The following is a 144,179-nucleotide window of genomic DNA, read 5'->3' as shown; positions in this document are numbered from 1 at the left end:
ACAAGCTTACAGAGCAGGATATTTCGGTTTCCACTTCAGGACAGAGATGTTGTAAGACACATCCTGGGAGTCGATAAGTAACAAACCTGTTTCAGTTGAAGTCATAAGTGGAATCACTTGGAAGGTCAACTGAGCTAGTAATTTATGTTGCCACCCCAGGACAGATAGAAGCTTCAAATATAATGAAACAAAAACTCAAAGACTATGAACTGATCTAGTCATACGTGGTTTCCACCCCAGGACAGATGAAAGTGTAAAACAAGAAACCCAAGAGTATTAAACAGTTTAAACTGATCTAGCAAGTAGAGGAGAGCAAGTAGTGTAAAACAAAACAAACCCAAGAACCCCATAGAATCTGAAACTATCTAGTCATTTCTGTTTCCACCCCAGGACCGACAGTAGCTTAAAAATAAAGAATCCCAAAGACTCCAAACTTAGCTAGTCATAGCAGTTTCCACCCCGGGGACAGAGATGGTTAGGGACACATACTTGGACTCGATAGTTAACCAGTCAGTTTCAGCTGACATCATGAATGGAATCCCGATAGTCTGATAGCGTCAGACATAAAGACAAAGATTCTCAAAGTGTCGGAACAGATCTAATAATAATGATAGTGTAAGAACCATGTTTGGACTGAATAGGTAACAAGTCAGTGTCAAAAATATAGTCACTTAAAGGTCAACCGGTCTAGTCATACCCGGTTCCACCGCAAAACAGATGATAGTGTAAAACAAAGAACCCAAGACTCCCAAAGACTCTGAACTGATCGTTTGGTAATTTCTGTTTCGATCCCAGTGAAGGCTGATACCATGAATGGAATTACTGATCTACTCATTCCCATTTCCACCCCGGGACAGATCTTGCCGTAAAACATCAAGATAAGACGCCCAAAGAACCAAATAAGTCATTGACTTATGTGTTGCAGAAGACAATCACACTTTGAAGAACGTTGAGATGTAGCCAGTAGACCCAGATGACTCTTCCATTAAAAGAACATCACAGCTGTTCAGAACGCTCAAGAAGGTTCAAATAGTTCCTGTTGAGTCTTAAACGTCAGCAGGTGATGAGTTACATCCTGCTTCCAAGTACTAGTCGGTCACCAGGTCAGCCTTTTTTTTCCCCCCCCGACCGTAAACCAGGTAAATTACTTGCCCAGTTTACAGAATAATCTATAGCTGTAAACACCAGGACCTGACGATCAGAGATCCGTCCGTTCAGCACCTTCGCTGATGAATAAACGGAGATCAAATCAGTCGCTGAAGAAGTGAAGCTGATTCTTCTTCAGCGTCTGAGAAGATGAAGACTGACAGACCTGATCTTCAGCTCCCCGAGAGGCTTGGGCTCCGGAGCCAGAAGCACAATCTCGCCCCGGTCCCGCCGCTAATGAAGCTAGCTGCAATCACGGCGGCGCAGGACGCTCGGCTCTCATTAGCTGCCGGTCGGAGGAGCGTTTGATGTCGTCGCAGATTCTCGGCAGAACGTTCGGAACAAAGAGCGGAGATGAGAGAAGGAGGCGGTGGCTGCTGTCGGAGCGTCAGGAGCGCTAGTAGCTAAGGCTTTGTTTTTGCTTTGAAAACAAATCATACAAAAGGAGTTTTGATTTTTTTTTTCCAAGGAGAACAAATCACGGGGCTGACAGAGACGTGAATCGAGCAACAGGCAATTATAATATTCCGTCTTTGATCGACAAGTGAGGAGTTCAGGGAAGTCAGCTCAGCGCGGAGACAGTTTTGTCTTATGCTTGGTTTTTTTAAATAGCAGTGTATGTGCTTTAGACGGGCCGGAGAATGTTAGGTTTTTCAGTTCAATTTATGAATTTTATTCTGGTTTTCCAAGGTCTCTTACGGACTTGTTGAATGTCTCAAGTCTCCTAAAAACTGGTTTTATCATATTTTTTCCAGACTTACAAGCGGGTTTTTCTTCCTAGAATTATTGAGTAGTAGAGTATTTACTTCATAAGACATCCTATTTTACCTTAATTGATTATCTGATTTCTTACTAGTATTTTATTAAGTCGGTTTTGGATTATTTTATGAAGCAAAAGTCTAAATAGTATATAGAATATGACGTCTTTTATTGACCCCTTTAGATAACAAAAACTTCCATGTTTTCCCAAATACTTCTCTTAGACAAGTTAAAAACTATATTGTATAAATTGTAAATTGATTTGTTTTCTGGATCTATTTGAGCCAACATAAAATAGTAACGTGTGACTATTACGGTATGTAGTTAAGTAAGTAAGTATATATTTTATACAGCGCTTTTGTAGACCAGGGTCAAAGCGCTTAAATAATCCAAATAAATACTATTATATATAATATATACCAAAAAGATCAAGATAACACCGAGAAAAACACAGGTGTCCAAGAAAATCAGGGAAAAGGCTGCTAAGTAGTATATATGTAGTATATGTAAAGTATGGAAGTGTTTTTCCAAACTATTAAACTAGTATTGAGTCAATTCATTACTTCCAAGTACTCCAACATCTATTTTTGTCCCCCTTTTTTGACATTCATAAACTTTAATTCCCAAACTTAAATGTACTGTTTAACACTTCTCTCAAAGTTTGATAGTTTTTTTTAAGTAGTAAGAGCATGAGATTCAATAGACTTTACTGCGATGGATAAACTGAACGTAGATTCATTGACAGTCTGAACACATCGCCTGGATTGTCGGTTTGTTATTATCCGAGGCGACGATTGAAGTTACGACAGCTCAGAAAGGTGCAAAAAACAATTCAAAAGAACCATTTGGATTCATATCAGATGCTCAGGCGCGATAAGCAAGTTCACATAAAATCTAGATCTGAGAGTCGTCTTGTTGATCGTTGTTACAGATTCGCCCGTTAGCGCCGTCGCTCAGACAGTTACGGCTCCAGGCTGTTGAAAACTCATTAAAGGGGTTTTTTGCTTTCCTCTGCAGAGCGCCGTGTTTACAATGATGCATAAATTATTGATCCAATTACCAAGCTGGAAATATATTTTTAATGAGTCTCTTAAAGGGACCGACGTGAGGTTTTGTCGTTTTGTAGCAGCTAATTAGCGACAGATAAATCATCTACAAATTATTTAGTCGGGGATTCGTTTTGAGAAACCAGTTGCTGGAATTGAGTCGTGAGTCACAGAGCTGCGATGAGTAAAAAAAAAAACTACAAATTCCATTAAAAATACATTTCACAGTAACACTAAATCAGCTAGAGCTCTGGACTGCAACCATGTATATTTCATTGTATGCAGACGATGGTGTTCTATATGTGTGCGTCTCCTAGCTCTTAGTTTGTTTTAGCATTATTTATATGGAATGATGACTCTGAAACAGAAGTTGTGTTTCTAAATATTTTGTGATTTACAAATGAACACTATTTAAGAGTCACATGCAAATGTAATTTAAGAAGTTTTAATGATATATATTTTTTAAATAAAACACCTTCCAAAAACTCAAATAAAACAGATTATTTATTGTTTTCTCTTTCTTTTTTTGTGGTCCAGTAACGAACGTCTCATGGACCAGGATTCGGGGACCACTGCACTAGAGGAACTAATTCACAATGGCCACCATATTCCGAATCTGATAGTCCAAGCTCTTTACTCATGTTGTATTTGACATTTTCGGCTTCATTGTGTTGGCATTTGAAGAATTGTTCCCGTATTCAAGTTGTTGTTTTGGTCATGAATACAAGGAATACTTAAGCGATGTGGAGTCATCCAACTCATCCCTCTTTTTTAAATTTAAAACAATATTTAACCACCTCAGTTCAAAGGTGCGGTGAAAGCTAATGACAATTTCCATTCATGAAGGCTAGTTAGCGTCACCTTCGACCACCTCGTGAAAAAAAGTCTATTTGCCTGGATTACAGGAGAAAGTGAGTCATAGAGATCACGCAATTCAAACATCCTTAACATGATTTATATCATCAATAATGTTTGAGTAACGACAGCACTGCCCCCCCATTATAAGAGAGGTTCAAGGTCCCCCCTGTTAAAAGCAGCAATATTTTATGCTAATACCGACGATGGCGCTGATGCTGAGGGAGATAATTATCTGGAATATTCCGGATCTGCTTCCCGGGATTTTGACGAAAACACGCGGCGAGCTGGCGGCTGTTCTCTCGCCACAAGAGGAAATAATTGAAATGTGGCAGCTGTTTAATTACACACTTTTAAAAGGCAGCGGATCGTGATGAAGAGGTTCGGTTGAACAGAACCGATCGCAACATTCAGATGCGTTTTTATCTTTGTTTTTCTTTCTGTGACGGGATGAAAGGTTGGAGGACGGATGAGTTCAGACCTTAATCTTATTCTGCTTCTTGTATGTTTTCACAATGAAGACTGCTTTGATAAAAAAGAATATTTTGGTCAAAGGCCAGAAAAGAGCATTTTCCGAACATAAAACTGGTAATATTTATATATAAGGTTAGGTTTTTTTATTTTAATTTTATATATATTTAAAGTCCAACTATTTACGTTGAAATATTAATTTCCTTTAGGTGTCACTTATTTCTGTTTTTAATTTTAACTTTTTTTTTTTTTTTTTAATACAACTTCTGTATTAGTTTATAATAAATAAATAGTATGAACATATATTATGAATAAAAAATATTATTAACTTTTTTTAAATTTTATACATGCATCTTATTCTTTCTCCAATTATATTTTTAAAATTTAATAAATGCGATGTTTTGTTAAGGCAAGTTTTTTTTCAAGTTTTTGTTCACTGTAACAAAACGCCTTCCCTTACTAAGGTAAGGTAAGGTAAAACTTTATTGATCCCTCAGAAGGTCTCCTTTGGGAAATTGTTTTTTTCCAATAGCCACAGAAAATACAGCAATTTTTCATAAAATATAAATCAAAATAAAATAAAAACAACTACAACTAGCACTGGAGTTCAATCTCGGTTCATGTACTCATGAAGATTCCAGTGGTCGCAGGTGGAGCTCATGTTTAAGATCCTTTGTCAGAAATAAATCCAGCATCTCTGGTTTCAAATGTTAGCATCACTCACATCTATAGTTCATCGATTTTATACCTACAATAAAAAAATCTTCTCTCGAATCAAATATTCATTTTTACTCCGAGCCGTGAAACAATGTTAGCGATAGTCGTGTGCTTCCTGATGTCAAACACACATGTGAGATTATCTGATGGTTAATGCATGAGTTTTCCTCAGATGAATTATTGATGACGTCCTCGGAGACGCTTGTTATTCAGAGAATTCCAGATCACATCTCTGCCTCCGGAAGGTCTTCCTCTGGACCCTGATCCGTCGAGGCGTTCGATGCTTATGGTCTTTGCTGAAGTAAACTAATGATTTAACGTGTAATTGAAGAACTGAAGCTTCTATTGACTTCATTCTCACTGGAAGACTCCACCTACGTGACCATCTGTGCCGGGGGTCAGCGGGAGCAGCAGTCCTGGACCTGGTCCACCTCTCCCCGGACTTTCCTCTCCTCCCGTCTGATCTTTTAATTAAAACTGGTCGACCCGGGGCGAGGACCCACCGAGACGTGAGGACCAACAGGAAGTGAGGTTGAATCTCAGGAACATGGTTCATAACCGGGGTCACAGGCCACTGAGTCGTTTTTTTTTGTTGTTTTTTTCCCCCCCAAGAGTTGAATCTTCCTGTGACTGGCTGTCACTCAAAATGAGCCGTCAGTCGCAGTCAAACTTCAGGTTGTGCGTGAAAGTGACTGCGGTGACGCGTCAGATGTCGACGCGTCAGATGTCGTCTGCCCTGCGGCGTCGCTCCGCCGGTGTGAAGATTCAAAGGAGGAGCACGGATGTGAGCGCAGATCAAACCAGGCAGACGTTTGTGCGTTTAAATGTGAAGTCATCGCTTTTTACCGCTTCACTGACTGAACCTCAATCTGCATGAACACATCTAAATTAAACATTAAATATGTCAAGAAATAAACTCTTGTTTGTGCTTCTTCTCATATAAAAATAAACTGCATTATATGAAATTACATATAAGCTTAAATGTTATTTTTTTTGTAAATAAAATTAAAAAAGAATATAGAAATAAAAAAAAGTTATGGAAGGAGTAAAATAGCATTCAATATTAAACTGATTACATACATGATAAAAAGAAAAATAGGGTTATAGTTCCAAGATAATAAAATATAATAATAAAAAAGATTAAAAGCAAATAATTTAGGGAAAGAATGAGAAAATTCACAGTGTGTTTGTAAAAAGTAGAAACTAATAAACAAAATAACACAAATGACAGAATGAAGAAAAAAAAAAGTAAAAAATTGTTGAATATCAAAGTTATTAAATAGATTTTAAGTTAAAGTTGATTTCAAAAAATGATTCATTTAGTTGCTCTCACTCGTTTATTCTTCTAAATGTCGTCAGTGAACATCTTTGAAAGACTGAAAGTAAATGATCTTGAACCTCTCAACCCTCACAGCGACTCTTGTAGGATTCTATCCCAGTCGTGTTCCCGCTGCTGGTTCACATGATCCTTCTTTCCCCAAAATGTCCCCGAAAGTCTAACATAGTTGAACAATACTTGATGAATATTCAGCGTTCTCTTTTCCCCCCGTTAGGTATTTTAACAAAGTATGGCTCTTCATTATTATAGAGAGAGATCTAACACGACTGCTGCCCCGAGCTTTTCATTAACCAAATTACTGCAAACTTCTCCCCCATTGATCACCGCTGAGGGGATTGATTATGTCCACACGAGCTCGCTGCTGCTGGGAAGACTTCCAATGAGCGCTCACTTGTAGGGAGCCGTCAAACTTTTAGCCAAACTGAATTCATTACGGATAATACGAGGTTTAATGTCGGGGCGAAGCCTCCGACTCCACGCGGATGATTCATGTCGGTGTGTTCCTGAGGGCGACGGCGTGTCCTTTCCACAGATAGAGGACGTCGGGCGACGTGTTCGGCTCGGTTGGGGACGGCGAAGGGTTTGTCCGACCGAAAATCGCTCCGGTGAGTGAAAATTGGCTCATTAAAAAAAAAAAAAAAGTGGATTAGTCTCAGCTACGAGCAGAAAGATTAACGTGTGACAAGTCGACTATCTCTGTGTAAGCACTGAAGTTGAGAATAAAAGTTAGTCAATCAAAGAAATTCTGAATTACCAATCAATTAAATAGAAATAAGAAAAAAATAACATACAAACATTACAGATATACAAAAAAAAAAGTATAAGTATGCATGTTTAAGCTGTGTGTTATCTCTGGGTCAAGGTGACCCAGAGGCCCGAAAACAAATGTGTTTGTGGTAGGCAGGTAGGTCGTTCACCTTTACCCTTTACACATTTGTTTTTCGCGGGCTTCTCGGTCACCTTGACCCTGAGCTAACACAAGTGATACCTCCAACACATTTGTTTTCAGGCCTCTGGGTCACCTTGACCCTGAGATAACACAAGGGATACCTCCAACACATTTGTTTTCAGGCCTCTTTGTCACCTTGACCCTGAGATAACACAAGGGATACCTCCAACACATTTGTTTTCAGGCCTCTGGGTCACCTTGACCCTGAGATAACACAAGGGTTAAGAGGTTTAAAAGAAAACACGAAAAAGGTAAAAAATAATTGAAATGTTAATCAAATCTGCATAGGAAAAACAGCCCTCACTGACGCCCTCTGCTGGACACCAACATCATGGCACATCTAAAACTTCATGACATCTCCTGCAGCTGTCGTAACTCATGAGTTAATAAACCGACCTGAGCTCCACGATTCATCGCCGTGTTGAATCTCATTTCCGTTGCACCTTGAGCACCACAGTCTCGTCCTCCTCCATCACTCACTCACTCGCGCTCGTATTTCTGCGACGCTGATTTAAGGACTCGCAGGATTTCGGGGCGGCCGGTCGCTCATGTGTTGATATCTCAACTCCTCGCCGTCCGGCGTCTGCGTTATCTACTTACGGCGCGACACGCCTCAAACAGCCGTTCATCTCTCGCCTAAATAAAAGAGCAAGGTGAGCGGCGACCTGTCGGGGTTAAGTTACGGCCTCGCGGCTCTCAAGTCGCGCCTCTGACGGGTTATAAAAAGCAAATTTACACGAGCGGAGCCGTTACTGAGGTTAGATTAGTGCAGCTTAATCCTCTGCGCGCAGATTTATGTGTTTTCATACCACAGCGCGACAAATATTAACATCTTGTAAATGAGAAAGTGATGCAAACCCACGCCGGGAAGAATTAGCATTTCAGCCCCGACTACCTTCTTTGTTTCTGCAGTCACGCCGGGGCCTCGTTTCAAAGGATCGCTGCATAAAAACCACAATCGTCGAGGGAGCGAAGATCAATATTTGAGGAGTCGGTGCATTTTAAGAAGGAACATTTATATTCCAGCGTCTGAATTATTAACCTCCACACAGAGTTATTTTGCGAGTCTAGAGAAGTTCACTACTTCGGTTTGAACGTCACAACACATACACTTTATCAATATTTTCTCATTGAAAACATATTAAAAATGTTTTAAATGAATAAAAGTATGGCTGAAGATTTCGGGCAGAAGTGAAACGTCAATATTGGCCATGATATCTTCTTAAAGGGATGATAAATTAATCATCATCGTGCAAATGGCTACGTCTAATGAGCCTATTCATCTGGTTAAACTGATCCAACAAACAAACAACGTTGTCGGAGTGATGACGACAAATGTAATTCCAGAATCACATTCTTAGTCATGTCCAAAGGGCTGCACAACTAATGAAAATAAACTTATAATAGATAATTTTCATTCTCAAACTTTTTCGCATGCATATGTTAGAAAAATCACAACATCAAACAAGACTATCTGAAAAAATATATATATAAAGAAAATGACTAACATCTGCTGGTGATTAATTCTTACAAGCTGTGTTTAGTGTTACAAGAGTTATCAGAAAACAACAAAAACAAAAATATTGTGTATTTTTCACAGCACACCAAATTATTTCTCCTGGCACACTTGTTTCCTGCTGTTAATATCTGACCCGGGGGTCAAATGTAGCCGCTAAGCAATTTATGTGGCCCACAGATTCATTAAATGTGTTTATCAAAAATGATGGAGATTATAAAAGTAAACCATGTGGAATTTGTCAACAAAAGTCAATATGCTTCAAAGAGACTAATAAAGTGCGTCTTATGGTGAAAAGCATAAAATTGTGTTATTTGTTTTCAGATTTTTTTTTATCCTTGGAGAACTCAGTTTAATATTTTTTGGCAGATAAGTTTGTTTTTTATGATCCCACATTTGTCGTCTTCTCATTAAAAAGTTTATTTTCTCGTCTAAACAAGAAGGATCTGTCTCGCCTGCAGTTAATACAAAACTGAATTCTTAGCCGCTCTAGTAGAAGAACTCACATTTCCTCAATCCTTAAAACTCTTCACTGGCTTCCATTTTTTGTGGCTGGATCAATTTTAAAATTCTTGTTCTTACTTTCAGAACTATTCATGGTCAGACTCCTCCTCACAGGAGTGATCTGATCAAGCCTTACACCCCAGCTCGGGCTCTGAGGTCTGTGGACCAGAATCTGCAGATGGTTCCTGAACACGCTTCAGGACCAGAGGAGAGAAATCTTTCCAGGCTGTTGCTCCTAAGCTTTTGAACGATCTTCCTCTCTCTCTCTGTGTTTGATGATCTACTGACTCCTTCAAGAAACATCTTAGGACCTTATTTGTTTAGGCTTTTCCTTGATTTTCTGGGACTCCTGTGTTTGTCTTGTTGTTAAAGCCCTTTGTGACCCTGGTCTAGAAAGACACTTAATAAATAACCTTTACTTACTTAGATTATTTAGGAATACCTTCAAAGTCAAACCTGGTGAATTTCGTGAGCAACTGAAGTCAGAACTGCAGGGGTGGTTCTGTCTGAGGTCGAGGTAACAGGAGGACGTCCCTGACTGTTGCCTCACCATCCTGCAATGTTCTGATTAAAGTGTGGAAACATCTGTGAAGGTAGGTCTCCAGCTGAGGGCCCAGCTGGTACGCTGGCACCGGCTGCTCAGCCACGACGACAAGTGCTCGACAGGAATCACCCGTCTAGACGACCCCGTAAAAAACATATTTGTGACTCAATAACTTGTGCTAAACATATAAATGATAACAAAAAAGCTACTTTAGCATCCTAGCTAACCACGGTTAGCTTAACACTGCTGCGGCTACATTGAGCGATTTGATGTTTTCACGAGAAAATAAACGTTGGAACAGCTTGAGATCACAGCAGCAGCGCTAACATAAGCGTTGATGGAAATGTTCGCCGGCCTGCGATGATGAAACGCGTCTTGTGAAAAGGAGTCTGGGAGGCAGAGGGAAAGCTGTAAAATTGCTTCTCCGCCGAGATCCGAATCACGTCTGAGCGATGATTCTGTGCTGGAGTGCGAATTAAATTCTGCAGACCGAAGATGAAAAGATGACAGACTTTCAGTTCCTGAATTAAAGTTGGGAACACAGCGCAACGCTACAACTGTGATGGCGTTGAAGAGGACATTCTGCTTCTGTCGAGGATCGACTCCGCGATGACAGGCGACCGTCAAATGGTCGGTGATTCGATCACACAACGCGTCAAGTTTATGGACTCTGACAGCAGGGCCTGAGGTCCCGCAGACTCGTATTGACCCGCGACACCACGACTGCTGATGCATCATTGTGCAGAGAGAGGGGTGTCCGGACCTTTGACCCCCTGACAGAGGTCGTAGGTTCTAATCTTCCTCGGACTGTTTTTCAATTTGAACACATTAAAGTATTATAGTAAGTATTATACTATTTAAAGGCAACTTAAAATATATATTTATATACTTTTATTTTCCTATTAACTTTTGTTCCATATTTCTTTTTAAGAATATTTTATTTTTCCGTTTTTAGTAACCTTTTAATTTCTTAATTATAATTATTTATATTTTTTACTGTGAATGTAATGTGACCGTTTTTCACCCTTTTTTGTATTATTATTATACATTGTCATTAATTTCAATGTATTCTTTTCTTCTATAGCAATTTTTTTTGATGGAATAACACTTTATATACATTTTAAATTCACAATCAAGTTTAATTCTTACAATAAACTTTTTCACTCGCCTTCTTGATGTCAAAAGATTTTCTCGTTTATTCTAATAATTTATGTTTCCCATTTCAATTTGTTAAACATGTTTTTTCCCCATTAATCGTTCTGCATATTCCCGTTATTTTCTCGTTTCTTTCCTATAGACAAAGTCGTTTTTCAAAATAGTTTCTCTCCACATCCTCACTACATCACAGATGTTCGTGAGCGGCACGTCCAAATGAGACAAACGATGACTGAATTGATCCGGTTCGGTCTGGCGGAGAGGAATTGATGTGCGACCGTGTTCGGATCCCAGCAGGAAGAGCGCCGGTGTGTCCGGAGGATTTATTGAACACATTACAGCCGGGAAGCAGCAGCGAGCGCCACCACCGCCGTGACTAATGCCGTTAGCCGACAAAAAACCATAGTTTGTGTTCAGGCAATTACCACCCGGACACGGTGATGAATAGACCCAAACACTGGTGATAAACTCAAATCATTCACCGCGGCAGAAATGCAGGGAAACGATCGCGGATATTTATTTCCAATGCCGTGTCTGTAAGTGAGGTGATAAAGAGGCCGGGAGGGCGGAGCTCCGTCATAATCTGTCAAGTCTCAATTGAATGTTTTGTGTTGTGCGTCTGTCATGGTGAAGAAAGAGCTGAGCTAGAAGACATAGCTTTTCATTTGTGGTGGATTTCTACTCTCTGTTGCCTGAGGAGAGAAGAAGGTAAATGATACAAGAGCTTCCGCGACAGGTGTCTGGAATGTAATTTAGCGACACATGTTGCGTGACCAGCATCAGAGTGGTTGTTGGTGACAAAACTTCCTATCCTTGCTCAAGTCACATCTGAAAGTAAGGGCAATCTTTGGACGGGGTTAAAGATAGCAGAGAGTCAAAATGGCTAAAATGATGAGTGGCCAAATTTACCTAATGTTACGTCAAAAAAAATGGGCTCTGGGATGGATAACATGCTGTGACTTATTACCGGATGTTTAAATAAACGATGCTAGAAACACTTTAATGCGTCACATCCACCACCTTCGTACTATTGCAAACACTGACATTTAAGAGAGAAACTGTGATCCTGGAGAGAGTAGAACCACTACTTCGCGAAAAGAGGAGACTGTGGTGGCTCAGGCTTCTCAGGACATATTCTGGACTACTAAGGTGTTTCAACTGACGAAGGTTTCTGGATACACGGGCAGGAAACGGAAACAAGACCGTCGGTACTTCAGAGAAGATCTGAAAAACAGCTTGAACCCAAATTCTTAACAAGTCATCCAAATAAAGTTGTTTTTTTTATTGGCGAATAAAGGGTTTGCTAGCGGCTAATGTCGACTCGGGTTGTGAAAAGTAGACGAAGAGATGATACTCCAGCTGCTTCGGCAGCCTGGGGGAGTCGAACCGTCCTCCACCTCGCTGACAAACAAGAGTCACACACACAAAAGAACAGAGGTGTGGGGGGGTTAAAATAAAAAACCTGCTGCCGGTGTAAATTGGCGGATGCTGCCTCCTCTGCCAGATTAGCTCCACAGGGCAGGGAAGAGGCAGGAGGGTGGGGGCTGCGTTCAGTCATCAAAGGGTCTTTCTTCCTCCCCTTCCATTGGCCTTCCACGTGAGGGGAGTGCCAGCGCCAGAGCGGGCAATCGATTCAGTGATTGCATGTCAGGGAGTCAAAGCGACGGGCGACTCCTACCCGACAGAGATGACACACTCCTTGACACTCCAAAAAAACATCTTCGAGGGGGGAAATTGGTTTTGGGAGTCGACCCACGTGAGGCTCGGCGGAGTCAGACTGGAATAACAATGACTCGCACGCACCTTCCTCTGTGCTATTATTCTAATGTGCGCCGGTGTGCCGCGTTCAGGCGTCACGGCCAGGATGTTTTAATCTGCCGCTCCTGGCCCGAGGCCACGAGGCCGAGCCGCCGCCCGGTGAGACGGATCTGTTGACAGTCTCTGCATGGTGAGCCTGTCACAGCCTCCCCTCAAACCCTCCCTCGCTCTCTCCCCCGAGTGGCTGTAATTACATTAAGGAGTCAATCCCACTTTCCTGCACCGGATCTTCACCCCGTTTCTTTTTGTTTGCCTTTCCAAAAGATCCAGACCTCGGGGCGATAATAATGACCTCTGTTCTCGCGCTGAACCCGCCCGGCTTCAGAATATGACTTACAGGAATTACTGGAGGAATATCCTGGGTTGTTAGCGTCGGTTTAATTCCACCTTTGCTCAGATGTAATTGGGTTTTTAGGGAGGCGAGATGATTCTGATTAGAATGTCATACAATATTGATCGTGTTATTGTTTCTGGCTTCAGGTCTCTATTATTTACAGAAAATAACCAACAAATGCACTCATTCCTCACGCAGTGAGAAACATCCTACAATGCGATGACATCACAGGCAGGGTCATACGAGTGCATCTGACAGTTACATACACTTTTCTACCCTCTTTTTGTAGCACATGAACAGAAGAAAGAACTAGTGCAAAGAAAGGAAAAGATTATCGCCTGTACAAACATTATTGCACCCTTCTTAAAAATATTTTTTCTTGTCGTGGACTTTTGCATTTTATTCGAATTCATGTGTATTTGTAACACTATTGACACTACATGGTTTCGAAAGTGATGGAGGTCCAGCTGGTTGGATAAGCCACACAACAGGTTAGAAAAATATCTATTATAAAGACAAACAAAATGTTGTGAAGAAGTGAGACCTTTCATGAAGGGATGTGTTGTTGCATCCAAGCTTGAATGAGAAGGACCTGAGTTCTTCTCATTCAAGCTTGGATGCAACAAGTAATGGAAAGCAGGCTGAGTGTACGCCGTCCAGAAAAACGATTGATGCTTATAAATTACACTAAACTAAAAAAAACTGAAAGGAGAAACGTGAAGCAAAGTCACATCAGAAAAACAAGTCGCTACACCAAATGGTTCAGACGATAAGTCAAACCTGTGACTCCAAAAGACAAATATGGTGACTCATTAAATAAGTCGGTGAAATCCTTTGACATCATTAACCACTGATTCAAAGTGAGATGTAATGGACGCCTTTTTAAGACCCCGCACATCAAATCACACCGTCGGGAAAATACCCATAACGGCTGAAAGTTTAATAAAGTAGCTCAGTTTCTGGTGGCACTGTTATACGATTACGATTAGATATTTGTTTTGAATTTGAAAGGCCTCCGATTTGTTTAAACATTGAATTAAAAAAAGCTACAAATTAAAAAAATATATTTTATATATTTCTATATTTAATCTAGAAAAGGTTTTTTTTTAAATTATTGGAATCAGAATATCAAACTATGTGTAAAACTAATGTCATTCATTTAAAAAAATATTAATATTATTAAATGAAAACAGACTCAACCTTTCAATATTCCATTTATTGAATTGAATAATTCAAAGAAATAATTCAATGGTTAGTGTGGGTAATGTCTTGTTATTTTAATCGTGACACTTCCCGTTTTTGCTCACTACTTGTTTGAGTTTGTTTAGATCATACGCGCCTGTTGCTGCAACAGCTGCAGCTCTTAAACAACTACCTCATCACCTGAGGGAATAAAGCCACGCCTTTCCCAGCAGCAGGCGCCAGATTATAATCTACAATACATGCAATGTCACGATTGTATTCTCCTCTTGTTCGACTTTCTGGATCCCCCCCTTTTTGTTGTTCTTAGTTCACTTAGTACCAATTTATTAGTGTGTTTTTCCCTGACGCCCTTTGTTTTTCAATCTTCTCTAGTTTGTTCCCCACCTGTTTTTTTGGTGTGCTTTAAATTAACTCGGACTGTGATAAAGAACAGGATTCTAGACAATTGTTTGTTTTGTAATAGTGGTTATCCTATTAAACACGTGTGTAATGGCAGTGATCTACTTCCATAGTTTTTCAATTTGAAAGGATTTTTTATATAAATCAATGTTAATTTTTGTTTTTAACTTTAATCGCTGGCAATGGATGAAAAAAAAAAATCACACAAAAAAATTCAAAGTTACTGTGTCTATACCTTAGAAATATTAACAAGGTGCTTCCATTTTTTTAAATCCATTTTTTTGAACGACTCCACTACCTAAAATTAAAGTGACAAGGTCATGAAGTCAAGAAGCTCAACTAGATATGCATCCATGTATAAGCAGCACAAACCTTTTGAAATACATTTGTGTTTATACGCTCTAGCTTTGATGTTAAAATGATTGAACAGCGGAGACTGACAGACGCACAAAACATCAGCATCAAGACAAACGAAGCCTCTCGAGAGTACGAAGAGAAAGGAGAAGAAAGGAAGAAGAGTCCGACAGAACAGTTAATTGCAAACGTTTCTCTTAATCGATGAGGAACGTCTCATTGAACGCGGGCGAGGTTGAAGTTCATCCGTCTGATCCAATTTGGGAATATTCTCTCGGCTTCATAATTGCTTTAGCACCAAACCTGTAGTTGTAATTACATCACTCGGTTAATATCAGCATTTCGGCGACTGTTAATCTAATCGTCCGTGAAGTGAGCGAGCATCCCTCCATGTCGTCTTAATTGAGTTTCTGGATATCGTTTTCAGCAAATTCGCTCGGATTTCCGCCACTTTAATCGCGCGACACGTTTCGGCCGCGGCGTCCCGGAGGAAATTAGGAGCTGAAAGCACCTGAAAACTGATGCGACGCAATAACATCTTTCTTAAAAGAAAATATTTGTAAATGTGGACGACATGGATCGGGTTGTGAAGGAGTCAGCGTGAAGTACAATTCTTTCATTAACCCTTGAGTCAGGACTCACTAAATCAGCACATCTGAGTCTTACAAAGCATGGACGACTCAATCATTGCGTTTTTAATAAATCTATATAAAACAAAAAACACTTCCTTTTATAAATCAACAGGAAGAGAGTTTGTATGATTTTAATGCAAAACATTAAGCCAAGATGATAACAGGAAATTGATCAGGTGTAACTTTACATCAAGTTACACAAGATTACATCGTAAAAGACGAAATTATTCAAAACGATGAAGCCCTATAACAACTCCCAGTTACTTCCTGTAGAGTCCTAGTGAATCAATGAACAGTCAAGGAAGGTTTGTGCTCTACTAGACAGGAAGTGAGTCACACTCAAATGACTCTAAGCAAGTCAATCTAACTTCAGTTCAGAGCTTATTGTTTTATTGCAGATAAAATCGCTCATAACGATGACCAGGTTTAACTTCATGAGTTGGTATGAACTATATAAACAGGTGATACAATTTTCTTATGATTAAACAATACACAATAACAGAGAAATTAACTAACAATTAACTCAGGTCTAAGATTTACTATGAATGACTAAAATCTGTGAAACCAGCTCATAACAAGTCGAAGTGACTTCCTGTAGACAACTAGTCATGTAGTGCATCATTAGAAATGATTGTATTATCAAAAACCATTTGGAAACAAAAACATATGCAACGTGCATATTTAAATACATGTATAGTTTCATTATTCTTATTGTACATCTTTACTTCAGGGATTGTGTTTTATTCGTGTAATTTTCTTTTTGTCATTGAATGTTATGATTTATCACCATCATTGTCATTTTATCTAATACTTTTTAGAAGCTTTTTCTGTATTAAATGCAAGTAGTAGCAAAACGGAGAAGAGTCACTCGGAATGTTGACCAGGTTTAACTTGAATTATTTCCGATCGAGGTTGATAAAAGATTTTCTGATTATCAAAAAAGACAAAATTAAGATTCAAAACTACTCAAATCTGTAAAAAGATTGTCACAGGTTCTTCCGATTCCTGAGTAGAAGCAAACAAGTTGAGAAGACGCATTGACCTTCTGAACAATTACGACCCCTGACACCGTAGAAATGAAACAAGAGAAGCTGTTTTTTTTGGGGGTTTTTTTTAGGAGTCATTAACTACTATCCGCGGCTTCACAACAACTCGTGTCATCAAGGACTTCACTCCATTTATGAGCTTAACCGTGTAGAACCTTTTCTATTACGCCGCGTCATGAATATTCATCAGACATTAACGCATCAGGATTCCCGTCTCATCTTAAACACGTTACGCCTTTATGTAAATGGCCGCTATCGTCAATCTGGAGCAACGGAAACATGACCGCAGAGAGGAGAAGGTCAGAGGAGCGAGCGAGGCGGTGGCGGCTGGCGACAGTTCGGCGTTTTGACAACCGCTTTACATAAACACTTTATCTTTTGTTCACCGTTATAAAGTGTACGAGCGGACGAGGAAGAGGTCAGGCTGCTCGACAGACTCATCCCTGCAGAGTCATCCTTCCTGGCTAGCTTTAGAACTATAGATTCAGATGGTAAAATAACCCATGAGTCACACTTTATCTCAATCTCTTAACGGCTCTGTGTAGTGCGATAGATAATGTTCTCAGTCGAATCTTGACGACAGCGGGAGTAGCTCGTGAAGACAGATCATCACGTGACCGGAGGAACAGGTGGAAGGAAGCCTGCGGGCTTGTGGACCGAAGGACTCGGCAGCTCAAGAGGATTCTGGCGGCCAGTCAGACCCCCCCCCCCTCAACACACACACACGTATACAAACTACCAGGGCTCAGAGCGCAGTTGTTCATGAATATGGAGACCTCAAAAATGACTCACTAGCATAGTCCACGTGCCACAGGCTGACACAAGTCACATGACCATGAAACGCATTCTAATTTTTCGATTTTTCGTGCATTTTCCTCATCTTTCTGACTATAAGATGCATTTAAAATCCTTTTTTTTTTTTTAAACGATTTTGCATCTTATAATCCGGTGCACCTTAGCTACTGCTCGTTTCTCCGTAGTATTACTACTACGCAAGGCTCAGTAACCGTTTACCATGTCGTCAAACTTATGAAAGAGATTTCAACTTCCTTTTGCACAAAACATAAGGTACTAGGAAGAGAAGAATGCCTTTCTAAGCTAGTATTGATTTAATAGTTCGATGCTCAGTACCATCACTGCGCGACGCTCTGTACCATCGCTCCAAGATGCTCGGTACCATTACTGCACAATGCTCGGTACTATAACTCCATGATTCCTGGTACTATTGGCTCGGTATTTCACTGCAAAGCTCCACAGAAGGCTTTGTTGTACCCCTCAGGGCTGAGTAGTCAGGATCCCCCCAGAGAAGTCGCTCCATAATATTGACCGATCACAGAGCCTGGCGAAGTAGTAGTGAGTAAAAAGGTATTGTATACAACACAATATTATTGTGTGTGTGTGTGTCTAAGAACACCGACATGGCACCCGTTAAGAGACATGCTTAGGAAACAGATTCCATCTGCCTTAATATCCGTAGCATACGATAATATGACATCAGCGGCTTTTACGCTAGTATTGATTGAAGTTTGGTGTGTTTCATTCTGACCTCTCTACCAAATCTGGGCTCGTCTGATGAAACTGAACAAACCCGGCAGAACTCTTGTCGTGGCCCGAAGCTAAAGTTTCAGTTATTACTTTTAAATGTCAGTGTCAGCAGCTGGACAGCACCGAGGGCAGTCGGGCATCTGTTGCCGCGGCTCAACGCAAACATAAATGTTGACGAGTTAAAGACCTCCAACCATCTGCGGCTCCCTCTTGGACACTCGTGTGTTTCCTGAAGCCACTTTTAATGGCGCCGCGCCGCAGCAGGGACGTAAAGATGCCACGTTTGTGTTTGTGTGTGTTTGTGTGCATCAAACATGTCGACAGCACGACTGGGACCATGTTTGATGGAGTCCACATCAAGTGTTCTGGCTTCTGACGAGTCGACTCAACGCACACCAGTGGATTTTGATTCATCTCAACAAGCTGTCAGGAGAACAAACACGGACGTCGTCGTCGTGTTGCATTTCTAAACAGTCTCTGTGGTGTTCAAACTCAAACAATGTCGGCGTGACACAGTTGCAGAGTAGAAAGACACGTGTGGAGTGGAAAACTAGTTCATCTTCTCCCCGCCGAGGACAGTCCTGATCCGTTTACTTGGGAAGTAGGAAAGCTTCATCTTCCATCTTAGACAGGTCGAGGAGGCAGCAGCTAAATTAAAGAGGCCCAGTCTTCCCTTTCCCATGATCTTCCCATGATTTTTGCTCATTAGAAGAAGGCTATGAAGAGGGAACAGCGCCCCCTCCCTCATTAACAGCAACAAGGAATTTGTTAGATTCTTCATGACTTCGCAGTCGTCAGGGTTTGATGTCCGCAAACGAACACGTTATTTTGGAAGTGGAGGAGGCAGCGTGGGAGGGAGCTTCTTCTTGCTCTTCAGAACCACTTCAGACACTCCAGCATGGGGGGGGGTTCTAAGGAGGGATCGGGGGGCAGAGACGCCTCCTCACAAGTATCAGCCACTTTGATGAGCGGCGATGCAACATTCATAGATCGCGACACGACAGAGGAACACTTCACACGTCTCACATGATACCAGCAAACGGCTTCTCGTTTCGGTTGAAAGATAAAACGCTTTGTCCGTCATGTGTTCAAGGGCTTGGAGAAGGTTTCGGCCCGACGATGCTCTGAATCGGGCAAATTCCAGAATTTATCTACAGATAAAATTAAGACCAGAAACGGTTTTAATTTCAATCGTATAAATAAGAGATAAGACTAAGAAAAGTACAATAAAATATTTAAAAACTACGTTTCGGCCTAAAATAAAATATAAATGTTTTTCCCACACTTATATTGACCCATTTAATACTTAATATTTGTCTTTTCACCATAATAAACATTGTTCCGGTTTGCATAAATCTAGCCAATCACGGAAGGTCTGACGCAATATTAACCAATCAAAAGCACCATTTGTCTAACGCCGTCGCTCAGGAATTTTCACTCTTGAGTCAAACTTAAATCTGGAGAGTTCTCGCTTAACTTCACGGTAAATCCCCCAAACGTCATTTAATAGTAGGAAGTAAACGCAAATTAAAAACATTGGAGCATGGAAGTTGCGTCTTCCTTGTAATCCTTTACTATCGCGGTCATACTCTATACTGTTTAAATCCAAGTTTGCTTATCCTTTTTAAAGTATTAGATCATTCATCTTTTTCTACATCCATCGATTGTTTAAAACGAATCAATGGCAGGTTAAAGATTTTGAATACATAACTTTAAATAAATTGATAATTAAAAGATAATAGTTCAGCATTGACTCTTATTTCAATGTCAAAGATCACATTCATGGTTAATGAAGCTATAAATCAATATTCATCCACAATCGATGACTACAATAGATCTAGAGGACGTAGACTAATACCCCACAAAATATTACAGCAATTCAATATAGATTTGTTTATTATTAATAAAATCATATATTTTTTAAACTTCATATGCGTGTGAAGAATGCTGATGAGATGTGAATTAACCAGTAGCCAATTGAATGAGTTTCCCTTTTGTGTTTATATGCTTGTAAATCTGACACTAAAGGAGTCAGAGCCACTAATGACATCTGACTAACACAATAAACACCTGAACAATGGATCCTTTTAAATACATTTTGACACATTTCGAGCCAGTACTTCTTTTGTGGTCCACCAGCACAGTTCTGCAGACCAAAGCGTCAAAGAACCACAAACACTTCCACGTTTACCTTTTGCAACAACAGACCGCCCGCTGAGAAGTTAATGGACGTTTGGCGTGAAAAGCAAGAAAGTAAATTACTCTGCACCACAGGGAACAATGTCGAGGACGAAAAAAATAAACATGAAACCAGAGAACAATCTCAGGGAAACAAAATATGAATCAGATGCAAATTGTTTTTGTGAATAATTGAAAACTAATAAACAGGTTTTATGCATAGTTGATGTAAATAATAAACCTTCAACCAATGAAAATGTTTCATCCTACCTTTAATATTGTGAAGTTGATCCGTGGTTTCTGGTTTGTCCAGAAATCTGCAACAAAACAAGTGGTTTTTGCTGATATTTAACTTTATACAAGTTTATTTGTTAATGCTAATGTTAGCATTCATGCATCGTCAATAAAAAAAACAACAACTTATAAATGTATCTTTTCTCAAAGAAACACTTTATTCCACAAATGTACTTTTGCAGCTTTTATTTATCAATAATGGTCGTTTAAATGTACTTAACTCGCAATGAAGTTAAAAACTACAAACAATCAAACTTGTTCTTGTAGAATATCTACAATTCAAACCCACACAGCATGAAATAAAAAAAAAAGGAAATTGTTTTTATTTTCACCTATAAAAACAAAATGAAGGTTGCTAAAGATGCTAGCAGGAAACAGGAACTCGGGGCAGAGAAAGGCAGAAACAGAATTAACGAGTGATTTATTTAGCAATGAAAAACGGAAAGATCAAAAGGTACTGATATAAAACATTACTACTTTAATACTACAATAGATTAATAGACGTACCAGAAGTGATACTTGCAAAATACAGGAAGTGACCTCTCACGCCTGGATTACCTAGAAAGCTAACATTTTCTTTACCCAAAAAAAAACTTAAATATTTTATTTTTATATTTTAAATCAATGTAATAAGTCACTTTTTGTCTGAGTTTAAAAATAAAATACATATTAATCAAGAGGAAAAAAATATTTTTAAATGAGTATTATTTAAAAAAGAAAAGAAAAATAAGAGTTAAAAAAACAAAACAAGGGTCAGTTAGTATCAAATACTTTGTGTTTAATGTATTGAGAGATACTTGAAATGTAGTGATGGTCAGTGTGTTTTGTTTTTATGTGCATGTTGTATATTTTCCAGAATCAGAATCAGGAAACTTTTGTAATTCATTGTAGTGGCTTTACAGAATATAAACAATAAATAATACAAATAAAAATAAAAGAAGGTTGATAAAATAAATTAAAATAAAACAAGAGGCAAATATGAACCTGAAAATACACCTTTAATTATTAAAAATTAATTAAAGAAAAAAAGTATTATTATATATACTCCTTTTTTTTTATTAGAGGTTATGTATCAAGATTATGAATCTAAAATAACAAATAACTATAAATGTTTTAGTCTCAGTGTCACACAAGGTATTGTCTATCACACCCAGATATATCATTATTGTTGGATTGATTCATCGATTAGTGTCAAAAGAAAATAGCCAAACATTTTTTGGAATTCTTTTGTCAAGAACAAAAACAATAATTGGAAAAAAATCTATAAAAAGAAAAATATATATATTCATGCCTACCCGCCGGCACAGCACACTTCCTCGACTCGGCTGGCAGAAAAGTTGCGAGTGCAAGAAGGGGCCCCATCAGGGATCATTAAAAATCTCATCTCATCATCTCTCGCTTGGCTTGTCACCCTTAAAGAACTCAGGTCATGTGATGAGCCTTCATTCTAACCGTTTCCTTAAGTGGCCTGGCTTCACTTCACCGTGTCAGCAAACATGAGCGGGACCTCCATGATGAATTCATAATCAGAGCGAGTTAATCCGCCCCCGTCCTTCACTCACGGTCCCGTCAGCTTCCCATTTACACGTGTAGATGATGATGAATATGTTTCACGACGTCGCCTTCGGAGGCTGATCTGCCGACAGGAAGCTGTCAGCCAGTGGTGACGTCTGGTGAAGAGGTTAATTACACAACATTAGGACCTTCCCTGCCTCACTAATGAAAGAAAAAGAAGTCGAGAAAACTGGGCCTGGCAGCTCGTGACGTGGCAACAGTTACCGCGGCGGCGTCTCGTCTGGCAGCCGAAGCCTCGCATCCCGCTGTTTGCTGTTCCAGGATGTTGGCAGGCGGGCGCTTCTCTCTGAAAACAAGGCGGAAAATGGATTTGTGTTTGGACGGGATTGTTAGCTCGGCTTGTGTCGCATTAACTGTGACAAGCTCGTCAAAAACGCAACCGTTCCGAGCGACGAAAAATCTTTTTTAAAACAGAGTCGGCGCAGGTAGTGACTTCCTTAAAGACTTTCTACTTGTCATTCTTTTTGTCTTTCGAACATTTTTACAAACGAGGACCACTTTTGTTTTGTTTGGTTGCGCTGCTAGTGATGCTAACTAGCAACTAACCTCGCAAGCATTTCGTTGTCAAGCAGAAAAAAAAGTTGAATTCCGAGCGTGAATCATCGTCACGGCAACTCGGGTCGAAAACTTCCGTCCGCCCCACTCGCCCGCCTCACTCCCTCGGCTTTCATCTCACTCAAACCTGCAGCTGTCAGGCCTCTCGCCGCCGCTGTAATGAGCGCCGTCGCTGGAGAACACCTCGGGTTTCCAGATGAGTCTGACAGACATAATGAGGGACCCCGGAGAAAACTCCGGTTCCAGGACACGTTCCGTCCTCCAGCTCCCATCAGGACGTATTTGACGCCCAACCAGAGGTCGTAAGAAGGTGATTTGACATTTACGAAGAATAATGTTGACCACTAGCCACGTGGAAAAGAGAAAAGTGTAAAAAAAAAAGGAAAGTATTTGCAGTAAAATATAAACAGTTACAAAAATGACGATTAAGAAGATGTAGAGACAGATTTAACCAATAAAAGCCAATGAGTACAAAAAATATAAAAATCCAAAATAAAGTATTAAAACAGTAAATAATATCTATTTATAAGCCAGATGTTAAAAACTATCACAAAAAACTAGTATAAGAATTCGATGTTAAAGACTAAATAGAAAAACAACATTGAAATCTGAAATTTAAAACTTAATCTGTCATCGACTATTTCCTGAAGAAGTGGACAGAAGGAAATACATTGAAGTAAAATCAAACTGAATTTTGTTTTTCTGTTCACAAAAAAAACAATAAAACATTGTTAGTTTTACATTAGATTAATGGTAAAGAAAAGGCAGTTTAAGTAAAATAATAATAATAATAAAGTTACCATAAAGAAATAAAGCAAAACTTGTATTTTTTTCCGACTTTCATAAAATGTTTTTAACAAATTCAATTTGATAAGATATATAAATAAGATAAATGTTAGAAACAATAAAAAAGCTATGACAAAAATAACTCAAAAGTCGAGTGAAGTAACTACACAATAGACATTCATTTTGAAAAAAAAGGAGAAAAAACAATAAGAAAAAGGCCTAAAAAGGGAAGAAAAAAGTCAGGTATGTCCCTGAAGGTTCTTATCAGGTCATGGTTATCCAAGTTGAGAGCGAGTCAACTGAGTGTGTAGAGTTCTAAGAAGACGTTGACAGGGATGAGACGTCCTCCTAGAACTCTACACACTTAGATGACTTTCTTAAGAACCACTTGGATAAAAAGTCAGATACAAGACGAGATGTTGTTTGGAAACTAACCCTTAAATAGTTTAACTAAAAACATTTATGCAAAAAAAATGTCAAAAATGTCACTTTCACTTGCTTAGATTTACGATGTCGTGCGTCATGTTGGTATGTCGTTGAACTGGTGTCACCACCCACGCAGACCGGCTCCGTCTCGACCCGGTCCCAGCGACGGAGACGTCAATATTTACGCGGCATCCGAACGCTCGCTCAGCGACTCAGGGCCTTGCGATGATTCCGGGGGCTTTTCCTCTTCACCGGCTTGTTTTAATTACAGCGAGTAAGTGGCAGCATTTGGTCGGCTTTATGGCTCGTCTTCAAAGGCCACGCTCGGTTTAGTCGGCCCAATCTGTGTGATCGCGGAGTCGTAAATCCAGAACGGGGCATTAGAGCCGGCAAACCGCCGGGAGGATGACGAGGTTCATGGAGCGAGGTTTGCTTTGAATGGAACCTTCGACCACGTCAGGGATGACCCTGAGAGGGGTTTTTTTTTCTGTGGTGGAGACGAAGGTTGAAGGTTCAAACAGTCTGACAAGCTTCAGCAAACATGAAGGGAGGCACGAGTTATTCTGATGATTAATCACTTCTAAAACTTGCTTTTAACATTTTAAAAATGACTCATGCTTGTTTAACATTAGCTGATAGAAGTGATGCATTACATGAATGATTCAAACCCTGAGTCAATTGAGTTATTTAGATATGGTGATGCTACAATATTATTGATTTATTCATCCAAATATATTAAAGGATATTATTTATATATGTATGTGAATATATATATATTAACCAGTGAGTCATGGCCCACTGACTCACTGCTTCTGAGTCCTACAACAGCAAGAAGACTAAACCGAAATGAGGGATTTTGATTAACTGTAGGAAAGATTTGTCTTGATTCATACTTGTTAGTGACTCATTGGGAATTGACTCTCATTCTATTGAGTACACACCTGGGATGGAGCATCCTATCACTGATGGAGCTCCTCAATGCCCTCAGTGTGTGCTGGAGAGGGTGAGATAAGTTCTTCCTCATGGAGGCCAGCTTGCTCTGCATCCTCCTCCCAGACACTTCCTCCACAGGATCCAGGGGGCGCCCTAGGACGTAACCGGCCTTCTTAATAAGACTGTCCAGTTAAGCCCTATCCTTTGCTGATGCTCATGTTTCTTAAGCAGGTATTTTGAAATGTTTCAGATATTACTATGTAACTTGATGGTTAAACCTGGGCAACAGAGAGAGTGAGTCACGTCCAAGTGGCTTGATTTAAAAACATCGAGTAAAGATAACTCACTGTGGGATTCAACTGAGCGATTTGATGAGTCAGACTCACCTGGTGAGTCAGATTAACTTCCTTTGGATTCGTTTAGACTAGTGGTCTCAGAAACTCAAGGTCAACCCTTGTAGCCAAGTTTTTTTTTTTTTTTAAAAGGTAAAATAAGAACACAGTGAAGAATAAATATAAGCCAAAAGTAAAACAAAAACCATCACAAAAAATAAATAAAAGGAATGACGTTAAAGAACAAATTAAAAAACAACATTGAAAAATGTTATTTATACTTTGTTAAATAACGTTTATGGATGATCTTGTGCTTTTACTCTAATTTTAACAATGTTCTGTCTGATTTTAGGAAATATTTTCCATCTTAACTGTACAAAAACACTATATATTTGATGTGATGGTCGCCGATGGACAATGGAAGTAAGGGCCGGATAATATCATGTCACTGGCCCCGTCGATTTGAGACCTGGTCTACATTTTTCGGCCAAATAGGAGTGGACTCTGAAGTAGTTTGGAGTTGACTCGGCCATGAAACCATCTACTGAAGACCAAAACAGACAAGAAAGTTGTTGGTTTAACAATGTTTGTCCTCAATTTCTCAGTTTTTTCTGGTAGATTTAAAAGTGGTTTCATTGAAGCAACTCATGGGTTAATGGTGATTCGAATTGTGCAGAGATGTTGGCTGTGATCTGGAGAGAAACATCAAACTGGGCTAAAGTGAAGTGGACTGACAGGAGGTCAGCGCCGGGTGAACTCGTTGGAGTCGAGGTAGCTTGAACTCATTTCCAGCTGACACTGGACTCTCCGCTAATGACGGGCACCCCGCGGGCATAACACGTCCTCCACTTAGACCCACTTTTTTAATCCCAGCAGGCGTCCTGCAGCACCTCGAGATGACTGCTTCCACTCAGACGCCGACTTCCTGTCAGGGGGTTCAAGTCTGGTCCGAGTCATTAGTCGGAGGTGAGTCAGCCGAACCTCGGCCGAAAGACATTCGTAGCATCTCAAAAAAACACCTTGACCAGCTGGTCTTCGGATTAATCCCCTCGTAAAAATAGATTTAACCAAGATTCCGCTCAAGCTGAGCACCTACAGGTCCGACTCAACAGGGGGTCCAGATTCACGCGGAGTTGAAGGTCTGTGAGATCCTGGAGGTAATTAATCACTGCTCCACTCATTTCCTCTGATAAAAGCAGATTAAAGCTGATTTATTCAGGTTTATTTTGTGAACACTTTCCCGCGCTCTGATCTTCACGCTACACTGCAGACATTAACTTTCTGACAGATGAGAGAGGACGTGCTGCTGCACAAATAAGTGGGTTTTTTTCTATTTTTTTTGCCACGTTCAAGAACAAACTATGGAGAACAATCAGGTTGAAACATGAACTCAAACTGTCAGAGCAATCAGGGATGATGCGTTCAGGTGCTGTCAGAATTATACTCCAGTGTTAAATTGTTCTGTCAGCCAGATGTTGACAATTCTTCTTCCCTTTTCTCTTCCCACCTTCACACTTAGAGGAGGTGTATTTGTATTGCGAAAATTGGCTACAATAAGTGACACATTTGCGGCGACCGGGTCGCGTCTTGGACGGCAACGTTGGAACCAATCAGAATCCAGATGAAAAAGAGTGAAACTCAACGAGACGACAGGAAGTTATGGACGACAGGAAGGGATTTTATTTCGACGGTAACAAGCAACCATTCGTGTCCCAGTAGCGTGGACGGCGTCTTCAAAGTCGCATTAGGTGTGAACGCACCATTAGACAGGGTTCATATTTCAGAGTCAGATTAAAGAGTTAAGATCACAAAAACAAGAGCCTCCCAAAAGAGACCAAATTCAAACTAGTATTCAGTTTAAATTAGAGGTTTAACTACATGCCTTTAATGTTCTCGCAGGCTGTATACAATTAAGGATTTTTTGCCCCCCCAGGCCGCGAGTTTGAAACGACCCAGACCACATCTTAAGAACCACTCATCGAGGTCGTCATCATCAGTAAGAAGTAACATTTTTATTCACAGGAACTGTAAAACACAAGCTGCCATATTGTACATTTATACAGTTTGAAAACACCTATACAAAAAAGAAAAATCATTTAAAAAATATGATATGAAACATGAGCTCACGTTTCGGGGTGGGAGTGGGGGTGGGGGGTTGGTAATCGTGGTGTGAGCACTCGCCCTGCAGTCGTTTTAAAAAGAAAAAAGAGGTAAAACTCATCTTTAAAAATGACTTAAAAATCTCATGCAGCATCGTCAGAGAGAGCCTGAGAGTGTTTGTAAAGTAAAGGTTGACCTCGTGTCCTGGAGAGAACATTCTGGAGGGTGTGGCGGGTTTTTTGCTGACGTATAAACGGACCAGTTGCTGCCTCGATCTCAAAAGGGGTAAGGAGGGGGGGGGCCACAGTGTGTCGCCGTCGGTTTGAGGTTCTTGAAAGTTGTCGCTGTACGTTGTGGAATGCATAGAGTAGAGGCAACAGTAGAAGTGTGCGATTTTTGTGCCAACTTTGAGAACCTTCTAAGGACGCCCCGGCGTACCTCTGACTAACACATTTCCTTCGTTGAGCCGTTTTATTGTTCTCTAAAACCTTTATCAAGAACCCTTGCTAGACTTAACAGGTCCTACCAAAAAGGACCCACTCTACCACCAAGTCGCACATTGCCAAAGTAAACTTAAACCACCTACACAGGTTTGTGTATCTGCTCTTAGGGGGATCCGCAATTGAATTGGATCTTTGATGCTACCGAACAAAAGGACAGATAGTTTGTGAATCTTTAGTAAGATTTTCTAAGACCTTTAGAAGATCCATCTATTTTGTCAAAAAACAGTTAAAGATTTTCCACCAAGGAACATGTTCTTGGGGTTCTTATCTTAATTTCAGAACTGGTGCAACAAGACCAAACCGGAACAGCAAATCTGGAGTTACCGGATTAGCATGACTCTGGTAATACCAATGGCAGGGAGGGTGTATAAATGGCAATACCAATTGCATCACTGAAAACACATGATGTTGAAATCAAGTTTTTTGTTTCATCCCAGATCAGTGGTGCCAAACTACCAGTCTACAGCTCCATACAAGTCCGTAAGGCATTTGTTACGGGTCCACCCAGAAAGAAAAAAATATTATTATTATCTATATATTCTCTGTTGCAATTATTATTAGTGAAAATTTGTGTTTTACTTGAAACTTTAGCCCCTTGAAAAAGGAAGAATCTTGTGTCGGTCGGTCATTGTAAGAAAATAACCTTGCAAAAGTGAGTAAAACACAAACTATTTTTGGGATCAACTTGTTGCAGAGAAACCATTCCAAGGTTCCTGCCAATTCTGTGTTAGGGTAGGTGTTATTTTTCACACAGTTAATGCTCATACCATTTTATTTTTGCTATATTTAATTGCCGGACCTTGAAGACTGTGAACACTTGTGTCTGTGGTACAGAAAAAGGTCCGAGATAATTTTCTTTTTAAATGCGTGATTGAAATGGCACCGGTTTTGTGGGATGGCCTTTAAAGGATCACAGCTCTTGAAGGGTAACTAGCACTAGCTGAGTCGCATTTGTAAAAGCAAATGAAACCTCTACTCTGTCATCATAATTCTGTCTTCTTCCCTCTCTCTTTCGCCACAAATGTGGAGGCACCAAAGAAAAAGAAAAAGAAAAAGGTTTGCGTCCGGAACGACGTCCGTCACAGTGGCCCTCTGATATTTTTGGTGTAATCTCATGTCAGTATCAAAAAAGATTCAACACACAAATCATTGACAAACTCGTCGTCCTCACAGGCGTCCATAAAGGCAACTTGAGAAACGAAAAAAACATTCACAGAATCTCGACTCGCTCGTGTCATTTAGTCCTTGATGAGAAAACAGTCCGGTTTGAAGAGTTACAAAATAAGGCGCTGTAGGCTGAATGAGGGTGAACGCTGAGGTTTGAAACGAGAGAAAAGGCAAAATCTTGGAGGGCAATAACATTAGCTTATTGCTATTTTCTTTTCCTCTTTATTTTCCCTTAGAAGGACATTTGTACACACCACGTATAAATACACTTTACAAGGCAGTATAAAATATTTTTTTCTCAAAAGTTCGGGGTTCGACACCCGCACCATATGAAAATAATAAAATAATGAAAAAAAAGGCACTTTGGGGTTTATTCTTGAGTAAGTGACGGAGGCCGTTTGTGCTCACGAGTCGACCTCAAGCTCAGTGGAATCATCCATAGTCAACCAATCCAATCCTTCTGTCACTTTCTTCACTCTTGCTGTCCACGACTTTCTCTCGTCCTCACACTTCCACTTCTCGCGGGCCCAGCGTGCTGATGTCGAAGCAGGTCACCATCATGACCCGGGCCTTGCAGAGGTTGACGCAGAACTCCAGCTCGTCCGTGGCCTGCGCCAGGACCTCCAGGTACTCCGCCGACTCTTTGTCCAAGCTCTGGTCCACATCGACTGTGGATTAGAGACGGCGAGTGAGTGACGGTCGCGGGTGAGGTTTGAGTTTTAAGGAGCTTTTACTTACACTCTCCGAGCCACCTGCTGGGATCCATCATCAACCGGGCTTTGGTGTCCTCCAGCTCCTCCAACAACACCTCGTGCTTCGCTCTCAATTCCTTCACTTGCTGCTGCCGTCGCTCCAAGATCTTCAACTTACTATTGAAGTACATCAGACCCTGGAGACGAAATAAGAAGTCAGTCCTGAGGACACTAGTGACTGAAGTGCTTGGGGAACCATGGAGGGAGCAAATTAGAATCTCACCTTGTCAACATCCTGGAATGGTTGCTGTTGAAAGAAGACAAAAAATCAGTTTTTTACAACCTTTATTTAAACCTTCCGTTCAAATGAACAAACACTCAAACAGATTGGAACTTTAATTTGTCTTTGAAAAGAGGACAATATCACTCGTTTTAAACAATTGTAGATTAATTTTCATTTGATTTTCGTTCAGGGTCCTGGAGGCATCCTAATCAGAAGTAGATTATTATCATTTTTAATTCCTAAATTTTAAATCAAATCATGGTCATAAAAGGGTTTTCTCGTGTCAATCAACAAGGGAGGAAAATATAATTAGTTTTAGGTTTTTTTTCAGTATTTGCTATTGATGCTGAAGGTTTTCCATTAACAATTCCCCGTCTAGCGCCGTAGTTGTGAGGTCTCTTAATGACCCGCACTAGCGCAGCTATAAAAAGCCATCAGGCAGTGGGTGATGAGAAGTGCTGCTGAGCCGTTTTGGGAGGTGTCGGCATCCACGCATTCATCACACCTCCTCTTAATCCCCACAACTCCGTCTTCGTAGTCTAACCACTGCCCCGGCTTCTCCTTGACGGACCGCTGTCAAGTCATAGTCATGTCTGTGGCGATAAACCCCCGTCTGGGACAACATTCAATATCCAAAAAGGACGCCAAGCTCTGGGAATATGCCCGCAGATGTTCTGGATTTGAAAGAAGGTCAAACGTTCCAAGACATATGATTCTTGTCTCGGTCTTTAAAAAGAATCTCAAGTGCCGTTCCCACAATGTGTCGTGATGTAAAATATTGTCTGGGATTAACCGAGAGACCAGACGTGACAAGCTGCCGCTAACCTCTGCAATGTCTTCCTGGCGACGTCTCTGTAGCCGCTCCACGTCGTCGATCTCGTACACCTTGATCTCGAAAGGCTCCTTAAGAGGTCCAGACATGGGGGGCAGGTCCACCCACTGGCCTGTTGTGCTGCCCATGTTCTTACTCAGAGAGCTGGCGTCGGGCAGAGGTGCCGGGATAAGACGTCTTCTCTGGAAACCTGCAGAAAGTTAAACTGTTGATTAAAGCCTGTCTTACGTTTTCCAATGTCCTGTTGACTGCTGTTCAGTCTAGTTATTGACCCATTGGTACTCCAGGAGCTCCAAACCTCTGTATAGTGTCCTTTCTTACATGAATTCAACGGCTTTTCTTCTAGAAGAATCTTAATGGAATCTCCACTAATGGTCTATCCATCTTCTTTGATCACACTTTGGGCTTGTCAAGTTGGAGTCGTTCATTATCATTGTTCCACATGAATTATGCATGCGGTCGATTCGGAGGAGAGAAAATACGATGAAATAACAATTTGTAAATGTGATAAGAATGGATTCATAATGTTTGAAGCCCTGAACGCCTCATTTCCTCTCCGAGCCAATTCATTGTTGGACGAGGTTTTTTCGCTGCTCGACTGGTGCAGATGTTAATCTCCTCCTCAGAGACGACCGCGAGTTTAATACCAGCAGATTAAAAAAAAGCTTTTCCAGATAAAGAACTGAATCTGAGATAATCCCAGAATCATCATTGGATTCTGAAATAAGAAACAAAACAATCTGTAGGAATTTAGCGAGTGATCATACCTTGGTTAGCCCTTCAGTCCGAAAGTCAGAAACACACTATCTGATGTTTTATTTTTGTCCGTCTAGATTGTTGTTTATGATAAATAAAAAGCCTCTACCCATCATGGCCCAACATATCATTCGCCTTTTGTTGAAATGTATGGGATTGACAAGGGGACTATTTCTATTCCTATAACTTTCTGGGCATTCCCACAAAAGGTTACCAAAAACATGGTCCAAAATACATGTTGCTTTGCAAAAAATCCTCACGCTCACCATTTGTTCTCTTTTTGGGATTCTTGGCCGTCTTCGTTCTGCACAGCGATGACATGCCGCTCTCGCTCATCGAGTCGTGAGCAGACGAAGCGCTGCCCGTGGCTTCGCTGTCGCGAATCATGCTCTCGTACCCACTGCTTCCGCCGCTGTGGTAGAAAAGAGCAGTTCGGCCCATCGCGGGCGGCAGCTCCCCACTCAGCACACTGCTGTTATCACTGCCATGGCCACTGCTGTAACGCTGAGGTCGCCTTGGTGCCGTGATTTTGCTGTAGGGTGAAGGCAGCATGGCTATTGGGGATTTGTCTTCATTCACGTTCACCCCACTGTCATTTCCACTGTCAGAGTCTCCTGAGCCACGTTGTTGTTTGCCTGTTATGCTGCCTGTGGCCAGTTCACTCACGCGACTGTTGGCAGCTCTAATGGCCTGCTTTGTGCCCATGATTGTTCCTCTGCCTGGCTTGTTGCTAACTGAAGCAGTCGTCCTGGGAGTTGATGTCCTTCCTGACGGAGGAAGGTTGGCATTGGTATTCCTAGTTACGGTAGTAGCCAAAGATTTGGTGGACAAGCTCAGACCCTTAGAATTATTAGCCGATAGTGAACGTGCTTTGCTATTGTTGACGGTGCAAACTGATCTTGGATTAACCAAAACCTTAGCCTGTCCTGTTCTGTTAGCATTTGCTGAAGTTGGTGACGCTGGGCACGTTGCAATGGGAAGGCTGGATGAATTGGGGATTCCAAATCTGGGAATGGACTTATTTGATTTGCTACTACCCAGACTTGTGCCACTGTTTTCTCTACTAAGTGCAGCCCTTGAACCTGACAAGGACATGCTTTCACATCTCTCCAAGGACAAATGACTGCCATAATGCTGCCCAACGGCCCCTTTTGGTCCTCTGGCTTTCAGACTTGAGGTCAATTTGGCTGTGTTGTGGTCAGATTTGAGACTGGATGTTTTAAAGTCTACTCTGCGACACACCTCGAGCTCATCTTCTGATACAGCAGCTCTTGTTCCAGAGGTTCGAACTGCCTCAACATATGCTGACTTTAAGGCACTTTGGGGCAGCAGGGTCTTGGTCTTATGGTCAAGACTGGATTTCCTCACTGGTGGCGGTGGCGGAGGCGAGATGCAACCAGGTTTTGGAACATTGCTAGATTTCTGTGAGCTAGCCTTGTTGTTTTTCCCCAAAGAAGAAAATTTAAGGCTTGTGCTTGATGCTATGATATCCTGGCTACCCTTATGGTCTGTGGAGGAATGGATAACGGGCACAGTTCCCAGTGTGGTAGCCCCTCGTCTCAACTGAGGCATTCTGCTTGGGGTATCAGCTTTCTTGCTGGCCGGCTTTTCACAACCATCAACCACCCTCTGAGATGACGTAGACCCCTGCACCTTGGGTGGGCGAGGCACGCTGTTGCAGCTGTTCGACAATTTGCTTGAAGAGATGCCATTTGAGGGGTTTCTAATGAACCTTCCAGATACGGGAGATTCTGAGTTGTTGTCAATGCGTTGCCAAGGATCCTCTTGTTTGGTGTCCCTCCTCTGTGGTTCTTTAACACTACTGCTGCTGCTGTGAGCGATGGATGAGGTAGGCTTAATCTTCCTTGGAAGACTGGAGTGAACCATGGAGGGGCTCTGGGGCAATTGGGAGGAGCTGAGAGATTGACATTTTGTAATGCTAGATATAAATCGGGGGGAACTTTTGGTTGACTCTGGGGAAGGGGGATACTTTGTCAAGGACAGTTTACTTGAAGCGTTGCTATCGCTATCTTGTTCTGAAAAACTACACCCACTGTCATTTAAGGAGTTTTTAGCATCTCTTGAGAAAGGGACACAATGAAACATATCCATGGAGTCAAAGTAAAATCCGGTTTCAGCTCCAATCTGTTTCGCCTGCGGAAGAAAGACGTCTGAGGAATGAGCTCCCTCGCTCTCCAAAGTGCAAACACTAACTTCACTAAGCCAAGAGCTTATGGATGAACCCCTGCTTTCTGCTTCCTGAGGTGGTGTGCTCACCCCCGCCTCGGATCCAACTATGTTGGATGTGTACGCGTCAAATTCATCGTTGATGCTGCTGATGATGCTGACAGGTCGTGATCCAGAAGCAAGAGCTTGAAGCGAGCAGTCACTATTGAAACTTATAATGCTAGAGGGCCGGCCGTGGTCTCCAAGGCCACTTATTGACAGCTCCTCAACCACAGTGAACACCAGCTCGTCCTCTCCGTTCAACTCCACAGGCTGCTGCAGTGTGACTGTAGCTCTGAGAATGTCTCGATCGAGACATTGCTCCCTCAAAGTGGTGCGTATGTGGCACATATCCACTGGTGCCCTTAGCATGGTTGACATGTAAGGGTCTCTCTGTTTAACAGCTTGGTGGCTCATTCCTACAGGTGGCATTCGAGTGTTAGTTCGTTCTTCTGCGTTATTCGTTGTTGCTTTTTTATTAACAAACACCTTCTCCCGAACTACAGGTTCGGGAATTGGTGCCGTTTTATTTGTGCTCTCTAAGACCAACTCTTTCTCCCCATCCGCACTTGTTCGGCAAGAAGGAACACCTTCTGAAGGTTGCCTTACTGAATTTTCTGGCTTGTCTTTAGTACTGGCATTGCACACAATCTGTGTGGAGACAGCTTTGGGCGATGGTTTTGGTGAGAGTCTGTCAATGCTAGCTGAAGTCTTTGGTGAGACCGGACCTTGAATATCACTAGATTTGTCCGTTTTAGGGCTTGCCTGAATACGTTTGCCCTCCCCAACAAAAGCTGTTGGTTCCTCACTTCCATCAATGCATTCCAGTCTCTCCTGCAATTCAGCAAATGTGTTGCACTTAAAAAACTGGTCTTTGTCCATAGGGCCATCCTTTGTGGATCTCTTTCTGTTCAAAGATGGAATGATGGGGACGAAGGCAGGGGGGCCCTCATTGTCGCTGAGTTCTCTGTCAGAGATTGCAGCTCCGCCAGGTCCAACATAGATGACGGTGTCACAAGACTGTTCGCTGCTGGACAAGTAGTCTGGGTCATTTGGCATGGGGGGAAGGTCGGGGTCCAGCGCGACTGTCCGGGGGTGGAAGGGCCTTAGGTGAGGTGGCCGGCGTATCCTCCCCTCCTCACAGGAACTCTCCCCTCCAGACGAGCTTGATGCATACTGCAAAACAAGAAAGAGCCACATATGTCTTGGCCATTTCAATTGTATTTTGAAACCAGAAAGAAATGATAAAAGCACATTAAACAAATCCTAAACAGAAGAAAAACAGCGATTTAAACTAAACCTCAAATTTTCGATTACTAACAATAAGTCCAAAAAGAATCAGTTCAAAGTTCAAAATCTATTACAAGATCCATCCATATTACAACGCTGACTCCATTGTGTCTTGGGTTCGAACACCTCCAGAGAAAGTTAGTTGCCCACCCTAACTGGCTAATGTTGAGGCCTTCACTGTCACTCTCAAGCTATCTCACAAGCTTAAGAAGTCCAGTCGGGAAAACCTACAGAGAAAAGTTATTTAACCCTCTTGTAGCCACCATCTTGTTATTCAGGCCACGGAAGTGAGTGATTCATTTTGTCATTAAATGCAAAACATGGTTTAATACCCTTGAAAATAAAATTGTATTCTGTCGTGAAGGAGAACTGTAGAGAAAGATCTGTGTATGTCTGGAGCATTATTTTGAAACCAAGCACTGAGATGCTGTTAGTCGTTCAACTTTTGTAAAAGCAACTTTAATAAACATCATTCGCCCACTTCTTTCGCTCCAGAGTTTCACGCCGACGCCCACTTTTATTGAAACACCAGCTTGTACTTCCAGATGCTCGTTTCTCAAGCTGGTATGTTAATGAAGGACTCGTCAAAAACAGGTTGAGGCAACATCACATTGACATTTCCACCTTCCAACACTCTGTCAATCACTTCCTGAGCACCAATGAGACTCCTAATCTCATGTTTTACTGCCTTCCTTCTGCGGGGAAATCAATTCTTCCCTTAATTATTAATCCCGGAGATATTTCTGGTCAATAGCTGTCAAAGGTTAAAAGTGCACGCTGAGGAATGCACCGCATGACCAATAACTAGCACAACATGGACGTCGTCATAGGAGCCCAGACAAATACATGCTGTGGGTTCGATACCAGCTGCCATGTCTGGATAAGTAACTGCAGTGTTTTTTTGTCCATGATCCAAACATAAGCTTCTTACAATTCCTCAGGAGGATATTAACTAGATAATATTTCTAGATTCTCAGATGAATGTATAACTATAACATATAGCCATTATGTTCTTGTCATTATGGATTAAATTTGCAAATTCATAGTCATCTAGACGAGAGCAAGGGACCCAAGTTAGTGCACAGTAGGGCTGTAGAGAATATCTAATGTAAGTGTATGATTGGATTTATTCAGCTCATGATAAGATGCATTTCAATACACTTGATTCAATTTAATTTTGGTGCCATCTTGTGATTGTTTCACTCTCTTTTGGTTGAATTAATACAACTTAAAGTAGCTCCAGAGGATGTAATGTGTGTAAAATTATAATACGCTCTAAATATTTTCATGTTTATTGTAAATAAAAAAAGAATTATTTATTTTACACACATTTAAATTAAATTAAAATATAAACCATCGAATATGTCAAAAATAAAATATTTTTTGAAACAGCCCCCCCCCCAAAAAGAACATTTGTTAAAATTGTTATTATTTTTAAATAAAAAATGAAACAGTGGTGTTGAATATTGATACAGTAACATTAATATATATATATATATATATATATACTGTATATATATATATATATATATATATACATATATATACAGTATATATATATATATGTATATTTGTATGTCAATTATTTTCTCACACCCCTAATACACAGGAAGTACAGGTATATCACATTCAAAGTTCCCTTGACTCTAACTACTCTACAGAATGTGGTTCCAGCTCATAGAAATAATCAACTTTCAGCACCTGAATATGTCTCTGTGACTTTACTAAATATATAAGAAGTTAATCGGAGTCAAGAAACCATATCTTCCAACACACCTGCCTAATCTGTGTGACTCGAGTCGCAACACAAAAAGTCAATCCAACACATCCGATTATCTGTGTGGGTTTGTCATCACTGCACAACAATCAGAAGTAGCTTGCAACACAACACAAGATAAGATAGAAATAAGTCACTTGGATGATAACACAGGAAGTCTAGACGACTCACATTTAAGTCGATTCCCTGACCCTGTTTGTTATGCAGGAAGTGGGTCTGAATCAGGAAGATGCAGCTACATTTCTGGGACTCGGATTACTTCACAGGAAGTGTATCCCATCAACACATTCAAACAGATTGTTTATATTAACTAAAATTACTCTGAAGTGTTGATTCCAAGTTTAGTCACTGTAACCGAACGCGTAACCAGAGCTGATTCATTAAAGCCTCACGCATCGCCCTCACCTTGGATTTCTTCTTCCTCATGCGGTGGATTCGGGACGCCAGCTGGATGGTGTTGAGCGAGTCGGCGTAGTTGTTGGGCGACTCGGAGATGTGTGCGATCATGGTGGTCCTGCAGTTGATGTTGCCCAGTGACTCCCTCAGCAGCATCGTCAGTTTGCTGTCCCTGCAGACATGTGCAACCGGGAGACACTGTGACTCAACATGTTCGAAAAGGGTGGAGTTGATTCCAAGAGTCCTACAGATCTAAGTGAGTGCTATAGATTCTTAAAGGACTCGAGTCAATGGTGGGTATAGATCTCACACATTGTATAAGAAAGTACTAAAGATAAGTGACGAATGTTAAGGCTTGAGATAGCCAAGTCCCACAAATCTGTTTGAGTCCCAGCTGCCCTTTGAATTGTGAGTCACAGAAAGTGAAACTGATCGTTAAAATCGTTGATAACTGTGTAAGTCAAAAGAAAATGAATCAAAAATACATTGGAGTGCTGCCGACATCAGCTCATCCTAAAGTAATATCAAGAAGAAATAAAAACTGAGGCCTACAAGTGAGTCTTGTATTCTAGGGCGACTTCAGGACCCACAAGCACAGACTCGTCGGGGCTGAAAGCGAAAGTAAAGCTGGCGCTCACCTGTAGGGGACGTGTTTGGCTCCGTTGGCCAGCGCCATGATGACGTTTCCCAGCGCGTTGAGCGACAGACAGGCGCCGGTGCCGCCGTCCCGGGTCTTGCTCAGGACCTTCTCGCAGCTGCCCAGGTCGATGAGGTGCAGGCGACTGCGTCCACCTGACACTGGAGAGCAGGGAGAGACAGGTGAGCAGCAGGATCACCCTGTTTTACCTCCTGCTGGCGAGGGTGGAGCGCGATGGTGACAGATTTATATCTCTGCAGCGACGTCAGTAACAGTGAGTGTTGACGACTGAAAGTTTTTATAATAGCTTCCATTTCATAAATACATAAAATAAATGTCATACATTTTATTTCTACTTTGGGTTATTTAAAGTTATTTTTCCCAAAAAAATTCTGGAACTCATTTTATTTCCAAATTTGTTTCATTTTTACATACGTAGTCTTAATGTTTAGATTTCTAAAGTAGCATTATATTATTATTATGTTTTTTATACAGCATTTCACTTTTTGTATTAAATTATTGTGATCTTTAAAAAACAAATATGACAGAAGAAAAACAGATTTCCATGCTAGTTAGCATATCAACTCATCTTGGCATATCAACTCAAGTTAGCATATCAACTCAAGTTAGCATATCAACTCAAGTTAGCATATGAACTCATGTTAGCATATCAACTCAAGTTAGCATATCAACTCATGTTAGCATATTTTTCATTACGTCATTTTGTAATAAGAGTTATATTTAACATGTTCTTAGTTATATTTAAGGGTTTTTACAGTAATCATTTATTCTATTGCCTTTATTGTTAACGCATAAAAGGACAAACAAAAAAATATGTTTGCTTGAATTTATTAATAATTAATATTGTATTATAAGTGAATTGGATTGATTTTTTTTTGTATTTTATTTATTATCTTATTCACAATTAAAATGAAGAATCCTAGAATTCAAGTTAGTCTTTGTGTTTTAAATGTACTTAATTCAAAGTAACGAGTTAAACAAAAAAAAAAACGGATACAACAAACATGGATCGACTCACTTCCTCCTTTGCCACTCTTCTCCATGCGGTACTGGTAGATGTGCAGAGTGAACAGCATGTGCGAGTTCCTCCGGTCGTCCTCATCGGAGTCCGGCCGGCTGGTGCTGCGTGAAGCGATGGCAGCGTCCAGGTAGAAGGCGGCCTTCTCCGCGGTCGGTGCCCGGAGCTCGCTCTGGTTCTGAAGCTGCAAAGGTAAGGGGGGGTGCAGGGTTAGCCGGAGAGAGAGGAACTGGGGCTTGTTAATGCCACCCCGGCACACATTTCTTGCCCATTAGTTTGAGTCTCAGGGGCAATTAAACTTGCAGATATGCACAGAGAGGGCGGAGGACGGCAGCGGTCGCGCAGGAGGTATGAAATGATGATGATGCAACATGCAGAGCAGGAAGGAAGCGGATGATGATAACCAGGAGTGAAGTGTTTGATCTCCAGATCAACCACCGAAAGTTGTGGCTTCAAACTGACAATCGTATTCTCCGAGTATAGTCCTCGACTATTGGATCACTAGTTAGTTCAGAATCAGACTTAAAGATGGCATCTTACCTGAGTGCCACAGATGGGGTCCTCGCTCAGGTGAATGCCCGGCGACTGGCCCTCTTGTAGGCTGCCCGAAGACACCTCAGCCAGCAGGTCCTTCAGCTCCTCGTCCCTCCCGAAGATCTCCACCGCCGACACCCTGACGGAGAAGCGAGTGGCCGCCTTCTCCTTGCGCTCGTTGATGAGCTTGAACAGCCAGGAGATGGCGCAGGGCACGATGCCCAAGCTCTGCGTGGTGCCGTCTCTGCCGATCATGGTGTACGTCTTACCTGCAGGAGACAGGATGAGAGACACTTTAAAATGATGTCGACCCATCGTCCTTTAGATTGTAGAGATCTTAGATTAGCATCGCTAGCCTCCACCAACTTGATAAAAAAATGTACGCATATGTTTTATTGCTAGCATAGCAACTTATGTTAGCACATCAACCTATGTTAGCATAGCACATAATGTTGGCGTGGAGACTTTTGTTAACATAGCACTTAATGTTGGCATTGAAAGGTATGTTAGCATAGCAACTAATGTTAGCATAGAAATTCATGTTAGCACTGAAACTCAAACTGGCGTATCAACTCGTGTTAGGATAGCAATTTATTTGAGAATAGCACTAAATGTTGGCATAGAATTTCATGCTAGTAAAGCAACTTATGTTAGCATAACAACTTAGTATAAGAACTTGTCTTGCATAGGATTTAATGTTAGCATAGTAGTTTAGGTTACCAAACAACTTAATATAGGAACTTATATTTTCAATTTATGTTTGCATAGAATTTAATGTTAGCATATTAACTCTTAGCATAACAACTTAATAAATGATTTTAGCATAGCATCCTATGCTGGCATAGCAACTAATTTAGAATCCCTTATTTGTCCCGCGAGGGGAAATTCGGTAGTGCTTTTGACAGCCATTCACACATACTGATGGGAGTAGGCTGCACACCTGCGCCAAGTCTACCATCAGGAGCAATCAGGGTAAAGTGTCTTGCTCAGGGACACAACGACACAAGCTTGTCTGGAGCTGGGATTGAACCTGCAACCTTTTGGACTGCAGGTAACCACTCTACCATCTTTATGTCATAATAGCAACTAATGTTAGCATAGCAACTCAGGTTAGTATAACAACTTAGTATAAGAACTTATCCAAGCGTAGCAACCCATGATTGCATAGAATTTATGTTAGCATAGTAACTCCTGTCAGCATAACAAATTAGTATAAGAACTTATCTTAGAAAAGCTTATGCCATCATAGCAACCAATGTTAACATAGAAAATCAGGTTAGCATAACAACATATGCTCTTTTCAGAACAATATTCAAGCTGCTTGTGTTTGCTTGTGTTCAATGTTTCTATCTCCATCTTCTCAAACACGTCGAGCCCTGAGGCAGTTCTATTAAACAACTTTCTTGGCGCTCGGGAGCAGAAGCTGGCAGGGAAACAGTTACTGTATCTTTTCTTCAGGTTATTTGGTTCGACAGCAACTTCTGCGCCGACAGGAGAGATTTGGGAAACAGAGCCGAGCGAGGAGAGCCAATTACTGAGATTTTAATTTCAGCCCGAAGCCCGAATGAGGTTCGTGTGGCTCCTCGGGTCATTTCTCCTCGGACCGGCTCAACCAGCGCGCCAACATGGACGCCGTGGTCGCTCGCGGCGGCGGCGACAGACTCTCGACTGAAGTCAGTCCAGCCGAGGAACTCACCGAGCTTGACTTGTCCGAAGCTGAAGATGCAGCCGTCTGCTCCGTTCACCACCGACTGGATGATCTCGGCCACCGTCCCCGAGCAAACCTCCACCTGCAGGTCAGGTGAGATCACATGACACGTCAAGACCAGATACTAAAACTTCAATAGACGGATAAAAAAAATATTCTAATCCCGGTAAAATGTTTTTTCGGAAAAACAATACATGAGTTATTTAGGCAAAATAATCAAACAATTTGTAGCAGTTGTTATATAAAACATTTAAAAATGAACTTTACTTCACCTAAAATCTTCCAAAAACACATTTATTTAATCAGCACTCTATTTTAGTCCCAAATAAATATTTGTATTGCAAATATAACTAAATATTTCTTTAAAATAGAAAAGTTCTGCATTTAGTCAAGTCATCTACTTTTGTGGGAGGAGGCCCAGGGGCAGATCCAGGAGACCCCCTTCAGTGGATCTAAGAGCACCTCAGTAGTGAGTTCTGGTGCATTTTTCACCTCCAGGTGCTGCCCCCACGACCTCAGAAGTCGCCAAAAAAAAATCAGATTTCCATCTGAGCTCAGCGGCTCTTCCGGTACAGGGATTTACGTGGGTCTAAAAAATCTTCCTCCAGCAGATTCTTGCGCCGGTGTTTGCTCAACAAAATCATATTAATAGTTTCTGTTTTGGCGCGGCCCTGGAGGGCATTCGTGCGTTCTGCACGCAGCTCGTTTCAGTTTTCGGCGCCGGGTCCTCTGGGGCGCGTCTTTCCGCAGCGCCGGCAGTTTTCACATGCATCACACAAACAAGGTTTGCTAACAGGTTCCTGCATCATGTTTCTTCGTGAGATAAATTCTAACGTTCTTTTTTTCCTGATACACCAGAGAACGTCAACAAGCAACTTTGTAAATAAAGATAGTTGGACTCCAAAGATCCACTGTTATCGCTTTACTATTTCCTTTTCCCGCCATTTTACTGGTCATAAAGAAGCACAATAACACTTAATTTCACATAATTCTAATCGTTACAGTGATCCAAATTTCCAGATTACTTCTATTGCACTTTTATTTCAGTTTTTAATACGTTAGCATTTGCTCTAATAGTTTTAATCTTGAATTCATAGAAACTTTAAAGTACAATCTTAAGACGGGATGTGGGAAAAGTACTTTACACAACGTTAGCTTCAGAGCTAACAGGTTAGCATTTGTCGTCGATTCAAGACGCTAGCTTCGCCCCCGCGGCGCAAATGCCATCTCCGTGTCGATCTGTGCGTGTTTGTCGCTGGGATTGTCGTGTTTGTCGCCGGGATTAGATATCGCTGCCCCGTCTGAAGCGAGGTTGGATTTAAGAGGGGATTTCGAGTTATTCCCGCGGGAGCTTGAAAGACTCAGCTGTCGGGCCAGGCTGGTCAGAACCTCTGACCCAAAGACGGCATGTTTGCTCTCGGCCCCTCGGATACGCCCAGTCGACGACATTCTTAAATCTAAAATTAAAATAACTTAATAGTGTTATTTTAAACTTTTTTTTTTCATCTTGCTTTTTACTTACTTTACAATATATATATATATTTTTATTTTATTTTAAACAAGAACACCAGGCTTGAAGAACCAAAAACTAATAAAAATAGAAAAAAATGTGGGATTCAGGTGCAAGACGTACCTGTGAGGCGTCCGGAGTGAAGATGGCGTCGAAGGCGAAGATCTTGGGGACGGCGACGGTGGCGGACCGCCGGTGCCCGGAGCCGGAGTGGGGGCTCGACGCCGGGTCATAGAGGGTCAGCTGCTTCTTCCTGCTGTCCACCTTCAGGAAGGACTGGGACTCGGACGGGTCGGCGGCCTCCAGGGACGGACAGATCCGCATCATCACCTTCACCTGCGACGGGATCAGAGGAGTCGTCACGGCGAGCGTGTCCCGTGCATTCGAATCATGGGGAGTCGACGGGCGGCGAGCGTTGCCGTGGAAACAGGCGGGTCACGGTGGAGCCTGACGGAGTCGAAGCTGAAAATGCAGGTAATTGATGTGTGCGAGGCGTCACACTGCGGATTATCCTCACGCTGCTTGTTTTCTCAACCTGAAGCTCGTCAGCGAGCTGGCGCAGGAACATACCCCCCCATCCTCGCCCCGGCTTTGCTATTATCGCTCCTCTTCACTCGTCTGTGTCACTCGAAACCCTTCCTTGTTCTGACGAGTGACATTTACGAGTCTCTTATCACACACAGACACCTTCGACCTGTGAGTTAACCCATGAGTCAGACTGCTTCAGAAGCAGGATGATAGTTTCTTTAAAGTAAAGGTCCGCGCAAAGATGGACTTCTCCCATGTGGACTCGTTTTAATAAGAACAGGATTCAGGAGGAAGGAAGTGGAAAAGAATTATGATAATCTTCAAATCTTAACTCAAAACATAGACAGGAAATGGTTTTGACTCAATGAATTATTGATCGTCTTTAATTAACATCTCTGTGACTGCGGATTTAAATGAGTCTCTATGACTCGAATCATGAGAGAGACATTTAATTAATTGAATCACTGAATCCTTCAGATACAAGTCACTCACTTTGACACAAGATCAACTTGATCTTGAACCATAAGGTCAAGTTTCATGCTCCCCTCTGACTCAGCCATTGTGAATTATTTCAATGGATTGAGTCCCTCAGCACTCATGAATCATGGAGTTGCAGAATCCCACACAGCTAAATGAGTTTTCTAGCTGAGTTGTTGGTGGTTAAAACAGAAATTTGAATTCCTGTCCGACTCTCAAGGTAAATGTATCACAGGAAGTGAATCGGAATCATTGAAAAGTCTTTATGGATGTGAGACAAGCAGACAGGAAGTGAATAAAACTTGTGAAATTCAGGAGAACATCCTTGTGACTCTTTGACACTTGGAGTGAATGTTTAAATCATCTAGTTGGCAAAAACAATTGAATCCTTATGTTAAAGATGAAGATCAGCATAATTAGCTTCACTGACTCAAAGGCCACAAGACTCATTTACCTGAGACACTTGCACGGATGTGTAGGAAGTATCAAAAAAAAGAATGAACAAATGTTTTTACGGCTCATTTATCCAAATCGTTACGGTTCCGTAGGCGGCGCCCCCCCCCTGTGGTCTCAGGGGGCTGCTATGATGACTGACAAGTGCGTGTGTTGACTAAATTACATTTGCTGTGACATTTAAAGCGAGTCGCTCCGTGTTCCACCGCAGAGGTTTTCACCGAAAAGGAATCGCTCTCTTCACACCTCGCACTCGCCGCTAATGGCCTCCACGCCCGCCTCCTTTTGATCCCCGGCTATATCCATTAGCGCGACTTGGCGACGCTCCACCTTCGGCGGCCAGTGTGTTGGCGGGTCAGGAGTGACCCACTTGGAGGAGACGAGGTCGTGTGAAACAGATGCAGTCGTGAGCAGATCACCGAAAAATAAATGTTGCCGTAGCGAGCGCGTCGGCTTTATGGATGGACGGATGGATCTCAGAACAGTGACTCATGGATCTTATGAGTCAGAGTTGGACGTTTGGACTGACAAATTCAAAGTGCTAATGTAATTCTCTAAAATGCTAACTCACTTATGTGATATTTTCTCTATTTTAAATTTTTTCATATTTAAAGTTAAACCCGGCCAACTTTATGAGCGACTCTCTTTGCACTTAAATCAATGAGTCTACAATTTTCTTATGCAGTAAGTCTAGACTCATCAACAGTAGCCCTCTAGTGGTCACCACGTGCATTAAACTCAAAGCACAACGGCGCCCGTTATGAGTCCTTATCTTCGCTATCGCTAACGGCGAAACATGGTCTTCTTCCTGTAGGACGCTCTCAGAGGAAGAGCGTCTTGTTTACGCAGATTTGTTTAATGACCAACGAAGACAGGCTCTCACCGCTGCGGCAAACTCTGAATTATAGTTTTCACTTTGGTTTTCCCCGGGAGGAGGAATGTCGGGTCGGAATAATCAGGAGGGATTCGCGAGACTCCAGCGGGCTTATCTGCCGCATCTGCAGAGCAGCAGGAGCTCATCACGGCGGCGAGCTGAGGAGACGCTGAGATGCCGTTGAATATCAGAGGTGTCTGTGTCTTTGATGTGACTGCTTAGAATGTCTTATTCGTCCTTTATATTGGATTTTACTCTGGATAATTAGCTTTATTTGATTCCGATAATTACCATCTCTTACATTTTCTAGAACTGTTTTAAATTGTGTGCTACAGTTGTGGGTTTTTTTTTCCACATTTTTAGCCATTATTTCTTCCTATATTTAAAAGAGTTTAAAAGAAAATATTTTCTTTGTTTATTCTTTTGCTTCACTTTATTTCACCCTTTTTGTCTAACTATTTAGTATTTTTTTATTTAAATCTTCTTTTTTCTTCACAAATTTTATGATTTGGATTTTTTTCTTGTCCAAAATATTTTCATTTGATTTTTTTCATCCATCATCATTTTTAATTATAGTAGTTATTTTTTTTACCATTTTTAGCCACTGTTTCACTGTTGTTTTTCTATATTTAAAGTTTGTTTTAAAGATTTTTCTTTTGTTTAAGATTTATTTGCTACACTTTATTTTTTACCCTTTTTCATGTCTAATCGTTTTAGATTTTTGTTATTTAAAAAATATTTTCTTACAACTTTTATGCTTAACTTAACTAAGTGTCTAAATCTATATTTAAAGCAGTTTCAAGGTTGTTTTTTGCTAAACTTCACTTTATTCCCCACTTTTCATGACTATTTTTTGTATCATGTTATTTTAAAACATTTTTTTGAATACTTTAATGATAAATTTAGATTTTTTTTGTGAAATTTGCAACATCAGAATATTGTCATTTTATTGTTTTTTATCATCCATAGTATTTTGGCGCCACAGAATGGCTGCTTTTCTGTTTGGTTCTGTTTTTCAATTGCGTATTTTGTGTGTTATCTTATTTATTGTTTTATTCTGTACAAAACATAAAAATCCTACGTTGTGTTTACAACGACGACAATTAAAGTTTCTGATTCTGACTATGTTATAACTCTTCTATCAAGTTCTCACCTTTCCCATCCCGGGGTTCTCTTTGCCCTTGGACACCGCTCGCAGCAGGCATGGCGGCGCCGGCGGGGGCGAGGCCTGCAGGGCGCCGCTGAAGTTGGTGGAGTAGATGGACGGTTCCTGAGGGTGGAGCAGCGACGGCTGGTGCTTCTTCCGCTTCGAGGACAAGTTCAACTTCTGCGCTGCCCTGGAAAACACAACAGAGGCCGGGATCAGAACAGAGCATTTGAGAAGAGAAACCAGATCAGGGCTAAGTGGATAGAACCATTAAACTCAACACAGGGGGGCGCTATGTTTACCTTAAGAGTCCCAACAGTCAAAACTCACTGAAAGTAAATCATTTGTAGATGAAGCCGATAAGTAACTTTGCAATTTGACTGTTTCCTCTACAAATCTGCTTAGAGTTACAAAGTAAAACCCGGTCAAAATTTTGAGCGACACACACCTGGGAATATATCATGAGTGTGAGTCATTTCCTGTTGGGTTTGGTATGATTTTTGCTTGAAAAATAGAGTTAACATTTTTTCCCTTGCCATCATGAATACTTTAAATAAAAAATAAAAAGAAATCATTAAAAAAAATAAAGAAATCATAAATAGGATTTTTTTCAAAATATATATTGTTAAGCTGGGGAATCAATAAAATATATACATTTTTAATTAATGTATTAGTTAACAGTGTACCAAGAGGAAATGTGAAATATATATATATATATAAGAATAAAGATAAAAACGATTTATACACATATTATATTTAAATTATTTATTAAACTTATCAGTGAAATAATTAAAGTGTGGTAAAAAAAAAGAAGGTATAAATAAAAATATAAATACATGTGATGTATATATTTTTCATATTTAATCATTGTTTTGCTTATTTATTAGAAATAAAAAAGTAAAACAATAGAATCATTTCATCAAACGTTTCTGTTAAACCACACAAAAGATAAGCTTCACATCAGAGAAGGAAATAAATCCGTCCTTCATCTGACCACCTTCCCCTCCAGAGCACCTCTGTGTGCTCCACTTTCAGTGTGCAGCGGGGATGACCCCGGCCTACTGGGACAGTCCAGGTATCAGCTAATACGCCGACCTTGGCGGTGCTTTCAGGGTCGCGCGGAAAAGTAAAGAATCTCTCTGCGGTTTCATGGCTGGAGGACAAAGAGATGCTTGTCAGCAGAGCGGCATGAAAGAGCGGCGGCAGATAAAAGCAGCCGTGAGATGAAATAAGTGCGTTTGCTGTTCGACACGAGGCCTCGACGTCGCACACAAAGACTAATTCAAACGCCTGTTAGCATCTGGAATGTTTCATCGTCTGATGATGGAGCCGCTAACGAAGACTCGACTGGACACTCGAGCGACGTACACTCTTGACAACTCTCCAGAACGTCTTAGATGGAGCTTCCTGTCAAGCTAACGACTACTTCGCTTCTAAGGCAGTAACTAAAAACGCTATTTCAAGTCAGTACAACCGAAATCTGCGGAATTTCACTCCTCAATATGAATTCCGTTAGGTTTGTTGACTTTTATTTACTAACACAGACAGGTGTCACATCCTGCTTCATCAAACATCACTTCCTGTATTAGCATATGTCAGTAACGTTCTCTTAGTACAGACATCAGTACCTGTTTCTAAACTTTCTACACCTTCCTGTTCCGACATTCATTAATTCCACATTCTATAGACATCACTTCCTGCCCTTTCATTCATCACTTCCTGTTCCCCCATTACAAAACAATACTATTTAAGACTTTTATTGTGGAGAGTTTTTTGCTGCTGTGTATGTGGAGAAGGTTAAATCTGGTCAACCATTGAAGCGACTCCGCTGCTGTTACTTAACGATTATTTAACTCTTCTTCTGTAGTGGATCAGTGACTCTTAACTGCTTGATAAAAATAAAATTAGCTCAGCTGGTGGTCTCGCGGATCAATTGATTAACTAGGACTCACTCGGACGTGTTGGATTCAGCAAATAACTCCATTTGAATAGTTAAAAAGTTTACATTTCATGCACTGTTGATTCATGCACGTAACTCGAATCACCAGCTCTCGCTGAGAGGCAAATGAACTGAGCAAATACATTTTCAAATGTTTACTCTCTCGCAAAATGAGTAGCAGGGACTCACTCGGATGTGTGGGACCCAAAGAGCTCAACTTTCCTATGACTACCTGTCGGCAGTGACTCGTCTGCTTAACGAAAAACTTCAGATCACGTCATCGCTCACTTGCCATTTAACTCCGAGTCACTTGAGTCGGTTAAACATGTTTCGCAGCAATTCATTTTCATAAAGCAAAGTTCAACTGTCGATTCTGGAAGTTGAACCCCATCAATGAGGGACCTGAGCCGGCAGGACTACACCTTCATTGATAAAGTAGATTCATGCTGCCGTTGTAGGACTCGCAGGTACAGGATCATGGGTAATTACATCTCTGGCTCTACTTTGTGTCCTGCTCTGACGCGACAGCTTCTCAAATATTTCACCGTGAAACTGGTAACACACACACACACAAAAAAAAATCCTCCACTGATGAGTCGTTTTTTTTTTTTGGAGCGTAGAAGAGGAAGACAGGGGGCAGCAGCTTCCTGAGAGTCCGGCCAGCTCATTAGTCCTGGTCTGGGTGGGCTCCTGCTAAAAATACATCCCCCACTCCTTCTGTCCTCCCTGCGTCTCCCTCCTGGAGTGACAAGAAGCCCCCCCTCCCACCTCCCTTTACTGGCTACAACTCTCCCTGCACGCCCCCTGCAGCGATCGCCCAGAAGCGCACTGATGGAATAATTATTGCGACCACGGTGGCGACGGGAGAAGGACTCTCCCCGGGGAGCCGCCACTGCATGGCAGCTCTGGATATTGTGTGAGTGATGCAGAATGAGGCGTGAACCCAGGCAGCGCACACGTGGGCTCAGGCGAGATCGAGGGGGGGGGGGATGAAAAAAAAAGTCGACTACTTAAGAGGAGACAGAGAAAAAGCTCTGATTTCCTCCCACACAACAGCTCATCCACCTGTTCCATACTAATGAGCCGCACAACACACAACCGGCGCATGCAACAGTTCAATACTCACAGCTCCTTCCAATCCATCATCAGTCTGAGCTCATAGTCAAAAAACCGGAGAGAGTTCAACTTCCACGTCGGGGTTGTCCGGGCTCTCCATTGCTAAAGGTAGGGAGGTGAGGCGGGGAGGGGAGGGGGTACAAGTCAGGGCGCCAGGGTCCTCTTGATCGCAATCATGGAAGTTCCACTTGATTTCACAGAAGGTTTTTTTTTAAGACGCCGTAGGGGTGGAGGACAGAGGAAGGGGAGGGGGAGGTGTGGACGTCATTGCACCTAAACGTGGACTAGGGGTGGACCCTGCAGAGGCTGTGCAAGCATGCAGGTAGGTAGGTCTGGGGGAGCGCGTCCAGCCCTTCTTCGGGGTAGAAAAGTTCAGGTCACGAAAGGAAAGCGGTAGACCAGCATCAGAGTCCAGATAATCCAGCAGAAGCGTCTTGTGAGAGTCCGGCTCAGAATCCCCCTTTTCGGCGGCTCCAGAACGAGGAAGAAACTCCTGCTGCTGCTTCTCCTGCTGCCGGAGAAATGCTGGCAGTCCTCTCCCTCTCTCTCGCTCGCTTACACTCCCTCCCCCTTTTCTCTCCCTCCCTCCCTTCTCCTCACTCAGCCCAGCCCCCTTGCCTCGGATTGCCAGACGGAGTGTCAGTGCTCGATTGTTGGCTGCTCGCGGCGCGATACTCCCTTTTTTTTTTTTCTATCCACAGCCATGCGGTCTCTGCGAGCCCCACATCTGCACCCCGCTGCACGTCAGATGAATTCTTAATGCTCCTCTGTTTTAGGGTTCCATACTTCAAACAGATTTGGTGAGTGGGCCCCCCCAGTGCTCATAGGTGGCACGTGGGTATTGAAGGTAGTAGCCTTTGTGGCCGACAGAAAAAAGTGATAAGAAATGAAAGACAGATTGATGTGAGCGAGAGAAGTCAGTGGTCAAGGGTAAAAGAAAGGGTGGGTGAGAGTGCCCTGTATTCCCTCGGCTGCCAATTTACCAGTAAGCCCTCGCCTCTCTCCCCCACTCCCCCTTCGTCTAAACCCAGCCAGTGTTGCTCTGCTGCAGAGAGCCACTCCAACATATCGGCCGGCAAAGTGGGTGTGAGACTCGCCAGATGAAAGTACATTCAGCGCTCTCTCTCTCTCTTTCTCGCTCTCTCTGACTCGCTCAGGAGACGCTCCCCCTCTGACACACTGCCCCTCGTGTGAACTCCATTTTCAAGCGTAAAAGAGAAACCTGGCCGCCGCACACCTGCTCCGCCACTGTAATGAAGTGGGGTGATGTATCGCATAACCTTTACTTTCGCTGTTCTGCACGGCTTGTCTGCTGTTTGTGCCGATTAATTGGCCCCGGGGTCGGTTTTGTATTGGCCTTCCCAATAGTTTAGTCTTATAGAATATTACTTCGACAACATTTTAAAACCAAGAGTGCTGCTTCTTCCAGACCAGTGCAGTGCGACTACCAAGTCATTATGGGCTTGAAAAATGACGAGTGCCACTTCGAAAACCTTGCACCTTGTGTGGGCGATTTCATCGAGTGTATGTTTCTATGGGTTGCTGGTACCAGTACTTGGATTGGGACCAACTAATACATCACATCTAATACTATGTACAGGAGTTCTCGCCTGTCTCTGGGTCTAACAAAAGTTCAGTTTACACCTTACACAAGTTGACACCATGAACATCATCTTTGAGGACAGAGATATGTTTGAGGAGACACTGGGGCTCCTGGATCCCCGGGAGGGGGAACCTCTCACGGCAATAACTCCCCCCAAAAAAGAGAGGCAGACTTCCTGTCTGTTTTGATGGCAGTCACATTCAAGAGAACTCGTTTAGGGTCAACAACTGCCTGAGACAGCCGTCACATGACCGCCAGTGATTGTTATACAGTGTTGACAGGAAGTTCATTGTGTGCTTAACAGCCTGTTGTGGCTCCTACCCCCAACTCGACCACTCTGTAAACACAAAAGCTCTCATCCCTGACTGAGCTGCACCACCAGCAAGAGTCTGGCTGTAATCCACTCGCCAGTCTGGGTTTTGAGCCCAAGATTCAAAGGACTCAGCAGATTCTTTTGCGTGTTGTGTAGTAAACAGTTTCAAGAATGTGATTCGAACCGTCTTACCTTTTCCTCGACTCAACCACAGAGGCACACAATTCCCATGCCTGACACATGATATTCTCCCACATTCTTAGTGGAGTCACTGTGACAATGTTTAAGTTGTGACAGTCATGTGTTGAACTAAACTCTCTGAAGCAGACATTCAATGTTGCCCTGTAAATGACCATGACCAACAGATTTACCGCATCTTATGCCCGGAGAGATATAAGGTCAGAGGTCCAGGAGGTTCTCAGACTATAACCTTTTCCCCCTAGAGAGGCCACTTGAAGACCACACGAGGAAGAGACAGCATGACATCACGCCTAACCACCTGACGCCACAAATATCATAGCCTGAACATCGCCCTAACTAATGCAAGACCATAAAAGGTTGTTGTCCAGCTTCCTTTGAATATCTGCAGTGGTCAGGCTGAAGTAATAGCCTGGAATACTCGTAACGGCCGAGGAAGCCGTTGAACTCCATCACTGTCTCCTCCAGAAAGACCGCGGGGACAGATAATGATTCTAATATGTATAAATGAGGGCGCAGGAAGACGTACGCTAACAGCATCCATCTGAAAAAAAAGCTTTTGTCTGAGCAGGATCTGGATCCAGAGACGATAACGGCCGGTTCCTCCCGAGCATCATTAGTTTTCCTGTTCAGGTACAACCTTTATGCTGCTAATTACCACATCGGGCACATTCACCATCCTTGACATTTCCTTTTTTCCCAGATTCTCATTTTTATCCCGCTGCTGACAAGATAAGAGCACCCAGCCATTCACGCCCGGCGAAAATCCTGCAGCTTTATCTGACCGAGCAGCTCTTTGTGAAAGGATTGGTGGAAGTCTGTAGCCGAGCGTGGCGCCGTAATGACTGCGGCACGGTGAGTCAGATCGCAACCACGGTCAGGATTCTTACGAGATTCCAATGATGATTGATCCATGCAGAGGATTCCACCTGGTGAGGTGTTTTCAAGTCAAAAGGTGATCAATATCTCCCCATCCCCGCATCCCTCGAGCTACAATGTCTTATTGACTCGATCACACATCCCTTTCCCCCCCTGAAGCTTCTTGAAAACTCCATAAATCCAGCACCGGAGACAAAAAGCAAACCTCTGGATCTTTGATACAAGTCTGTGGTTTTTCACGATGATGTCACTGCGGCAGCAGACTCTTGATATCGCCCTAAAAATAGCCGATGCCGTCACATGTTGGTGGCAAAAGATCTATGGTCAGGAGCGGCCACGCCCGGAGGTCTCTTTGGATTCACTTTGGTAATTACGAGGTCCAGGCTGCCGCTGAACGAGCTTCTGGTTCCTCTTAAATGAGTATTTTTAGTGTCTTGAGGATGATGCTCACTAGTTTTGAGTCACAAAAGAGGCAGAACAAAGCACATGGTACCATGTCCCTCGGGTGGATTCCTTATTGACTGATTCGTTCGGCAAGTGTAACTCAATCGGAAAGCAGGTCAGACTAACATATGTGGCCGTACCTGTAATCTGGGTCTTAAAAACAAGTGAGTGGTTCACTTTACTTGCTCACTAGTTATGGCAAACAAAATAAACGTATGTTAAATCTGATTCACCCTTCTTCATATGACTAGTCTTTTAGTTATAAAGTCTTAGACATGCACAAGTTCACAGGATAACGCATAAATTTCATGACTCAGCGAACACAGGAAGTGGTTCGGCAATGATCCCGAGACGACTCCTTGCTAACATCAGCTTGCATCAGTCTAACACCACATTTTGAAAAGTTTGAGGATTCTCATTGTAGATTTGATAAACTTATTACCTACACACGTGCACAAGGCATGTGAACGAAGGGGCCCGGGTTGACTCAGGACAACAAGAAAGCGAGAACAACCAGGAGATGAAGAGCCTCCAGTGAGGCTCCGAGGCCTTCCTGATAATGAGTCTCCTCTCCGGGTCCCTGTGCCATCAAAGCGCCGCGGATATAAACAGCCATTTACTTTTGCTTACTTCCTCTTTCATTCCAAATCCCTCGCAACAATTAACGCTGAGCCCATGAGCGCGAGCACAGTCATTTACATTCAACTGTGGGGGGAGCCACATAATAGAGTCAATGTTTATTTGGGTCTCGTCACATGTGGGGCTTTGGAGATTAGGGACCTCATCACCAACTCAGGAAGACCCTGGCGAGCCGGGGCGCAATTAAAAACATTCAAGTCTGTGAGTCGCAAATCTGCTTTTCCACCGACTTAAGAGTCATTCCAGTGAAACTTTAAGAAGCGAGTCATTAACCTGTTGAGTCTCAGAGAGCTGGGCGAATCCTTTGTCTCGTTTTACTGCGGAATTAGACTAAAGACTCGATGATTCACAGATTCCTTTCTACTTAACTGACTCGGTTGGAAACAGTATTTAACTCACTTCAGGGAACCGATGGAATTTCATAGTCCTATTACCTGCGGCTGGTAGACAGGAAGTGGCCTACAAACCTACATGAGTCTCTCTTCTTCTACCACATTTCACCTCCACAACTTCTGGCATGTAGTTTAAGATTCGTGACTACAGAAAATGCCCTCTAGGTACATCAGTGACTCATTAAAGGGCACCTAAATTGTTCTAGGACCTCTATTATACTCATCAGTATGTTTCTTTTGGCACAAAACTTTCATTTAATAAAGATATTTACATTAGAGAATACGATTAAGCACCGCCCACTTAAAATGCGCCGTTTTGGCTGGAGAAGAAGTTTTGTCCAAGCAACCATGCCCACTCTGCTCTGATTGGTCACAAAACACTAGTTGCATTCAAGGACTCTCGTAAATTTCTCACCCCTAAAACTCCCGTTTTGTACATAAAAAACGAATGATAAAAATAAGGTTTGCTGCTTAATGTACACATTACAAAAACACCTAAGGACAGAAGTAACTCTCACCATGTTTACATAAATATTTATTTAGTTTCATGATTAACTTGTAGGTTCTTTACCGATTTAGGGCTTCTATTGAGGACATTTCACCAGAGTGATGTCAGAATGTTTAATTTAGACCGTAGTCTCGTTTGGTAAGATTTCAGACAGGAAAGAACTTTATTAAGAAATAACTTCAAAAAAGAGCAACGTCATGATTGATGATCTACTGAATTTTGAAGACTTCAACATTTGCAACATGTGAATAAGTCAGGAGAGTTGGGTTTTCACATTAGGTGCCCTTTAAAATGACTCAACAGGAAATGCTTTTGACTCGACAAAAGAATTAGCGAAATGCGAGTCTCTAAGTCTGTTGAGCAGGTTCTACTTCCTCCTCACAGATGATCATAATATAAAATGAAATGTTATTAAAACATAAAAACAGCTCTGAAATATGAAATCAGGAAGTGATGTCAGCTTTTTTTTGTAGCTTGATACCGAGAAAGGAAAGTAAAGCATTAATGAAACATTAAAATTTATAACGGGATTCTCTCCTTTTACTTGCGTGTGTCGGTTTTGAAAATCTAATTTCAGAACGCGAGGAAGGAAGCGAGGAATCCAGTGGAACGGATGAACTCTAATTGAGCGGCTCAGTTAGCCGAGCGCTCGACAAGGCGGGCGTGTTTTAGCGAATCTCTTTGTTCGCCGAGGTGTTCAAAACGTCTTTTGTTCCTAAACGGCGCCCGGCCTTGGAATACCAAATGGGTTTGTGTTCTGACTGCCGAGCGCTCAAGGCTGCGCTCACGATCCTCCGGACAATTAATGTGTTCAACGGCAGAGGCGGCGGCGAGATGCTAACGGAGTCAGACAGTTCAGAGCGGCAGCTGTTGAATCCTAATCAATGACGGAAGTGTGTTTGAACGTGTCACAGATGGATGATCCGAGGAGCGATTCATGGAGTAGGTGTGTTTAATTTGTGTTTTCAAGCCTCCAATCCGTTAATTTGAGCTTCTCACTTGGAACCTATTTATTTTGATTTAAGAAAATAAACGTAGCAGCTCCAAAACTAGCTTAAGTATCACACCACTCTTGTATTAGCTTCAACTGTCTAGATGTGTAGATTGGAAAATATTGTCCCACCGTATTATGGCAATTATTATTATGATTAATAACATCTTATCCTAAAACATTTATCTGAAGAAACTCTAGGTGTATTTCTTCTGCCTTGCAAAACTAGGAACTAAAATCGTACATAACGCAAATGATGTTCAATGAGCCCTTCCTCAGTCATTCTTATATTTCTTAGAATTGAATTACACACAAGGGCTTTTTACAGTGTTTTTTCTGGTAAATTACACACTCAATGTTTCGTACAATACAATTTAATTTTTGTAAACTAGCCATAGGATCCAGGAATGTCGCACCACCTACACAATGATGGGATTTTCAACTTTTAAGGAACATTAGCTACAAAATCAGGAACATTGTTTCTAGCCATCTTTGTTCAAGCAAATAACTATAAGAAAAGATCATGTTGAAATGTTTAACAACCATTTAACCATTATAATAATTCATTTCTTGTATTGTATATATAAAGCTGTATTTGTACCTTTTTTTTCTTACTCCTGTTTTGTAAGAATTAACTGAACATTCTTTTGTTAATTATACTTAACTAATACGTGATTAACATTTCAAAACTAATTGAAATTGGATACATTTTGTCCTCCATACTTCTGTATTGAGGCCATTTTCTTTATCCCTGCTTTCTTTTGGCTCCACCAGGCCAAGGTAGAGGTTCAAGGATCCAGAAGAAAGTTTCTGATTCATCTTGTTTTAAACATTTCAAGATGCAATAATTGTCATCAGACCTCGGACCCTCCCTCAGAATATAATACCGCTACAAACGAGTGGAAGCAGGTTTTTCAGGCCTCCGGGTCGATATCGGAGGATCTTTGACAACATCTGTGCCGGAAGTCGTGAAGCGGCGAGGATGAGTGAAACCCCGAGTTATGAATATCCTTCCAATTCAGACCGCAGGCGGAGAAAGCAACAGAAACTCAGACAGACACGACTCAGCCAAGTCCTCCATCAGCGAGTCTGGACCGCTGCCAGCGCGACTCGTCTGCGAGCTGCTAAATTATTTTCTGCCTGAAAAGAAAGAGAAGACGAAAAAAAACAAAAACACAGTTGGGACTGAGCCATGGCGGAGCACGGGATTCCCCAGTCGGTGGAAGAACAAATGCAACAGTTGGGGACGTGAAACAAGCTCATTATTATTCAACGAAATCTCATTCATGTTTGTTCGCCAGGCTGTCCACACCTACAAATCCAAGATATGTCGGAGTATCAGATGGAAACAAATGAAAATATACACATACAAATAAGAAATCTGTTCATTTAACAGTCTTGTCGCACAGAAATCATGACGTTTAACCCTTTCTTCATGTTCCTGGATTTCCTGATAATGACCATAACTCTTGAAGAATATAAGCTAGCTAGTAAACCCACTCTCCCGCTGAAATAATCTATGTTACTCGTAACAGAGGCATTCAACAAGTCTGCAGTAGGACCAACTAAACACAGACCAGATTCACCTGCACATGAGTCAAGAGCCACAGCAGCTTCTTAGAAAAATAACTCCCGATCGACATGTACAAGTTAAAACATCTTGAAAGGTTGCTGAAAATAAAAAGAAGTCAAACGATCCTGCATATGACATGAGCACACAGTGATGAGTTCACTGAGAGGTAGTGAGATGAAGTTTAAAGGGAGTGTGAAAATAATCAATTTGCTTTAGAAGACTAGTTTGTTCAGTGTAGTTTTAACATGTTTGTGTCAAAACCATCATAAATAAATCTTAGTTTCAGTTCAGTAATATTTCGAGTTCTACCACAGCAGCTAAAAACTCATGGACATTGATTCATCAAGTGGATAATAAAAGTCCACCACTGAAAAAGTGTGGCTTTAAATACATACAATAGTTTAAAATCATCATCTCAGATTAATTATTACAGTATTTTTTCATATTTCCTAATGTTATTTAGTATAATTTCTGACTTTATTCAATGTTATGTCTTGCATCCGAGTCAAAACATTGTAGTATTGTTGAATAATTGTAAATAAAAGTAAGTCTAACTTGAAAAAAGTGGCAAAACGAATCACACTAAACACTTTACAATTCCACAGTCATGATCCTATTAAACCCACTTGAATAGAATCACAGTAAAAGGGTTAAACTACCAACAACCCGTGGTGGTATCTGAACGTCGTAAAGTTGCAATGACGAACACTCTTTCCTGTCACACTAACTTTCCTGCGTCTATAAAGCGGTCGGCCTCAGGGAAGATAATCACCTCTCACACCCCCTCGAAAGCCACAAACCAAAAAGCTTAAAAAGGGCTTACGTGGAAAGAGAAAAGAGCGGCAGAAGTCGGCTGTAATTCCATTGGCAGTCGGGTTCATTGTTTGGCAACAAAGTCAGAATCAAATCCTGCTAATTCAGCGTTTGCTCCTCTGAACATTAGAGAGGTTAACAAAGCCCAGTTCTCTGAGCTTGTTGGCCACTAATTGATAGCGTTAGCTTAAGATTGAAACATGCTAACAGGGAAGGAAGGGTTTACGGTCGATGGGAAAATGAAGACGAGTTCTTACATCTCTCGCCGCCGCCGCCTTCCCCTGAAAACTCAGGTTGAACTCCTGTTAGCCCACTTTCCCTCCCACGTTCTTCTAGTCATATTTTCTTTATTGGCGTTTCCTGTCAGGGCGCATCACATCAAAGATGTTCGCCAGACAAACAAGGCGAGCGATTAACCGGAGAGGCCTCTGAGATGACGTCCCATTATCTGGCTGATGAGTGCGAGAGGAAGGAGACTCCTATTTCTGCTCCACTTCTCGGCCTCATTAATCATTGGCTGCCAGGTCGGGACACCTCGCCATTATTTATTTGCACTCCTGCTCATACAGGCTATCACAACAAACAGGCCCACAAGCTGCTCGGAACATTTGGGAGCGATTAATCAGTCAGAGCGCTGGGAAGACGGGGGGGAGGGACGGTACAACATGTGTTCCTTAATCTTTCATCCTCAGAAGACTTAATAGGCGATGAAACCAAAAGTTTTACAGGCACATGGAGTGAGCGCTCACACGAAGAGCGCCGGTTTTTATTTGGGATGTTCTGGCCCGGAGCGACAGACATGGGTTGTAAGTAAACTACACAGTCCTTTTTAAGCGATTTAGATTTAAGTTCTGAGTCAGCATTTGTGATGTTTGCAAATAGCTGCCAGCTTCTTTTTTTTATGGTTCTAAGAATGGGAAGGTTGAAGGGCAACGCTTTTACAACGGAGGAACAACAGGGATTAATTATGCTCTGATAAATGAGGCAACAAGTCGAGGGCACGTGTCGGTACTTGCAGGTCCCCCCTTCAAAAAGCATTCCTGCCACTTGATCACGGAGGGAACTACGTTTTACGAGAGCCAGAGACCGTCTAGGTTCTCCAACACTACCTTAAGTTAAACACAGAATCATGACCATATAGACTCTGGACCAGGACAATGGTCGACTTGATGATTGTTATAGGGGTTTCCTGTCGGGGCTTGTTGACCCTAAACGTTGGGTAGAAGTAGAAAGATGTAGTGTATGCCGTGGGTTTGTAAGTGAGTAAGTAATTTGTATTTATATAGCGCTTTTCTAGACCAGGGTCACAAAGCGCTTAAACAATCCTCTGGTCCTGAACCGTGTGCGAGGAACCATTAGTAGATTCTGATCCACAGACCTCAGAGCCCGAGCTGGGGTGTAAGGCTGGATCAGATCAGTGATGTAAGGAGGAGTCTGACCATGAATAGTTCTGAAAGTTAGAACCAGAATTTTAAAGTTGATCCTGAAATAAACTGGCAGCCAGTGAAGAGATTTAAGGATCGGAGGAATTTGAGTTCTTCTACTAGAGCGGGTCAGAATTCTCGCTGCAGATTTTTGTATTCACTGTGGGCAAGACAGCTCCTTCTTGTTTAGACATGAAAATAAACTGTTACAATAGTCCAGACGAGAAGACACAAACGCATGGATTATAATCTCCAGATCATGTTGTGACAACGTTTTACTAAATTTAGAGATTTTTCTCAGTTGAAGGAAACAATTTCTGGTCAGTTTTCTGCAGTGTTGCACTAGAGACATGTCTTTATCAAATACAACAACCAGGTTTCTCAGGCTCAGTTTGACAGACTGACCTAAGTCACCCAAGTACTGAATCAACCCTGGAACCTTATCACCAGGAGCAATAACTAGAGTAAAAGCACACAGGGAAACTGTGTGGGAAACGTCGCCCCAATTCTTTTAATTGAAATTTGTGTCCTTCTTTCTCTGAGAGTGGTTAGCTAGTCTATGCGACATGATTCCCTTGGTTACAAGAAGAAGGAAGAAGATCCAGAATAACTTAGAGCATATGACCCCTTTTCGAAAGTCCAGGGTCTGAGCCGAACAGGGACTGAGTGACAGATCTGGATGGCAGTGGTGATGATACAGTAGTATACCGAACTGGTAGGTCAGGGCTATTTGGTGGCAGCTTGAGAAGTGAGGTGTTCAAGGCATGTCCAACTCTGAGTATACGATGGGGCAGACCTTGGAACATTCTCCCAGAGCAGCTGGAAGAGGCTCCCACGGGTAAGAAAAGTCCGGGCCTCTCTGCTTCTGTTGTTTCCCCCACAACCTAACGTCTAAATGCCGTAGAAGATGGATACATAGATTGCATCAGCTCATGTGGAAAGTCGGTCAGAAGGTTTCCAACCAATTCCAGAAAGACCAATAAACACATTAAGGAATTATGGATTGAGAAAAAAAAAACCCGGCCACCCTTGGAACGAGGGTAGAAACGGCCTCTGAAAGCCGCCCGCTAAGACGTTAGTGACTACAACCACTTTATGGAAGTTAAGAGCTTGATCCCCGTATCACGCACTCATTAAGTCAACCGCAGAAAGACACGCAGCCGAACCCTGCAAGCCGCGTCCAGCGTACAGGGATAATGGGATTTTTAGCAGCCGGCTTTCACGTGCTGGGTCGTGAACCGATTACAGCCCATAATCCTCTCCGTTCAAGACAATTTGCATGTGCAGAGTGGTCGACCAAAACAAAACGGATATTAAAACTTTTTGATGTTTGTTAAGACTTGTTTTTCTCACGCATGAGTGGTCGATTTAAAGAATTGGGGCGACGTTGTCCCCACAATTATGTCAATGACTTAAACCACAGCACCTGTCCCGTATATGGCCCCAGTTATCTGTTCATGAATACCGGCCGAGAGAAACTCTGAAATTATGCAGCCATTACTAATTCATGGGGTGGACTTATTATTGTTGCCCCACGAAGCCAAATTGGAATCACCTTTTTTTCCCCCTCAAAGACGGGGTGCACACAGAGGATCAGGGGCCACAAGCATACGCACACAATGGGTCATAAAATTCCTCAACGCAGATCCCCTACCACCAGCTGGAGCAATTCACCCCAGTGAACTCCTCTGACAGCGGCGTAATGACGACGATAATAGACTCCATTTGCATGACACCTTTCAATGACGGACACTAAAGAGGCTCATATGGCATCCCGCCGCCTCCGCCGCCGCAGGCTTGATGCATAATAGCGGCTCAACAGGCTGTCGTGTTTCTGGATGCTTGGACTGATGGTCGCATGCTCCTGGTCTTTACCAAGTGGAAAAAAAACTCCACAAGCAAGCTGAGACCTCTGACTGAGACTTGGACTAGATCGGACGGGGTTTGTTGTTTAGGGGTCATTTAATGAAACCAGTGTTGTGTGTTGCCCATTTTATGAATCTTAGAACATTATACAAATGTAAAAATGCTCTTGTCTCTTTCTTTATCATATTAAATCATTGTCGATCCTTGGTTGTTTTTTTTTGCAAACCACCCTGTAACACACTTTTCTTGTACTGACTCTAGTCTATGTGACTGCAATAGTGACATCACTTAAACATTTGCAGGAGCCAAGGTCTCAAGCAGGCGTTATTATTGATTTTCTTTTTTTGGTAGTTCAGTATTTAAGTTAACATAGAAATTAGTTTTTTTTGCAATTGAATGCAAAGTGACAGACTGGTTAAAAGGTATGCTATACTAGCTAGCCTAACATCTGGCTAACAATTCTAGCTGCAGTGAGGTCAAATTTACCACCCTATGAATCTTTTATTGTAACAAAACAGAACCCAAGATTTGTGAGAAAAGCGAGGGACTGCGGGGAGTGTGTTTTTCCCTCTGTGGCATTTTAACATGCTTTTGTTCCGACTCTAAATTCCAGCGAAAATATCTGATTACCCGGCTGGAAGTGGAATGTCTGATGTGGGCAATAAGGGAAGTGATTTAACGCTGAGGTCAGTCTCTGGTGCCCACACTCCTCGGTCCACAGAACCGGGTCTGTTCCTCACCGACGCCGTCTGTGCTGGGAGGATGAAAGTCTGTGACCTCCTCGTGTGAATGTGGGGGTGAGAGGGGAGGTGGGTCCACCCCCTTTGTGCCCCCGTGGGGCGTTTAACACATGCACCAGGGTTTAACTTGAGTCAGCGTTTCACTTCTCTCATTGTCAGCTCCCCGCTGACACCCCCCTCTCAACCACTACACCACCACCACCACCACCTCACCCCCGCAGGCTCCGAGTGGCTCCTACTTACTCTCTATTTCACACTCGGTTCATCCATCGTGGTGACAGACACAAGTGAGCCTCTGCTGTCTGTCACAACCCTCACATCACTTGGACGCTGCCGCCGGGCGACACCGCCGACCCAGTCTCATCAGAAGAACCCTCGTGAATCCACCGTAGTCGGGTCTGTGAGCAGAAACCCTCAAAATCAGGGGTCAGAGGGTGATCATTTGTGGCATATGTGTCATAAATTCAGATTGAAATACATCTCAAAATCGTTTGGAACACCATGTATGACTCAAATTTAGACCAGTTTTGACAACCTGACAAGTTGAAAACAACTGGCAAAAGAAAAAACGTAGTTCCACTAACCAGAGTTACTATCCCCAAAATGTACCTCTGGTTTCGTTCTGGACTCTAAATAGACTCAACCTAAATAGTAGTCTTTCCCAGGAGCTCAGTCTTCCATTAGTCACTCCAACTAGATCCACAATCTCCAAGTAAAGTAAGTTAAGGTGGCTTCGGGGTCGAATCCTCGACAATGGTAAGGAGGAAGCCACGTGGGAGACCCTGGAGAAACGACTTGTCAGTGTTTCCACAAGGGTCTATTGAAGTAAGTTTCTGGTTCAAATCTAGTAATGGATGTTGTTCCAAGACATCTCGTCATTTAAGGAGTCGGAGAACAATGGTTGTTGCCACGGCTGCTGATGCATCGACCGCCTCCTCGAGGCGGCGGCGTCTCCATCAACACCTCTGCCTTGACGCCATCAACAACCTTGAATAGGAATCTCACCTTCTGCGCCTGCTGCCCGGCAACAGCCGACGCTCTCGGAGTCAGTTTGACAAGCTAATGCACAACGCGTCAGCTCTGATGACATAACGTGTTGCCATGCATTGGAGAATTGTATTTGTACGCGAGGTTCAGATACTCGACAGCAGACCTGCCCAAAGTTAATTTTGCCGGCGGTTTGCAGTAAACTGTTCAACCAAAGTATCTAAAAAACAATTGCTTTTATTTGTGAAATGGATTTTTTACGTCAAAGTACATTTTTATGTATATTTACATGTATTTTCAAATGACAAGATCACTAGTAGGGGTTTCTATCGGCAAGAATCTGGCGTTATACACCATGATACAGCAACAATACGATAATTTGCTGTAGGAACTAGGATATATTTGTGTACTGTATTTTCGAGTACTTGATCGACTCTGGGCAAAGTTGTAACTGCTTTCATTTGTTTTAAAATATGTCAGAGTTATCAACTTTAAAAGCAGCTGGAGTCAACCATATCCTCTCGTCCTCAGTCCCCGCTGGGATCTGGCAGGGTTTAATTTATTATTCAGCTTCAAAAATTAACAAACACTGTAAAATATTCATGTTAATTGTAAATAAAAATCTTCGACTTTATACAAATGTACACGAACCATAGAAAAGTTAAATATTTTATACGGTATTGTGGTGAAAAATGATTGTGATATAGATGTTTTATTACACCCCTAATCACAAAGTGAAGTGTTGATGCAAATTCTTTTTCCTGTGTGGAAAGTTTTAACTTTTGTGTGTTTAAAGGATCCTACTTGTAAATGGATTGTTACACATCATGACTCATTGCTGTCATCAATGGAATATTTCTTCTATCTCAAGACCAGACTGGTTAGAAAAAGAACATCATCTTTCAAAAAGCTGCTATTAATCCGGAGGAATCCTGTGACACCGGCCTCGGCCCGACGTCCTCTGTATTCCGCTCACACTCCCATTCTTCTGGAGGAATCCATCTCGCTATAGCTTGACAACAAAGCCATTACCCTCTCACCTCGCGGGTGCAGACAGTCCAACTCTGACTACATAAAACTGCACATAGCTGCACAGGAGGGAGACACACACAAACGGGGAGAAAGAGGGGGAGACTCGAGTAAGAGAGGGGGAGACCACGGCTCACTGAGCAGAATCTATAAACTCGTAAGAGGAGAATCACAAACACTCAACAGCTCACTTGACTTGCATGACAGCGGAAGAGGATCTTCTTCGTCCACTCGGGGTCCAGATCCCCGTTCCATGACGACAAATACAGTCGCTTACCACTTAGGCAGTGGCAGGATCTAAGCGGTCCAAACCTTCGGTCAACACCTTGGCCTCTACCCAATCCGGCATAGCTTTAGCATCAAGCTAATTTAGCTTCCCCATTCCCTCATCTCAGCCCAGACTCGTGTTCAGAAACTTTGTCAAAAAGATATTTTCTAACGAAAAATCAGCCACATGTGAGTCCGACATGCTGATAATGACCGGTTCCCATGGTGACTTGGCATTACCTGCAGGGCTGCGGGAGTGATGCGGACAAAAGCCGAGGCTGAACGCGGGTCCGTAGACTCCACCAATTACCAGGAGATTCCTAGAGCACGATCATAGTCATTACAGCGCGGCGCTCACCTGGGCAGCAGCTGCAGGGCGACCGTTAAAAACAAAAAACAAAAAACCTGCTTCCTCTGACTCTCCTCAAGGCGGCATTCCAGCAAACAGCTGTCAAACTCTCACATTTGAGAGTTTTAAGTTGCTAAAGGTGGCTCAAATTATGACGACGAGACGTACAAAGTGAACCCGTCGGCATGTTGGTGGCCTGGAAACATATGTCTGAATAATTCAAAACTATCTTCACTTCATTAGGGTGAAATTATGAAGACCACTTCGCCATAGATATCAAATATTTTCGAATAAAAGAGGTATCATTTTAGACATTTATTCAATCTCAAAATATGTCGTCCTGACTGAGATGGAATGGTTGACAACAAAACCTGTCCTTGACGTGTTCCGTGGTGGCCTGGAAACAGTTCGACCCAAGCAGCAACCTTCAATGGACACGTGAGTCGAGGTCGTGTAGGTTGGAATGTATCCGTCATGTTTGCTTTGCTCCCCGTTTTATTTCCTTAGTTGTCTTTCCGGTGTTTGTTGTGCCTTCTGTTGACAGACGTCGACAGGTACCCATGGTTGAGGATGATTGATTGGCAGGTTCTCCCTGTTGAAAAGGAGCATCTCTCCCCGGAAGAACTCGTCAGACTATTGCGTCTCCAAACCAGGTTTGTTGTTTCCCGTTACTCATTGGATCGTAGTGGACAGTTCCTGACATTGTCAGCACTTTCTTTACTCATGCGTGTCTTTTTGTTGTAGGTGCCGGTGAGATCCTGAATCCTCTGCCTTTTTCGTTTCGTTTTTTCCTATGTGGACATGTTTTGGATTTTTCTATTTTGCACTTTATATTAAAACTATTCTTTAACTTTCCTTTGTGGAATTACTCTGTGACTGTCCCACTACTGGGTCTTCTCCCCCGGGCCAGTAACCTCAAGAGGTCCAGCTGAGTCACACCGTGGGTCACTGTAAGAGCTTGTGTTCCAGATCTAGCTGAGTCATGTTTCATTTTCAAACCTTGTGGCTTCTTGCACTTATGGATAATGAGGGCGTGTATCGTCAAAAATCTGTCAACACAAAACGTATCAGCATACAGGGAAGCCGATTCGATATGTTGCAATATATTTTGATACCGTACGAACAAGAACAAATTAGTAGTTTTGCAGATTTTGCAGACCTCATGACTCTTGACAAAGTCTTAACTGCTTTTGTTTGACTGAAAACCAAAATATGTCCAAAATATCAGCTTTAAAATCTGCTGGAGTAGACTGTATCCTCTCGTCCTCAGTCGTCGCCGGGAACTCACAGGACTTCAGTGATGATTTTGATGCACAGAACCTGATGTCTGCTGCCATCTAGCAGCCAAAAGTTGAATGGCAACACAAAAATAAACAAACTGTTAATGTTTGCATGTTAAATGTAAAAAAAATAAAGAAAATTGTAATTTACCAACACTTTATCAAAATAAAGATCATAAAAGAATATGAAAATAATTAAATCTGATTCGAAAGCAAATTAAAATATAAATTGGAAAGTAAATGATTCAGTGTGTTAAATAAAAGTACAGTACTGTGAAAAAAGGTATCCCCAAATATTCATTCATTCATTCGTTTTTTGTGCCGCTTGTTCCCTTAAGGGGGTCGCAGGGGGGGCTGGAGCCCATCCCAGTTCCTTCGGGCGAGAGACACAACACACCCCTACTGTCCTGTCTTCTGGTGCAGACAACCGAGTGGATCAGCACGAGTTAGCGAGAACGAATGAACAGGAACAGCTGCAGTGTTAGCATAAAAAGGGACATCAACGTTCTGATGGGGTCCAGACGGGTGACCTCAGGGTTGATCACCAGTGTGTCACGACTGCTTAACACACTGATCAGATGCCGCGTCACGCGCACACACCAGTCGTCAGCTGGCTTTTAAACAGCCTAGCTAATGTGCACACCGGCCAGTCGCGCTGACCTCCGACCCCGCCTGTCTCGGCTACTGTATGGAGCGTCTAATTGGCAATCGGCCGTTATTGATCGAGGTCATGTTTGCTCCCGCCTGATGAACTGATCGCACCGCGTCTCAAACGGGCGTGAAGATGAAGAGCTGGTTTCCTCCGGCAGCAGCTGAACGTGGTTTAAACATCTCAGACGGAGCACGCTAATGTCTTTTTAACCACCCGAGCGCGCCACTTATTTTCCCCTTCGCTGAACATCCACTTTCTTTTTGTTCCTTTCCAGGGATTCCCGTCATTCAGCGGCTCCAGCTGCCGGACTCCAGCTAATTGCGATCTAATTAAAATTTCATCTCGGCTCGGAGCGTCAGTGTGAGGGTCCGCCGGGGTGGGCGCTCCTCTTTAGGTAGAGGAGCTCTCGGGGTCCGGTTCTTCTTTAGAGATTGAGTTCTGAACGGAAGGTTGGTGGAAAAACATGTCGATTATGGAGATTCGGTTTATAAAGAAGAAGCTGCTGCAGGAACATCTTTAACAAGCTTCTTCTTCTCAGTCATGCGGTGATGACCTCCAGAGACCAGACGACCTTCCCGTGCCGCCAAGCTTAGTGTGGGGCTCATCCAATCAGAGATGAGCTTCGTCTCTTGTTACAATAAACAAATTTAATTAGGATGTCAAGTCAGTTTTTGTTGTTAAATGGCAACTAATGTGTTGATTTAAGTGTGTCTTAAATAGATCTTGGACTCTTCTGTACTCGTCAGTATGTGTCTGGTTGTAAAAAACTCATCTTTTCATTTAAATATTTACATTAGAAAATGTCTTAAGCCCCACCCACTGAAGACACTTAATTAAATCTTGTTTACCATAACCACGCCCACTCTGCTGTGATTGGTCAATCATCGAGGGTTGTCACCACGTGTCATCAATCCATCACCAATCATTTGGCAGTATGAGTAATGGTTGGGATTATTTTTTTAAGCATCTGTTCCTTTTTTAAATTATAGACAATAATGTGTGTTTATTTTAATGTAGCGACTAGAGCTCAGTCGATTAGTATTCATCCATAAAGACACTTAAAAACATTCAAATACCTTCATACTGCTTGTCTGTATTTTGTATTTAAGCCTCGACTAGAGTAAAAAAAAGTAATAAGTCTATGTTTTAAACTTATTCTAAGTGTCTCCGCATTGAAAAACATTCCAAGTTTCAATGCGCAAATGTAAGATTTACGCTGATAGCCTGGGATCTACCGCAACAAACAAGCCTAAAATATAGACTTGTTTATTTTTTTCAGACAAATTTTTCATGTCGAGGCTTCAATACAAGATGGACGAGCAGTACGGGGGTATTTGGATGTTTTTAGGTGTCTTTTTGGCCGAAGATGAAGACGACAATAACTAGCATGCTAATGTTGCACTAGTCGCTACATTAGCATGGACTTACATTTTTGTCTATAACTATAAAAGAGCAGATTAATAATACCAACGCTTAGTCGACATGAGAGTGAGTAGAAAATGAGTTTGAATTTTAGGTGAACTTTAATTTTAAGATGAGATTGAGACATTGACATTTATTAGCGCACAACAGTAGCAACACAGTACAGAACACAGAGCTAAACACGCAATATTTCTCATTGAACTCCATGTAAAAGGTCTAAACATTATCACAAAAGGGGTTCGTGCGACGCTCCCTGATCTTACGTAAGGCGGCGGTTCATTCACGGGCAGCGGCGCCTGACGTCCACGGCTGCTTCACCTGCAGCGAGGTGCGGCGGCTTAGACGTAGCCGTCACTCAAAACCTCTCCCCGGATATCAAAACAAGCTGAGTAGAAATGAAAAGAGCGGCGCTCACCTGATGAGGAAGGACGCCGCCACGGAGGAGGGCGGTGGGGCGCCGGTGGGGGGAGGCGGTCCCGGTTGGATGGCGGTCACGGTGGCGATGGCGGCGTCTCTCTCGGCGTCCACCGTCTTCCCCGAGGCCTGCAGACACACGAGGAGATAAGAGCTACAGCTTCACAGGTTGATGCCCACCTTCCTAGACCACCCGACACACACACACACACACACACACACACACACACGCCCCAGATGGACAAGCAGCTGCCGCGGCTAGCGGGCGTCAGCAGGATCCGCTGCTGAGGGCTCCCAACAGAACCCCGGTGGTTCTGGAAAGCTCAGGAGGTTCTTTATGATGGAGTCGGCGGTAATTAAGCGACTTAATTTGTTCTGAACCGTCCGGCGTCTGAGTCGACGGGTTCTCTAATGCTCTCAGCTGCTTGTTAAAGAAGTTCTGTCTGGATCAGCAGGTTAAAGGAACCTGCTGAGAATTTACATTTTTGGGACACGATTGCAAATTGACAATTGTAATATTTTATTTTTTTAATCTCCATGAAATTGCTTTTTTTTTCCCCCCTAAAACAAATTCGTTTTTTAAAAAGCTTGTATTTGCAAAGTTACATGATTAACTAAACTACTTAGTTAAACTTAGTTTTGCTACTTTGTAACCAAATTTTTGAATTGGTAACTTTGATTTCAGAACTTTGTCTTGGCAACATTGTGTTCACAACTTGTAATGACAAATTTGTTATCTCAATTTTGTAATCGTAATTTTTATTGGTAACTGTGTGTTCGCAACTTTGTGTTCGCAATTTTGTGTTCGCAATTTTGTGTTCGCAACTTTGTGTTCGCTACTTTGTGTTCGCTACTTTGTGTTCGCTACTTTGTGTTCCCTACTTTGTGTTAGCTACTTTTTAATCAAAATTTTGTGTTCGCTAATTTGTGTTTGCTACTTTGTGTTCCCTACTTTGTGTTAGCTACTTTTTGTTCAAAATTTTGTGTTCACTAATTTGTGTTTGCTACTTTGTGTTCCCTACTTTGTGTTAGCTACTTTTTAATCAAATTTTTGTGTTCGCTGCTTTGTGTTTGCTACTTTGTGTTCCCTACTTTGTGTTAGCTACTTTTTAATCAAAATTTTGTGTTCGCTAATTTGTGTTTGCTACTTTGTGTTTGCTACTTTGTGTTTGCAACTTTGTGATCGCTACTTTTTATTCACTACTTCTTGTTAGCTACTTTTTATTCAAAACTTTCTATTCACAACTTTGTGTTCGCAACTTTGTTTTTGCAACTTTGTGTTTGCAACTTTCTGTTCGCAACTTTGTGTTGCTACTTTCTGTTCGCAACTTCTTGTTCGCTACTTTTTATTCAAAACTTTCTATACACAACTTTGTGTTGCTACTTTCTGTTCGCAACTTCTTGTTAGCTACTTTTTATTCAAAACTTTCTATTCACAACTTTGTGTTCGCAACTTTGTTTTTGCAACTTTGTGTTTGCAACTTTGTTTTTGCAACTTTCTGTTCGCAACTTTGTGTTGCTACTTTTTGTTCGCAACTTTGTGTTTGCAACTTTGTGTTCGCAACTTTGTGTTGCTACTTTCTGTTAGCAACTTCTTGTTCGCTACTTTTTATTCAAAACTTTCTATTCACAACTTTGTGTTCGCTTCTTTATGTTCGCAACTTTGTGTTCCCTGCATTTTATTCAAAAGTTTGTGTTCCGTAGCTTTTTAATGGCAATTTTGTAAGGGCCCTTTTATTATTGCTACTTTGCCAGTTGGTTATAAGATCTTTGTAACTGCCACTTTGTAACCGCACCTTTTTAATTACTTTCTTTTTAATCACTTATTTTTAATTGCTTTGATTTTATTGTAGTTTATTGTAATCACCAAATTGTAATAGTTCTTTGTAATTCCATATTTGTAATCATTTCTTTGCTATTTCAACTTTGTCATCACCACTTTGTTGTTGCCGACTTGTACAAACTAGTTTCAGTGCAGGTTGTGTGATACAGGAACTGGGTTTTGTTGACAGAAAAGGATACTAAATATTAGAGATGTTTGTCTGAACTCCTGGGATCGAGATCCAGCGATCGCAGCGACACAAAGCCGCTTATTTGTTGCCCAACGAAGTCGTGCCGTGACTCCGAGTCTCGTGGCGACACACCCGACGAAAGGTTAATCTCCAGCGGAGCCGCCAGCTCGTCCAGGCGACCGTGATCAATAGCGTCTGACAAGAACGGGTTTCGCGGCTCTTTGCCGTGGAAATAAATAAAGCGGCGAGTTTCTTCTGAAAACATTTATAACTGTGACACGGGAACATTGTGTAAACAGCGATGTCCTTGAAGGCAGCAGCCGCAGCTTCGCTCGCACATGTTTACCGTCGTTTGTGGCCCAGATTGATCGGAGCGACTAAAATATCTTGTTTTAAAGAAGTGTGCGACCGTCTCGCTCTGGCATTTGTCAGCGCGATCGGAACAGCTGAACTATTTACGTCGCTGGCCGACATGTGAAGGCCATACATCAGGAAGTGAGGACGTACTTAAGACCCGGCGCTCACGTGCCCCCGCGCCGCTGTTAGCATGACCTGCAGATCCTTTTCACGCCGTATTAAATCACCGCTGATATTTTTAGCTGAAAATATGAACCACCAATCATCCTGAAGGCTCATGAAGTTATTATGAGGAGACAGTCTCCAGGTCCGGGAGGAGAACTGAGTGATAGGAGGAAAATAACACAATGTCTGTTGATCTAATGATCAGTTTTTAATGTTTTTTTGTTATTTTGGAATCATCGTTAGCTTGAACAGTTAGCATTCAAGAGTATCTCACATTAAAATATTGTTATTGACGTTTAAATAAAACTATTTATGTTTTTTAGAATAATTGTTCATTTTAATGAAACATATACATATTTTATTAATGAAAATTAGATATAGCTGTTCAAAAATTATTCGGCTGGGTCGGGAATAATTACAAAATTGTGAACTTGTGAAACATTGTGAAAAGTTTATTTTGATTTTAATGGAATTAAAAATAGTGAGGATGAAAAAATGTGGGGGAAATCATTTTGTTTTAAAAAAAAATGTATAGGGAATTTAATTTAAAAAAATATTTTTTAAATAATGCAATTTTTGAAAAAGAGAAAAAAAATATTAAGTGTGTTTAAAATCATTAAAAAATGGAGATTAGTTTGTCAGTTATTAAAATAAAATAATGTGCAGAAAATGGTTTCTTTAAAAATAATAATAATAATAATAATAATTAAATATTTTTTTAGTTAATAATACAATTTGAAAAAAAGGGGGAAAAATATCAAGTGAGCTTTGAGATAATAAAAAATAAAGGTGATATGTCAGTACTGAAAGAAAAAATGTGCAGAAATAGTTTCTCTTGAATTTCTCCTTATTAATAAACATTATTTTAGTTAGAAAACAATACAAATAAAATGTGAATTCATTTTTGTTCTCTAAAGAAAGAAATAAAACTTTTGGGAAAGAAAGAAATTCCTTTTAAGAAATAAATGTTTAAATTTAAAAGTATGACGACGACTTCCTGATGTTCCTGCGTACTTTCTAATCTTCACTCTCCAGTTTAAGTGGTGATGAAGAAGTTTCTGACCAAATAAGGTTGTGTTCTCTTAAGTCTGGGCAGGTCTGTCCTCCTCGGAGCCAGAACTACCTTCTCAGCCCAAAATTTCAGTTATTTTAGGGAACAAACTCGGCCCTTAAAGTTCTTATCCTGAGCGTCGCTTCAGCAGCATCTGGAAGCTTCCGTCCGCCTCACCATCAGCCGAAGAGTGGTTTGAAAATGAGGATCTTAGGGGAGCTGCAGGGACAGCTGGACACTCACACACTTCGCTGCATTTAAAATAGTGATTCCCGGCGGAGGACGGATCGGGGACAGCCAGGATTCGGGACGGGCCCAATTTGTGCGGCTCTATCCCCTCGCCAGGTCATTAGGCAGCTCCAGCTCTCAGAGCCGGTGACGACCTCCCACCCTCCAGCTCCCCCGGACCACCCTGAGCCCCCTTCGGTGAGAGCCCTTCTCTAGACGCCCGCTGCTGAACTTTAGCCTCAATTACAGCTAACTTGAACAAGGTGGCGCTAATATGGAGCGTCTGCTGGAGCGTCTGGACTCACTAACAGACGATGTCATTGACGATGATCTTGTCAGCGGCTCGTCTTGATGACAGTTTGTTCGCGGACCTCAAGTACGTTTCTGAACTGAGATTATGTTGGTTCTGTTGGATTGGTTAGGAAAGTTGATTTTATTATATTGTTATTTAAGGGTTTTGTTCTTTATTTTATTGTTCTTTTTTATTCAATCAACCATTTTGTGTGAATTTTTCAGCCCTAATTTATTTTCTCTTTTACTAAGTAACTGCACTTTTTTTTACGTTTTATTTCTATTTTTTTATTATAATTTTCTGTCTGAGCTTTTCCAGATTACTTTATAATTTGTTTTGTTGAATCTTAATCTCATGATTTTTTTACTTGCACTTCTTTTGTGTTGACTTACAGTTTATAACATTTTTTTTTAATGGAAATATTTTAAGTATATTTGTTAAGTAACACAAATGTATCATCGTTCCTTTAGTTATCCTACATTATTCTGATGTTTTGACTATTTTAGAAAGTTGTATTTTTGTATTTTATTTTTAATGTTATCATTGTTATTGGTATTTTAACCTATATTTGTTCAAGTGTTAGTTTTCTTATATTGACAATTTTCACTTTCACTTTTTGTCAATGTTCTAATTAATATATATATATATATATATATATATATATATATATATATATATATATTCATTGTATACATTATTATTGTTTTATTTTTTTAATTTTGTTAATTAAATAACACTTTTATTTTTATAAATTTGTATTTCTATATATTGTGGATTTTATGTTGTTCAGCTTTTACTCCTTGTCCTCAAGTCTTAATTGTTATTCATGTTTCTATCATTTAATAATTGTTTAAACAAGATTTTTCTGCGTTCAAGAGGAAAAAACAAAGTCTACATCGACCACTGCCGAGATGGAGAGGTTGTAGAGTTGAAGCGGTTGCCGTGGCAACAGACGAACGCTGCATGACTTTGAGAGGAACATGAAGCTGCCTCTCGACCGCAGCTGCAGCAGTGACAGAAATGACGGGGAAAAAAAAGATCTTTGATTCCGTACTTCAGATCCAATTCACCAAATTTGGACTCTTTGTCGGGGGCCGCGTGGCGAACGTCCATCCAGCTGCAGCTCCACAGCTGCTGGACGTGATGCCAGATGTGTGGACCAGACAAGGACGGACCAGAAGATTATGACCAGCAGAGAGAGTCACATGTGAAATTCAAACCTAGAAAAGAGGCTTCTGCTTTTTTAATGCCTCTTTTTCAAGTCTGGATAAAAAATAGATTCCAGTTCCATTACATTAGTGACATCTAAGATCTTGAACTGTGTTGAACTGTGTTGTGCTGAAGGGTTTTAAACTAACAAATAAGAATAGTTAAAAAGCAGAAAATACAGTAAATTAAAAGAAGGAGATGCGTGTTCCTTCAGCGATCGTGGGAGCTCGAGTCAGACTCTCTGAAACAAAAGGCGACTGTAGTAAAGTCTTTATTTAATCATCTTCTAAAAGCTCATAACGAGTCGCTCCTGAGCTTAAGTGTTGTTTTCAGGTCTGCGCTGGAAGAGCCTTCAACGTCGCCATATATGGAGACGCCGGCGGGCGCGAGAGGGCGACTCACTTTTCATCCTCAGACTTCTGAGTTTGAAGTGGCTCAGGTTCAGAGTCGACGGACTGACTCGCTCACACACACTGTTGCGCTCTGGAGACTTGGAGGGAAGTCGGCGATGCCTTCACTGTCATCAAGTGTTTTGACCGTTTTTGTTAATGGCGTTTATGACCCTTGTGTTACGTTAGATCTCCAATCATTCACAAAAATTGACCCACTTGAGTCTGTAGACCGGACGCCCAAAAAAGTGTCTTCATTGAGTTGATGCAACAGCACCCCTATATATAGTAGCTATAATGCGTCAAATAACTGTTTTAAATTGAGTTTATTATTCGTTTATTCTTCTTATTACAGTTTTCTGACAAATATACCTTTTAAAAAACAGTTTTCTTCTGTTTGTCCCCAAAATTGCTTTTTCATTTCAACCTTTTTGCCTTTACAAAGTTATTTTCTTTTTTACTTGTGTTTTATTTCTTTTCTGAGCTGACTTTGGTATTTTTCACCATAAAGTAATTCAATTTTTGTGTGATTTCAGTAGTGAAAATAAAAATTGTAGACAAAATAATTGAATTCCTTTTTAAAAATACAATTTGTAGGGGGGAAAGGGAAAATAAAAATCTAAAATAATAATATTTACTGGCTTGAAAAAAAATAGATTTTTAACTGAAATTAAAAAAGAAAACTTTTCATAAAAACAATATAAATAAATATTATATAGTTGTGAAATTGTACATAAAACTAAGAAACCAGGATCAAAAGGCAAAGGGTCTTTTTAATTTAAAATGTAACAATTTTTTGGTTGTTTTTTGTTTGCCTGCCCTCGAAAATTATTGCTCCTTTGTTTGGTTGTATTTGTATCGTTTGTTTTATTGCGGTTATTGTTGCAGCAAATGTATTCCTGCAGGAAGTGACCATAAAAGGACATACGAGTCTTCCAGAAAATGAGAAAAAATGAGGCACAACTTCGTCCAAATCTGATCATAGCGACTTCTTCAGCGTCACAGCAGAGTTACGGGCGGTAATTTGAACCGGCCTTGAGGCGGAGGTCAGCAGATTAGTGCTGACCTGACCTCTGACCCCTCCCAGGCCTGGGCTCCTTGACTGCTGAGGAATGAGAGGTCAGCGCTCGCGCTCGATGAAGTTGTTCTTCACCCGGAAAAAACGTCGTCTCGACCTCGTCTGGGGTGAAACGACTGACGTGACCCGGCGACTTCGGCGGCAGAATCGTTAGCAAACTTATCTTAAAGTTATTTTTTCTCCGAAATATCGGTGTTATGACCATCGGAACGTCGACTTTGGTTAGTTTAACAGCTGTAATGGATCTGCTTAGTTCACCTGATGAAGGGGGACAACTGTAGCTCCAACTACACAAGTTAAGTGGTTCCAGTAAACATTGAAACAACACAATTTAAACACCATCTTAAAGAAGATCATCGCACTTATACTGTATAACTATCATTACGTCAGCAATTCTACACACGGACCACGTTTCACGTCAATTTCCTCAGGTTTTTCATTACAGTAACAGCTTGAAGTAGATAGTAATCTAAAAAATCTGGAGCGATGAGTTCACTGAGAGGGAGTGAGACAAAAAACAGTGCTTCAAAACAAGTGTTGAGTGAGTTTTAGAGTTGTAAAGTGAGTCGGAAAGTGATTTTAGTTGAGTTAGAAGACGAGTTGTTCAGTTTAGTTTCACATGTTTGAAAATGATAAGGAAGAAATATAAGTTCAGTTTGAGGAAGTTCTACCACAGCAGCCACAAACATCTGAACACTGACTCGTCAACAACTGCATAATAACAGCTCGATAAGTCATGTCTGGTTAATCTGTTATAGTAAAAGCAGAATAAAAGGGTTGGACGCACCAGTCTGGGTTGAGGGAGACAACTGTTGACCCTCCACATGCCCTCCAGGTACTGCTGAGCCTGGATGGTAACCGGGCTCGGGGACCCGCTCGCTTGTGCTCCGGCCACCGTCACCTGCACTCTGGCGCCAGAACTCTGGGCCCAGTGCGAGACTCGGCTCGGCCCCCCCAGAGGAACCACAGCCGCGTCCGTCACAGTCTGGTTCTTCGAGGACGGTTTGGCAAGAGAAGGGGATGCTTTGGTGGGAGGATGGAGGGTCAGCAGAGCTTCCTGCTTCAGCTGGTGGAGCGGGGTGAAGCAGAAAGGGCAGCAGCTGGAGGGAGCGTCGCTGCTGGTTTGGTCCAGTAGAGAAGCTGCATATCCTGGATCCTGGAGGGAGGAGAGAGAGAGGTTTGGTTCAGGGTTCGACTTATACATGGAGAACAACATACTGGTACGACTGGATCAAAACAAAAGGCCATGTTTCTCGGAAAGTACGGATAAGTTTCTGTTTTTAAAGTGATACCCCTGATAGCAAATGACATTGATTCAAAGTCGATTATTAGTCAGATTGGTTAGTTTTGGTTGATTTTGAGTAACCACTGTTATATTAATGTTGATTTACTGTAACCATTTTAATGTAGAAAATTTGACGTCAATTCAACATACGACAAAGGGATGAATTTGGACACCTGTTGCCAGTTGGGCCAGAGCTTGGTATCAATGTATTTAATACATATATATAGTAGAATAAATGTTGATTCACTGTTAGAATTGGTTAATAATCCAACTTTGTTGTTGTTTAATGTTGTTTCAGTATTAGATATAAATGTTGCCTGACTTTGTGACCCTGGTCTTGAAAAGCGCTATATAAATAAATATTACTTACTTACTTACTTTGTTGACTAATATGGATTCAATGTATTTTTGCTTTCTGGGACAAATAAAAGATTATACAAAGAGAAACTTTTATCTTCCCCTGTTTAAGCTTTTCATTTGTTCATTCTTTTTTTCCTAATGTGCTCACACATACAGTATATAGACCAAGAACTATTTAGACACACATTCACAGTTTACACCTATTGATTTACACATTAACACATGTATGTTGTTGGGAGGAAAACAGAGTGCAACCATGGAAACCCCAAAACAAACCAAGTCCAAGTCAACAATTCCAAGAGTTTCCTCAAATAGGAATCAAACCTACAACCTTCATGCTGTCAGACTGCAGCACTAACCACTACATCACTGTTTTTTGTTATACCAAAGACATGTTGAATATCTGTATTCAATAAGGAAAAATACATCAAAATCCGCTTTTTTTGTACCGGGTACAGTGGTCCCTTGTCACATCGCTTTTTCACCTTTTCATTCTCGCCGTTTCGCTGATTTCTTTTTGCATTCAGTACTGAATATTTAAATATATCATAGCGTTCCCGACTGACAAGGCTATGGTACAGTCTGTAGTATCAAGAACTTTCTTTGGTAACTGATACCAACACCAAAGCACAGACAAGGAATTCTCGTTTAGTGCTGATCAAACAACAATGACAACAACAACTCTCTTCTACACCATAAACCAAAACATGTTTCCTCCAACTCAGCCAATTGGTCGCTCTGTCTCATGACACCGTCACTGACCTGTGAAAAACCCTGAACTTAACCATTACAGGTTAATTAATCTTCATTTTAGTATATAAAGACGAGGAAAACGAAGTTACAGACGAGGGTGGGGAGGCAGCCTGATCAGAGGAGCTGTAATATTTTATACATGGTGAGTAACCATTAAGTATTTAATGTTGTTAATATGATGTAGGTCTTTTAAGAGTGTACCAACTGTGTGAGAATGTAGAAAATTGCAGAAATATTGACGCTGTAATATCTCACTAAACCTTTACCAGAGGTTTTCAAAAGAATCGTCCCCACGGACGTCACAAATCTGTTTGCTTTCCTGATCAAAGCTGGAGATCGTTGTCGTTTCCATCTGATAAAACCATCAGCGACAGTGTCCAGAGTCTTCGAAGACCCCCCCCCCACCCCCGGGTGTCTGCCGCTGCCGGCGAAAGATAACAACAGCTGCACACACCTACTAGCTCCACAACTCACCGGAAAAAAGAAGTGACTCGGAAGGATTGTTCATCAGCGAGCCAGAGAGAAGTTTGCGCGCATCGATCAGACAGGAAGTCGTCTCTTAAGTGGCATAAAGAGGCAGCAGAACCAGACGTAAATGTTTACGAGGCCTTTTTTTTTTTTCTTTTTTTCTTGCTGGACCCTCGGAGGTGATCAGGAGGAGAAACAATCATCCTCGGCACTAACGCAGGAACACTTAATAGAGCCGAACCCCCGAGACACAGAGACCGCATTAGCGCTACCGGTACTGTAGTTCAGGATGAGTGATGATGCGGTTTGTGTGGTCGTCAAGACACCCAAGAAGGACTGAGCATACTCTAGTATTTATCAACAGGCTGACATCTAAAGATGGAATCGTGTGTATTTCTAGGTACAGGGTGAGACTCCTCTTTCTTTTGTTGCTCTGGCGGCTATTCAGGGTTCAGTATGACCCACTTAACTGGACTACACAACACTTTAAGTGACAAACTGGCCTCTTTCACCGAGGTGAGGTCCTGTGACGGAGGTCAAAGTCATCAGCAGTGTCTTGGTCGAGGTCAGAGCTTCAACAACAAGGCGTCCATGGCCTTCAGGAATGTTACTTAGACGACCTCAGAGATTTAGAGAGACACTGTAGGAGTAACTTTAGGTTATCGGTACTCCTGTTTAATTATTAACAACTTCGGCGTCTGACTTCACACTTGGGCGGGCAGACGCAGCGGCGCAAACAGCAGCTAAGAAGCCGGATGTCAGAAGAAAAGACTCGTAAATCTGGGGCTTGGAGGACTTTGATGTGCAAGACGGGCAGCTAATGGCAGATTAATGCGGCGTAATATCAAGTGAAGGCAGATGTCGGACGATATCCCGACCGGGGAACGGATGTAAACGGGAGCGACTTATGATGGATATGTGATACAGCGGAGTTTGTCAAACCATATCTGGCATCAATCTCAGGCGTTTACTGATGTGGAATATTGATGCGTCGACGACAGCTTACGCCCCTCAAAGACGACTTCTAAGCAACAGCGATTAGAGTATAAAGGTTTGAAGCTTCTTTTTCCTCCATGTCCCTTTTCAAAAGTCCATCTGTGTGCCTGGTGCAACTAAATCACTTTTTTTTAGTCATTTTAACAAATAAACCGTATTTTTCTGACACAATTTATAAGGCCAATGAACAGGTATTTTTTCCATACGTAGGGCGTATTATTGCCATTAAGCTCAGTCCTACTTTATAGACTGTGTTGACCCAGGAATAGTTTGTGTTGCTCAACATAAGAAGCTTAAGGATCATGAGTGAAGATCATAATAAAAAGCCTCAAACAAAGTATAACTGAATTTTATTTTTAGAGTAATACCACGACGCATCGCGGAGTAATACTACGGTGCCTCATGGAGTAATACCACACTGCATTGTGGAGTATTACCAGGACACCTCGGGAAATAAAACCAATGGCGCCTTGCCGAGTAAATTGAGAACCCTCACGGTGTAATACCACGGCTCCTAGCGGAGCAATACTATGTTCCCTCGCAGAGTAATACTACAGCACCTCACGGAGTAATAGCATGGCGCCTTGTGGGAGTAATAACACGACACCTCACGGAGCAATACTATGTTCCCTCGCAGAGTAATACTACACTGCCTCGCTGAGTAATACCATGGCGCCTCACGCCCTCAGGCCTTGCGTGTGGCTTTTTAGCTAATACATAATTTGACAGATGAGTAAGTACTAGGTTCAAGTTCATACGTAGGGCAAAATGATAGAATTTTAAGGGCGATTAATAGTCTGAAAGAGCGGTATTTTTAACACTGATAAATAGTACGCAAAATAGTATCATCTAAGCTGATATTGATATGTTGGGGATATTTTGGCATCCGTTTAACTGTACTTTGTTTTATTAGTGTCTAAAACGTAGATCCTTAGATCCCAAACAAAACATGAATCATCATACAAATTAATTGTGTACTGTTACTAGCCTGCTAGAATCCCAGCTAACATAACGATTAAAAATAATCGCAAACATTTAATCTAGAGGTGGCAGTTGGTACTTTTTTTGGTGTGCAAACTGAATCATCCACAGTTCATGGGCAGGAAATTGAAGGGAAGTCATGACCAGTTAACTTCACCCTTCCATCAACCCTCACCCTTTACCCTCCATCCTCCCCTCTACCCACCTCAGGGCACTCGCTGATAGAAGAAATCAACCCCCCTCCGCTCCCCCTCGGAGCATTGTTAGCTGTTGATTTAGGGGAGCTAATAAAAAGACACACAAAGCCGAACCCCATCTGCTATTCAGTCAGCCTTCCAGAGGTTAGAGCGGCTCCTGTAAACCCGTCTGCGCGCCGGAGTGCGGGAAGGGTCACGGCCACGAGCGAGTGCGGATGATGGCGAGGATGATGAGGATGATGACAGTGTTGGAGGAGAGCGATATGGCCAAATTGAAGGCCACACCATCGGTAGCTCACGGGAGATGAGGACATGAAGGGTCGATGATTCAATCACCGGTCTGATGGCGAGGAAGAAAGTCGGCGTTCAGCCGAGCCGATCATTACACCCATGGTGGCTGGAGAGGAGTGAGGCAGCGGCGTGCGAGACCGAGGTGTCCAACTAAGCTATGCTAATTCTGTCTTCTCACATGGTGTTGCTGGAATCCATCCCAGCTACTCGGGGTGAAAGACACCGGAGACGGTTCATCACTCAGACGGACACACTAACACCGAGGATATTTAGAGATGTGTTAGCGTAAAGCATAGTTGTGTCGAGTTACAAAACACATCAGTTACACAAAGATGGCTTTTCTCCTTGAGCTATATCCACCTCCATCAAAGTCCTTCCTTTTTTTAGTTTATGTTTATTTTAGCTTCTATTTGCAGTTTAAGTGTCTTTCTATGCCCCTGTTTCCACGTAACGTAAATATTTATTTTATAAAATATATTTATATATATATATTTTTAATATCATGAAAAGAAAAAAGTAAATGTTTTATTATGTTAGACACGTGATATTATTTTTTGTACCTTATATATCCTTCTATTTATATGATATTTTCAAATTGCTTAAGTATTTATAAGAATTTCCGTGAAAGTTCCTGAAGGTTTTCTTTCTTTTTATTAAGAAAGGACATTTTCAAAAACATTTTTTATAATGAAAACAAATATGGATGTTGTCACAAGCTAAGCTAGCAAGTATAGCATTCATTTAAAAATTGTAATCAATGTAATATTACAGTAAAAAAAAAAAAATCACTTCTATCTATGTATCTCTTTACTTTGTTTCATTGCTAGTTAGCATTAGCTAGTAAACAAACGCAAGTTAGCTCAAAAAGTGTCGTTTTTACCCATATATTCTGGATGAAACTCATTCTGTTGACTGAAAAAAAACAACTTAAAATTTTGTTTTTTATTTGCTCCTTACGAAATTGTTAGTAAGGAGCAAATAAAAAACAAAATTTTCGGAGCGAGCGGAAGTGGCTAGCTAATCATGAATGGGAAAGCATGTGTATGAATACCATCTCTGTATGTTTTTGGACCTCAGGAGTTTTATTTTTGTCCTTCATTCTCAAATTATTTTGGCACTTTTAAAGGAGAAGCAGACAGTACGAGCGGTTGCGTGAGTGCCGGCAGCCCTGAAGCCGCATTGTTCATCTTACAATGATCTATGACTGACAGGTGCAAGTGGGTGTGAAGAGCATCACCGCAGCAGAGAAATATGTGCCGTGTGGCGGCTACACAATCCTGAAAGAATTCCGAGCTGCTCCCGAGCCCCCCATTGTTGACAACAAGTGGGATTTGGTGGTACAAGCGAGGGAAGAGAAGGGCAGACGGAGTGGTGGGTGGCTGTGTTGGTTTACCGCCTGTCAGCGCTGATCTTTATTCAACTCCTGGGACGAGGGCAGCCGGATGTCGCTGCCTCGTTACGGGGCGCATGTGTGGACACCGATGATGGAGGCGGGTGATCTCGACACAGACCCCGAGCTCCCCGGTAGCTGGCCGACTGGACCCCGGAGGGCCCGACAGAAACGAGCGCCCCCGTAACCACTTACGGAACGAGGCGACAGGCAGAGAGATGAGTTTCTCGCTCCAATAAAACACTTTCTTGAATCGCCCGCCTCCATCTCGCGCTCGTGTTCCTCCTGCACAACCTGCCACGGTCTAATCTCCCGACGTGCGCCGCGCATTCTGATGTGCAGGCGGGTCACAGTTATTTGAAATGCATGAGGCTTCCCCCTTCGCTCATGGAAAGACTTTTAGGCACGCTCCATTGAAAGTAAAGCACCCTGGAAACCATATTTTCTATTCCGGTTGAGTATAAAGGCTCAGCGTGAGCCGATTGAAGCCGAATTCCATCAGCAAACATTCGCGCCAGAACTTCTTCCACTTGCCCGAGAGTCGTCATTAATCCAAAGCGAAGATTTTTAGAATGCAAATGGAAAAAATTTACATTGTAAGAAAACATCCTCCTGATCTTATTATCCCATAGGACACATTTCTACGGGATCATAAAGGAATGTCTCAGATGCCTTGGAATTGCTGTGTCACAGATGTTAGCTCTGTGGGACTCGCTGTGGTTGCTTTCATTTCACTTCTGAATTCAATTCTAAATTGAAAAAAAAACGATTGGAGGAGTCAGCGAAAAGTAAGGTTGGGCAAGGGGGAACGGTCAGTGGTTGGCGCCGCATGTGCCCACGCAAGGATTAAATTGCGATTTAAAGGGGTCGTGATAGAGCCAGGGGTCATAGTTAATGATGTTCCCTAACCCCAAATTAGATGCGCTGGACAGAAAGAAAGGTCACCCAGGTTGGTGGATTCGTGGTTGAGGCACAAAGGTCTCAATTTTCAGTATAGTACCGTGGCCGAACCGGCAGAATGAGGCCCCCAAAATTTCCACAGATCGTCGTCTGAACTTTGTCGATACAGAGTTTTGAGTCGTTCTGTTGTCCAAGGTTGCGAAGTTGGCACAAAAATACAAAGTCTCACGGAAATCACTATTTAGAGACTTAACCCCAAATAGGCGCCCAATCAGGTTTAGTAGGGCCAAACTTACAAAAAGGTCATTTGCCACCAAGGGCCCTTCTTCACCCATTGGCCGAACACTACTTGACCCGGAGTCGAGTCGGGAAAAGGGAGGATATTGTCTCAACTGTTTTGGCAGAAATGGTCAAGGTGATGGGGGAACCTCAAATGTTTTCAGGTCTCTAAGGCTGCCTGGATCTTGGAGTAGAATGAGTTTTCGTTCCAGGAACCAATCTGTAGCGTAGCCAGTTCGTTATAAAAGCAATAACTTTAAAACGTCTTCATAATGAGGGACTCACAGGTTTCAAATGGTGAAGTCTTTCTCTGCAAGATGCTGAAGTCAGGAAAGTTGGGTTTCTTGTTTTTTGAGAAACAACCATGTTGTGTTCAAAGGCACTTTGTTAAAAGGCAGTGCTTCCTCCTGCATTATTCAAACTGTCTAAAAAGAAAAAATGAGAATAACGGTCAAGAGTCATCATTGTTCGTCTTGTGAATTAAGAACTAAACCAGAGTTCCTATAGTCCTCATGGAGGTAATTCCCCACCAGCGCCGGCTCTGTTTACACACTCGGAGACTGGACGACTTCCTGTGACTGAACCTCCAGACCACACAACAACTGCTTTCCCTTGTTTACGCAGTCAGAGAGACCACGCCGACCCTCTTCGGGGGACTCGTAAACCCCCTGCAGGAGACCGTTTCATGGGCCCCGGGTCGAGGACGAGAGGTTCCCACAGGTAGAGCGCTCCGAGTCCAGGAGAAACCAGCACAGCTGCCGCGTGGAGGAGAAAGTATTACGGCAGATTACAATTCCCGGGGGATGAAAGGAGGCAGCGGTCGTAATCGCCCCCCCACCCCAACCACCCGGCCTTCTAAGCCACCACATCTGACCACGTCTCTGAAGCTGCTGGTCATTTGACCTTGACTACAGATGACTCAGAAACATTTTGAACAGTTACTGACTATTTAAAAGCAGCAGCTTTTCTACAGTTATCATCAACTGTTATCGTTGTACAATTTAAAGCTGATTAAAATGATTTTTTTGTATCTTGAACCTTTATTTTTTTTTCTTTTGTGTATTTTTCTTATTCTTTCTTTCCCTGATGTCGATCATCTTGTCTTCACCCGTTAAGGTCCCTTTTTCTTTTTCATGAATTTGGTTCCTCGTGTATTTTTTTGTCTCTATAAACAGTTGTTTTTAACAAATGTGTCTGTATTTCATTTAATAAGCTTCCTTGGGATCCGATCCAGAGTCAGATGACTGCGGCTCAGACATCACTGGCAGACGAGGAAGACGCCTCCGGATGTCGCTCTGCTGTTGAGCTCTGTGGGAATCCACAAGGCGAGCGTCTCATCGAGTCACATCAAACAGATGTTCGCTGCTGCTTTCTGCTGACTTGACGGGATTAAACAGCCCATAATAAGCCACACAAAGCAACAGTGTCTGCAGCACTGTCATTACCTGGCTGGTAACAACACGTCAGACTGGAGCAGGCGAACGCTGTCCTCAACAGCTTCGACAGCTTCAGCTTCTTTTGGCTCCAACTGATCGACAACTTTGCATGAGAGACATTCTTCTACCAACACATCATTTAAATAACTTACTTTATATTGCAACGTAAAAGCTTTTTAGATTTCTTGGAGGAATTGTTTTCCAAACCTAATATTTATGTTACTTTTAAAGATTTAATTGAAAAAAAATAAAACCTTAATTTAAACAGGCAACGTAATCTTACTTTTTTTTATATATTTATTCTTTCACAATCTGATTGAATTGTGTGCAATTTCTCTTTGTTCCTTTGCACTTTATTTGCTGCACAGTAGCTGGAACTCTAGTTCCCAAAGAATCTTTCCAAAGGGATCAAATAAAGTTCTAACAATTCGTCTAATCTCTTTTTATAAAGAATTATTCATCTTTTGAAAAATAATGTATTTGGATTTTATTTAAATTAATGAAGAAATTCTTTTTTACAAGAAACTGTTCAGTTTCAAAATTCTCCAGTTTTTTATTATGAATGAAAATGTTAAATGAAACCATTTGTTTTTTTGTTTTTTTCAACGTTAAGAAAAATAATTTAGGTAATTTCTGTTCTAGAATTTTTATTTGTATTTTAAACAAATGGGTGAAGGAAAAAAAAAATCAACCAAGTTAAGCCAAAACTAATAAACTATTTTTATAACATTATTAAGGGTGAAGGGCTGTGAATAACCAACCAAGCTAGCCTGCTAGCATCACACCAATATTTTGCTAGAATGCTGATGTAGTCACATGACCCGGGAGCTCTCGACCCCCCGGATAATGATGACGTACTCCCGACCTTAAGATCTTGACGCGTTACAGCATAACTTCGTGACCACATCCTTACCCAGAACCCTTCAGTTCCAGCGTGAACTTTGACCCCGGGATTGCTGGAATGTGCCATTTAATGCTGCTGCCCTGGCTTCACCTCCTCAACGTCTACCTGCAGTTTACATCCACATCTGCTTCCTGCTGCCTGTTGAATTTTTCATCAGGTTTGTTCCTCCAGTCAGGAAAGCAGCTCCAGAGAGTGTCGCCGCCGAAGAGGCAGTCGTCCTAATTAGACGAACAATGTTTGGTGCAGACAAACACGTGGACTCGGCGGAGAAGATGTGGCGGCGCGACTGTGTGCAGACGAGCGTCGACATCACAGGAAGTGGCTAATCCCGAGCTTATCTGGCGGAGCATTTGAGCGTCACTTTTGTTTAACGAGGCAGCTTCGGAGCGCGAGGATCTCCCATCAGGAGATGTTCTGGTGCTGGTTCTGAGCCGGGCTGGACCTCGGTGCTCACGGTGGACGAGGGGCGAGTCGAGCAGGAATAAAAAATTCCTAAGTTATACTGGCGAGCGAGGTCGGTGTCACGAAATGTTGCAATATTTTTTTTTACGAAACTGTATTGAGATTCAACAGCACTGATGATTGTTTTTCCTTCAAATCATGTTTTATATGTTATTGTAGTTCTTTTATGGTTTAAATTTCAATAAAATGTGAGTAAAATAAAGATACTTTCAATATGCAAATATTCACGACGTTTGCTCATTTTTTGTTGCGTTTACACTTCCGGCCACTAGATGGCAGCAGTCATTACGCCCCGCAAGGCTAAAGAATCAATGAAAATCTCACAGAATTACAGTGATGACTGAGGACGAGAGGATACGGTCGACTCCAGCAGCTTTTAAAGCTGATGCTGTTTGGACATATTTTGGTTTCAAAACAAATAAAAGAAGTTACGACTTCGTCAAGAGTCATGTGGTCTGTAAATTCTGCAACACCAGAGTTTAAGTACTCGACAATACTATGAATATATACTTGTTGCTACAGTATCGCACTATATTGTTGCCCATTTCTCATGATACGCATCATATTGCCAGATTTCTTCCAATACACACTATTAGATAGTTGCTCGGAACAACACAAATATCCAAACCTCACTGCCAGTGATTGTGTTTACGTTACCATGTCGACGCTCTGAAGAACACAACAGCAAGTGGTAACACACCTGGTTGTCGAGGCGCTGATTAATGAGACTTCTTGAAACGCCAATAATCTCCTGTTGTTACAATTAGTCGCTAATGCTAATGCTACTCAAACTGACTCGAATCGGTTTAGGTAATGGTCCACTCCAGGTCTCTCACCGCAACACAGCGACACACAACTCCTTCAGACCCGCCCATCACTTTTGTGTGAGCGTCCACGTGACGACGTCCACCTGCTCCTGCCAGGGTTGATTCTTAGAGATGTTTTTGTTTGGACTCGGCACTCCCAGAGAGAAAAGGTTGCACATGTCTGAGCAGACGGAGATATTTCACCCTTATTGACACGAACCTGTTCCTGCTCACGACACGCTAGTTATTTTAGTTTGTTTTTGTTCCAACGTCTCTCGTTCTGTTTTCTTTACCGTGTTTTGTTTTTATCCTTTGCTTGTTATTATTGTCGTTGTAAAAATGTTTGTCAAATTTGTGTGCGTTTAAAAAAAAGTTTGCTTTATTAAATGTACTCATTAAAAATACATTCTTTTTTTCCATCTTAGTATTTTCCCTGAATGTTTTTGCTTTTGACTAGTATGAACGCTGAAGGCATTTTCTCTGACCTAAACTTTGTTCTGCATCTACTGCTACAGATTTTAACCATTCAAACTTTCATCAATTTGTTGGCTTGTACCCGAAATGCGGGCTATCATCTATTTACTTTTACTATTTCTTCTATTCATCTTTTTCTCATTTTATTCCCCATTCACATGACTTTCGGTAAATGAATCTACTCACAACTAGAAACTTCATTCAACTTTAAAAACACTTTTGTCTACTACTACCAATACTACTACCTCTACAACCAAGTCTTCTTTTACTACTAATTCTACTAATGCTTTTACTAATTCTTCTACTACATCTACTACTTCTTCTACTCCCACTACTACTTTTTCTACTTATAATACTACTTCTACAACTACTAATGCTTTTACTAATTATATGTATACTACTTATACTACTACTTACTTACTAACTAATTCTACCATTAATTATGCTACTTATATTACTAATTCTATTACTTATGCTACCAAGTTTACTTTTGCAACTAATTGTAGTTCTACTTCTACTCCCACCACTACTTCTACTACTACTCCCACTAGTACTTTTTCTACTTCTAATAGCACTGCTGCTTTTAATAATAATAATACGTGTACTACTTATTCTACTACTCCTACTACTAATTCTACTACTTAAACTTATATTACCAATTATATTACTAATTCTACTACTTATTCTAGTACATATACTAATAATACTAATTCTACTTATACTTTTGCAACTAAATTTTGTTCTACTCCCACTACTAATATTTCTACTTCTACTCCCACTCCTTCTTCTACTACTCCTTCTACTACAAGTTCTGCTCCTTTTTTTCATCTTCACCTTCTTTGTATTCTTCTTTTTCTTTTCTCCTTTTCTTCTTTGACGTTGAAATAAACTGAAAAAGGTTGCAGTCTTTTTCCATTATGCCATCATTTCAACTGTTTCCATACATTTTTTCTTTAAATACTAATTAAATACGTTCAAGCATTTCAGTTTACAGATTCACCAGATTCAACATTCACACTAGCAATTTCTTCCGGAAATGCAAAATTTCTAGTTTAAAACTGATTTTGAAAAGGACCTTTGAAGGCAAGCCAGGAGTTTATGATGATAAAGTAAAACTCTGTTAATGTTAATCAACTTAATAGTATAAAACTTACCAAAAATAACAGAGATCCTTAAGATCATGTAAGAAAATATTGTTTCACCGGATTTAAAAAAGGAAAATCTTCCAGCCTCATTTGTTCCTGTTGGCCTCATTTTTTTTCCCAGGATTCAATTGTAGTCGAGAATAATTCTGATGAGCAGCAGTCGACGGGCGTAAATGGATTAACCGCCCCGCGCGGAGATAGTTCCGGCGACTTCCTTATCTGCCCCGGATTCAATTGAATGTGTCTAGACGTCTCAATTAGCAGTGGCAGAAAAAAAAACAAAAACACAGATTGCGGCGTCGCTTATCTCCGCGCGCTATTAGTCGTCGCAGCAGCCCGTCAGCGTCGACTCGTCATAAACACACAACAGATTTTCATTAACGGCGGCTGAGTGCTCGTCCACGTTCCATTATTGCTGGTAATTGTGTTGCGTCGGCGCGGTAATGACATCTTTCATGATAAAACCACGCCCCGCCTCCGCCTCGCTCGCACCTACGCTGGCACCGGTGGATTCGCAACTTCATTGTTGCCACACAAAGCCCGTCAAAAATTGGTATTGTGTCGGCTGTCGGGACACCTCGCACACTTCCGGGGCCCCCGGCAGACGGCTCTAGTCGGAGGAGACGTTTTGGGTCACGCTCAGCAAGAAACTGCTTCATTCGGCGCCAGATGTGGCAGGAATGCGGGCGCCGCCGCCGCCGCCAACTCCGCTGTAATTGCTGGATCCACTTTGAAGTGGCAGAATAATTGTGGGAGAGTTCTGAGCGAGTACCCCCGCTTCTGCTCGAGACCAGGCTGGAACTGCGAGTCCACAATCCTCAGGAACTTCTCCCCGACCACGGACGGAGGCTTGAAAATCGTCAACTCGAGGACCAGAACCAGGACCACCCCTTGACCTCTAGACCGTAGAACTAAGGACCGATCCTGTAGCCATACTCTGGATGAGTCCTGCATCTAGATCTATATTACCAAAGGCACTGACACCCATGTTGACTTAATACCTTAAAAAAAGCCCTAGATCCTGACACCAGTGCTGTGTCTCAAATCGCATACAAAATCTTAGTATGCTAGAAGTTAGTATGCATCAGTTTAGTATGCATACTAACTAGTACGCAAATTCTCCGCAGATAGTATGTCTCAAATCAAACCCTGAAGCTACACACTAACCGGAAATCACATGACAGCTTCTTCTTCTACTTCTATTTAACGATGTTTCAACCAGCTGTTTGAACGCTATCGCCGACACCTGCTGGCAGCACGTTTTGCAACTTTGGAAAAAGAAATAAAGAAAAAATATGAGAATCTAAATAATCGCGAGATATTTAAGCTGGTATCAGCAGCGAAGACGTGTTTATCCTCCTACTGCTGCTGAAAATACACATTTAAGTATATACATATATATGCATTTATATATGACGTAACTTCCGTTTAAAACGTCACTAAAATGGCGGCTGTTTAGTATGGTTAGTGTCCATCGAACCATGCTGGTTTTGTGGGCGTGTTAGTATGCCAATTTAGTGTGCATGGCGCACTAAATTTCGCATACTAAGAATTGAGACACACTAACGTCCTAAAAATACTAACTTTTAGTACGCTAGTATGCGATTTGAGACACAGCACTGGTCTGTTTTGCAGTCACATTTTGGACCAGTCATGTACCCCAATTTCTTTTGGTGTCCAGTCCAAAAGTTGGACCCAGACAACACGACCACAACCTAGACTAAAAAAAAATAATTAGGACCACTAGACCAACATGTCAAGAGATCCAAAATCCGTCTCATTATGGACCTAGTAATTGATCCAGACCCAGAGTTACAGAGGCCTTAACACCCAGACTAGTACTCTCTAGCAATTCCTAAATTCCTATACCCCACAACAGAAGACCCCAAAAGCGTCAGAACAACATGCCAAAACAGCCTCAAATTCAGACCAACCTGCAGTCACGTTCTAGTCTCCAAGTTTCAGGAGTTTGGATGTTCAAACTTCAGTCACAAGGACATCAACCCTAAAATAGAAACTAAATCAGACCATGCCTTAGTTGCAAGGACCCGCCAACTGTCACAGTAAAACACCATCAGTTCTGGAACCAAGCCCAAGCCAACCTGCACCAATCTTTGGCCCAGGACTCAATAAAGCCAACACAGACCTCGACCCAGGTACTTCGACAAAGCCCGAGACTATAATCCAGAACAAGAGCCAGAACCCAAGGTCCCTGACCCCTAAAGCCAGGCCCCAGAAATCCCAGAACCACCAGACCTACTTGGTCTGCTTCATTTGAAGTTGTAAATAGCTGTGGTGCCACGGCCGGGTCAGGGAGGGGCTCTGGGGAGTCAAATAAGTTCTGGTATTTTCTTCTTTGTCACGGATCGTGTTTGTTGCCATTCTTTGATTAACAAGTTCAGGATTATTTGAATTCTGCGGCAGAGAAACCGTAAAACGAAGTCGTTAATGTCCCAGTTGGTCCGTTCACACAACTTGAGACCATTTGTGAAAAAATACACACAAATGTTTGACTGTGAAGGGAAACTACTTCAAAATGTGTATATAATTTATATCAAATTAAATTTAAAAGGGGAAGTTACAGTGATTTCAAAAGAAAAACAAAAAAAAATACTTTTGAGATACAAATATTAAACTACAAATACGAGAATTTATGTACAGCTATATAAGGTAGATAATGTTTTGTCATTATTGGTATTATTACTTCTGGATTTAACTCGATTGTAAAAAAAATGTTGTATCAGTTTTTTGTAGTGGTTGCTACAAATATCACCACAGTTAGCAACCTAGCATGGTAAGCCAATAAGGAGCTGCGGCTACGTTCATTAATTTGATCTTCTCAACCCAAAGACACTGATCACATCATCAACATCAAGTTTTTCAAAAACCCTATTGTCAGATTTATGAACCAATCAGCATTAGGTGCCCGGGAGGCTGGACCAATCAGGAGGCTGGACCAATCAGGAGTAACTTTTTTAAATTTTAAAGTAAAAAACTAGATTCGTAAACAGTCTGCGGTCAACCTGAACAGAACAAAAAGAGCTTGAGCTCAATAAAAACATGACGACTGAATCACGGAGGAGCAGCGAGTGGAACATGAAGCTAACAATGAGTCGACAGATTTACAGTTTAGCTGGAAGGCGGAGATGATATCCGTCCCAGAGTGTCGGCACAGACCTGAGTGATGTCCCCGCGCTGCACTTTAGAGCTTGGGAAAGAGTTTACGGCACTTTAAAAGATGGTCGCCGCAGCCTGCAGCCGAGGAAGAGGAGATTTATCTGATGAGGAAGAGAGAAGAAACACTAACCTGTAATCAAATAGGAATTTTTACAACCAGAGAGAGCAAGTCTTTGTCAGAGGCCGTCGCGTTTCAAGGTGTGTGTGGAAAATACAGGCTAGTTTAGGAAGATGTTCGATACTCAAGGTTATAATGAGACTTTTTCTATTTTTCCTAATATGTCTCAACCCTGTTTCTGAAATATTGAAAACAATTATATTGAACAAACCAATGGACAGAAAAGTATGTAAGAAAACAAATCCATACATTACTATGATGCAATCGTATATAAATAATATTTACATCTACATGTAATTATTTAAAATATATTTAAATTGAAATAAAAACACAAAAAATACATTTATAGTGAGAAAAAAAAAGTAATTACATATATATTTTTTAAAGAAATATTTTTTTGTTTTGTTGCATCTTTTAATATTAAAATATATATTTTTTATTACTTATTATTACGAATGTTATTTTTCTTTTCAAGTTATTCAAAATCTTCTTCTGAACTAACAAATTTCTAGAATAACGACTCGCGTTTTAAATATTTTTGTATTGCAACGTAAATCCTTTTCCGATTTTTTCATGAAGGTATTTTCATCTAAACCTAATATAAACTCTCGAGGGAAAAGACATAGAAAACTGGTTATTATCCATCGTAATGGTTTTACCTTTTAATTATTTAATTGAAAAACCTTAATTCGAACATGCAACTTATTCTTCCCTTCATTTTTTTTAAAGAAAGATTAAAACTTTTTTTTTTTTTTTTTTAAATAAAAAAATAAAAAAATAAAATAAAATAATTGTATTACTTAGAATGAACATTATTTTTCATTTTCAAGTAATTAAAAAAGCGTTACATTTTTAATGAAATACAATTATAGTCTCAACCACCGGTCTGTGGACCAGTATTGGGTCACAAAGTCTGTTTCTTAAATCTTGTCTGACAACATCAACCTTATCTTAAAGCAACTCATTTTCTTTAAACTCATTTCTTCGTCACAGCGATGAGATCACGAGAAAAAGGAACTAATATTCGGCAGCAAACACAGCAGCTCCTGGTCATGGTGGTCAAGTAGGTCCCGGGATGCAGCAGCATGCCCGGTGCGTGCTCGGGGTTTGATTGAGCGGCTGCCGGGGTCAAAGGGTAACTAATTGTGCGTCTGATAGAGGTCAGGGCCGCCGTGGCCTCATGCCAGCGCGGCGGAACTGCACCTGAAGGTCTGTGTGGAAGATAAATGAAGTCCAGACCTGCCACAGAGACGACAGAGACCCAGTAACTCACGCAGCGTCCTAACATGGACCACTGCGGGTGGACGTGCTGAAACGTGGAAATGAATATTTACTACATTAAATTAGATTTTTTGTGATTTATTTTGTTTAATTTAAATATTTCACTCAATTTTGGACTGTTAGTTGTAATTTAACGTATTTTACTCAACATTTTAGCTTTTTTTTTTTAACCATTTTCCCGACATGGTTCGATCACTTCCTCCATCTCATTCCTGGGATTCCAGCGGAGCGAACGGTCAGTTTCACAGAGATGATTATCATTTCTCTCCTGTCAATGATTAGCTTTCTGCCCCATCAGCTGTTTGGGCAGCTCCGTCCCAAACCTCCTCATTTATCCAAATCATGGGGAACGCTGAAGCTTTTACCTGCGCCGCCTCCGGGCAGGCGATGGATGACTGAAGTTTATTCAAGCGGACAAGCCGGAGTTTTTAATCCTGGTTATGTTGCAAGACGGACATTAGAGGACATCGTGTTGGTCTTACAGTCCAGATTCTGATCTTCATGAGACATCAAGATCTTACATCAAGACAGAGGATTAACCCTTTAATGGCGACAATGAAAGGTGTATCCTTGGTTTGTTTAGATTTATTTTAAAAAGTAAAACATTTTTCAAGACACTGAATAGCTTAATAACAAATAAACGATTAAAAAAATATAAGTTATAAGGTTTGTTTTTATTACTTTAAACACGGTAAAAAGTCTAAACAGAAATCAGTAATCAAACTGAGACGACTAATATTTTTGACAATTACAATAACAAACTATGCATTTTGTTTTTTATTGTTGTCACTCCAAACTTATGAAAATTTTGTCACAACACGATCTGGAGTTTATAATCCATGCGTTAAGACTATTATAACGGTTTATTTTCATGTATAAACAAGAAGAATTTGTCTCGCCTGCAGTTGATACAAAACACTGCGGCGAGAATTCTGACCCGCTCTAGTAGAAGAACTCACATTTCTCCGATCCTTAAAACTCTTCACTGGCTGCCAGTTTTTCAGGATCCATTATAAAATTATGGTTCTTACTTTCAGAACTATTCATGGTCAGGCTCCTCCTTACATCACTGATCTGATCCAGCCTTACACCCCAGCTCGGGCTCTGAGGTCTGGACCAGAATCTACTGATGGTTCCTGAACATTCTTCCGGGCTGTTGCTCCTAAGCTTTGGAACAATCTTTCTCTTCCTCTGTGTTTGATGATCTAATGACTCCTTCAAGAAACATCTTAAGACATTTTATTTGTGCAGGCTTTCCCCTGATTTTCTGAGAGTCGTGTTTGTCTTATGTGTCTTGGTCTTTTTGACTATTTAGATTTGTAGGTATTTTCAACTGTGTATTGCTTTTGATTGTTCAAGTGTTTTGTGACCCTGGTCTAGAAACCTGCTTTACAAATAACTATTAGTTACCAACTCTCACTCTTCTCTTTCAACTTCAGCCTCTAAAACTAAACTCCGACTTCTCCTCGACACTCATGTCGTGCTAGCAAGACGAGCTATAAAATCCCATAACAACATATTTTTGTCTAATTAAGAACACGCTCCGGTGGAAAGTGTCGAGATCAACAACAAAAAAAGGATTTCCCTCTCTAAACAGAGATGACGATGATGTTTCGGGCGGGCGGCCAGAGAGGACGTCTCCCTCGCTCCTCACACCCGGCCTGGAGATAATACTGACCCCTGTCATGTGTCCACAGCTGGCAACAGCATCCCGTCACGGCGATAAAAATACCGCGTCCGCGTGTCCTGCTGCTGGTAACGCCCTGGCCCGGGCTGTTTTTCTCGACCCGGGAGGGTCAGCGCTAGAGCCCGGGCCGCGCACGGCATCAAGGCAGCACTTTCCTAGCCTCCATTTTCTTTTCCTGTTTTGACAGGAAGTGGCGGTTGATAACACGGCCGCACAAACAAATGACCTGCTGCCCGTCAGTGTGGTTTCTGCAGAGGCCCTCGTGTCAACATGAGAACACCTGACGCTAGCTTTAGCTACTAATGTGTAGAAAAGTACTACTTGTAGTGGTACTAGTGACGTTAAAGAAGTTGACTAAATAACACTATTGAAAGAAGCTTTTGTCATGGTTTCTTTAATAAAATAATAATAGTAGTCATAGTAGTTCTTGGTTTGTAGATGAAGTATTTTAGTGGTATCAACTTTAGTACTAGAGGTCCAATATAACACTTAGGTATTTTGGATTGCAGTTTTGTTTGTGTGTAGCTGGTAAAGTAGTCATTCATTTAAAAGTATTATCTCTAGTAGCTTTAGGTAGATCCAAGTAGTTTTATGTGTATGAAAACTGGCTGTAGTATCAGGAATCGAAAATAAGGTTATGTGTTGAAGTAATTCCACTTTTACAATGAGTTGTAACAGTTTAATTAGTATTTGTACATTTATGTAGGACCAGTATCTTAGTGTTACCTAGGTTACGGCAATGAGTTTGTAGTATAGTTATAGAATTTAGTAGAATTCAGACACTTTGTACTAGCTTTGCAGGGAGAATATATTTTCATCAAGTAGTATTTGCTGTACACAAATATTTACAATCCTTTTTAAATAAAGGGGGGGGGGGATGGTAATTATACTAGTAGTAGAGGTTACTTCGAAGTTAGTCTTTTAGCGGTACTAATTAAATAAGTTCTGTATTGGTTGTGAATTTGTACGACTAGGTGTAGAAGATGATACCAACAGTTAATGCTACAGATTGTGTTGTAGTACAACTATTTTCAGTACTACTTCCTTTAACGGGTAAATAAATAACTTTTAGTTGTTTACTTGTCGTGGTTGTTGCAGAAGTACGACTAGTAGTATTTGATAACACTTAAAGTAGTGTTGACTGTTATTGCAGTTACAAGTGGATGCAGTAGTATTTGTATTGTTCCAAAACAATAACTAAAAAGCTTTTATGAGTCTAAAAACAAGTTGTACACATGCTACAAATAGCTACCGAAGTTAGCTTGTAGCCCGGGGTTTGTCAACAAATATTTGTGTGATTGGAAATTAAAAAATGATTGTGATATGATAAGTTATTATGAGATACTGATGTGTGTGTCAGTGTATGTTTAAATATTTATTTTAGTTTGTGTAGCTTTTAGCTAAAGCTGCCAACTGTTGATTAGCCGCATGCTAGCATAGTTGTGTTTCGTGTTTGTCATTTGTGTCAGATTTCTATTTCGAAAGCAAAATTTGTTATCTTTGTTCAACAAAACAACCCAAGAGTATCAACTGTGATTCTTTCATGTATAGTTTGAGACTTCCACAATGAACACCGCAGCACTCCTTTCATACCAGAGTGTGTTTAAGTACGCACAAACACACACACACACACTCACTCACACCAGGTTTGAAAAACCTCCAGCGTGACCCGCTGACTTCCTCCCAGCGGTGCCGGCACAACGTCACACAAAAGAAGGCGGCAGAAAAGAACGAAAACAGAGCACCAAAGTCACGGCCGCCAGAGAGAAAGAGTGGAGATGAAAAGCGTCCGCGGTCGCCGCGGGGAACCCGAGGTGAGGCCGTCAATATCTCAACACGGCGAGAGGGAGGAAGGGCGGGGGTCGCTTTGAAGGCCGAGGGAGGTGTGGATTAGTCCGAGACTTTTTTTTTTTTTTTTTAGAGACTTTTATGTTGTCAGGAAGCTCACCGCGGTGAGACACAACAAGCGGAGCGCCGGGGTCATTAGAGGAGCTTTGAAAAGAAGCAGGACTCTGATCCAGCGGCTCCTGTTTATGAGCTCATCATCAAGCATTGTTCTCGGTGCCGTCGCTCTCAGAGGCGGCGCTTTACGACCCCGCCCCGCGACTTCACACCGACGCCTCGGAACCCCAGACCCCGGGTCAAAAACGGGTCACGCGTGGTGAGCGAGCAGGTTCAAGTGTGACCCGGGTCTTTCAGTAAAGTGGGATGAAAAGAAGATGGACTGTGTGGAGGCGGCGGAGGAGAAACATCTTACCTGAATGGAGGTGATGGAGGCGGCACATGGAAGAGAAGAGAAGACAGATTTAGACTTTGACCCCTTCTTCACTTCACTCGGGTGAAAAACTCAAGGGCAGAAGTGAAGGTACAGCCTGTGGATAAAGATGTGCTGCTGGAAAAGCTAGTCTTGTAAAAGAAGTGTAGCAACATTTAGATGAAAAGATTTTATCTTTACATTAAATACGCCTTCACTGCTACATTTATATCTAGTTTCATTTCAAATACAAACATATTTTGCGAACATCTACTTCTTAAACTAATCCCAGCTACTCGGGGCAAGAGGCAGTTAGGAACTCTGAAGAGGTTACCAGACCACTACTCAGGCACATACTGTATAAACAAAGAACGCATGGACACACCTACATCTAAACACAGTTTAAGCTTATTAATGAAGGATTTTGGGAAGAAACTGGAGTGCCAAGAGGAACTACAAACTAATTGTATACAAAGAATTACGGATTTGAACCGACAGCCACTTTGCTCTCTTAAAATCTGATATTATTTTAAGGCCTTTGTCACTAAAAACCAACCGGTGCTAGCTTAAGCCACTTACTGTATGTGTTAGCTTCAAAGTATTAAAAGTACTACTTGTCGTGGAACTGCGTTCTGCAAGAAGTTGAAAAAACTGAATATTTGAAGTTACTGTCATAGTTTCTTTAGTAGAATAATGTTGTCGTAGTACATTCATGATTCCATTAACCCTTATTCTAGGGTCAATGTGACCGGAAGGCCCGGAAACAAATGTGTTTATGGTATCCTTTGTGTCGTCTTTGGGTTCCATAAATACATATGCAGCAGCTGAGTTTGTTCACCTTAAACTAAAAGCAACAAAAGGGGTACCACAAACACATTTGTTTTAAGGCCTTCGGCTCACCTCGACCCAGAGACGACACAAGGGTTAACAAAGAACTCATGGACACAAAAACTACACACAATTAGAATGTTTTGTTGTATTAAAACAGGATTCTCAATGAAAAAAAATACATTTTAATTCAACACACGTACATTTCTCTCAGCAGTGATGACATGATAATCATAGTGATAATGTTGTCATCACCATGGCAACCGAGATGTATTGTATTCAGTATTTATTCAAGCGCATCAATATTGTCATGCGTTATGAAGTCATTTAAAGGTCACGTGACGTAAACATTTTTGAAGACCCGTCCAGTTAATGGCAGTTTGACCACACACCGCCGTCACACCCTGCAGGTGTGCACAGCCGGAGCTTCCCTCCTCTCCAGCGGGCATCTCAGGAAACGGAACGTTTCCGGCATCGCTCAGACTTGTTCAAAGACATTCCAGCCGTGTTTGTTGTTTGATGCCGATATATTTACGACGGTAAACAAGAGCCACCGTCTTTCCCAGAAGTCGACAACAAAATATATGACATATGAGCTGGTGAAGGAAGGAGTGTTGAAGTATGAACGATGCTAATGTCGCTGATGTGGCTAACAATGCTCGCTAGCTGTAAATAGAGCCAAGTAGATGTTGTTATAGTACTTCGTATTATGTGTAGGAAAACTGGCTGTAGTATCAGAAATCAAAAATAAAGTTATACGTTCCAGTTATGATTAGTTAAGTAATTCCACTTTTAGAATGAGTTGTAACAGCTTAATTTGTGGTACTTGTACATTTATGTTGTACTTGTACATCTATGTAGAATCAGCATCTTAGTGGCATCTAGGTTACGGCAATGAGTTTGCAGTATAGTTGTAGTATTTAGAAGAATTTAATGTATTAATAAGTATTGTTGTCGTTTTATGTCATATTCGCTGTGGGGAGTATTTTTTTGTAGTCATTTTGTACTAGAAGTACTTTACGGGTAGATTATATTTTCATCAAGTGGTACTTGCTGTACACAAATGGAAGCATTTACAATCTTTATTAAATATAAGAGGGGTTAACTAATATCAGTATTAGTAGTAGAGGTTACTTCGAAGTTAGCCTTTTTATCGTAATGGTTCTGTATTTTTTGAATTTTTAAAACCAGCTGTAGAGGTAGATACTAACGGTTAATGCTGATGAATAAATAGCATTTAGTTGTATACTTGGTCCATGGTTGCAGAATTACGAGTTGTAGTATTTGATAACACTTGAAAATAGTGTTGACCGGTGTTGTAGTTACATGTGGATGCAGTAGTAGTATTTGTAGTCGTTCAGAAATAACTGCAAAAAGCTCTTATCAAGGTAGTAACACATAGTACACATAGGAGTGTTGACGTATGAATGATGCTAATGTGGCTAACAATGCCAACAATGCTAATTTATATGTTTTAAAGTGATTGTTCAACCACAAGAGTCAGGACTCCAAACTCAACCGAAAACCAAAAAGGGACAAAAAAAGTCAACTGAACTTAATAAACACTACAAAAGAGCAACAAACGTACCAGTAATATTCGACGTCACGACAGAGACTGATGGACAAAGGCTGTTTGTTTAACAGGTCACAATAATGGGGAGCAGGTGAGACGAAGACACAGGTGACACGAATCACAGCAATCAGGTCAGAAGCACAAGAGGAAGTCGAACACACAGGGATCGGGACTTCACAATAAAACCAGGAAGTGATAGAAAAAAGAGCCGATAAATGACAGGACATGACAACAATTCAAATTTCACTCATTTTATACATATGTCGACAAAGTGTTAGGATTATTTTCAGAGTTATTGGTAGAAATGTCCATTTCCTTGGTCCCAAAAAAGACACTTCAGTGTCCACTGTCTACAGTCGAAGCTCTCGCGATGTTTAGAGTACTTCCTGTCCGTGTAGCATGTTAGCATTTGAGCTTCTGCTACCAACACGTTTATAATATGAACATAAATAACATGAATCATAAACTTTTCTAATGTCGTGCAGACAAGCTCCGGTGTAAATGTTTATATTTAATATTTATTGACAAGAATACTTTATTTAAATAAACATTTATGGGCTTATATGTAACATATAAAGATTAAAATGAACAAGAGTAAAACTGCAAATCAGAAACTTACTACTAATCGCTGCGTAGTGATGATGGTAAATATCATTAGGTGATTAAACTCAGCCGCTGCATATGTATTTATGGAACCGAGAGATGACACAAGGGATACTATAAACACATTTGTTTTCGGGCCTTCGTGTCACATTGACCCTAAAACAAGCAGCTTCAGTTTGATAAAACTGACGTGATGTTGTTTCCCAAGAACGTCTGTGGCTCTCGTAAAGTACACTAGAAGCGATCAAACGCGAGTCATTTGGTTTGTTGTATTATATAAACAGTTCTTATTCCTTATATGTATTTAATATTTGATCAACATTGTAGTGACCAATCAGCTTCTGTTATTGGGGAGGGTTGCATCATGGGAGCCAGGTTGGACAACCACTGCGATCACCGAAGTTCTGATGGCGAGTTTAAATTGTATCTTTGTGTTTTTATGGCAAGTCAACAGGGACAAATTCAGACACAGAATTCACCAAACTGTTTTCTTTACGACCAGCATCATTTTTTATAGCTTTTCCAGAAAACTATTTTTTCTAGTTTTGTAAAAAAAAAAACTTTTCGCTTCCCTTAAAAACATCATCGTGTCTTCTTCACGACTGGAAACGTGTTCGGCCGACACCGAAGCGATCAAACCCGCTGAGCAGCGCCGGGCTCGTAAACACGGAGGTTTAAGTGCAGGTGCTACATGTAAGGAGATAAAAGCTTCCATAAAAGACCATAACAAGAGGGGAGAGCATGAAGGACAAATATTTTAATTGTGCGTGGACAATGGCAGCTCCTCTCGGGGTCTGGAGGGAGCGATTAAGGTTTTAGGACCAGGAGGGATTTTTTTTTTTTCAATGGACTCCACCAGGAGGAGTGTTTACGAGGCCCGGAGAAAGTGGCGTCAGGTAATTGTGACAAACACCGCGGCGCGGCAGTCAAACATCTTTTTACAGCTGCAGGAAGCTAGCGGCGGTGTGCGACTCACGGGTTAGTACTCACATCAGACAGAACCGCCATTAAGAAGATCCACACTGATGACCTTTTTAAAAACCGGGTCCGACTGTGAAGAGAATTTCAATTTCGGACCCGTTTTTTTTTTTTAAATGTCAGCGAACAAACCGTGGCGATGGCAGTGCGATAGCATGTCCACGCCTCGGAATACCGAAGATTAAAAGTAGTCAATGTCATTTTCTCAGGACCGCGGACTTCTCTATTAAATCCTGCTCCTGACAGGCCCGGAGACGGAGCGACGACGGCGACGCCTGTAACGATGCAATCATACACGGGCGGCAGTTAAGCTCAGGGAGACGGATGACGGCTCTTTTACCGTCACGTCGCTCCGTCGCCATCGACGCTCGTCCTGGACGCTCGAGCATGAAATGAACACCGCAGACGGGACGAGTCAAGGAGGGAGTCGTGGATCTGAATCAAGGGTGTGTCGGTGTCCGTGGGGCCTGAGGTGGACTCAGGTAATGAAAGTAAAGTAAAGGCTGTTTCCAGTTTCCAGAAACGTTCAACAAATGTTGGAATCTTCAAGAAAATCAAGACGGATCATCGTCAATCAAACGAGATAAAAAACAGGTAATTAAGTGAGGAATGTTTGAGGTGAACAGGGGAAATTCATGGTCAGAATATTTGAAATTTTTAAGATTTGTTTTAAAAATAAATGGCTGAAATACACATTATTATAAGGATTATATTTCATTTATTTATTTATATTTCTTATCATTATTCTTGACAGTGTTACCATTTAAATGTTTGTCCTTTTTTCCAATATTATCTACTGGTACAATCATTTTTACTTTCTTTTTCTGGTGATTAAAATTAGTTTTTCCCCCCTGACTGATAGTTTTGTTTTAAGAAGCTTTTCTTCTTTTTTTTTTAAGTCAAATAAATCCACAAGAAAATCAAGACGGAACATCGTCAGCAAGACGAGATAAAAGATGAGTTCATTGAGTGAAGAATGTTTAATGTGAACACAGAAAATTCATGGTCAGTTTTGAGCTGTTTTTGGGGATATTTAAAGTTTTATTATCATAAGGATTATGTTTTGATTTAATTTGTTTATTCTTAATAGTATTGCGAGTATCATCATTTGATTAGATTTGTTCTTTTTCCCCAATATTTTCTACTGGTACAAGAAATTATTATTCTTGACAGTATTATTATTTTAATTAAGTTTTCCAATATTTTCTACACATTTTTTTTCTTTGATAGTATTTTTCTTATTTTAGTGTTTTTTTATTTATAGTTTTTATCGACAGTTGACTTAATCATTTTTTTTATTCTACTGCCATCTATTCCTGCTAATATAATCATGTTTGATTAATCATTTCAAAACCAAAAATATCTATTTTCTATCACATTTGTCTGCTAATATACTTCAGGGAAGTGGAAAAACTCGACTTGCAAAGCATTTCTGTGAAGCATCATCTCCGTCGACACTTCAATCTAAAAAACATTAACTAGCAAATGTGCTTTGACTTGATGAGCTCAAATGTTTCCAACTCTGTGTGCCGTGTGTTTGAAAACAAATCTGGCAGCTTCCCCGACAGATGGAAGAGCTCAGTTTACATCTGACAGGAGCAAACAATCCCGAGTCAAGTCTAAGTTTGCACGGCGCTGATCCGGTGTTTGCAGTGAGCCGGGGAGCCACGCCCGACAGCCTTGTCTACACATCTATCTTGGCAAGAACACACAGCGCTGGCGTTCCCTTTCAGCGCGCTGCCATAAGCCGGTGATTTGTCTGCTACCACAAGACTCGCTGTCGATCGGCCGGGTTTATGGAGACGGGCGAGAGATTAGCTGCGGGCCTGCGCCAGAGTGGGAATTTATCTCAACCACTTTTTCTTGGACTGGAGTGAAGTGAATGAGTGGCTTTGTGTGGTCGACGTCACACTTCATCATGACAGACACAACAACTGTCTTCTGTTGGACTCTTCTGGTGGACTGAGCTTCTATGGATCAGGGCCCCGCTCAGATTACACAATAACATCCATAAATAAGATTTAAAAAAATGTGATTTTGAATAGATTGACAAGGTCTTACAACATAACATATGTCACGACAGGGAGGACAGTCTTAAACTCCAACATTTTATCCAGGCTGTAAATACCATTTTCCTTTTCACACTATTTATTTCCGTACAATTAAAGGTCAACTCTTGTGAAAACCCAACATTACTGACTCACTCACAACTTAAATGTTGAAGTCTTCCTCTCATCATGACCATGTTTTGAAGTTATTACTTTATAAAGTTCTCTCACGTCTGAAATCTCAGCGAAAGAGAGGTTACTAGAGCAGCAGCTGTAATCACACCCGCTTTGTTTATACAACGAGTCCCTTGGAGTTGGAGACTTCCGGGATTGATGACGGGCGGTGAAAAACCTCAATGCTTGACCAATCCCAGCAGAGTGGGCGTGGCTATGGTAAACAAAATTGAATCTCAAGGTTGTCCACTTTGACCCAAAAGAATCACAAAGTGTAGAAACCATTACATTTGTTTTCGGGCTTTCGGGGTCACCTTGACCCTGAGATAACACAAGCTATATGAATGATAACGTGAGATTGTATGATCTTCATTCAGAGAAACAGTCCATTGCTAAAAATTTGAATTAGCTTTTGAAAATTTGAATTAGCTTTTAAAAATGTGTATAATAATAACTTAAAATCAGATTCCAAACTTAATTGTAAGTAAGTAAGTAAGTAAGTAATATTTATTTATATAGCGCTTTTCGAGACCAGGGTCACAAAGCGCTTAGACAATCAAAACAATACATTGAAAACACAGACACACAGTTTACATGTGGAAGAAGATCTGTTCAATCTGTCCCCAATATTTTTTTTAAAATAAATAAATATAAATAAGTATAATAAGTACGGAACCCTGAACGTACAAAACATGAAGGTCACTCTATGGCCACTGTGAAGTCGCTATCATGAACCATAGAAGGACGACATCACACACTGGTCGCTCTTGATCCAACTGCAGAAGTTCACCAACCCGGGTGTTATTATTACCCTCTCACCCGCACGCACATAAAAAGTAGATATGATTTACGTGGTCGTGTTGACAACTGTTGCTTTTGTGGCCCCGCCGGGGCCGAAGGGGGGGGAAGGGGGGGGTGGGCAGCCTTTTTTTCAGCCACGGCAGCAGAGACCAGTCTGGCTCATTGTTGCCCATGATCCCTCGCCAAACCCTCCTGAACCGGCTCTATTGTGCGTGAGGGCGAGCACTCGTCAAACACGGCCGTCACGGGGCGATGCGTGGAATTCTTTCGGCGTGTTGTTGGTGTCGGTCACGGGACCTTTTGACGCAGAAGCTGATCCGCACCTTGTTTTTGAGAGTGGATTGAGGAGGTCTTAGATTCCAGCAACATCTGGGCTCCTTCCTGAGGTGATCAGGAGCCGCCAGATGGCCAGGAGGGCGACGGTGACGTCTGCACAGGTGTGTGTGTGGATCCACTCCAGGATTCCTCGCACGCTTCTGTCCTCCTGATGAAAGGTGATGCGCTCCACCCTCCTCCTCCTCCTCCACTACGCCTGCACATGGTTACCCCGCCTCAGGGGGGGGGGCGACCGAATCAAAGATGTAAATTGAAGAAGATGCGACGGAGATGCGTCCGAGGAAACGCTTTGAAAGATGGGTCGACTCCGCCCGCTCGCCCCGGATCTGGGGTCTGTGAAGGTTTCTCTTCTTTGGTGAAAACGATGGAGGCTTCACGGCAACAGCCGCGATTATCTTATCTTGCTTTTAGCCCGAGGGACCCAAGGTTGAATCAATTCTATGAGGAGACCAACGGCTTGGATTGTGGGGGCAGCAGACAGAGTTAAGAGGCCTGGACTAACACCTGAAATAACTCTTTTTACTTGCATTTCTTAGGATATTTTCCTTCCAAAATTAACTGGGTCATTTTTTTTCTACTTTTTTTTTGGTTCTTATGTTTTTCTTTGTCTAAGTCATACATTTCGGATTCATGGTTCAGGGGCCAAACCCAGGTCCAACAACTTAATTAATTTCGGACCTCAAGAGATTAAAAACTTTAATTTAATAAATGAACGTTTAAACATTTAATTTGGATCTTTGGACTGTCACCCAAATGTCACTATTTTACTACTATATCGACTAAGGGTTGGGATTATTTATAGAGTAATCTGTTCCTTTTCAGTTATAGACAAAAATATTTGTTCATTTTAATGTAGCGACTGGAGCTCACTTGTCATCATCCAAAAATGACACTTAAAAACATCCAAATCCCTTCATACTGCTCGTCTGTAACGTCCCTATTGTATTGAAACCTCCAGAAATTGTTCCAAAAAGAAACGTATAAACGACTTTATTTCAAGCTTGTACACATTATTGGTGCACTTGATACTTTTCCTGGACTGGGTGAGCAAACCAAGCGCACCATCACTAAAAACCACAACCAAAGTCTTCAGTGTTGTCGAAGTTGGTTCTGTGTAAATATTCCGATTTTCAACAAAATACAATGTAATACCTATCTTGTTGTCTAACAAATGGTACAAATTCGAAGGTAGTACATTCATCAGAATACACTTTTTCAAGGTTTAGTTATTTCTCAAAACAATGTCTCTTATTGAGACTTATAACCAAATAAATAAATCGCTCTATTACAATAAGATTGTAAAAATCAATCACATAAAAATGACCATTACTGGGCGGGTCTCGAACCCGGAAGTTGAGATGAGCTGCCGTATGGTGTAGCCATGAGCTATACTTTGGCAAACTGCCATCCATGATCCAAAAGATTGAATTTGACGACTTGGTATTTTGTTTACCACGTCATGTCTGGAGCTCTATACATATTAAACAACTTGACACACAAATTGCATTTTTGTTCTGTCACCAGAATGACGAGTTTGCATGGTTTCACTTACTCCATTTTCCTTCCTTGCCTCTCGCCCAAACTAGCTGGGATAAGGGAATAAGGGAATATTAAAACCACCTCTAGCTGCGAAGGATAAGAAAAGTTGCCTCCACCCTGTCTGCACTCTCTTCTTTACCTCCTACTAATCACACACGTCATCAAAGGGCTGCTGAACAAGTCAAATAAGCCGAAAGTGAAACGGAGAAGTTGTCATTTAAGATACAGCCCCGGAGGTAATCCATCAAAAGTGTTTATTCTCAACTGAACCGACTGTTGTTCCCTCAGTTCAACGACTTGATGCTGATTAATTTCCTATCGGAGCTCGGGGAGAGCAGACACCGACTGATTTGTGCTTTTCACCAACAACTTTAATTGGATCAAGGGTCAAGCGCGGAACAAAGCAAGTACAAAACCTGAATCCAAATGAGATGTGTGTGTGTGTGAAATACGGGTTTTTAAGTAATTTATGAAGGAGAGAAAAAAAAGCCCACAAAAAAAAAAAGGGCCTCGTGGTGGGAATTAATTTCTGTCGCCACATTGGCAGTCACGCCCGGGCTCCCCGGCCATAATAGGCCCCGGACACGTCGTGCATATCTATTCCGCGATTGGCCGCCTGTGGAGACGCCGCTTCATTACATCGCCGCTTATCTCGGACGCCCCCGCCTCGTCTCTCTATCTTGCCGCCGCCGAGTTCATCACAAAGGTGTCGGAGTGAAACTGACCCGTTTCCCTCGTTTTCGGAACCGGCTAATCGTCGGTTTATAACTCGCTCTATTTATGAGGGAAGCGAGCGCCGTCTCCGACTCCGCAACCTTTACAGCAGCCAATCAAACCCCGACAGATGCCAATTAGCATCTCGACTCCGGAGGTGATTATTCTGCCCCAAACTCTGCACTCAAAGTTGAATATGAATTATTGGTAAGTTCTGACTGGCTGGCGCTCGGGAAAACGCATCGGGGGGGTTTTAAAAGTTCGTACTGAAAAGGTCAGAGATTTGAATTTAATGCGGAAAGTGGAGGACAACAGATGGGGGGGGGGATTTTCTAAACTTGTGAAGGTCACGAGGAAGTTCACGGTGAGAACCCTGATGGATGGTTTTAGATCGTCGACATTGACTCTGAACATGGACTTCAGTCCACAGTGTGAGAAAAACAACGAAACACTTCTTGACCCTTGTTATTTCAGGGTCAAAGTGACCCGAAGGCCCAAAAAGAAATGTGTTTGAGGTATCCCTTGTGTTGTCTCTGGGTCAAGGTGAACGACCTCCGCCACTGAATATGTATTTATTGAAGTTCACCTTGATCCAGAGACAACACAAAGAATGTAGGATTTAACTGATGCCTCAAATGTTTTGGGAATGTTTCTCGAATACGCAAAACAGAATATTTGCACCTACCCATCCATCCATCCATCCATCATCTATCTAGCTATGTATATTTCTTTCTATCCATCCATCCATCCATCCATCCATCCATCCATCCATCCATCCATCCATCCATCCATCCATCCATCCATCCATCCATCCATCCATCCATCCATCATCTATCTATCTATCTATGTATCTTTCTTTCCATCCATTCATCCATCCATCCATCCATCCATCCATCCATCCATCCATCCATCCATCCATCCATCCATCCATCCATCCATCCATGCATCCATCCATCCATCCATCCATCCATCCAACCATCCATCCATCATCTATCTATCTATGTATCTTTCTTTCCATCCATCCATCCATCCATCCATCCATCCATCCATCCATCCATCCATCTATCTATGTATCTATCTTTCTATCCTCCATCCATCCATCCATCCATCCATCCATCCATCCATCCATCCATCCATCCATCCATCCACCCACCCATCCATCCATCCATCCATCCATCCATCTATCCGTCTAGAAGAATTCAAGTGTTTGATTACAAATAAAGATCGAAAAAGATTTCCCATCTTCGTAGACATTAGCCTAAAAATCCTGACCCCAGTAACTTATTGAACGTTTAAGTTAATTCTTCAGTCACGAGTTTTCTATCCCAGAGTCTACAGTTGGGCGACACACTGGACAGGACGCCAGTCTGTCGCCGGGCACACAAAGACAGACAACCAAACACACACACTCTCACCTTTGGACAATTTCCCTAAGTTATCAATTAACCTCTGTATGTTTTTGGACTGTGGGAGGAAACCAGAGTGCCCGGAGTAAACCTACACAACACGGTCTACTTTAATACTGTCATATGCAACTATTTGAGTCAGGTTAATATTGCACAAGTTCGTTCAAAGAGTGCAAATATCACAGCACTGATCAAGATGGGAATTTGATCTAAATTATACAATGTTTGTGAGAGACTTTAACCATAAAAATCCTGTATCATTTTTTGTAGAAAAGAAAATGAATGAAGCCATTTCTAGAACCTGTGACTGATCTACAGTTCAAATACATTTGAAATGTTCAATCAAGGATCAACTAAATTAAGAAAAAAATCACAAAGTTGTCACTCGTGTTGACGTGTCATGCGTCAACTTTGTTCTCTCTTCTCTCTCAACGTCGTCTCCGTCACGGTTCAGAGGACACAATTACCAGCGAGCGCTTAGCCACGTATCGGGTAACGGCCTCCGTCTAAACTGTGAGTGACGGGCCGGGGCTCCTGTCCGCGGGCGAGGACTCGTGCGGGTCACAGGATCTCCTCTGTCCAGACCTGCTATTGTTCCCCGTGACACGCTCGTCACTTTTTCATGAGACGTCTGAGGCTCGGAGTTCACTTTCGCTTCGCGGACAAAGAATGTGAAGCATCTCTTCCACCTGCGCTATAGAGCCGCCGGAGTTGTGTTACACTCGTGATGGGATTGTACGACAACAAGTGAAGAGCGACAAGTACGAAGTTAGGAAACTGTTTGTGTGTGTAACTGTGTGTTTGTCTGCGTACGTAATGGTAGCTGTGCTTTTTAAGATCTCTACACAAATAGTTGACACAGTTAAAAACAATTCAAGTATATAGTTAACCCCTATATTCTCTTTGGGTCAAATTGACCCGGTGGCCCCAAAACAAATGTGTTTGTCGTATCCCTTGTGTTGTCTCTGGGTCAAAGTGAACAGCCTCCACCACTGCATTTGTATTTCTGGAAGCCAAGGAAGTCATACACCTTGACCCAGAGACAACACAAGGGATACCACAAACACATTTCATCATCAAAATCATGCATGATAACATATTGAAACCCTGTGATTTTAACTTTATGCATTTAGCTTTTGAAAGTGCTTCATTTACAGCAGCAACTAACTTTTCACATTTGTTTTGGGGCCACCGGGACCCAGAGGAAACCCAAGGGTTAAAATACTACAGTTTTGTTACTGTGTATCGTCAAAAATAAACGTCACAAAAGGATCATTAAATCATATAATTGCTTTTGTTTCAATGCATGATGCCTGTGACCCCATTTTGACCCGTATTTTTGGGGGTAAAAGAAATCACAGTATCTTTTTTTTTTATCATGGTCATTATTTATTATATTTTAGTCATGTTTTTTTTATTTATTTGTATATTTTAAGTATATAATTTGCACACAGATCTAAAAACGACTAAAACATTTTTAAATCATCACAATCATGTGACGCCACTGTTTTGCAGACGTTTTTTGGCCGTTTTCTTATCTCCTAGATGAGTTTCTATCAGCAACAAATGTGTGTTTCGCAAACACGTATTGACACAAAACTACAAAAGTCAGCTCGTACTTTTTTAAAAGGTTCCACCGCAGACTGTACCGAGAGCACATGGTCACGCTAACAAACATGTGTGTGTGTAAACACATGCAGCATGGGATTGTTGTGTTTACAAACACTACTACTGCAACCCAAACAATGCGTCTGGACCGGGCCGAGAAAGGGGGAGTCTGAGGACTTCCTTGGGATGGAGAGGGAGGGACTTTTTTTCTTTTTTTTTCGCATTCCCCTTCCGATAACAACAACGACTACAACTCAAGTCAAAACTCTTCGTCACTACGGAACCCGAGAGGTTCCCATGCTGGACCACAGCGGTCGCTGACTCACCTGATACCTGCCCGGATCTGATAGAACCACCTACAGAGATCAGAACACAACACACTGACCCCTTGTTCTGTCTGAGCATCAGAGGTGTAATCTAACCTGAAGACGCCGCCACCCCCCCCCCCACACACAGCAGACTATATTTAACAGTGGTGGGAATTGTTGCAACCATACAGGAAGACTTTCAATTCAAAGTTCAACTTGCTTCCTCTCCAGTCTCCACGCCCCCTGCCCCCCCCACCCCTCTATACACTCCCCAACAGCAAAATGTAAGAGATAAGCATTGTTTGGAAAAACAATGGGACACTTTCAAAGCTGTTTTTAACATCCAAGGACCACTTCAGACACTCGTGCACTGACAGAGCTTTCTTTAAAGAATCTTAGACAAGAACTGAACTCGGTGCAGAAGTCTGTTGTGAGAGTTTCTTCTTCTTCTTGAGACATTCTTGATTTACACTCATGGTGCCCGACTTCTTGCACTAGTCATTTTCTCTTTCTTTTTTATTCTGAAACGCTCAGAAAAGAGAGTGTAGACCTCCCCCAAGCAGCTCATTGACATCTTCACAAAGACTTTTTGCCATTCATTTCTATTTTATTGTTACACTTCGATACCTATATTCATTATATTGTTATGAACAATTACATCAACATAATGAGTTTCAGAACTCGCTCACACAAAACCAGCAATTTAACTGGAAGTGTTTTTTAGTTATTTGGCCACAGACAGATAAACCTTGATTGATTGATTTAGAAAAACCATGTTGAGCTTATATAACCGCCATTACAGTAGCCCAATAAGTAGCCTAATACTTTTTTGCACCATGGACCAGTTTACTGTCAGTGTTATACACAGGGACCAATAAAAAAAAGCATAAATAAAGCATATACAGTATGTGTTTCACTCATTTACAATGGTTTACAAGTTCATTTTTGGACTAAACTTGGATGTCAACAATCACAGGTAAACATAAGGTTGGAGAAAATACTATATTTGGAAACAGTAACAATCAAAAAAATAGTATTTATATGAAAAAAATATACATTTCTGTGCGACCCGGTAACCAATGACACACAGACCGATACCGGTCCCCTGGAATCTGGGGTATGGGGGCCACAGCTGTGACCAACAAGGTAACACTGAAGAGTCCTGATGGTCGTAATGTTAAATGTATTTATGGTATTTAATATTATTATTATTGTCTGGAAACATTGGAACATGATATTTATGATGGTTTCTCTCTGTGTAAGCTAGTAGTACACAACGTAACCACACAACTGTCAAATTCTTAAATAAACTTGGGAAACAACATTTATATTAATAGACTGTAAAACATAAGTTGAGTCTGTTTTGTTTTTACAAGAATGACACCTTAAGACTACCCTGAGAATATGATGGGTCGAGTCATCGTGACGTCATCGATTCACCTGACTTATTCAGAATTGTTTAAAATATAAAGTTTTGAATAAAGTTTTTGTTTTACCTTTAACGCGTCCTGGTCCCCCAAGGATGAAGCCATGGACCTCAGCTCCTCCACCTTCTTCTGACACAGCTGACAGGAGCGCTGGTTCTTCTCCAGGGACTCGCTGACGGACACTGACCCGGCGCCCTCGGGTGCGGGGCGGCTGCTGCAGCGCGCGTCCTCCGCCGAGAAGAGCCTCTTCCTGGGGGTGAACGGAGACTCCCCGCCCTGACACCCCTCCACCTGGAACCACATGGACAGAAGGGTTTACACCAGAGAGAACGGGTCTCCTTTTTTTCGGGCGCACCTGCGCGGATCTACAAGTCTAGTGGGACTCACGGTGAACACCCGGCGGGAGTAGGAGCCTCCACCAGGGGACCCGCACGCGTGCATGTCTGCGCGTGGAGGGTCTGATGTTTAATAAATAGCCATGAGCGGATCCTCATCTAACTGTCATCGAGCAGAGTTGCCGGGAGCGAGTGAGAACTCCATTCAGGTCTAGAAGCCGCGGAGTTCTGGGTGAGGGAGGCGGAGTGAGGCTTCAGAGGGGGGGGTCTTTAGGGGGGGAGATAGACTCACCCGGGGGGCATGAGGAGGGTCGAAGTGAGGCTGATGTGAAGCCGTTTATTGGAGGTAAAGACCCTGACAGCGTTTTTTAACCAGCTGGTTCCAGCGTGAGAACAAGTGTTGTCTCTCAGCAGATATATCAGTGAGTCCCACACATGCAGGTGAGTCCCAAGTCAACTTATCGCTATTTTTTTTTTTTTGTATCATCAGTATGTGTCTGTTGCTGTAAAACTCTCTTTTCATTGAAATATTTACATTAGAAAACGTGCTTAAGCCCCGCCCACTGACAACACTTGTTTTTTCTGGAGATACAATCTTGTTTACCATAACCACACCCACTCTGCTGCGATTGGTTAAACAGAAAGGTTTGTCGCCACATGTCATCAATCCCGGGAGTCTCCACCTCCAAGGGACTCGTTGTATAAACAAAGCTGGCTGGAGGAGGAGTGAAGCCATTATTACGTCATAATGGACTCCGGTCTCGTAACCTCTCGTTCGCCGAGATTTCAGACAAGGGAGAACTTTATAAAGTAATAAGTTCAAAACATGGTTATGATGAGGAACGTACTGTATCTTGGAGAGGAAGACTTCAAACACCCTTTCAGTTTCTATTACAGACTCGGAACATCTGTAAGACTCATTAATCCAAGAATCCCACACGTCGAGGTTCTGAGTGGCTCTGAGAGTCATTATAAATTCTGATTCAGTGACTCAACCAGCTGTGAGGAGAATATATCATTTCCATCAGGAGTGACTCAAAACATCTGTATGACTCCAGTCAAGAGGTATTTAGTGTATTTTGTCTGTATCTTTTTTTTAACCAAACAACATGTTTGCTCCCGCTGTGTTTGTGAGTGACTTATTAACTCGAGTCATTCGGGAGAATCTCTGGAATTCATGAGAAGATTCGGAAAGTATTTGTTGTTGTTGTCTATGGCACTGACTGTCATTGTTGAGTAGTTTGAGGTGTTGGTTGTTAATGGTAGGAAGGGAAGAAGAAGTTGCAGTTTTTCAAACCTTATCAAGGAATCGGTGCAAAAATAAAAAAGAACCGAAACCAAAAGATTTAAATGTAAATTAATCTTTTCTCGCTTTTACCTTTTTATTTAAATCTCTAGCAGTATCTTAAACAGTTAAATGATGTCAGAATTAAAATAAATGGCATCATTTAAGACTCAGCATAGAGCTGCTGCTTCTACCACTTAAAATCCGGAGCTTCAATCAGAAGGTCACACCAGGGTCAAATGAAATGGAAAGTCTAGTAAAGTGTAGCGGAGAAATGTGATGTTACACATATGAGTTAACAAAAATATACTAAAAGCAACAATGTAAAGCAAAAGCACACGATCGTCTTCAACTAGTTTCCAGTGTAGCACTGGCGCCATCATGTGGCCGACAAGTGCAACAGCATGACTGAGTGGGGAGGTCTGAGGTTAATATTTCATTAGTGAACTTTTAATATTTCATGCTGCTGATGTAAGCGACAGAAGACAGAGCCCAGTGGCCCCGAACGACCCTTTGCAGAGGGACAAAGACAACATTTTGTTATTTTGTTGTCGGAAGATCAGATGGTGCTTATTTATCGATTATCTGCGTCTGATTTAGTCAAAAATTTGTTTAGTCCAGTGAGGAAATTTTAGGATTAGTCTTGTATAGGTTAAGGAACACCACGTACTCTGTTTACGTTATGAGTAGTTTTTCCGTTTTTTCCTTTAACTAAAATGACGATTCATAAAGTAATGGACTGTATATAAACTGTTATTAAATATTAAATGTCTAGTTAAAGAAACATGTTTTCAAACACTTTTTTTATTTTAAGCGACCTTTTAAAAAAAAAACAATAATAATAATTCTCCTTTATACAGATATTTTCATGTCACTTATTACATGAGGGTCACACACTGGTTGAACGTTACGCACAGATTTTTTTTTTTTTTTTTTTTACACATTTGTTAAATATTTTTATCGTTCGGAGTAAAACATGTGTATTTTGTGCGTAAATGTGGATTCTAAGTACTTTAAAACCGGTCAAACTCATATTATTATTTACTTTAAAACATTTTAGGTTTCGAAAAAACGCAAGTTTTTTCTTTAAAATGTCACTTTATTTGATATAGACTTTAAAACGTGTATTTATTTTAAAATTAAACTAAATTCATTTTTCTTTTTTTTTTTAAATCAAGTGATCCAAGACTTTTCGTGTGTTCAAAGAGTCACCAGGTGACTCGTACCTTCTTCTTCCGCTTCAGCAGGTGACTCGTGAACCCGAATATGATGTCCGAGTCCACCAGGATAGTCCCCAGGTCGATGACTCCGGGGTCCGGAGACCCCGGCGTGCGCGGTAAAGCCATGTGGCTCCAGAAACCAGATCGCTATTCCAGTCCAGGTGCGGGACTCGAGCCGCTAGTTCATGTCCCCTGAAGCTGCAGCGGTCCTCCTGCGGGTCCGTCACCCCGGACATCCAGTAGAATCCACAGACGGGTTAGATCCACTCTTCACTCATCCTGGTCCGGGTGTGACTCTGAGGGGGGACCTTGCGCAACTGATGCTCTCAGATCTGGTCCCCCACCGTCCTCTCCTCCTCCTCCCTCTCTCTCTCTATCCCTCTCTCTCTCCTCCTTTCACCACCCACCTCCCTCCCTCCCTCCCTCCCCTTCCTCCCCCTCCTCACCCACCACAATGATCACCTACTGTCAAGACTGATCTGCTGGATGGTCTTTACGCCATCCTTATGACGTCACCTTCCAGTATATTGACATTGAAAAGCTAGAATCTCAAATTTGATTAATTTAAAAATGAAAAGCTCAAATTATGTTTTTCAGGTATGTATCGATACACAATACTTTTGCTAGCCTCTGGACAAACATCGGAAATGATAAGGTACTATAAAACAATACTGTTGTTCCTGAGTATTGAATTAGATCTGCGGCTAGCTAAACAAGACAGTCTCTTATTCCCGCTTTTAGCGTCGCTAAAGTAGCGTTCAAATCAACACTGATTTGTAACTCGATTTAGAGTTTTTACAGATTAGCAGTAGTGTCATTATTTTTGCAATAAAAACATTAGAATAAACTGAAAATAAGTATTTTATTGTTTTGTTTTTCACCCCGAAAAATTACCCCACCCCAAATTATGGCACTCCTAATATTCTATCATGTATTACATCCAACACATTGTGGCACTACAATAGTTTTGTTCATTTCAGAGCTCAATGTAGATAAAAGCGGAACCGTTTTGACTCTCCACTAACGTTAGACCCCCAAGCTGGACTCACTTTTTTTTTAACCATGTTTTTTTCATGGTTTATATTTTAATAAAGGTTGTCTAAATTAAAATAATTCAATGTTCTTATTACATTTAACATGCTAATGTTTAGGGCGTTTCTTCATTTTTGTGTTGAAATTAAACTTCCGGCCACTAGATGGCACCAGTCCTTATGTTTTTTTAGGAAGCTTATGAAACAGTAACATCAGTAGCTTGTAAAGCTGATGTTTGGACATGTTTTGGTTTCAAAATAAATGAAAGCAGTTACGACTTCGTCAAAAGTCATGTGGTCTGTGAATTCCGCAAAACCAAGTCAAGTACTCGACAATACTACAAATATATCCTTGTTCTACACAATATATCTTATTGTTGCCGCCTGATTCTTGCCATACACACCTCTATTATCAGGACACCATGGTTCTTAATTGAAAAACAGTTAAAGATCTGACCACAGGTGGAAAAAAGAAAAAATGAATCCATGTTTTATTTAACATGTTCGCTTTTGGCGCCCCCTTGTGGAAGCATGTTCGTATGCCTTTGTGAGCCGAGTCTCAGTAACTCTTCGGACAAATAAACAATCATCGGAGACAATAAAAATCCGGCCATGTAGAAACTTAAAATCATTAGCAGCTCATCCTCTCTTCTCTCATCCTCCTTCAATAAACCTTCATTACTGTCTTTGTTTCGTCCCAGAGACGCGTCAGGATCCATTTGTCTTCAGTAACCAGAACCACCTCATCAGCACTGATCAATATTCAATTAATCGTCAGAGGCTCGTCGCAGATTGAGCTGTGGAGTTCAACCAGGACGAAGATGGGAGAAAAAAACGCTTAGTCGACAGGTGGAGAAAATAAAAAGGATAGAAGATTAAAGGGGAAAAATGTTAACTTTTGTTGGTAAAAATAGACCCAGATGTCCTATAATGGTTCAGTATTATATCACGTGAAACTTAAAAGACTAACATGATCTCGACAACCAAAGAGAACATGATAAAATAACTTGTTTGCTGTTAGGTAAGGCGTTAGCAACCTATGCTAATCCTTTAATGTTAGCGTATAATTCTGATGTATCATAAAATTCAATAATGCAATATTTGAATTGTCCTAGCTAACAGTTTACAAAACACAGTACACATATTAAAAAACAATAACAAAACGACCATTTGTCCTCAGTTGTTGAGATATTGTTAATTGTTAATCATTAAAAAGGTTTTCTGATTGATTGACACATTTTATTGTACTTTTTTTTCTGCATATCATGGATTTTAGCTCCATTTTGTGCTTGGTTTCAATGTTAATGTAGATTTTAGCTTGGATTGCTAACTGAAAAAATATAATCTAAGCAGCACCTTAAAGTATATTTGTTAGCATATTAGCTTGAATAAAAAAACTTAAGACAGACAAGTCCAAAGTATTTGTGGCCCTTGAGTAAATATAATGCAGCCAGAAAATTAAAAATACACATTTTTTTCATTGTAAAAATAGGTCTTTTAAAGTAATTCAAGAAATGAAATGATTTGTCCCTCGTTTGATTTCAATTTATCAAATTTGGCCCTGTTCCGAAAAAGTTTGGACGCCCCTCAACTATGCTAACCACAGAACGCCACATTTCTAGCATGCATTTTGACGAATAACAGAAATAATAAACTGAAATTCCAATTTTAACTGTCTTTTGTGTTCAATATTATGTTTCAAATTGAGTCTTTTATTGATAAATCTTAGCCCTTTTTTGTTTGTTTTAAGCACTATGCTAAATTTAGCATGTATCGCTAACGCCGCTCAACGTGGCTAAATGAAATATTAGCATCATATCCGAGCAGCAGACCTGCCCCTACCTAAACCTGATGTGGAGGAGATCAGGAGGTCCTGTCAGGCCGGGGGGGGGGTCGGGGTCACAGCGGGGTTAAGAGGGGCGATGCTCTTCGGCTGCTGATGAAATTCCAAGAAGAAATCCCCCCCGGGAGCGAGTGGCTACATCTGCACATACGTCTCATTAATGCTAGCGCTCGCCTCCGCGACTCTGTGTGAGCAGCGTTTAGCAAATATTGATAGATTTGGAGGCTCGACGGGAGATGAAAGACACGAGGAGGATTAGACCGCCAGGAATAAGAATGGGAGGATGCTTTCATGAATGATTTATGTAATATGAAGTAGACGCTACAGGGGAGGTGGAAGGATGGGGTGGGGGGTCGACAAATTCTGTATTCGGAGCAGATCTTCCTGAAAATGACAAACGACAGCTAAGATCTGCAATAGCTGACGTTAGGCGTAAAATAAAAATGCTACAGGTGGCGCCGAGTTGACGTGACTCATGTTCTACTCACACTCATGTCGACCGAGAGTTGGGATTATTTTTTAGAGTAATCTGTTCCTTTTTTGGAGTTACAGGCAAAAATGGAAGTCCATGCTAATGTAGCGACCGGTGCTAAAGTTATCCTCGTCTTCATCTTCGTCCAAAAGACTCACTTAAAAACATCCAATTACCTCCGTCTGTGACGTCCATCTTGTATTGAAGCCTAGACATGAGGAATTGTTCAGAAAAAAATTAAATAGTCTATATTTTAAGATTGTAGATAAAAAGCTAACTCATTGAATGAGTGAAAGTTTCAGTCAAGTACTCAGAGACTAGTAGCTTTTGCTAAAAAACTAACTTAAAATAAAGACTTGTTTAGTTTTTTTTTCAGAACAATTCTTCTTGTCGAGGCCTCAATACAAGATGGACGTCACAGATGAGCAGTACGGAGATATTTGGATGTTTTTAAGTGTCTTTTTGGACGAAAATGAACTGAGCTCCAGTCGCTACATTAAAATGAACAAACATTTTTGCATATACTGTAACTAAAGAAAAAAAAAAGACGTATTTCTCTAAAAATAAAACCCAACCCTTAGTCGACGAGTAGAAAATTAGTAAAGTTTGAATTTTAGGTGAACTATCAGTTAAAATTGAAAAAATAGTTTGAACGAGCGATACTTGCGGTCCTAGCAAGATTAGCGCAAAATACCAGCTGGCTTTGTCTTCGTGCTTCGGAACTCCGACTCTAGACCAAACAAAACAGTCAACCGGTTGGATGAGCAACGTTTAATTGAGGCGTAGCAACATTTAGCAACATTTAGCAACAGTTATTAACAGGTAGTAAGTAAGTAAGTAAGTTATTTTTATTTGTATAGCGCTTTTCCAGATCAGGGTCACAAAGCGCTTAAACAATTAAAACAATATTCAATAAAGTATATACTTTAAAGGGCAAGATAAAACTGATAACACAAAGATACAAAGGTAGCAACATTTAGTAACAGTTAGCGACAGCTAGCATGAGTCCAACACGTGTCTCCCACGTCGGCAGCATTTGTCTGACTGGTCAAGTGGTCCTAAACATTTCACAATTTTGTTAAAGAACTGTTGAACTGTCGAGAACCACTTCATCAGCCAAACCATGTCCAAGCCTGGGCTGCTCAATAATCCGACTTCTGCTCCGGCTGTTGGACGAGAGAGGGAAAAAAAAAACGTTGAGGCGTAAAATCCGGAGGAGCACCTGAGAGTCCTCACCTGAGAGTCCTCACCTGAGAGTCCTCACCTGAGAGTCCTCACCTGAGAGGTGCTGGTGTCTGCTGCCGCTCCTGCCGACGCACTGTCGCTGCAGCACGCCCGGGCTCCTTATATTGGTCTGATCCGGGCTCGGTTCCTACAAGCCTTTCATTGACGCAGGAATGAGGCCTGTGCTGGTCGGACCGGACGAGCCGGGTTCCAGCAGCAGCTCGACAGGCAGCCGCCCTCCACGCTGAGATTGAAGAGGACCTGCTGGGCAGGTTGACCAGTCACCACAGGACCTGGACTCACTATAATCCCATGAACCCCACCTGCCACTATACAAGATAAACTCCCCACAATTAGTAAAAACAAATTGTAATGTCTTAGTTTTAATTTTTTAATTTCCCGAAACCCTCTTGAAATCAAGAAACTGTTCATTTGTTAACTACATTTTTCCTTATCATTGTATATTTTGAATTAATCTGTATTTTACATATTTTTTAATTCGTATTTAATGGGTTTATTAATGTTGAAGTAGTTTGTCTATAGCAAGTTCTGAAATGTTTTGGTACCATTGTTTAGTTAGTTTTTTCTATTGTTATTGTGTTCTTGTTAATATTTGTTTGTTTCCTTTTATTTCAATCTTCTGCTATGTTGCTACTTTTCTCAAAGTTTTAGTATATTTTTTTGTTTCATTGTCCAGCATTGAATTGAGTTTTCTGTGCTGTAATCTTTAGTAAGTAAAATAAGAATGCAAAAAGGTCTTTAGATGAAAGTGGTACAGTAAGAAACGTGTTAATAGTAAATAATACATTTGTTGATGTGAAAAGAAATTTGTAACGTCAAATAACATGTATTTTATTTGTTTTACAATTTTAACTAAAGTGATTTTATCATTAATTAAATGGAATGTTGATGCTTTTCTATTTTAAATATAGATACATTCATCTCATGAGTTCATCCAATTTAAAAAATATATTTAGAAATGTTCAAATAAAGGCAGCTGAAAGAAATATTAATATATATTTGACAAACTACTATTTTTAAATAAACAAAACGATGAAAGTTGTAGTGTAATGATGACTGTGGAGGTCGTGGTTAAATAAGGTTAAAAATAAATGTTCATTACACAAATATTCAAGTATTTCTGTGGAAATTATTCAACATTTAAAACCCTGGTCGGACTTGTGGTTAACGAAGTGAAACTTTTTCATCACTTTGTAGCAGAAACACGGAGCAGAACCAGACTATTGTTAGATGTGTCTGCTTCAGAGAAAGAATCAAGCCAACATAAGAGAAATAAACACTTTTATTAAAACAATTTGAACAAACACGTTTCTATAAGCAAGAACAAAAAAACATCGTAGGCAGGTTTGTCGATAAAGTTTACGATCATCACATCGGAGAAACTTTGTTTCCTCGTTTCTCTCGGGCTCACAGAAATGCAGCTCGTCCGGCTCGACCGCCAAGAACAGGCCGGACCAGTGCGGGAGCTGACGGAGGGACACCAACACAACTGGACTCACAACCACACATCAGACACACACGTTTGCGTGGACATGGCGACAACTCGCCGATTGTTGTCAATGATTTGTGTGCCTCAACTTTGTCTTATTATTGTGTGCTTTTCGTTCACATTTTAGTGCGTTAATTTGTGCTTTAATCTCATGATTGTAATACTTTCTACATCTTAAAACAAAGTTCTAGTCGGGAACTTAAAAACATAATCCGTAAATGAACATTAGTGCAAACAGTGATTAGTGACGTCTACCACAATAAAAGTCAACATATCAAAGTCACTTGATACCACAGTGACGGGACAGAAATTATATGTTTGATCATGAAAGGTCACGATCAAGTGCTTCCCTTGTTGACCCTGCGACTGTCCGACATTCGAATATGTACACGTTGTGCTGCAGTGGATAATGTGCGTCTCAACATTCATGTTGCCTTCAAGACTCATGATTGGACGGAAAGATTCGTGCCGCGGCTCCGGGTCACATTCCTGAGGGAGCGGCGGCAAACTTGATCACTCCGTTCTGAAACATGGAAACAGACGTATTACTGCAGTTGAACGAGGAGGGCCGTGAGGGAGAGGAGGACCCATGAGCAACACAACGAACACACACTTTTATTTTGAAGTCACACATCACACTGTTTTTATGTAAAGCTGAAATGTAGGATTTGAGTTTTACAAGAACACAATTTAAGATGTTAGATTATTTAAATCACACATGATATTATCAGACGTGTTATTTTCACACTTGCTAGGGTCAAAAGATAGCTTCACATATGTTAGCATCACATGTGTTAGCAACACACTTGCCTATGTCACAGCGCTTTGTGATGCTGATCTAGAAAAGCGCTCTAGGAATACTACTTGATTACTAACAAGTTAGCATCACATATGTTAGCATCACACGGGTTTGCATAACACTTGCTAGTGTCACAAGTTAGCATCACACATGTTTGCGTAACACTTGCTAGTGTCACAAGTTAGCATCACATATGTTAGCATTACATGTGTTAGCGTAACACTTGCTAGTGTCACAAGTTAACATCACACGTGTTTGCGTAACACTTGCTAGTGTCACAAGTTAGCATCACATATGTTAGCATCACATGTGTTAGCGTAACACTTGCTAGTGTCACAAGTTAGCATCACATACGTTAGCATCACACATGTTTGCATAACACTTGCTAGTGTCACAAGTTAGCATCACATATGTTAGCATCACATGTGTTAGCATAACACTTGCTAGTGTCGCAAGTTAGCATCACATGTTAGCATCACACAGTTAACATCACATGTGTTAGCGTAACAATTGCTAGTGTCATAAGTTAGCATCACATGTGTTAGCATCACACGTGTTAGCGTCACACTTGCTAGTGTAACAAGTCAGCATCACATATGTTAGCATCACACGTGTTTGCGTAACACTTGTTCATGTCACAAGTTAGCATTACATATGTTAGCATCACATGTGTTAGCGTAACACTTGCTAGTGTCACAAGTTAGCATCACATATGTTAGCATCACATCTGTTAGCGTAACAATTGCTAGTGTCACAAGTTAGCATCACATATGTTAGCATCACACATGTTGGTGTCGCAAGTGCTAGTGTCACATGTTAGTACCACACAAGTCAGTGTCACGTGAAAGCATCACACGAGATAGCATAACATGTGTTAGCATCACACTTTTTATTGTCACTAGTTAGCATCACCAACGCAAGTATCACAAGTTAGCATCACACATTTTTGCATGACATGTGTGAGCGTCACAAGCTATCAACACAAGTTAGTACTGCACAGGTAAGCGTCAAACATCCTAGCGTTTAATAAGTTAGCATTACACGAGTAAGTGTCACACTTATCTATATATTTATATCACGGCGTCGTATGTATGTTAAAACTTTATTCATCTTTTGTGTTCGGAAATGTTAATTTGTGTTAGCAGTGCGCTAGCCTTTAGTTAACGTGTATTTCTTATTTTCTTTAGTTTTACACTTCTTCAAGCACAATAAACATGTGGAACTTCAAAACGCCTTCAGAGTTGTTGTGTGGAGAGGATAGTTAAGATGGCTGTCACCACCAGCAACAGGAAGACAGGACAATATATATATATATATATATTTATATATATATATAAATATATATATACTACAACTGGTGGAGCTGATTTATGACGGACACACGTTGACAGAGGAGACAACGGTCACAGCCACTAGTCATGCTACACACACGTGTCCACACCAAGTCTTTTACCTCGTCATCATCATCATCATCATCATCATCATACTCATTAAACTCATTTATGTCACCAAAAGCAGACTGGAAGTGAAGACAGTGGAGAGAACACGTTAAAAGCAGCATCATGATTTGAGACGTCGGCGACACTCACGGTGTGATCACCTGAGGCTTCTTGCTGGCCGCCTGAAGCAGGAACGCCTCCAGTTCCACGTGTCCCACGGCGCGAGCCTGCACACACACACACACACACACACACATGCGTGACGTTGAGGGGACATCTTAGCCACCGCGTCTGCACCCGACTCACCACTTGAATGGCCGTCTGTCCGTCATAGCCGGGTTTGCTCAGGTCCGCTCCGGCCAGACACCAAATCTCTAGACCTTCCATGTCGCCACTGGACGCCATGCTGAGACACAAACAAGACATTATTGACACGACAGCAGAGAACAAATTAAACGTTAAACAGCACTGAGACATGAATACCTCAGCCAAGGAGCACATTTCACATGACATAAAAACATGAAAAAAACATTGCATAAAGATCAAAACTACATTCTGAAGATACTTCTGTTCTTGATGTTGAATAATCTCAGGATACCGTGTATAAAACAACATGTTTATTTATATCTAGTTATGAATGTATGAATGATAATTTAGTTTTTAGTATTAATTTGTTATTATGAAGACAAAACAGAAATACAACATCCTGATCATTTATCTAAGGGTGAAAGTGACGACGAAGGTGAACGACCTCCCTGGCTTCCTTAAATACATATGCAGTGGTGGAGGAGGTTCAACTTGACCCAGAGACAAGACAAGGGATACCTCAAACACATTTGTTTTCGGGCCTTAGGGTCACTTTGACCCAGAGAGAACACAAGGGTTGAAAGAAATAAAAGTTTTTGGAGTCAAGACATGAAAAAGAGAAGAAATAAAATCATGATCAAATAAATATGAACATAGAACCAGCAAAGAAAGAATATTATATTCCAGTGTTTAAATCTGTTCTGTGAGCTGGTCGAATGAAAGAAACTAATGATTGGTGTTTCCCGGGGCGTCAGGGATGAAGTCATGTTACCGACTATCACAGGAGCCATCGCTCCGTCCGCCACCATCTTATCAGATGATGCAGGAGAGAGCGGAAAACAATGCTGCCCGGGAGCATTCCTGCCGTTTGTGTAACAGCGGGGCGACTGGTTGGTCCTGTGTCAGCTATGAAGGAGGGGTCACCGTGCGGAGCAGCCGCATATTTTCCGACTCCGCACGGACAAATTCAAAGCCTGCTCTTAAGGGAACTCGCTCACCTGCAGAGTTCGTTTCCGGCTTCCTCCAGCTCGTCTCTGGAGAAATGAGCTCCGGTTTTCCTCAGCAGCTTCACCACCTCTCGGTGTCTGCAAAAAGCCCAAAAGTTAGGGTTGCATCAGCGACTCAAAGGTTGCCGGGTCCAATTCCAGAGAGGAAAGAATCTTCGAAAAATATCACTGAATAATGACGTCAGAGGCGAGATTGTGCCTCTGGGCCTGAAATTGAAATGTAACTCTACCACTGACTGCCACGTGTCCTTGAGCAAAACACCACGAGACATCTATTTGATGCCGTCTGACTCTTTTCCACTTCAACTCATCAGCGGTTCTCAACTCTTGGGGTGCAACCTTAATGTGAAGCCTGTGTAAAATAAATCATGAGCTTTTATTTTGAAGGATTTTCTTTTTATTAAGTTAGGTGCAGCGTCTTCAAGCTCAAAGCTGGTGATCATTGACATAGAAACAGACGGACATCTAGCATGAGAAGTAGGGGATGTTTGTGGATAAAATGGGTTTCAATCAGAAGACATTAAATACCGTATTGTTCGGACTAAAAGGCACATTTAAAATCCTTTCTGAAAAAAAAAGTGTGTCTTTTAATCCGGTGCACCATATGTTTTTCTATCGCTTATTTAGTGTTTTCTCTTATTTCATTTTTTAAATTATTTACTTTCTTATTATTATTCTTTACCACAGCTAACCTCGAAATGATTTTATGTAGAAAACGTCTCCAAAGATCTTTCAATGTTTTAATACGACTTGATCATCTGAGGCCGCAACGCTTCATCTGATCTCCGTCTGAGCATTAAAATGTTTCTAAAATACGATAGTTGTCACAGACACTCATCTATCAATGTTTCAGATTTTGGAACTTCTGTAGTTTAGCTAGTTAGCTCACTGGTTAGCAATCATGACCATAGAGTTAAAGGCTACATGCTAATCCACAGCAAGTCGCTTTAGATACAAATACTTCACTATACAAGTACATAAGACATAACGAATGCATCAGAAATTGTGTTAAGCCTTTATCTTAGTGGACGTCAATACACACATGACCTGCCATGAAACTAAAACACATGGATTCTACCATGAATAAATTGGAACCTGGGTCCAGTTGAATACAGGTGACGTGTACATGGCTCCATCCGTGCATCATGGTGGTGTTATACACACACAAACTAAAATTATTTCGGGAGACTATGGAGGTGTTCTGTGACAGGTAACTTATTGTGAGTGCGACAGCGTGGGCGACAGTGGGTGTAATGGCGTGTCGGAGCATGTTCACTTGTAGCGACTGCAGTGGAAACTGTTACGAGTCCGTTCGCTCGGATATCCCCGAACACGGTCGGTGAATCAGAGCTGGACCTGTCGCGCCGTGACTCAAACCATTCCAGCGATTCCTTTGCCAGCTTTGATCAGGACATTAAAGAAAGAATCTCCTCTTGTGTTCACTAACTGGTATTTTAAATCTGTGAAACTGGGAGCAGACTGGACCGACTGGTTTCCGAGGACGCTCCCTGCTCTCGCTGCCACTCCTTATAAGGGCACGGGATCAAGTGCCTATTGATTCCGAAGCGGGTCGGAAATGATGGCATCCCGTCGAGCGGCTTCAGACTCTGGTTATGTGAGCTTGTGTTCCCCGGATTCATCAGCGGGGCAGGACAGGTATGAGTGCTGCGACGAGTGTCCTCGGCTGCCACGCACCAGACACGTCTGCACATGCATCGGCGACCGTTGGAAAAAAACATGCCATTGGCACGAGTCCGAGTCACGAGGCCTCGAAACCTGCAGCGTTACTTTTTCAATGAAAGCCACGGATTATTAGATGAACTATATTTTTACCAAACAGGTTCGAGTAGTTAATGGCTAATTATTGCCTCAGAAGCCTCGAGTTTCATGCTCTTTGTTAGTGACCGCACATGACCTGTTTCAGGTTATTAGTATTTAAAGTGTATCTGGCTGGTTACCATGCAGTATGATGAGGAGAAATAACTCAAACACAGAAGTGACCCTTCTGGTCATTGAGAGGACACAGAAAGTGAGTTTCAAAGGTTCATTTAATTACTAGGTTCAGATATGAGACTGCAATTCATCCCAGTGCCCACAAGAGGGCTGACAGCTGAGGAGGAGACGACCCAACTCACCCCTAATATGTCGTCACCAAATCATTCTCCTTATTGTTACGCAATTATTTAAGCTTAACATGGATTATGACGTGAAAAAAAAAAACTCCCATTGTTTTTATTATAGAATGTAGACGCCATCTTTGTTATGTTGCAGGAGCAGAGCACCTGGTCTTGTCTATACTGACGAATTCAATCCAAAATAATTAAAAGTATTTAAACAACTTTTCGCTTTAAGAATATCTTGTTTCTGCTTGTTCAAGATCACACGCTGTTAAGAACACATTTATTCTATAACCTACATATCACTTAATTTTTTAAAAGCATAGTTTTAGTTTTAAGTAGGTTTAAGAGTCATATAATGACAAAATGATCGTGCCAATAAAACCTCTTATATTCGATTATTATTATAACTTATTTTTTATACTTCTTTACTTAATATACAAATATTTTAGATTATATATATTAAGTTTATAACTTTTTGTGACATGAGTTTATTTATCAGAACCTTTTAGAGTGCAGGGCGTCATAAAAATGAATGAATACATTAGTGATTTATAATCTCTCACCTGAATCGTACAGCGTTGTAGAGCGGCGTATCTCTGTATCGATCCTTGGCGTAGACCGTCGCCCCGTGACTCAGCAGGTACTGCACGACCTTCAGGTGACCTTCACACGCGGCCACGTGGAGCGGCGTCCGACCGTCGTAGTCGCACAGACACAAGTTGCTACCCTGAGATGGTCGCCCACAATAAACAGTGATTAACAGATGATGACGTCAAGTTGTGTTTTCTAACTGTGTGTAAAAAACAACACTTTTTATTCCTGCAACACGTCTCCTGCACGTGTGTGATCGAGAGCTTTTCTCACCATTTCCTTCAAAGCTTCCAAAGCTTCGATGTCGCCGATCTTCGCAGCAGCGCAGGCCAGTGGTGGAGTCAGAGCGTCGCGGATGGCTTCCAACTCCTGGTGACATCATCAAAAGGGTCAAAGGTCAGTGACAACCTTTTTGGTGTGAGAACAGTTTCACATGATGGCGCACACACACACTGGACCACTGAGCAGCAGGTCAATCATCAGAAAATAGTTTTTAAATCATCATGAGGACAGAATCAAGAAAGAAGAAAAGCAGAACAGACATTGTTTGTGTCAAATGAAGATTTTTCTTTAGTGATGATTTGATAATAATTAATCATAATAGTCACATTCAATTTTACAAGACCTGGACATTGACATTCTAATTCTAAATTAAATTGTTAATGGATCAAATTTATCAACTATAAATTAAAAGAGAGGTTGTAGGGAACAAAATAAGTATCCAACATGACACAACAATTAATTAATTAATTTCTTCGCTGATTCTTAATAGTAATGGGTCGAAGACGCTGATGAGGTATCATGAAACAGTGTCTTCATTTTGAAAGACCACTAGATGGCACTCTCTGCTTCACAATCTTACAACCTCATCTACTTATTCAATGAACCTGGCATCATTTTTTAAACTGAAAATACTGCCCTCTAGTGGCCCTTAAAAATGAAGACACTGTATCGTGAGGCCTCGCCGACCCATTACTAACAATTCAGCCTGACAAAATTTCAAATATTCTTTATTGTGATTGAGAGATGGTGGATTTGTGTGTGAAGATGAAAGCATTTTCCTCACAATAACATGTTTCCTCACCTCTTTGCAGCTGATGCTGAGCGACTTGGCGATGACTTGGATGAAGCGACTGTCACTCAGATTCAACTTGGCTCCCGCGTTGTCCACTTTCATCTCTCCTCGCAGGTTCTGGGCCATCAACTGCACGTCGAGAACAATATTTGTTTGATCCTTGAACAGGAATTTGCGACTAAAAGAATGAGTTGATGTTTGAAATTAGCCAAGTCTGCACTTTTTCTGGATTACGCTATAGAAAAAGTGAAACCTGGGTAAATTTCAGAGCAATCACAAGTGGTGTCAAACTCAATTAAACGTATTTGTTTTTGGCTTCTTTAATCTCTGTTTCAAGCTACTGCGTGGACTTGGTGGACTGGATTCAAGTTTGACACTTGTTGGTAATTTGCTCATTTGTTGGTAAGTCAAGTCTCTTTAACTGACTTTTCTTTTATTCTGATTAAGTTCCTGACTCGTAACCTCAGATATACACAGCGCCACAAAGAGAAGTCGGACAAATAGGGAAAAAAATTTGGCAGGTCCACAAATGAGCATCACCACTGCTTTGACCGAGCATTTTACGTTGTTCAAAAGGCTAAACCTGGTCAACAATAAGAGCGAGTCAGGCCCGGTTTTTGGACTCATAAGTATCTCTTTTGACGTTTTGTAAATGTAGAACTAGATTCGAGAGTAAAACTTTATCTGACAAAGTAGGATTAAGAGCAAAAAGGGGAAGATATTGACCTTTTTCTTGGCTTCCAGCGTCAGGTCTGTCTTGGCCAGGACGTAGGAGAGCTTGGAGAGGGCGGCTTCAGAGATCATGTCGGCGCCGCTAATCAGCCCGGCGTCAATAAGAACCTTTTATATTCAAAGACCATAGATCACTTCATACATCCCTCTCAGTTGTGAGGTCCAACTTCTCCCAGTCGGACCCTCGTAAAGTCGGCAACCAACCTTCCCTGTGGCATAGGACGTGGACACACTTCCTCTCAGACACTGAGTGCAGTTGATGATGATGACGCCAGAGTCGGTGGCCTTCTTCAGCTCCTCTAGTAGATCCGGACGCTTGTCCGGAGCGTTGCCGCTGCCGTAGGTCTCCAGGACGACGCCCTGCATGGGCGGCTGGAGGAACGCCCTCACCTGCAAACACACCGCAACCTCAGTTCACCAAACAACGCAGTGGAAGACATTAGTATTCCGCTTTTCATGCGGCACTTTAAAGCGTCTTAAAACCCCATCTGCTGCCTTCCATGCATCAAGCGCCCGAGCTTCTACGCCACATCATTAGCCGCGACAGGGACAGAGGGCGATTAATCTGAAGGTGTTAGTGAGCGTAAAGCGCTGCGGCAGTTACCGGGAATTGTGGGAGGAAGGTGACATCCGGATTTCTGATGCGCTAAGCACTCTGACAAGAAAATGTTTGATTATCGATGGCGCTCCCGTGAAAGGGAAGTGCGGAGCCGTGGCTCGTAAAAGCAGTGAAAGGTAATAACAAAGTCTTTGATCGGCAGGCTGCGCGACAAGAGCAGATTGAGACAGTAAAGTGGCTCTCCTGGGGGGGGTGCAGCTACAGTATCCATGCCAGACCTCCCCACTCTCTTTATGCGGTGATTGGTCACGGACCATAACTTGTCTCATCTTTCTCCGAGCTGAGCTGTGATGGCAGTTTACATGACGGGTGAAGTAACGAATGACTTGTAATAGCACAATTAAATTAGAGGTAACTATGTTTTATTGCAGTTGGCCAGAAGAGAAACACTTCTGGGTGATATTTACTTTACTTTGTTATTTATTTTTGCTACAAAATGAGCTCAACATCGTTAATTGTTATGCTAATAAAGAACTGAAAAATAAATCAACATGCTTAAAAAGTCAGTAAAATACAGAGCCCAAAAAGCCTGATTATGAATAGATCTGAAAGTAAGAACCAGAATTTTAAAGTTGATCTTGAAAGAAACTGGCAGCCAGTGGAGAGTTTTAAGGATCGGGGAAATGTGAGTTCTTCTACTAGAGCGGCTCACAATTCTTGCTGCAGAGTTTTGTATCAACTGCAGGCGAGACAGATCCTTCTTTGTTTAGACATGAAAATAAACTGTTGCAATAGTCCAGACGAGAAGACACAAATGCATGGATTATAAGATCAAGATCGTGTTATGACATCATTTCCCTAAGTTTAGAGATTTTTCTCAGTTGAAAGAAACAGTTTCTGGTCATTTTTCTGCAGTGTTGAACTAGACACATGACAAACAATTGACCAAGCTGCATTTTTCGTATGGAAAAATTGACATTTCATCTGAGATTGAAGAAAAGCCACACAAACACTGCCTCAATATAATGTATAATAAGCATGTAAAACCCCTTGTTTTGTCTTTTTTTATTGTATTTGTTGTTGTATGCTTGTACCATGTGTTTTTCCAGGGATTATCCTGAAAAATCAAAAATCAAAAGTTGGAAAAAAAACATTGTTATGAAAACTTTGTGACACTGTTAGAAGACAAAACCAATTTAAAGGGTCTTTTAAATTAGGTTTTGTCTCCTAACAATGTCACATATTATACTTTTTTACAGAAAATGGAAAATGAATTCAAAAAGATTAAAAAAACTTAAATATTTAATGCTTTTTAAATGTGACAGTATTTGTTCTACTGTGTATCTCTGTGTAGCTCATGGTATCTTTGTCAAGGTTCAGCAACAGAAATATCTCTCACTCACAGTTGCAGAAGTGATTCCTGGGAAAAGTCGCAGAAGTCCGACGTTCCTGTTCAACTCGGTGCTGACCTGGAACTTTGCCGTAGTGTTTGCTCTCCACACTGTGTCCCAGTTAACTGGGAACGCAGAGAAACATGTCAGGAAATCTGTGATTTATTTACACTTCCGCTGCTCCTCTCACTCATGATGTCGACTTCAGCAGTGGCCAGAGGAGCCAAGTTTGGTGAGGAAAAGGCGTTGAAGCTGCCGGTGTCTACTTTGGTTACTCGGTTTCCTCTGTAGAGTTTGTTGTAGAAGTACAAGCACACCTGGAAACATCAGGGGTGTCTTTAAACTCTGGATAAACAACACTCATAAAATATCTAAATAATATGATGAAAAGGGAATTTAAAACAGCATGCAGTTCATATTTATATTTATTTGCATACATGCACATTTTATTATTTTCATTGTTAAGCTTTTACAATGTTAATACACATTTGGAAACACAAAGAATGTTAAAATAAATTAAAGGAAAGCATTGAAGGATATTATAACTATGGTAATTATTGGGGGGTTCTAGCTAAAGAAGATATTATAAAACAAATTTGAAAGCATATTACAAAAATCTAATAAGGGTTGAATATGTTTCAGAAATCAATAATATTATAGATAGAATTAAAAATCAATGAATAAATCAATATAAATTGGATATATATGACATGAAAAAAGAATAATAAAAAATATGTAGCAGTATAACACTGAAATGAAAATTGACTGTCAATATTGACTTAACAAGAAATAAGTAGATTAAATAACTCTCACCTCCGGAATGACAAACTGCCCTGCGATCAACAGCGCCCCCAACAGGTTGTCTCTGCCATCGTTCCTCATCTCATAGATCGGCACCTGCAGAAGTCAAAGTTCAATAAAACTTGTGTTAAATATGAGGAGGCAGAGTTCACAGATCGAGACTCATTCATTCGTAACTTCAGTTCAGGTGAGGGAGGAATGTTCCTGAGGCTGATTCAGTGAAGTAACTATTTACAATAGATTCATTTTGAAGTTGAACAAGACAGAATGAATCTTCTCTCACCTGAGAGCCCGTCAGGATGATGGGTTTGCCCAGATGTTCACACATGAAGGACAGAGCAGCAGCCGTGTACGCCATCGTGTCTGTGCCGTGGAGGATCACGAACCCGTCGTAGTTCTGGTAGTTTTTCTGTACGATGTGAGAAAAAGACAACTTGAAAATCCTGTAAATTAGGAATAGACTATTATCTGTCAAACATGTTCAAGACTGAAGTTCAATTTAACTTTTATTTGATATAAAAAAATGTTTCTTGATTCATATTTGTTACTTTCCCATAATTATTCCAGCTGGAACAATAATAGTTGTTGTTATTCTATTATAGAAATGTGACTTTTTAGTCCATGTCTGCCCTCTATCCCACAAATTTTGGATTCATTACAAAAGTTAAAAGCTTTGACCTCGATGTCTATCCCGATGCGTCCCCAGTCTTCAGTGGTCATGTTGGAGGAGTCCAGCAGAGGGTTGTACTCTTGAATCGTGTAGACGATCCTCTTGTTCTCTTTGCTCATTCTAAACCACATCAGTCATGGTTAGAATCACAAATGTAACATTGAGTTCATGTTAGTAGTTAGCGTGTTAGCTCACTCCATTAAAACACGGTTAAACAAACGTTTGCAGTGTTTGTCTGAGAGGAGCTCCGAGCAGAGAGGTTGGCTCCAGAGCAGGTTTCAACTTTGAGGACGGCCACTGGGATCACTAAACTGCATCTTTATGAAGCGAGACAAACTCTATTTAGCCGAGCCGTCTGGCCTGGCAGCGGGGAGCCAAAACCTGTTTCGCAGAGACACCAGAGCGGCGGCTTTTCTTTCCTCACGTTGCAGATCGAGAGCCTGAGGTGGTTCACTCCAGGAGTTTGGACCGGGGTCCGGCCATGCACCTCTAAATATTAATGTGGTCTCGACCCGGGCATCATGCTGACTCATGGTCTAAAGCAGCATGACGGCTTTAGCTGCTAATCTCCCTTCTCTTTTTGACGACCCCCGGCATTAGCATGGGTCTGTTTGAAAGGCGATATGAGGTGAATGGAGCAGCAGGGGGCAGCGCAGATGAGGACCGGTGTACTCAAAGGTTTAAAATGATCGACTGAACTGGACCCCTGTTGGGTCATCGAAGAAAGACATTATATATTAATATCATTTTAGCAAAAGAAAAAGGATAATGTTAAGAGAATTATCTTATTTTTGAATAGTTTTTCCACATTGAGCAAATTATGTAAGTATTAAACTCTGAACTAAATTCAAGTGTGTAATAATTAAACATAAGTGAATAAATAAAACAAATAGAACGAAATCAAATCACATTTTAGATATTTAAGGTGTAAACTGATAACAAGAAGGACTTATGTTGCTCCCTGCATAATATAATTCAAATCAGCCATACATTTTAAAGTTTAAATGGAAAATATGTTGGTCTATGGAATAGAATGGAATTGATAGTTTTGTAGTTTGTTCACTGTTTGTTTTGTATGTATAATCTATATATATATATATATATATATATAAATATATATAGTCTGTTTAATCTAGTGCTTCTGTATTGTTCTCTATAATAATAAATATATTGAGAAAAAGCAAACGTTAAGGGAACACATTTTTGAAAAAGGTTAATTGAGTAACACTGACCTGTACATATAGATTATTTTTAAATATTTAAAACCTCTTTTGATCCAGTCATTAGATTCACAGGACTAGAAACAGGATTAATGGCTCAGAATGGTGTCTGTGTGTGTGTGTGTGTAAAGAGAGATTAAACCCTCAAATCAATAACTAATCACTAATTCCGTAGTCAGAAGTGAGAAGGCTACACCAGATGACGTTAGAATTACATGCCAGTGAGTAGAAGTAAAATCAACTAAAAAGATAAAACAAAAAAAACATTAGCAAGAGAGAATATTAGATAAGAAACCTCCATCACAGGGTCTCGTTTTAGACATTAACAAGAGTCATGCAGCACTCTGCCTCTAGGGGGCAGCAGTGGCTCCACATCACTCGCAGGCAGCGTGCAGGTCAACACGACTGTACTGCACCCGTGAAACAGTTGGGGGGAATGAGGGGTCGGCTTCCTGTCAGAACAATATAGGCGGTTTTAAAGCAATACGGCTCCACAAGAACGATTCAAATAAGTCCTCATATCATTGCTAAAGCTTCCCCTTTCTCCTGTGTATTAAAACTGCAACAAAAAACGGATGTTTATTGAGATTTTTAAAGGAGATCGTCTACTTGAATTGAAATAATTTAGTAACATTTTCATTCAGGTGGATCTTAAAGATCCAAATACAAGAAATACTGTATATCAGTTGGTAATAAAAATGAGGTCATGATATATATTAGATACTGAAAGTCAATTTCATTATTGTGATGTACAAAAGTTTTTTTTAATGGTAGGAAGGTTGTGAGATTGTTCAGACTTACGGCAGAACCAGAGTGTTTGTGGATCCATAGTATTCGTAGAGGCTGGTCTGCTCTGCGTACACCTCATCATGGAGGATGGGAAGCTTCCTCAGGCTGTTCACGAAAGCGTTTGCTTGAGGAGCCAGAACTACGAGAACGGATTAAAAACATGTATTAGTGCATCTATTGAGTCACCTTTGGTTATTACACACAATTCCTGGTCCTATACTGAGCCCTAGTGGCTGGATTTAGCAAGTGTCACGGGGGCCACCAGAGCTTGAGACTGACATTTTGAAATGGGAGACGACATGCAACAGCTGACGGCCTCATGAGCAGAAGTCCAGGGGAAGAACACCTTCACAAGTCAAGCTATTAGCATCAGAGGATCATTCAAACAGTCATTCAGTTGAGTTTTAATCACCAGGAGCAGATTCTAAACTAAACATTGGCAGGACATTTGAGTATATATATCAAGGACGTACAAAAAAGTAGAAAAAGTAGGATCAAATATAAGAGTAAAATGTTTAAAACAAGGTGTGTTTTGAATGAATTGGAACTACTAATCCATTCGAATAAAGGAATTCAACTGAGACCCACAATGACTCAAATTAAGAAACACTTTGAACCTCGGTTGATTAAATATAGGTATTTTTAACGTCCAGTTCCAGTTTCACTCTCACACGTAATACAATATATAAGTTTACATGTAGTTAAAAAAAGGAATGAAAGAAAATACTTATTCGACCAAGATAAAGGCCTATGACCAACGGAAAGCAGTCTTGTGACTCACTTATGGCCCCGATCCACAAGTTAAGAATCATTGTTTTACAGTACGTCGCATGTTAGGAATATACTGCAGTGTGGGGCATTTCTAATAGTCTTCAAGGACTCGCAGGAAATATTAGAATGGACATCTTTTTTTTTTTCCACTGAGACCTTTGAGTGCTGCCCTCCATGTTACCCAACAGCTGAAGTCAACATCTAGTTATTCATTGAGAGGTTGTTTTCCAAACCAAGCCCAGAAGTGAACCCTTGTTGTTACATTCAGAAAAAAAACACTGTTGACCCAATAACTTTGCGTCACGACAAAGTGTTTTGACAGCAGCTTGAGAGCGCAGACCTCCACCAAGCAGCTCACATCCACCCATGTTGTCACTTCCACCCAATGTTATTGTCCCTTTATTTATTGTCACTTCATTCAATATGAACGGAACAAAGTCAGTCTGGCACGTTGTTGTTTAACCTGGTTTCTTGTTCATGGTACAATGAGTATCGGCAACAGCCACTCCCCGTTTAACTGTCACTAATAAATATTTCAATTAAATTATGATCAATTATTTGTGTGTGTGTGTGTGTGTGTTTGTTGTTGTGTTTATGTGTGCAGGGAGGTGTGTCACAGCATCATATTTACGAGGGGATGACAATCGCTCCTGAAAAACAACCCATGTTTACTTTATGATTAAAGTGAAACACAAAAGTCACTTTAAATAATTTAACTGTCTTTATAAAAAAAAAAGGACTATATTGCGAGAACATTGCATGTTTATTTTTGAAGTGCTGCTTAATTAAACAACATATTAATTAACTAATAAACTCAAATAATTAGATATTTTGTTTAGAAGGGATTTCATTGTATTTAATTATAAATATGTATATATATATATATATATAAAAATATGTTCTTTTTTATTATTTTTAATTGATGGGAAGATGTTCAACTAAAATCATATTATATATATATATATATATATATATATATATATATATATATATATATATATATATATATATATATATATATATATATGTCACAGTACAGATTGGAATCCAGTAGGATATGAAATCTTGCAATTCCAATCTGTACTAGTACAATCCTGCTACTGAACTTGGATCTTATTATTGATATGGGTTAGGGTTAGGGTTAGCATTGGCGAAATTTCTGTCAATTGGAATTCTATCAGATTGTCCTGTTAAAATTCCTAGGAATTTGTCGTAGGATAGATTGGAATTCCAATATTCAGATCCCAATACAGTAGTAGGACTCCAATCTGTACCAGTACAAGTACAGATTGGAATTCCAATAGGATTCCAGATTCTACTAGTGAATTGCAATCTCTACTAGGACAAATTGGAATTCCAATATTCAGATCCCAGTTCAGAAGTAGGAGGATTCCAGATCATACTGGATTTCAATCTGTACTCTGACACACATATATATATATATATATATAATTTAAACCCTGTTATCTCAGGAAGGGCCGGGTCTAGGCAGGGGCAAGAGGGGGCCTGGCCCCCTCAAATAAATGTTGTGCCCCCTCAAACCAGGGCCGGGTCTAGGCAGGGGCAAGAGGGGGCCTGGCACAATGCCCCCTCAAGATTTGTGGCTGCCCCCTCATACATGCCTGTCTAGACCCGGCCCTGATCTCAGGTCAAGGTAACCCGGTGCCTGAAAACAAATGTGTTTGAGGGTCTCTGGGTGAAGGTAAACGACCTGGTTGCCAGAAATACATATGCTATAGCGTGCGCTCCTGTACTCTGCATGGTCTGGTTTGAAGCGAGGGCGACAGGAGGGTTAACAAAAATAGAGTATTTAACCACATCTGTTAAAATAGAATTAATAATAATAATACAACATATTTATTGAGACACACAAAAATGCTTAATTCAGTTAAGTTCAGTTACATAAAATGGTTAAATAAATAATTGATCAATCTCAATCTCACTCTCAGAACTCAATCCAAAAACGGGCCAAAATCGTAATAAAGTTAAGAAGAAGGTGTGACTACCAGATTGTCTGATTGTGATCATTTGTTTTGGTACTTTATCTCTTTTAATTATAATCAGAGTTTGTCCTCCATCAAACTCGTTAAGTTTCACTCTGACTGGACAGCTCAATAAAATTGTTAAAGAGATAGTACACACAAAATCACAACAGGCGCTGACTTTTCCCCGTCCAAAAAGACACGCTTATCAACATCCAAATACCTTAATACTACCTCTTCAGGGGCTTCAATACAAGATGGACGTTACAGACCAGCAGTATTTGGATGTTTTTAAGTGTATTTTTGGACAAGAGCAGTGAGCACCTGTTTTACGATCGTCATATGAACATACATTTCCATACATTTCTGCCTATAACTCCAAAAAGACACATGTTACTCTGAAAATAACCCCAACAATTTGTTGACATGAGTAGAAAATGATTAGTACTTTTTGAGTGAACATCAGTATAATCTCATATATTAAACCAAACATCCAGTGGGCCACATTAGTTGATTAAGAGTAAGTAAGTAAGTCATTTTTATTTGTATAGCGCTTTTCCAGACCAGGGTTACAAAGCGCTTAAACAATCAAAACAATATTCAATAAAGTATATACTTTAAAGATCAAGATAAAACTGATAACACAACAGGAGTGCCAGAAAATCAAGGAAAAACCTGAACAAATAAAAACATCTTAAGATGTTTCTTAAAGGAGTCAGTAGATCCATCAAGCACAGAGAGAGGAAGATCGTTCCAAAGCTTAGGAGCAACAGTCTGAAAAGATTTCTCTCCTCTGGTCCTGAAGCGTGTTCAGGAACCATAAGTAGATTCTGATCCACAGACCTCAGAGCCCGAGCTGGGGTGTAAGACTGGATCAGATCAGTGATGTAAGGAGGAGCCTGACCATGATTTGCTCTGAAAGTAAGAACCAGAATTTTAAAGTTGATCCTGAAAGAAACTGGCAGCCGGTTTTAAGGATCGGAGAAATGTGAGTTCTTCTACTTGAGCGGGTCAGAATTCTCGCTGCGGAGGACCAGATTTGTCCCGCAGACTACAGTTTGACATATGTACTTTATCATTACATTTATACTTTATTTTTGTAATATCATTGTTATCAATATATAACCATGTTTACCTACAAACAACTCGGTTATTAACAAGTTTGCGGACTATTTATTTGTGCCTCTCGGCGGATGGATATGTTGTATTTACGCCGGGGATTTACGAGGGTTTGCGTCAGACTATTTCGGGACGCACTTGCGCGCTGTCCTCACGCAGGAAGTCCATTGATAAAAAAAAATAAAAAGAGTAAACCCGCGCGGTGAGCGGTACCGTTGTCGTGGAGCGTCATGCCGATGGTGCCGCCGGTGTTGATGACCAGCACCCGGGCTTCGGTGGCGCAGGGTTGAGCGGTAGAAGAAGAAGAAGACGCGGAGGGAACGAGGGACTCCAGCGAGTTGCTCGACGACAGTTTCCGTCTCCGGCACGGATGCAGCTGAGCGGGTCGGGACGGGGACAGGTCGCTGCTGGGCTCGACCTGGTCCAGCGTGTGGTGGGACAGAGCCCGGGCCAGCGACTTGAGGTTGTAGCTGGAGTCCGCCATGACGAGACTCCTTCACGGTGTGTGAGATGAGAGGCAGGAGCGCGAGCGCCCCTGAGGAGCAGCGGCGTCACGTGACCGATGACCAGAAAGCGGGACACATGGTCGTAAAAATATCAGCGGCAGACTAATGTGATATTTTGAAGCGACAAATTGATTTACGACCATTTAATACATGTAGATAGATGGATAGAACTTTATTTAAGGTACATTTATAAGTGCATTATATGGTTATTACATGTTTATAAACAACACTTTGCTGTAAAACATCCTTTATTAATGCATTTTATTATTCATTATTTATGTTTAATTAAAGTATTTATTCAACTAGTTTATTTCATTGTATGTCGTCTGAGTGTATTTCAAAATACAAAACTTTAACCTCCAGGGCTTCAATACAAATATAAGTATATTTATACGATGTGTATAATAATTGAATAACAACATCAAGCTAACATTGAGTAATAACGTATTTTGTCGAGGCAGCCCAGCACTCCTTTTTGCCTTTATATTTTACACGTTATTGTTATTATTATTATTTTTAACGTCTACGTCTTTAAAATTTATATATTTTTTTTCTTCTTTTTTTCTTTTTTATACATATGTTTCAGTTTATATTTAGACTGTACATAGACTTGCATGCCTCTTTGTTTCTATCTTGTAACATTCTGGAGCTGCTGAACCGTGAATTTCTCTGTGAGATGAATAAAGTATCTATCTATCTATCTATTCTAGTCATGATTTTATTTATTTATTTTCTATTTTATTTTATAATCTCATATTTTGTACTGTTGGTGGCCAGTGGGTTACAGCTGGATTTAGTTGTACAGCAAAGTTGTTCATAAAAATAAAAAAATGAGTCTGATTCTGAAGAGCGCAAACCATTTTCATGATTGATTTATGTGGTTTTTCATTCCTTAAAATGTAAAAAAAAATACATATATTATTATTTATTTATTTTTATTGAAAAGTAAGTAAGTAATTTGTATTTATATAGCGCTTTTCCAGACCAGGGTCACAAAGCGCTTCAACAAACAAAACAATACTCAATAAAATATATACTTTAAAGGTCAAGATAATACTGAGAACAACACAGGAGTCCCAGAAAGTCAAGGAAAAGTCTGAAAAAATAAAAACGAACCGTGGGAGCATCATACATTTCATTATAAAGAATGTCATGCAATAGTTTTGCTTTTTCGTTACGGTCTAAATCTTTATTCATTTTTAAAATTTGATTACACATTGTTTAAACAGATTTTCACATTACAAATTTGAACCCTAAACAACCTCAAATCATTTTAGGTGTACCTTAGTTCATAAACAGTACATCTGTTAATCATTTGATTAGTTAATAATTAGTAGTTCTTATCTTTTTTTTATATAAATATATATTGACAGTTTGATGTGTGGGTGCAACCAAAATGTGAAAGCAAAATACAAATGTAATCATTATTACTTGCAATCACTTGTTCAATAAAACAATCTGTCTTTGTATGTGTTATAAATATTGCAAAATTGACAATAAAATGTCCTGACCTTGTCCTGTTGTTGTTTATTCTTCATTTATGTGTCAAGTTTTCAAAATCTAATTCTAAACGTACCTTTTTACTCTTTAAACCTTCAAATCTGGATTTTAAAAAAGTATAGTTAAATAGGATAATAAGGTCGATGAGTAAACCTTTTTTTTTTCCTGTTGTGTTTCTTAGGCAAACAAGTAAAGTCAGGTGTGTATTTAACAAACCAGTCTTGAAGCAAATGTGTTACCAAGTATTGAAGTCAAACTTTTACTTTTCTTAAAAAGTTATTTTTAACACTGTACATGTGTTCAATACCTAAAAGTATAACAGGGACAAGTACACTTTATATAACATTTAAAAGAAGAAGAATGAAGATGATTCAACATTCCGGGAGAAAAGGTGAGTCATCGTGACGTTCTTCTTAACTCGCACTTTGCAGAAATGAAAGAAAGCACGAGTTTGAGCTGGTTTCATTTTTATTCATTATCTCTCTTCTTTAGATCTGTTGACGTGTGAGGAGCTACGATATGAAAAGCTTAGGTTTCCAGGAAAAGCCTCATGAACGAGCCACTGCTTCTAGACGCTGGTTGTAGGGAGATTGTAGACCAACTATAGTTAATATTTTTACCCAACTGTTGCATTTATTCTTTTTATTGGTTTTATTTATTTTATTACTATCATTTGAGACATAATGCAGACATTATTTTCAAGACATTTAATTTATTACTGCTGTAAAAATGTATAGAATATATATCAAAGTATCAAGGGAAGCATTGTTTTTATATTATTATAATCATCAATAGAAAATCAATAATTTGATGTTGAATTCTTAGTAAGCATATGAGCTGATTGGTTCAGAAAATAAAATGAAAAAATTTCATTAATATGTTATTTGATCATTCAATACATGATTTTCAGGACATAAAGCAAAATCACCAAAACATATTAATATTTATGACATTTACTGAGCCAAAATGTGGGTTTACTGTTTCATATTCAAGACTGAATAAAATAAACATAATGTGTCATTCACACACATTTTGATCACTCTTAAGTGTCATTAATGGAACTGGTTTCATAATAATAATCATTAATAATCATAATTGCATAATCATCAATAGAAAAATCTGTACAATTTCTAATAATTGATAGAGGGTAAGAGAATCTTTCTTGATGACAAGTTTGTATTACAATTTAAATGTGACATATCTGACCAATGAGAAGTTGGTGACACTCATGCTTTGCATATGGATGACATGTTAGACATTAAAGGATAAAACTATAAAGTGTCCAAGATGAAAGAGGGAGAAGCTGTGCCCTACCAGGAAAAAGGTTTTTCATAAAAGGCAGCGTTTATGTTAACATAAGGATAATTTAAAGTGTATTTATTACAAACAGCTGAATTCACTTGATCTGTTTCGTGACAAAACCAGACACTTGTCAATGAATGACTGGCTTGTAGTTCTACTCACTGCCACCAGGTGGAAGCATCGTCCACCACACGCCACCGTTTTTACTGAAATAATATTTAAAGGTTAGCCTTAAACTTTTTTGAAATCGTAATATAAAACATCACCATTTGTTATTCGGCGTCTCAAACCGTCGATTCGAGACGTTTTTATTCGATTCGGCTGTATCTAACTGACGGACGGAAGCGGCGGTTGTTGCAGCTCCACACCTTTCCGGTGTAGCAGCACCGCGGCCAGCTCGACTTCCAGGAGACAGCCGAGAACTGGTGGATTTATCGCCTGAAGAGGGGCGTACGGAGGTAAACCACTCGAATTTGAATCGACATATACGTCGAGAGTTACGCCGAATCGTTGTTTGCTCGCCGCGGTTTGTTCTCGGCGGTCGAATACCACGAGTTTGCTTTCGCTAGCTCGGTGTTAGCATGTTAGCTCGGTGTTAGCATGCTAGCGGTGATAGCAGCCGTTGTGGGCAGATACGAGATCGTCTGACCTCCTTGTCGAATCTTGTGTTTTCCAGGGGGACGAGAAGAGGACTATCGTGGTTGAATACAGCCGAGGGTTGTTGTGAAGTCGTCCCCTCCAGAACAAGAGGCGTGAAGCTTGACGTGCGGGCGCCGATTAAAGCGGATCTTTTTTTCCGGTGAAGAGGACGGGACCCACCCGGTTCAAACAACCGCCATACCTCCGTCAAGAGTTGACTCTGGATCGATTTTTGTGGCTTCGCTACCAGTTTTTGTGTTTTACAGTCGAGACCGGGACTAAACTATGGACACCCTCCAACAGCTACTGCCAAGTTTTTAGCCTGAATTGTAGGCCTGGACACTCTGAAAGAAAAAAAAGTTGGATCAACATGAGTGTTGCTCTTCACTGAGTCATGCTGTCACAGAGAAGTCCATAATTCAACTCAAGTTTCCACCACCGTGCCATTTTTACAGTTTTTTTTCACGACCTAAGGTATTTATGCACAAGAGTTCAAGATGGGGAAGATGCTCTCAAAGATCTTCGGCAACAAGGAGATGAGAATATTAATGCTGGGACTGGACGCGGCGGGAAAGACGACAATCCTTTACAAACTCAAACTCGGACAGTCCGTCACCACCATCCCCACGGTGGGCTTCAACGTGGAGACCGTCACCTACAAAAATGTAAAGTTCAACGTCTGGGACGTGGGCGGCCAGGATAAGATCCGCCCGCTGTGGCGACACTACTACACGGGCACCCAGGGTTTGATTTTCGTGGTGGATTGCGCCGACCGGGATCGCATCGACGAGGCCCGGCAGGAGCTCCACCGCATCATCAACGACCGGGAGATGCGGGATGCCATCATCTTGATATTCGCCAACAAGCAAGACCTCCCGGACGCCATGAAGCCGCACGAGATCCAGGAGAAGCTGGGGTTGACGCGCATCAGGGATAGGAATTGGTACGTCCAGCCCTCATGTGCCACGACAGGCGACGGACTGTATGAGGGCTTGACATGGCTAACCTCAAACTACAAATCTTAATGATTGATGACTGTTTTAGGTCAAAAGTATAATAACAAATAACGAATGGTTAAGTTGATTACCACCCCTTCTTTTATTTTTAATACTGCATTTACTCCTCGGCTAATTTATCTCCAGATTGGTTTGGCTTTCAGGTTGTACTGTGTAGCGTCATCATTATTTCCGTGATGAAAATTAAAATCCTGTCCTATTGTGACAGCCGCAAAGATCACCACCAATGCCTGTTATTATTTCTCCTATTTTCTATCTTTTTTTTTTTAATGTTCCTTATGTCACTAGCAGGCTTGACCCGTTTTTGTTCTGTTTAAACACACGACCGTGTTTAAAAGTAAATGTTGGTCACCAGGAAGGAAACGTTTCATCAGCATCTGTCTTGAATACTTGGACAGACTTTGACCCGATAATAGTTAACTGACCATGATGCGTCATTATTCAACAAACTTGGGAACAAGTCGGCGAATTAATCTTTCTAAAGGAATGTCGTTCACCCTCAGAGCTCCGGTTCTGATCCATCAGTCGATTAGTCTCAGTATTGGGACATTATATGATAGCCTATATCTGTAGCATGAGTACGGAAGTACAGTAAACAGCCATCCCAGTCCATCTGTCTCGCAGTCGGAGGGAGCGACACGTAGAAGACACCTCGGGGTGCTGCTCTTTTCTCCTCCTCGGGCTGAGGGGAACCATGTACAGACAGTGTCATTGTAATGTCTTATTAAAAAAAAAAAGTCATTTTAAAATCCTCAGCGTTTCTGTTTTCTTTGTCGACGCCTTCTGTTGGTTTTGTAAAGAATAGCAATGGAGGTGTGAATGAGTAGGAAGAAGCTGTTTTTCACAGCCTGGTGAAATCATGAACGTGTAACATGATCACGCCAAGATGCTTTCCTTAAGTCCTAAATGAGGGTTTAGTAATCTTGTATATTTAGCTCAGTGATTTTAGTGTTTAAAAAACACCTGCAAAAAATGTTTCCCTTAAATATAAAGAGTGAAAATATACTTTAATAATAAGATTGTTTGAGAAATTGCTAAACAATGATTTTAGATGTTTGTGTCTAATGTGCGTACATGGGGGGGCGGGGGAAGTACCTGAATATGAACTCCAAAGAAACTTTACGATGTACAAGCTGGGGAAGTTTTTTACGTCAGCAGAGAATTGCAGTCGGAGGCCTCAACACTTCTGCCAGTGAAACTGTAGAAAACAGGAAGTGGAAGTGCAGCGCTTTATTTTTAGACCCACGACAGGCACATGACGGAGCCTCACAAGTCCTCACACAAAAAAAAGACCGGCTTAAAGGAGAACTCTCATCACACTTCAATTCACACCTTGCTCAAGTTCACATGGGGTCTGAACCTGCGACTCCACAGTACCATTAGCTTGCAGCCATCCCTTCTTAGTTCTCCAGTTCTACCAGGTCAGTTTGTAACCATATAGGCTCTCATCCGAGTCTCTGATGACTGAGCTGGCTGAGCTCTTCATGTCTCAAGCAAATCAATTTCCTTATAAAAAGTAATTTATTTCTTAAATCATAACGTTAAAAACGATAATTAAAATGAATCAATTAATGAGGTCCACTCAGAAAAGTTACCTTTCATAACTTTACAATGTTTTAACCTTTTATCACAATCTTTGTTACCATGACAACAACAACATAATTCCAGTCCGGACTATAACTACCAACTCCAACATTCGTTGTTGTACTTGTCCAACTGCCTCGCCCGCTATGGTCATCAAGGCAACCTTTCAAAGAATGACAAACTTGAGATTTGTTTTTACATCTGTTAGATGCGTTTAATGAGGGCCAAGGCCGGCGCCACGTAAGATGACTCGCCTTTTTTTTTCTTTTCTTGTTTTTGTCAAAGACTTTGTCATGTGACCAGATCGGCTGAAATGAAACTTATGGATATGAAAGGATTCATTCATTATGAGTATGACATTTTCCACTGATAGTTCTGTCAAAAGCTATTTAAGG

The 144,179-nt window shown here is 41.1% G+C and overlaps 3 protein-coding genes across 7 annotated transcripts; 1 reads left to right on the top strand and 2 right to left on the bottom strand.

Moving 5' to 3' along the window:
* Nucleotides 1–27,403: 27,403 nt before the first annotated feature.
* On the bottom strand, nucleotides 27,404–114,804 carry kif26ab (kinesin family member 26Ab). Of its 3 annotated transcripts, none has more exons than XM_087779221.1 (16): nucleotides 113,793–114,804; nucleotides 111,016–111,237; nucleotides 75,747–76,115; nucleotides 68,180–68,307; nucleotides 46,347–46,530; nucleotides 42,985–43,197; nucleotides 41,340–41,433; nucleotides 39,650–39,912; nucleotides 39,110–39,293; nucleotides 38,072–38,231; nucleotides 37,443–37,605; nucleotides 32,011–35,146; nucleotides 30,982–31,178; nucleotides 30,157–30,180; nucleotides 29,920–30,070; nucleotides 27,404–29,849 (listed from the first exon to the last, which is right to left on the bottom strand). In XM_087779221.1, the coding sequence occupies exons 1-16, from the start codon at nucleotides 113,910–113,912 to the stop codon at nucleotides 29,686–29,688; spliced, it is 5,772 nt and encodes a 1,923-aa protein (XP_087635347.1). In that variant the 5' UTR covers nucleotides 113,913–114,804; the 3' UTR covers nucleotides 27,404–29,685. The 3 variants fall into 3 exon arrangements, with proteins under 3 accessions (XP_087635347.1, XP_087635348.1, XP_087635349.1); XM_087779222.1 differs by lacking the exon at nucleotides 113,793–114,804 and adding an exon at nucleotides 111,334–111,484; XM_087779223.1 differs by lacking the exons at nucleotides 68,180–68,307; nucleotides 75,747–76,115; nucleotides 111,016–111,237; nucleotides 113,793–114,804 and adding an exon at nucleotides 49,406–49,913.
* A 4,837-nt stretch (nucleotides 114,805–119,641) lies between these two features.
* Nucleotides 119,642–138,424, bottom strand: aspg (asparaginase homolog (S. cerevisiae)). Of its 3 annotated transcripts, XM_087780636.1 has the most exons (17): nucleotides 137,451–138,424; nucleotides 133,378–133,504; nucleotides 131,365–131,476; nucleotides 130,970–131,095; nucleotides 130,699–130,782; nucleotides 130,076–130,202; nucleotides 129,898–130,010; nucleotides 128,140–128,325; nucleotides 127,930–128,043; nucleotides 127,213–127,332; nucleotides 126,402–126,497; nucleotides 126,101–126,264; nucleotides 123,409–123,495; nucleotides 122,411–122,510; nucleotides 122,266–122,331; nucleotides 122,119–122,184; nucleotides 119,642–120,389 (listed from the first exon to the last, which is right to left on the bottom strand). In XM_087780636.1, the coding sequence occupies exons 1-17, from the start codon at nucleotides 137,719–137,721 to the stop codon at nucleotides 120,348–120,350; spliced, it is 2,001 nt and encodes a 666-aa protein (XP_087636762.1). In that variant the 5' UTR covers nucleotides 137,722–138,424; the 3' UTR covers nucleotides 119,642–120,347. The 3 variants fall into 3 exon arrangements, with proteins under 3 accessions (XP_087636762.1, XP_087636763.1, XP_087636764.1); XM_087780637.1 differs by lacking the exon at nucleotides 122,119–122,184 and having other exon boundaries at nucleotides 137,451–138,422; XM_087780638.1 differs by lacking the exon at nucleotides 122,119–122,184 and having other exon boundaries at nucleotides 122,255–122,331; nucleotides 137,451–138,421.
* A 2,416-nt stretch (nucleotides 138,425–140,840) lies between these two features.
* arf6b (ARF GTPase 6b) lies at nucleotides 140,841–142,949 on the top strand. Its single transcript, XM_087780639.1, has 2 exons — nucleotides 140,841–141,003; nucleotides 141,222–142,949. The coding sequence occupies exon 2, from the start codon at nucleotides 141,682–141,684 to the stop codon at nucleotides 142,207–142,209; it is 528 nt and encodes a 175-aa protein (XP_087636765.1). The 5' UTR covers nucleotides 140,841–141,003; nucleotides 141,222–141,681; the 3' UTR covers nucleotides 142,210–142,949.
* The last annotated feature ends 1,230 nt before the right edge of the window (nucleotides 142,950–144,179 follow it).

The sequence above is a fragment of the Callionymus lyra genome, chromosome 18 (assembly GCF_982586985.1).
Source record: "Callionymus lyra chromosome 18, fCalLyr1.hap1.1, whole genome shotgun sequence".
In the NCBI taxonomy this organism is placed as follows: Eukaryota; Metazoa; Chordata; class Actinopteri; order Syngnathiformes; family Callionymidae; genus Callionymus; species Callionymus lyra.
The sequence above is the reverse complement of the archived record's forward strand: the minus strand, read 5'-3'. Positions and strand labels throughout refer to the sequence as shown.

Bases quoted from the DNA above. Each gene is read 5' to 3' on its own strand.
- kif26ab (XM_087779221.1), bottom strand. From the start codon at position 113,912: ATGGCTTTACCGCGCACGCCGGGGTCTCCGGACCCCGGAGTCATCGAC. The intron at 111,238-113,792 runs GTACGAGTCACC...ATGTGGTTCCAG, and splicing joins TGCTGAAGCGGAAGAAGAAG to GTGGAGGGGTGTCAGGGCGG. The intron at 35,147-37,442 runs GTGAGGGCGATG...CTTGTTTTGCAG, and splicing joins TGAGGAAGAAGAAATCCAAG to TATGCATCAAGCTCGTCTGG.
- aspg (XM_087780636.1), bottom strand. From the start codon at position 137,721: ATGGCGGACTCCAGCTACAACCTCAAGTCGCTGGCCCGGGCTCTGTCC. The intron at 130,203-130,698 runs GTGAGAGTTATT...TGATGTTTCCAG, and splicing joins GGCAGTTTGTCATTCCGGAG to GTGTGCTTGTACTTCTACAA. The intron at 120,390-122,118 runs GTAAAAGACTTG...TCCATGTTTCAG, and splicing joins ATGATGATGATGATGACGAG to AACGGAGTGATCAAGTTTGC.
- arf6b (XM_087780639.1), top strand. From the start codon at position 141,682: ATGGGGAAGATGCTCTCAAAGATCTTCGGCAACAAGGAGATGAGAATA.